The sequence below is a fragment of the Oncorhynchus mykiss genome, chromosome 23, assembly GCF_013265735.2.
Source record: "Oncorhynchus mykiss isolate Arlee chromosome 23, USDA_OmykA_1.1, whole genome shotgun sequence".
Classification (NCBI taxonomy): domain Eukaryota; kingdom Metazoa; phylum Chordata; class Actinopteri; order Salmoniformes; family Salmonidae; genus Oncorhynchus; species Oncorhynchus mykiss.
Window position 1 is genome coordinate 11,117,597 of NC_048587.1, and position 144,179 is coordinate 11,261,775.

At 41.7% G+C, this 144,179-nt stretch overlaps 5 protein-coding genes across 9 annotated transcripts; 2 read left to right on the forward strand and 3 right to left on the reverse strand.

The window, feature by feature from the left end:
* Positions 1 to 10,536: 10,536 nt before the first annotated feature.
* Positions 10,537 to 52,229, reverse strand: LOC110502244 (suppressor of fused homolog). 4 transcript variants are annotated; one of them, XM_021580130.2, is made up of 16 exons: positions 51,903 to 52,229; positions 35,896 to 36,407; positions 35,730 to 35,774; positions 35,396 to 35,573; positions 23,607 to 23,741; positions 23,004 to 23,140; positions 20,786 to 20,928; positions 20,543 to 20,628; positions 19,195 to 19,267; positions 18,921 to 19,077; positions 17,501 to 17,603; positions 16,878 to 17,012; positions 16,503 to 16,641; positions 16,335 to 16,403; positions 12,828 to 12,891; positions 10,537 to 12,643 (listed from the first exon to the last, which is right to left on the reverse strand). In XM_021580130.2, the coding sequence occupies exons 4-16, from the start codon at positions 35,542 to 35,544 to the stop codon at positions 12,582 to 12,584; spliced, it is 1,452 nt and encodes a 483-aa protein (XP_021435805.1). In that variant the 5' UTR covers positions 35,545 to 35,573; positions 35,730 to 35,774; positions 35,896 to 36,407; positions 51,903 to 52,229; the 3' UTR covers positions 10,537 to 12,581. The 4 variants fall into 4 exon arrangements, with proteins under 4 accessions (XP_021435805.1, XP_021435804.1, XP_021435803.1 ...); XM_021580129.2 differs by having other exon boundaries at positions 35,730 to 36,407; XM_021580128.2 differs by having other exon boundaries at positions 35,396 to 35,774; positions 51,903 to 52,219.
* A 6,408-nt stretch (positions 52,230 to 58,637) lies between these two features.
* On the reverse strand, positions 58,638 to 73,984 carry mettl18 (methyltransferase like 18). The gene is made up of 2 exons (XM_021580124.2): positions 73,767 to 73,984; positions 58,638 to 61,425 (listed from the first exon to the last, which is right to left on the reverse strand). Exons 1-2 carry the CDS (start codon positions 73,866 to 73,868, stop codon positions 60,406 to 60,408), a joined length of 1,122 nt encoding a protein of 373 aa, XP_021435799.1. The 5' UTR covers positions 73,869 to 73,984; the 3' UTR covers positions 58,638 to 60,405.
* A 13-nt stretch (positions 73,985 to 73,997) lies between these two features.
* Positions 73,998 to 88,571, forward strand: zdhhc16a (zinc finger DHHC-type palmitoyltransferase 16a). Its single transcript, XM_021580121.2, has 11 exons — positions 73,998 to 74,147; positions 84,716 to 84,974; positions 85,472 to 85,666; positions 85,742 to 85,830; positions 86,067 to 86,095; positions 86,229 to 86,362; positions 86,566 to 86,649; positions 86,915 to 87,000; positions 87,440 to 87,563; positions 87,640 to 87,710; positions 87,910 to 88,571. The coding sequence occupies exons 2-11, from the start codon at positions 84,723 to 84,725 to the stop codon at positions 88,010 to 88,012; spliced, it is 1,167 nt and encodes a 388-aa protein (XP_021435796.1). The 5' UTR covers positions 73,998 to 74,147; positions 84,716 to 84,722; the 3' UTR covers positions 88,013 to 88,571.
* Positions 88,572 to 94,161: 5,590 nt separating this feature from the next.
* On the reverse strand, positions 94,162 to 99,126 carry LOC118943814. The gene has a single exon (XM_036959642.1). The coding sequence runs from the start codon at positions 99,012 to 99,014 to the stop codon at positions 96,633 to 96,635; it is 2,382 nt and encodes a 793-aa protein (XP_036815537.1). The 5' UTR covers positions 99,015 to 99,126; the 3' UTR covers positions 94,162 to 96,632.
* Positions 99,127 to 113,343: 14,217 nt separating this feature from the next.
* Positions 113,344 to 131,605, forward strand: LOC110502241 (ubiquitin domain-containing protein 1-like). Of its 2 annotated transcripts, XR_005039201.1 has the most exons (6): positions 113,344 to 114,859; positions 116,229 to 116,315; positions 127,747 to 127,974; positions 128,915 to 129,100; positions 130,450 to 130,883; positions 131,006 to 131,605. XR_005039201.1 is itself a non-coding variant. In XM_021580120.2 (5 exons), exons 1-5 carry the CDS (start codon positions 114,808 to 114,810, stop codon positions 130,671 to 130,673), a joined length of 777 nt encoding a protein of 258 aa, XP_021435795.1. In that variant the 5' UTR covers positions 113,345 to 114,807; the 3' UTR covers positions 130,674 to 131,605. The 2 variants fall into 2 exon arrangements, 1 of the variants encoding a protein (XP_021435795.1); XM_021580120.2 differs by having other exon boundaries at positions 113,345 to 114,859; positions 130,450 to 131,605.
* Positions 131,606 to 144,179: the final 12,574 nt, after the last annotated feature.

The window sequence follows — 144,179 nt, forward strand, 5'->3', positions numbered from 1 at the left end:
ACTCCTTCGTTGCCCGGGCGTTGTGTTTGGGATCATTGTCATGCTGAAAGACCCAGCCACGTTTCATCTTCAATGCCCTTGCTGATGGTAGGCTTTGTTACTTTGGTCCCAGCTCTCTGCAGGTCATTCACTAGGTCACTCCTAGTGTGGTGCTGGGATTTTTTCTCACCGTTCTTGTGATCATTTTGACCCCAAGGGGTGAGATCTTGCATGGAGCCCCAGATCGAGGAAGATTATCAGTGGTCTTGTATGTCTTCCATTTCCTAATAATTGCTCCCACAGTTGATTTCTTCAAACTAAGCTGCAGATTCAGTCTTCCCAGCCTGGTGCAGGTCTACAATTTTGTTTCTGGTGTCCTTTGACAGCTCTTTGGTCTTGGCCATAATGGAGTTTGGAGTGTGACTGTTTGAGGTTGTGGACAGGTGTCTTTTATACTGATAACAAGTTCAAACAGGTGCCATTAATACAGGTAATGAGTGGAGGACAGAGGAGCCTCTTAAAGAAGAAGTTACAGGTCTGTGAGAGCCAGAAATCTTCTTGTTTGTAGGTGACCAAATACTTATTTTCCACCATAATTTGCAAATAAATTCATTAAAAATCCTACAATGTGATTTTCTGGATTTTTTTTCTCTCAATTTGTCTGTGTACATATGAAAATTACAAGCCTCTCATCTTTTTAAGTGTGAGAACTTGCACAATTGGTGGCTGACTAAATACTTTTTTTTGCCCCACTGTATCTCTCCAGTTATGCAGTGACCAAGCTTTAACTTCCTAACTGATGTCTTGAGATGTTGCTTCAATATGTCTACATAATTTTCAATCCTCAGGATGCCATCTATTTTGTGAAGTGCACCAGTCCCTCCTGCAGCAAAGCACCCCACAAACAGTTATATTTGTGTTTCATCAGACCAGAGGACATTTCTCCAAAAAGTATGATCTTTGTCCCCATTGTGCAGTTGCAATCCGTAGTCTGGCTTTTTTATGGTGGTTTTGGAGCAGTGGGTTCTTCCTTGCTGAGTGGCCTTTCAGGTTATGTCGATATAGGACTCGTTTTACTGTGGATGTATATATACTTTTGTACCCGTTTCCTCCAGCATCTTCACAAGGTCCCTTGCTGTTGTTCTGGGATTGATTTGCACATTTCGTACCAAAATACTTTAATCTCTAGGAGACGGAATGCGTCACCTTCCTGAGCGGTATGACAGCTGCGTGGTCCCATGGTGTTTATACTTGTGTACTATTGTTTGTACAGATGAACATGGTACCTTCAGGTGTTTGGAAATTGCTCCCAAGGATGAAGCAGACCTGTGGAGCTCTACAATTTGTTTTCCTGAGGTCATGGCTGATTTCTTTTGATTTTCAAATGATGTCAAGCAAAGAGGCACTGAGTTTGAAGGTAGACCTTGTAATACATCCACAAGTACACCTCAAACTGACTCAAATTATGTCAATTAGCCTATCGGAAGCTTCTAAAGCCATGACATCATTTTCTGGAATTTTCCAAGCTGTTTAAAAGGCACAGTCAACTTAGTGTATGTAAACTTCTGACCTACTGGAATTGATACAGTGAATTATAAGTGAAATAATCTGTCTGTAAACAATTGTTGGAAAATTACTTGTGTCATGCACAAAGTAGGTTTCCTAACCGACTTGCCAAAGCTAACAAGAAATGTGTGGAGTGGTTGAAGAATGAGTTAATGACTCCCACCTAAGTGTATGGAAACTGCCGACTTCAACTGTATCTACATTACTTACGCTTTATATGGGCATATATGGTGGAAACATAGGCTTATATATGTATCCACACATACAAGTACATATAAGTACATACACTGTATGACACATGTTGAAATATAAAATAATTGGCCGTTTTCATACAGTATATACAGTGCATTCGGAAAGTATTCAGATCCCTTGAGTTTCCACATTTTGTTACAGCCTTATTCTAAAATGGATTAAATAAAAACACTGTCCTAATCAATCTACACACAATAATGACAAAACAAACAGGTTTTTAGAAATGTTAGCACATTTATTACAAATAAAAACAGAAATTCTAATCCTTCTGGCTTCCGGATTAAGCGGGCATTGTCAAGAAGGATTAGAATTTCGCTTTATATGAGCATATATGGTGGAAACATAGGCTTATATTAGCTTTTTAGCATTCATAGCAATGGTTATCAACTGTACCACAGGGATGGAATGTTAGTAGCAGAAAATAGAGTTTGTGGTGGCAGCTGCAGAGAAGTATTTGGGTGTACAAGATTTTACGTCAGAAGAGTTACAGGGTGTTTTGAGTGGTGGAGTCCCATCCTCCCAGGCCATTGGCTTAAGGTAGGACCAGGCAGCATTGCAATTCTTGACACAATCAAACCGGTGCACCTGGCACCTACTACCAAACCCTGGTCAAAGGCATTCAACTATTTTGTCTTGCCCATTCACCCTCTGCATGGCACACATACACAATCCATGTCTCAATTGTCTCAAGGCTTAAACATCGTCCTTTAACCAGTCCCATCCCCTTCATCTACACTGATTGAAGTGGATATAACAGCTGATATCAATAAGGGATCATAGCTTTCACCTGGATTCATCTGGTCAGTAATGTTCCTCAAATTTTCACTGGTACGGAGCAAATTTCAGGTCTGTTGAGCTCAAAGTTGAAAGTTGTGAGAATTCTGTGCAACTTCCAGCACGCGTTTACTGTGAAAACTTAAAGCAGTTTTAGTTACAGTTTTAACAGTGGCCATGTAGGCTACTGTGGCTATTTGATCAAAATGTAGGCCTACCAGAGTGGCTTAACATCAAAAACAAAGGAGAAAATGCCTCCCCTAACATTTTAACATGGAAATAGCTGTTCTATCATTCAGCCTACAGTAGGTCTGCATTCCATGAGACTTTTGAAAATATGCAGGGCTTGACATTATCCTTTTTATCCGTCCTCCAGACAAGGTGACTGAAAATATAGTTGTGTTGTTTGATGCCAGAAACCACTTTACAAAATAAAATGCATTATTATTCCCACACCATTATTACAGAAAATCAGGCAAATTATGCTACCCTCTGCATGCTGGCTACTTAGCTTAGCTTTTTTCCTTACTTGATTTTCAAAGATGTCTAGAAATGTGTATGTTTTGTGCTCTTGTAGGAAGCAATCATTTCCCTATTGCTGACTACAAATGATCTATAACTGGGCTATTAACTCACTAACTAGCAAAGGATATGAACAAAATGTGCACACGTGGCTACATGCAGCTCTCGCTTTGATCTCAGAACAAGCGCATTGACTAATGAGCGCTCATGCTGTAAACACATATGGCATGGAAAAAGCAGGTGGTCCTAATGGTTTGTACACTCAGTGTATATAGCAAATTCAAAACATAACTAGCCATACTACAAATGATCTTGCTTTTACGACATGTACATAGACTTTTCTATTGTGGTATTGACTGTACATTTGTTTATTCCATGTGTAACTAACTCTGTGTTGTTGTTTTTGTCGCACTGCTTTGCTTTATCTTGGCCAGGTTGCAGTTGTAAATGAGAACTTGTTCTCAACTGGCCTACCTGGTTAAATAAAGGTGGAGAAAAAAATAAAATAATAAGTGAACTATTTAGTAATGTCACCTTTGCACCGGTACCGTTGATAAATACATCTTACACTGTTATTGGAAAGCTGTGATTCCCCTCTATTAAACAGTAGACTAGCCATGTAATTCTGACTATGTTAAAAAATATTCTATAAATAGCCAAATTGACAAATAACTTCCATAGATCTCCACTTAAACGTGAACATTTTAGCCTTAAGGCTATAGATAAACATATCTTAATTAACTACCTTGCTTTGAAATAGCCTACCTTATCAATTTTTATCCCTGATTAATTGAATGAGGGAATAATTGTATAAAGACATAAGTATTTGGTTGTAATGTTGCTATATTTTTATATCAAGGGTGGCCAAACATTCTCCAGGAGAGCTATTGGGTGTGCAGGCTTTTGTTCGAGCCATGCTCTAACACACCAAATTCCCACTGGGCACACACTTTAATCAACATTGTTTCAATTAAATTACATTGAACAGACGTGGAATAGACATTAAATTGACATCTGTGCCCAGTGGGATTGTAGCCTAAACATCAGCTGTTCAACAGAACATTGACAAGCAGACTCGGGTGTGTTTCAGGGCTGGATCTTTTCATGTAATCCAACAAATGTAAACACCTGGAGTTAGCTAAATGGCATTGGCACTTGGATTGGAACCGGTGCTATGGTCAGATGACATGAAAATAGACCTCTTTGGCCACGCACACCAGTGGTGGCTTTTGTGTCAAAATAAGGATGCATAAGCAGATACCCATTGTAAAATATGGTGGTGGATCTTTGGTATTATGTGGATATTTTCCTTCCACTGGTCCTGGGTCCCTTGTTAAGATCAATGGCATCTTGAACTTTACCCAGTACCAGGACATTTTAGCCAAAAACCTGGTTGCCTCTGCCAGGAGGCTGAAATTGAAGCCGCATGTGGATCTTCCAGCAAGACAAAAACCTCAAACAAAAATCTAAATCAACAAAGAAATTGATAATTGACCACAAAAATCAACATTTTGCAATGGCCATCTATCTACCTCTGGACGTGAACCCTATTGAAAACCGGTGGTTTGAATTGAAGAGTGCAGTCCATAAGCGCAGGCGACAGATATCAAAGATCTGGAAAGATTCTGTATGGAAGAATGGTCTAACATCCCTCCCAATGTGTTCTCCAGTCTTATAAAACATTTTAGTGTCATTATCCTCACAAGGTGAGGTATTGAAAGGTATAGAAAATAAAAATAAAATAAACATTACTTCCAAATATTTTTTTGCATACAACATACATACAGTGGGGCAAAAAAGTATTTAGTCAGCCACCAATTGTGCAAGTTCTCCCACTTAAAAATATGAGGCCTGTAATTTTCATCATAGGTACACTTCAACTATGACAGACAAAAGGAGAATAAAAAATCCAGAAAATCATATTGTAGGATTTTTAATGAATTTATTTGCAAATTATGGTGGAAAATAAGTATTTGGTCACCTACAAACAAGCAAGATTTCTGGCTCTCACATACCTGTAACAACTTCTTTAAGAGGCTCCTCTGTCCTCCACTCGTTACCTGTATTAATGGCAACCGTTTGAACTTACAGTGCCTTGCGAAAGTATTCGGCCTCCTTGAACTTTGACCTTTTGCCACATTTCAGGCTTCAAACATAAAGATATAAAACTGTATTTTTTTGTGAAGAATCAACAACAAGTGGGACACAATCATGAAGTGAAACGACATTTATTGGATATTTCAAACTTTTTTAACAAATCAAAAACTGAAAAATTGGGCGTGCAAAATTATTCAGCCCCCTTAAGTTAATACTTTGTAGCGCCACCTTTTGCTGCGATTACAGCTGTAAGTCGCTTGGGGTATGTCTCTATCAGTTTTGCACATCGAGAGACTGACATTTTTTCCCATTCCTCCTTGCAAAACAGCTCGAGCTCAGTGAGGTTGGATGGAGAGCATTTGTGAACAGCAGTTTTCAGTTCTTTCCACAGATTCTCGATTGGATTCAGGTCTGGACTTTGACTTGGCCATTCTAACACCTGGATATGTTTATTTTTTTAACCATTCCATTGTAGATTTTGCTTTATGTTTTGGATCATTGTCTTGTTGGAAGACAAATCTCCGTCCCAGTCTCAGGTCTTTTGCAGACTCCATCAGGTTTTCTTCCAGAATGGTCCTGTATTTGGCTCCATCCATCTTCCCATCAATTTTAATCATCTTCCCTGTCCCTGCTGAAGAAAAGCAGGCCCAAACCATGATGCTGCCACCACCATGTTTGACAGTGGGGATGGTGTGTTCAGCTGTGTTGCTTTTACGCCAAACATAACGTTTTGCATTGTTGCCAAAGTCCAATTTTGGTTTCATCTGACCAGAGCACCTTCTTCCACATGTTTGGTGTGTCTCCCAGGTGGCTTGTGGCAAACTTTAAACGACACTTTTTATGGATATCTTTAAGAAATGGCTTTCTTCTTGCCACTCTTCCATAAAGGCCAGATTTGTGCAATATACGACTGATTGTTGTCCTATGGACAGAGTCTCCCACCTCAGCTGTAGATCTCTGCAGTTCATCCAGAGTGATCATGGGCCTCTTGGCTGCATCTCTGATCAGTCTTCTCCTTGTATGAGCTGAAAGTTTAGAGGGACGGCCAGGTCTTGGTAGATTTGCAGTGGTCTGATACTCCTTCCATTTCAATATTATCGCTTGCACAGTGCTCCTTGGGATGTTTAAAGCTTGGGAAATCTTTTTGTATCCAAATCCGGCTTTAAACTTCTTCACAACAGTATCTCGGACCTGCCTGGTGTGTTCCTTGTTCTTCATGATGCTCTCTGCGCTTTTAACGGACCTCTGAGACTATCACAGTGCAGGTGCATTTATACGGAGACTTGATTACACACAGGTGGATTGTATTTATCATCATTAGTCATTTAGGTCAACATTGGATCATTCAGAGATCCTCACTGAACTTCTGGAGAGAGTTTGCTGCACTGAAAGTAAAGGGGCTGAATAATTTTGCTCGCCCAATTTTTCAGTTTTGATTTGTTAAAAAAAGTTTGAAATATCCAATAAATGTCGTTCCTCTTCATGATTGTGTCCCACTTGTTGTTGATTCTTCACAAAAAATACAGTTTTATATCTTTATGTTTGAAGCCTCAGTTGTGGCAAAAGGTCGCAAAGTTCAAGGGGGCCGAATACTTTTATACTGATACAGTGCCTTGCAAAAGACCTGTCCACAACCTCAAACAGTCACACTCCAAACTCCACTATGGCCAAGACCAAAGAGCTGTCAAACGACACCAGAAACAAAATTGTAGACCTGCACCAGGCTGGGAAGACTGAATCTGCAATACGTAAGCAGCTTGGTTTGAAGAAATCAACTGTGGGAGCAATTATTAGGAAATGGAAGACATACAAGACCACTGATAATCTCCCTCGATCTGGGGCTCCACGCAAGATTCCACCCCGTGGGGTCAAAATGATCACAAGAACGGTGAGCAAAAAGCCCAGAACCATCCCAGGACCAGGACGACTGATCCGTGTAAAGGAAAGAATGAATGGGGCCATGTATCGTGAGATTTTGAGTGGAAACCTCCTTCCATCAGCAAGGGCATTGAAGATGAAACGTGGCTGGGTCTTTCAGCATGACAATGATCCCAAACACACCGCCCGGGCAATGGAGTGGCTTCGTAAGAATTTCAAGGTCCTGGAGTGGCCTAGCCAGTCTCAACTCCATAGAAAATCTTTGGAGGGAGTTGAAAGTCCGTGTTGCCCAGCAACAGCCCCAAAACATCACTGCTCTAGAGGAGATCTGCATGGAGGAATGGGCCAAAACACCAGCAACAGTGGGTGAAAACCTTGTGAAGACTTACAGAAAACGTTTGACCTCAGTCATTGCCAACAAAGGATTGAGATAAACTTTTGTTATTGACCAAACTCTTATTTTCCACCATAATAAGTAATTTGCAAATAAATTCATTAAAAATCCTACAATGTGATTTTATGGATTTTTTTTCTCATTTTGTCTGTCATAGTTGAAGTGTACCTATGATGAAAATTGCAGGCCTCTGATCTTTTTAAGTGGGAGAACTTGCACAATTGGTGGCTGACTAAATACTTTTTTGCCCCACTGTACCTCTTGACATATTCCACATTTTGTTGTTACAGCCTGAATTCAAAATGTATTAAATATAATTTGTCTCACCCATCAACACAATATACCCCATAATAACAAAGTGAAACATGATTTTAGATTTTTTTTTTTTTTATTGAAATTGACAAATATCTCATTTACATAAGCATTCATGCCCCTGAGTCAGTCCATGTTAGAATCACCTTCGGCAGCCGGGTAAATCTAAGAGCTTGTTACACCTGGATTGTACAATATTTGCACAATATTATTTTCTAAATTCTTCAATCTCTGTCAAGTTGGTTGTTGGTCATTGCGACACAACCTTTTTCAAGTCTTGCCATGGATTTAAGGCAATTTAATTTAACTAGGCCACTCAGGAATATTTAATGTTGCCAATGTTAGTTTTTAGGTTACTGTGTTGCTGAAATGTGAATTTGTCTCCCAGTGTCTGTTGGAAAGCAGACTAAACCAGGTTTTCCCATAGGATTTTGCCTGTGCTTAGCTCTATTCCATTTATTTTTATCCTAAAAAAACTCCCTAGTCCTTGCCAATGACAAGTATACCCATAACATAACGCAGCCTCCCGCTGCCTTGAAAGTTTGAAGAGTGGTACTCAGTGATGAGTTGCGTTGGATTTGACCCAAACATAACACTTTACATTCAGGACATAAATGTAATTTTGTTTATATATTTTTTTTGTGTGGCAGTTTTACTTTAGTGCCTTATGCAAACAGGATGCATGTTTTGCAATAGTTTTTATTCTGTACAAGCTTCCTTTTCACTCTGTCATTTAGATTAGTATTATGGAGTAACTACAATGTTGTTGATCCAGCCTCAGTTTTTTCCTATCACAGCCATTAACTGTAACGCAGCTAGAAATACACAGGGGACAATGGGAGACACCTGAAGGGGAGTGGAGACAAGTGAACCAGATCATGGTGTGACACACACCCCCCCCCCCCCCCCCCATCTGGGCAGAGGGTACGCCAACTTCTTCCTCCGCTCAGGGAAGAGCAGGGCCAAGGAATACGCGAAGGGCGAGACACCAGTAGCCGAGTAGGGAAGGGTGTTGCGGGCGTATTCCACCCACACAAGTTCCTGGCTCCAGGTGATGGGGTTGGCGGAGGCAACGAAGAGCCGTCTCCAAGTCCTGATTGGCTCGCTCTGACTGGCCATTAGACTGGGGATGAAAACCAGAGGACAGGCTGGCCGACATCCCAATGAGGGTGCAGAACATCTTTTCCCGGTTCTGGAAGAACTGAGGCCATGTCGACTGGAAGTTTATGGATCCGGAAGATGTGCTGCACCATGAGCTGGGCCGTCTCCTTGGCTGAAGATAACTTGGCAAGGGGAATGAAATGGGCGGCTTTGGAAAACCTATCCACCACCATAAGGATAGTAGTATTGCCATCTGACGGAGGGAGACCAGTGACGAAGTCCAGGAGAACAGGGAGTGGTTGAAGGAGGCCAGCCGGAGCTTGCCGTGGAGTCTTATTCTGTGCACACACAGTGCAGGCGGCGACGAATGCGGAGACATCAGGAACCATGGTGGGCCACTAAAAACATGGATGGTCTCAGGTTCAGACGGTGTAGCAGCGGGGCTATACAGGCGTGAGAGCGCACCAGGTTTCACATTCTTGGACCCAGGGCAGTAGGAGATAATAAAATTGAAACGAGTCAATAACAGGGCCCATCGAGCTGGTCTTGAGTTGAGGCGTTTAGCGGTGCGGAGATATTCCAGGTTCTTATGGTCAGTCCACACTATGAATGGATATTCCGCCCCCTCTAACCAGTGCCTCCACTCCTCCAACGCCATCTTGACCGTGACTAGTTCTCGATTTCCCACGCCATAGTTCCTCTCAGTGGGATTAAGACGATGGGAAAGGAAAGCGTAGGGATGCAGCTTTGGTCCTGGGACAGGACTTCCCCCACTGATGGGACAGGTCTGGGTGGATTAAGATGGGAGCTGTAGTGAATCGATGCTTGAGGTCTGAGAATGCCTGGTCATCTGCTGGAGACCATGTGAATGGGACCTTGGGAGAGGTGAATGCTGAGAGGGGGGAAAGCCAGGGTGCTTCAACCCTGGATGAGGCGACGGTAGAAATTAGCAAGCGATGTTGCAGCTACACTCTGGATGTGGGTTGAGGCCAATCCACCATCGCGCTCACCTTGTCAGAATCTATCTGAATATTTCCTGCAGTGATGACGTATCCTAGGAAGGAGATGGTGGAGCAATGGAACTCACATTACTCTTCTTTATCAAACATTGGTTCTCCAAGAGAAGCTGAAAGACCTGTTGGACTTTTTTGAAGGTTGTACTGATTATAATGAAAACGTCAAACGGTTTCACCGCAGAGAAAGCATTTCTTTAGGTGTCCATGTTCTTCGACTGTTTGCTCGGTGCTTTATTCTAGTCCCATCTCTGCAATTATTTAGGCTGTTCTTTCTTTCGAGCTCTCCTGGTGAGAAAGGAATGAAACACACGCTCAGGATGCAACTCCCAATAAAGCAGCGGCAAAAATGTTATGTGGCAGCGCTTCCAGTCCGATAACGTGACCTGTCTGACACGGGAAGGAGTCGAGGGAAATGGATGGTGACAAAAACAACTCATCCGAGATTCTCATGATTCCAGATGGGGAAAAAAAATCATATCAAAAGTAATCTTTCAGTTTTAGTCTTTGTTCCTAGGTTCACCGCGAATGCATGCATCAGACCTACCTAGACTGAGAAAACTACAAAAGGAAATGAAGTAGCAAAATATTCAATATACCAAAATTAATTCAATATACATACACAATGAATGTACTTACACTAGTATAGACCATCAGACCAAAAACCACCGACGTGAATGTCGATTTCTGTTTAATGCACTTGTGATTACAGAAACAGGCAGTTTAGTGATTCCTTCATTCATCATAAAATAACAATAAACAGTATTATAAAGACCACACACAAAAATAAATCTCAATCGGAATAAAAAAAAGACACTGTAGAATACATGTGAACAGGTATAGAAAAAAGGAGACAGCTCCTGTTCTGGACTAACTAGCTATGGAATGCACTCATGGCATAACAGATATCTGGGATGCTGTATGTGTATAAAGACAGAGGTCCTTGATTGAAACTGATATATATTAAATTACAGGAGCGGTGACGGTGGATACAGTCTATACAATGCATGGAGCCTATACACTTCAAGGCCATGGCAGACTGACTCTGGTTCTGTTTCTACCAGAGCAAAACAATATATTCATGCAACAGTTGACACGCATTGTGACAGTGAAAGAAAGAACAAGTTTCTGTGAAGAAAGTGGTGATAAAAAATGTGGCGTGGACCTAGGCTCTGACAAGTTCTAGTGGCTTCCTAAAAACACAGGGGCACTGACGTCAGTTCTATCAACAAAAATTTGATCCAACTAGGGACAGGAAACACAATGCAGTAAATGTTCATCAGTGAAAATGTGAGACTAACTTTATTTGTGGACACATGGGGAGTTCTCTGAAACGCTTTCCAGCATTTCACTCTGACAGGCCTATAAACTCTTAAACACAATCGTAGTTAACAGTCATTGTAGAGCTCCAGATATATTTCATAAAATTAACAGTAAAACATTATACACAAAATATTACTCTGTAAAATAATCAGGCTCTTGGCACAGGGGGACAAAGATTTGACAGGACACAATAGAATGAGAGGATCATGTGGTTTGATTGTCTGTATCCCAAATTACACCATATGCCAAGGGTCTTCAAACTTTTTTCCCAGGGACCCCCGCCCAGGCAATCCAGCGACCCAGAGACCCCCATCATATGTTAGCAAAAAATGATAATGTGTATAATAAATGGCAAGGAGAGGTAAAATAAAATAATTGATCTGGGAGATATTAATTTGACCTCCCCAATTAACATTGGAATTACCTTAATAGCTAGTAGGCCAACACATTTCTGCAAAAATTGACGTCCACGTCAAGAAAGCTACCAGTAGCCATCGGCACTTTCCCGGTACATGGATATTCACAAAAACATTGGAATAACATTTTTATTTTTTAATTTTTTAAATGAACAGCCCCTGCAGTGCCTGCATGCTGTGGACCCGTTTGAAAACCCCTGCCCTATATACCCCTCATAAGCATCTGGCCAAAATAAACTATATAGGGAAGGCGGCACCATTTCAGATTTGCACAGAGGTCGACACTGAATAGTAGTCTAAATTCCACAACATCTTGTCCGATACAAACCTCATGGGAAACTGGTAGCACCTTTGGCTTGACCATAGATACACTTTATAACACATTAAGCAAATGTCCAGCACTTAAACAACAAATAAACACATAGGCCTTTTAAGAGAACACTTCAAATGGAATGTGGCCCTAGAAAACCAAAAAACAGAATCCTTGAACTAAATGAACTGACCCTGCATTTTTGCCTGTGCTACAAACATATTGAGTCTAGTGGGATGTCACATCCTAACTAGAAATTTTACCCATTCACAAGACATAGCAACTATGTATCATCTAGCAAGGCTATCTGGAGAAACAGGTTTCCGGAACATCTCCAGGCGTTTCTACAAGGTTAGAAAAACACAGTAGAAATTGGTAGCAGATGTGACAAAAAGAGATCAGGTGGAGGTCAGGTGTTTTCACTTTGGGCTAGAAGGCAGACCAGAGCCCATGGAACAGAGCAGGGTTGTGTTCAGTAAAATGGAAGACAACTTACAGGTACTACCTGAACTTCTGTTGGGAAATGCTTTGCAACGATGTGACCTACTGAACATGACCATTTAAAGTCTGAGTGAACAGGTCCAGAGTATTCTGTAGAGAGGAGTGGGTCCAAGTCTCACTGCAGAGGGCTGTCAAACACAGAGTCAGGCAGGACCGAGATCTTCAGTTTCTTTTCTGGCCAGCTGTATTCCTTCGGTAACTTGGTCTGGAAGGAGGAATCAAACAGGAGAAAAACATTTATTGACAGATACAGAACATGGAGTTAAAACATTCTGGAAACTTTGCCAGGTTTTTCTATTCCCTGTTTTTTCTGGGAATCTTCCAAACAGGATTTCTGAAAAATCTAGGATTTTTGGGGGAATTTTGCAAATGTAATATTACAGGATTACCTATCTTCTTGAAAGGCCAAGGATCTGTTGGTAACCTCCCCATTCTGCCCCTGGAAACCTTCCTCTGAGGAAAGATCTGAATCACATACTGTGCATGCGTTTCTTTACCTCTTTATGCCCACATTTTTGGTCACCCTCCCTTTACATTTGTAACTGTCAATCGTGAATGATAATTCTTCAAGTTTTACGGGTGAAATGACCATGCAGCATCTGCATACCAACCATTTGATCTGAATCAGTTTCATGGGAATATGCACTTAAATCTTCTCAAGTTAGTTGGTATCATAAGTATGTCACCGATCTAAAACGAAATATTCCATAATGTCCAAGTGAAAAGAAAATTAGTTGTGGAATTAGTATTCATCCCATTTGTTTAGGCAAGCCTAAATTAGTTCAGGAGTAGATGTGGCTTAAAAAAAAATCATAAGACTTGCTGTGTGAAAAAATAGGGGTTGACATGATTTTTGAATTATGAATTCCATATGTAACATTCGGTAAGTATTCAGACCACTTATTCTAAAATGAATTGGAGTCCAGCGGTGGTAAATTCAATTGATGGGACAAGATTTGTAAAGGCACACACCTGTCTATACAAGATCCCACAGTTGACAGTGTATGTCAGAGCAAAAACCAAGCCATGAGGTCGAAGGAATTGTCTGTAGAGCTCCGAGACAGGATTGTGTCCAGGCACAGATCTGGGGAAGGGTACAAAAACATTTCTGCAGCATTGAAGGTCCAAGAACACAGTGGCCTCCATCATTCTTATATGCAGGAAGTTTGGAACCACCAAGACTCTTCCAAGAACTGGCCGCCCGGCCAAACTGCGCAATCGGGGGAGAGGGACCTTGGTCAGTGAGGTGACAAAGAATCCGATGGTCACTGACAGAGCTCTAGAGTTCCTCTGTGGAGATGGGCGAACCTTCCAGAAGGACAACAATCTCTGCAGCAATCCACCAATCTGGCCTTTATGGTAGAGTGGCTAGATGGAAGCCACTCCTCAGTAATAAGCACATTACAGCACGCTTGGAGTTAGCCAAAAGGCACCTAAAGGACTCCCAAACCATGGAGAAACAAGATTCTCGGGTCTGATGAAACCAAGATTGAACTATTTGGCCTGAATGCCAAGTGTCACATCTGGAGGAAACCTGGCACCATCCCTATGGTGAAGCATGATGGTGGCAGCATCATGCAGTGGGGATGTTTTTCAGTGGCAGGAACTGGGAGACTAGTCAGGATGGAGGGAAAGATGAACGGAGCAAAGTACAGAGAGCTCCTTGATGAAAACCTAATCCAGAGAGCTCAGGACCTCAGATTGGGCGAAGGTTCACCTTTCAGTAAGACAATGACCCTAAGTACACAGCCAAGACTATGCAGGAGTGGCTTCGGGACAAGTCTCTGAATGTCCTTGAGTGGCCCAGCCAGAGTCCAGACTTGCACCCGATTAACATCTATGGAGCTACATGAAAAGAGCTGTTCAGCGACGTTCCCCATCCAATCTGACAGAGCTGGACAGGATCTTCAGAGAATGGGAGAAACTCCCCAAATACAGGTGTGACAAGCTTGTAGCATCATACCCAAGAAGACTTGAGGCTGTAATCACTGCCAAAAGGTGCTTCAACAAAACTGATTAAAGGGTCTGAATACTTAGGTAGATGTTATTTTTTAAATATAAAAAAACACTGTAAAAACCTGTTTTTGCTTTGTCATGAGGTAGTGTGTGTTGAAGGAAAAAAAACAATTTAAAACATTTTAGAATAAGGCTGTAACGTAAAGAAATGTGGAAAGTCAAGGGGTCTGAATACTTTCTGAATGCACTGTATGTAAGGTCCCTCAGTCAAGTATTGAATTTCAAGCACATATTCAACTACAAAGATCAGGGAGCTTTTCGAAAGCCTCAAAGAAGGGCAGTGATTGGTAGATGGGTAACAGGGATTGGTAGATGGGGCGGCAGGTAGCCTAGTGGTTAGCGCGTAGGACTAGTAACCGAAATGTTGCAAGATCGAATCCCCGAGCTGACAAGGTAAAAAAATATATCTTTCTGCCCCTGAACAAGGCACTTAACCCACTGTTCCTAGGCCATCATTGAAAATAAGAATTTGTTCTTAACTGACTTGCCTGGTGAAATAAAAATAAGATAAAGACATTGAATATCTCTTTAAGCATGGTCAAGTTAACAATTATGCTGAGGATGATGCATTTAACCACCCAGGCACATCAAAGATAGTTCAGAATGACTGAGCTGCAGGACAGGAAGGAAACTGTTCTGGGATGTGAGGCATTTGAACACCATAGCTGCGATGGGAGCTAACGGATGGACCAACAACATTTTTGTGACTCAACCATTAATAAATTAAATGAAAGAGTGAAAATAATTCAAATATAAAGAATACAAATATTCCAAAACATGTATCCTGAAGAATTTTGAAAATACTGCACAATGCACATATGCAAAGCTCTTACCCAAGAAGACTCACAGCTGTAATTGCTGTGTTTAATTAACACGTATTGACTCAAGGGGGTGAATCTAAATAAAGGTACACTATATGTACAAAAGTATGTGGACACCCCTTCAAATTAGTGGATTCGACCATTTCAGCCACACCAGTTGCTGACCGGTGTATCAAAATTAATTTAAAAAAATCAAGCACCCAGCCATGCAATCTCCATTGTCAAACATTGGCAGAAGAATGGCCTTACTGAAGAGCTCAGTGACTTACATCAGGTGGAAAGCCTTCCCAGAAGATTGAAGGCTGTTACAGCAGGAGAGGGACCAACTCCATATTAATGCCCATGATTTTGGAATGATATGTTCGACGAGCACATGTCCACATACTTTGTCATATAGTGAATATTTGTTTTTTTCATGAATCTTTAAGAAATTGATGTATTTTTCATCCACTTTGACACAGTACTTTGTGTAGATCGTTACCAAAAAAAATGACTTAAATACATTTTAATCCTATCAACACTGTTGAAACTATACTGAAACAAAATATAAATTAAAAATGTAAAGTATTGTTCCATGTGCTGAAATAAAAGAATGCAGAATTTTTCCATACATTCCTCCTTCAATCCAATCCATCTACTTGATAGGTGGCATATCAAGAAACGGATTAAACAGCAATAGAATTACACAGGTGCACCTTTTGCGGGCCACAAAAGTGTGCAGTTGGGCCACAAAAGTGTGCAGTTGGGCCATAAAAGTGTGCAGTTGGGCCACAAAAGTGTGCAGTTGGGCCACAAAAGTGTGCAGTTGGGCCACAAAAGTGTGCAGTTGGGTCTTTATTACATGAGCACCATTCTCCATCCATCACTGAAATTCACCAGAGTAGCCTGTTCTTTGGGTAGCCAATTGAGCAGAGCAGAGATTGCGTAAAGTAGAGAATCCCACATGCGCAGGAGCTTCGAACTATTAGCTGTCGGGAAGAAAGTTCCAGAGAACTCAGATCCACAGCCACATTCTTTATATTACCCCTGTAAAGAACAGTAAAAGGTGTTTCCAATCACCTCCTCTCGAGTGTTGAGCTCCGATAGATCTCCAAGCATCTGTTCAACAAACTCCTCAGTCAGCAATATCTGAGGAGATATGGTAACATAAGAACATGCAGTAAGCACATGCAGCAAGTACGCACTTGAAACAGTTTGTGTGTGTACCAGGAGCCAGGGCGTGTGTACCTGTAGCCAAGGTCCATGTGCGGCATACGGGTGTTCCTCAGTAGCAAAGGCCCCCTCTACTCCGGTGGATACGAAGGTGATGGCTGTGTCTCCATTTATACTCTTATAGGTGAAGTGTCTACCATGGAGCAAACGACCCCTAAGCACAGAATACGACCAGTACAACAATCATTAAACATCACTGAACACATACTTTATGGAAAATGTCTGCTGGGTTGGAGAACCTGCTTCTTCTTACCATCCGTCTCTCTCAGCTCCCCATCTATCCCTCTTTCACATACAAACGGCTCTGTCAGATGACCCTAGTCTTGTTTGATTTAATGTATGTATGTGGGAAGACCCATAATCATCCCCAACTCTAGTGTGTGTGCGCACCTGAGACAGAGGGGCAGCAGTGTTCCTGACTCCTGGTTGAATTTCAGATGAACACTTTCCAGTTGTCTGGTACGAACTAGCTCGTGAGGAACGATGGCCGCTGAACTCTCACTCTCCAGACTGTCCTTACGACTCCTAGAGAAAGAGAGGGATTCAAATGACAACTTAGGTACAGGGGAAACATCAAGTCCGGTGGTGGCCTGTATCTCCCTATAAAGTGTGTGAAAGAGTTTGCTATGGCTTGTAACAACCTTGCCCCTCATCTTTCTCTTACCTGTGATACAGCTGGCTCTGGAAATGGCCCATTGTCTATGGAGAAACCAGGGGAAGAATTGTACCACATACAATATCATACACCTATCATGTGTTCAATGTCCCAGTACTACTTTGTACTCAGTGGGATCTCATGGCTCTGTCTCTGGATGGGTTAAAGGGAGGGGTATGGGTGTATATGGCGAGTCTACTCTAGAGAACACTAAAAATAAGGGAGTGAAAGCTGTTGGTGTGACATCACTGCTTGAGAGGAAAGAAAACAAGAGTGCGTGTCTCAATGCTGACTCAGAATAAAAGTTTGGAGTGGGAAAGTGAGTAAAGAAAGCTTAACTGTGTGTGCATGTACTCACTGAGGCCTGTCATGTCCTTGTCTCTGTGAGTTGATAGGGGGTAGTGCTGCTTTAGTGTTGAACTCCAATCCTTTTCTCAGGGCTTCTCTGATCTGCACTGTATCTGCAGGGGACAAACCATTGGGTTAGTTTTGGGACATACAATAACATTAGGACACAAAACCACTCAGGACTTCACTTACCCTAATCTTGGTAGTGTTCAATAAGGCACAATGAAATATATATTTTTTGCAACAGAAAACAAATAGGAGTGGTTCAAAAAAGTCCAGGTAGTACAGCCCTATTTCAATCTGTTTTCTTACATTTGGTGGCTATTGAACAGAATGCATGTCAGATCTATGAGAGCCCATTAGAAGTGTCTTGTGCCTTCAGAAAGTAGTCATACCCCTTGACTTATTTCATTTTGTTGTGTTCCAGCCTGATTTCAAAATTTATTTTACATATTTTTTCCTTAGACCCAGAAAGACTAAGAGATTTGAAAATCTGGATGGAAAAATATGAGAAAATTCTTATTTTTCAAATTCTTCACGGTCTGTCAAGTTGGTTGTTGATCATTGCTAAAAAGCCATTTAAGTCTTGCCATAGATTTTCAGGCCGATTTAAGTTCAAAACTGTAACTAAGCCACTTACGAACATTCAATATCGTCTTGGTAAGCAACTCCAGTGTGTATAAGCCCTTGTGTTTCAGTGTATATAAGCCCTTGTGTTTCAGGTTATTGTCCTGCTAAAAGGAGAACTTGTCTCCCAGGGTCAGAAAGCAGACAACCAGCTTTTCCTTTAGGATTTTGCCTGTGCTTAGCTCCATTCAGTTTCTTTTTTTATCCTGAAAAACTCCCCAGGCCTTAACGATTACAAGCATAGCCATAACATGATGCAGCAAACACTATGCTTGAAAATATGGAGAGTGGTACTCCGTAATGTGCTGTATTGGATTTGCCCCAAACATTAGGAGTGTTACCAATTGATTTTATTCTTCAATAACACAAAATCAAAAGCAAATCAGAAAAATAGGTTTATTTGAGGACAAATCAAGATGTTATGTTGGGAGGTAGATGTCCAGTCTCCCCTGTCTTTACAAATAATTGTATGTGTGGGATACAGAGATGAGGTAGTCATTCAAAATTATTGAACACAGAGTGAGTCCATGTAACTTATTATGTGACTTGTTAAGCAAAGTGTTACTCCTAAACTTATTTAGGCTTGGCATAACAAAGGGGTTGAATGCTTATTGACTCAAGAAATTTCAGGGTTTAATTCATTTGTAAAAATGTCTAAACATAATTCCACTGACATTTTGGTTTATGTGACAATCTCAATTCAATCCATTTTAAATTCAGGCTGTAACAACAAAATGTGGAAAAAGTCAAAGGGTGTGAATACTTTCTGAAGGCACTGTAGGTTAGGTGTGTGTGTGTGTCACCTTTTTCCGACAGTCTTCGTGGCTGAGATCCTATACAGATTGAGCGGCTGTCCTCTTCATCCTCGGGCGGTCGGCTGAGGTCATCCCACACACACTTGGCGCTCACGCCGCTCAGGTTGGAGCCCTCTGTCTCTATACCCTGGTCCACACGCTCCGGCTTAGGATGAGCACACACACGCAAACATTAACACTAGCAAAGACCCACACATTGTGTGGACTGAACCAGTAGGTGGAGCTGTTTGAATGAAAACAGTATAATTAATCAAAGCCTTACTTGTAAATGAGGGTCGATGTCAAAGATGGTCTCTCCTCTCCTCATGTCAGTTATCAACCAGGGCCCTCCAGCACTAAACACATAGAGCACGGAGGGGAAAAGTTCATCGTTAACATGGACTTGGTCACACTGGGATAAAGTTCATGTGAAATAAGACGAGTAGAACGCAGTGGTGAAAAAAGTACCTAATTTTCATACTTGAGTAAAAGTAAAGATACCTTAAAAGAAAATGACAAGTACAAGTCACCCAGTAAAATAAGTGAAAGCACTTGATTTTAAATATACTTAAGTATCTAAAATAAAAGTTATTTTTGCTCCTTTGCAACCCAGTATCTCAACTTGTACACTCATCTTCTGCACATCCATCACTCCAGTGTTTAATTTTCTATATTGTAATTATTTCACCACTATGGCCTATTTATTGCCTTACCTCCGTTATCCTACCTCATTTGCACACACTGTATATAGACTATGTTTGTTTGTTCCATGTGTAACTCTGTGTCGCACTGCTTTGCTTTATCTTGGCCAGGTCAGTTGTAAATGAGAAATTGTTCTCAACTAGCCTACCTGGTTAAATAAAGGTGAAATAAAAATATATATAAATACACACACACAGTTGAAGTCGGAAGTTTACATACACTTAGGTTGGCGCCATTAAAACTCGTTTTTCAACCACTCCACAAATTTCTTGTTAAACAAACTATAGTTTAAGCAAGTCGTTTAGGACATCTACTTTGTGCATGACACAAGTAATTTTTCCAACAATTGTTTACAGACAGATTATTTTCCTTATAATTCACTGTATCAATTCCAGTGGGTCAGACGTTTACATACACTAAGTTAACTGTGCCTTTAAACAGCTTGGAAAATTCCAGAAAATGATGTCATGGCTTTAGAAGCTTCCAATAGGCTAATTGACATCATTTGAGTCAATTTGAGGTGTACTTGTGGATGTATTTCAAATGTCTACCTTCAAACTCAGTGCCTCTTTGCTTGACATCATGGGAAAATCAAAAGAAATCAGCCAAGACCTCAGAAATAAAATTGTAGACCTCCACAAGTCTGGTTCATCCTTGGGAGCAATTTCCAAACGCCTGAAGGTACCACGTTCATCTGTACAAACAATAGTACGCAAGTATAAACACCATGGGACCACACAGCCGTCATATCACTCAGGAAGGAGACGCGTTCTGTCTCCTAGAGACATACCAAGCATCGGCTGGAGTGGTGTAAAGCTTGCACCATGTTAATGCCCATGATTTTGGCATGAGATGTTAGACAAGCAGGTGTCCACATACTTTTGTTCATGTAGTACATCTCACATTTCAAACATGGACCTCAAACTCACACATGGACCCCTCGGAGCAGCTCCAGCATTCCTTGGCCGTTCCACTGCTGGGCCGCCTGCAACTCTTCTGTACACACACCCACAATCTATATAGAGAGGAGAGGGAGTTACACACAAAAAAAAAGTGGAGTAAGAAAGATGGTTACAGAACACGCACAGAGGAGACAGACATAATGTTATTATAGACTCAAAAGGAAGGAGTTGAGAAGGTAGGCTGGAGAGCCTGGGGCAAGATTAGCTCACCTGCAGGAAGTTGACCAGGCCGAAGGGGGTGTGGACCGGAGTCATCTGGGGGTCTTCAGTGAGCAGCATGTGTTGGATACGAGACTCACTGTTGTCCAGGGGACTGTGCCACGATATGTGGTCTCCACTGCAAAACGTGTTTTCTACAGGACAGAGAAGAGACATGGAGGTTAGACTACTCAGTGACATACTGGAAAATAGTAGGGCCGGGATAATACCAGTACTGCAATACTTGTTTGTTTTGTTCCCTTGCCATGATACTAAGTGCATTTAACTTCATTAGGAAAAAAATATTGCGATACGGATATCGTCCCAGCCCAAGAAAATACATACATTTTCTCAGCACTAGTCTAACAGCAAATGAGAAAGTCAAGGCGAATGAGAAAGGAAGTGTGTGTGTATGTGAGAGAAATTGATAAGGGAGAGAGAAATTGAAGCGAAAGAGCCCATGAGGGGGAGACTGCAATTAAGCGATCCAGAGGAATCCATCTGCTTGGAAGGCAACAGGGACCTAGTCCAGCTATACTTGAAAAGAGAGGGGGGAGGAAAAGGACTGTTGTTATGCTTCCCTTCGATGTCTGAAGATTGTTGTATTGCAAAAAACGGTCTGAAAGGTCTGCTGGCTCCCCACAGGCAAAATTGATTGGATGTTACAAAACGCACATATTTTACATTGTAATTTCAGAAAATGTCCATAATATATCTGTCACTAAAAGTGGAATGATAGTGTTTCACAGTATTACACTAGTGTTGTGACTGAAGATCTTACAATTAAAATATCACAGCCAAATCGGTTTTATTTGATTGTCACACTCTCTCAATATATCAGCTATGTGAATCGATTTTGCAGCTTATCATATGGCATACATAGCCAATGCAGCCATAGGCCTACAGTATAATGGCATTACTGGTCTTATGGGCATCGGTCATCTGAAGGAAAATAGCTAAACTCATTGTTTACATGTTGAGCTATATGTTCTCAATTTAAAACAGACATACATTTTCATTCAAATCCAACCCTTTTAATTTAGGTACAGTATGAAAATAAGGAGATGACAATTAGGCTACACGAGATAAGTATTACAGGTAACATTTTATGAAGTTCATTTTATTTAATTCATTTTAGCAATGTTGCTTGCAAAATGATTGCAGTTGTTCCCATAGAAAGAGCAACCATGTACCGTCTTTGTATCACTGACCCTGGATAAGCTAGAGACTGGGCTAACACGCTAACCTTTTAGGTCACTAATATGTTGTTTTTATAACAATTTTGTTGGCTTTATAATCAGAGAAATTGAACTAGCTAGTAGCTAGCTAGTTATAGACTCTAGCTAGTTTTTTTCCCCCCCAACTCCGATTTACTCAAGGCATACAACGCAGCATAGGCATAACCTATAGGCCTTGTGTTTTAATTTCTATATTTTTTTATGTATTCATTCGGGTTCACAGTGTATCATTACGGCCCTAGCAGATGGGGGTAGAATAACCTAGAGAGAATGGGCTCCCCCTCCCTCTGTTTCCCTGACCGGCTTTTAAACACTCCCACACTCCCCTCCTCAATGTAATCTGTAAACACGGCTAGATGATTTAAAGGACTTAGCAAAGTGGCGCACACACACCAGGAAACGTCTGTGAGAAAGGGAGAAACGTTTTCACAGCTGTAAAGGATACTGTTCCTCAGCTAAGACAACTTTTGACACTTCTCCCATCAGAGAAACGGAAATTAGACTTTTCTGGGCTCTGGGGACACTAAAGAACCGCACAGAGCTGGCTAGGTCTTTAAAAACACAGGTGTCATACATTACATAACATACATACTCTTCTAGTCCACATTTACTTCCATTCAGCCCTTATTCTAAACAGGCAAGCTGAATGAGAACACATTATTTTACAGGCTACATGAGAAAGTTGCAGCAGAGAAGCGAAGGGTTGAAATAGCCAATGGGAAGCTGGGGATGATTGGGCTGAGTTCCACTAAGTGCTCTCCTTAGCAAAAACATCACTGACGTAGGGTAACATGAAGTTAAATACTGACATGCTCCAAAATGTCCATGCAGACGCAGGGGAGCACTCTGTGCGGTGAAGTAACAAAGCGGCTGGGAATGCATAATGTCCGAGTGTCTGCCTTGTAAATGTTAAGACAAACAAGTCCCTTTCTCCTCACCTTACTCTGCCTACCATATCCGCCACACTAGACACACAGAGCCTGGGTCCTTACCTGATTGGAAGACATAGCGGGCCAGGCCCTGCATGAGTTCAGCCGGCCAAGTAGGAGGGGCTGTTTCTCCCACCTCTCTCTTCAGCCTGAACGTTAGCTCAAAGCCAAAGCCACTGGGGCCTTCCTGGCCTGTAAACCTGACAATACACATACAGAATTCCCACACTTAATTCAAGCAGCATCAGGTTTGTGTGTGTGTGTGTGTGTTAATTAGCCAAACCCTGGGCCCTCCTAATTTGAGAGCAAGTCAACACCATAAACCCAGATTATCCTTTCCTTTAGTTACTTACACTGCAAAATTATGGCAAACATGCATTAAGAATGGCAGCTGTTTGAAGGGGAGAAAACGGGGAGATTGCTGGGAATTGTGGGGGAGCCGAGCTAGCAAGTCTACTCAAGAACAATACAAAACAAGGGGGTGAAAACTGTTGATGTGAAATAACCTTCAGAGGAACAAGAAAAACAAGTGTGGAAGCATCTCAATGCTGATTCTGCAGAATGACACAAAGGAGTGAAAGTGAACAGCTGCACACACCATGTGTCAGTGTGTTAGTAACCTGCGCAACTTGGTCCGCCAGAGCTCTAACCTGAAGTACTACTTACTCATGTACTCTGTTGTCTCCATACAGGTCACTGAGTCCGAAGCTGATGTAGTGCCAGTGTTCCTGTACGTCTTGTGCTACACAGCCCATGTTACGGTACATACTGATGTAGTCCAATGGATCAGGACCTCCCAACCTGTAGATACACACTACTGTTAAAAAAAGTGCAACACCTGCCAAATGCCGGTAGATTTTGGAATTGGTGGGTAAGATGTCTATTTCACCAGCCACGTTGGCGGGTGGTCAGGTCACAATGCGAGCAACATGTGAATAAAAAAGTATGATCACATTTTGTTAAATAAATGCAGCAATACCTGTTTTCAAAGTATTTATACCCTTTTGTTGCATAGCTGGTAAATTAAATCGCACAAAATCAAAGAACTACGAATCCTAAATAGACTATGGGGGCTGTGCACATGTAATGAGAGCAGAGTGAAAGATTCATTTTTAGAAGCGCTGCGCACAGGCATAAAAGTTGGTCTAATTTACTTGAAACAAACGTCTACTGAAGTCAGTTTGTCCTTGTGTTTCTTGGCTATTTACATTGTTTTGTTAACAAGTTAGGTTGTTTTTCTGTTTGAGTTAACTGCTAGGGAAGACAAGACATCTCACAGGCACAAACATGACTCCAGTCGCTCTACCAAAGTAACGTCCCCGCCCATAAAAGGGACAGGTGAATTTGTCTCATCTGTGATATTTTTGGTTAAAAGACTCAGGTCACAAAAAAATGAAATTAAACAATATATCACATTATCTTCTTAGTAGTAATACATTTGTTTTAGAAACATTACAAAGCATGCGCATCCGTTGGTGTAATTTTATCAGCCTCAAAATATTTTAGCTGGTTAAACAATCGAGTAGCTGGTAGATTTTTAAAATCATAACCCAAAATAAGGTGTTTTACACGGTTTTGTTTACAAACTCTGTAGGCTTTAGCTTTAAAATAATATGCTTAGCTATACCTATCATGTTGGTCTCACGGACTATCAATCCTTGAGGGAGTTCGATTAACCTGCGCCGCAGTGTACCGGGCTAGGCACGTGATGTGAAAGGGCAAAAGCCGCAAGAGAGGGGCGCCTATTCACACACAATTTGACTTAAATACAAATTTTGTTGTGTTATAGCCTGAATTCAAAATGTATTCAATATTTGTTTTACATCTCACCCATCTACACACAATACCCCATAATAACATCAAAACATGTTCTTAGAAAAAAAATTATTCATAAAATGAAATTCATAAATCTACTATTTATTCACCCCGCTTTGCAATGCCACTCCAAATTGAGTCCACCTGTGACCAATTCAATTGTTTAGAAAAACACAGGTCTATATAAAAAAAGTTCCACAGTTGACAGTGTGTATCAAAACAGAAACTATACCATGAAGTTCAAGGAAGAGTCTGTAGATCTCTGAGATAGAATTGTGAAGAAGCATATATACCTGGGGAAGGGTATAAAACAAGATTATTGAATGTTTCCAAGAGCAGTGTCCTCCATCATTGGTAAAAGGAATAAAATATAGAACTACCCAGACTCTGCCTGGAGCTGGACGTCCAACCAAACTGAGCAACCGGGCAAGAAGGACATTGGTCAGGCCAATAACCCTTGTCAGAACTAGAGTTCCTTGGCTGATATGGGAGAGCCTGCCAGAAGGTCTCTACAGCACTTCACCAATCTATGCTTTATGGGAGAGTGGCCAGACAGAAGCCACTCCTGAAAAGAAAAAAAGAAAAAACACATGACAGCACACCTGGAGTTTGCAAAAAGGCATGGGAAAAGACTTGTGGGAAAGAGCATCTTCTACTGGAGACATTTCAAAAATACTGGTAGACTTGGGGATTTGGGTCAGGGACAGTGCTATTCACAAACACTATCATCAGATGCCTGTATTACACCGAACGTGCAAGCCTGGGAAAATGAACAGGGACAATACTGTAAAGTAGGGCTAATAATGCTTAAATAAATAAACTGCTGGTATTTACTGTAGGCTGCACATTTTTACATTGTATTACATTTCTAGCAAGACTATCAAAGCGATCGACTCACTAATGGATGAAGATGCGCTCAGCAAAGCCCATCAAAATTGCTACAGAAAAAAGAAGCTCAAGCAAGCCAAGTCCCAAGCATCCCCGCAAACTCCATGTCACGGGTGCACCTCAGCCACGCTCAAGGTCCTAAACGATATCATAACCGCCATCGATAAGACAGGACTGCGCAGCCGTCTTCATCATCCTGGCCAAGGCTTTCAACTCTGTCAATCACCGCATTCTTATCGACAGACTCAACAGCCTTGGTTTCCCAAATGACGGCCTCACCTGGTTCACCAACTACTTCTCAGATAGAGTTCAGTGTGCCTAGTTAAATAAAGGTTAAAAAAAATAAAAAATACCAGTGGAAGTACAAACTTTTTTTTATATACATCATATATATATACATATATACATACATTTTTTTTATATATATCAGAGGACCTTTATTAGCATGTTTCAACCACTCCTATATAAATGGTAGATTATCAGACACGCAACAAGAAGGTCTGATATCATTATTACTGAAACAGGACTCGTGGTATATATAAAGATCCAGTCCACAAAAAAAAATTGGAGGCCTCTTACACTTCAGTGTTGATGCAAAAATCCTAGCTAAATGCTTGGAACATAGAATTGAAAAAGTATTTTCAGATATTATTCATCCTAATAAGACAGGTTTTTTTACATGGACAATACATTAGAGATAATATAAGACAAGTACTGGAAACAATAGAATACTATGAAATATCGGGGACACCAGGCCTGGTTTTCATAGCTGATTTTGAAAAGGCTTTTAATAAAGTACAACTGGAGTTTATATATAAATACCTAGAATATTTACATTTTGGGGAATCTCTAATAAAATGGGTTAAAGTTATGTATAGTAACCCTAGGTGTAAAATAGTAAATAGTGTATACATAACAGAAAGTTTTAAACTGTCCAGAGTAAAACAAGGTATTTTTGGCCTTCCTCTGACATCAGGTGCTGTAGGTGTCCTGGAGGGCAGGTCCCCCGGTGATGCGTTGTGCAGACCTCACTACCCTCAGGAGAGCCTTGCGGTTGTGGGCGGAGCAGTTGCCGTACCAGGCGGTGATACAGCCCGACAGGACGCACTCGATTGTGCATCTGGAAAAGTTTGAGTGTTTTTGGTGACAAGCCAAATTTCTTCAGCCTCCTGAGGTTGAAGAGGCGCTGTTGCACCTTCTTCACCACGCTGTCTGCGGGTGGACCATTTCAGTTTGTCCGTGATGTGTACGCCGAGGAATTTAAATTTCCACCTCCTTCACTACTGTCCCGTCGATGTGGATAGGGGGGTGCTCCTTCCGCTGTTTCCTGAAGTCCACGATAATCTCCTTTGTTTTGTTGACGTTATTTTCATGACACCACACGCCGAGGGCCCTCAACCCCTCCCTGTAGGCCGTATTTGTTGGTAAACAAAGCCTACCACTGTAGTGTCGTCTGCAAACTTGATGATTGAGTTGGAGACGTGCATGGCCATGCAGTCGTGGGTGAACAGGGAGTACAGGACAGGGCTGAGAACACACCCTTGTGGGACCCCAGGGTAGAGGATCAGTGGGGTGGAAATGTTTCCTATCCTCACCACCTGGGAGCGGCCTTTCAGAAAGTCCAGGACCCAGTTGCACAGGGCGGGGTCGAGACCCAGAGCTTAATGACGAGTTTGGAGGGTACTATATGGTGTTAAATGCTGAGCTGTAATCGATCAACAGAATTCATACATGGGCATTAATCTTGTCCAGATGGGTTAGGGCAGTGTGCAGTGTGATTGCTTCATCTGTGGACCTATTGGGGTGGTAAGCAAATTGGAGTGGGTCTATGGTGTCAGGTAGGGTGGAGGTGATATGATCCTTGACTAGTCTCTCAAAGCACTTCATGACAGAATTGAGTGCTATGGAGCAACAGCCGTTTAGCTCAGTAAGCTTAGCTTTCTTGGGAACAGGAACAATGGTGGCCCTCTTGAAGCATGTGGGAACAGCAGACTGGGATAGGGATTGATTGAATATGTCCGTAAACACACCAGCCAGCTGGTCTGCGCTATGAGAACATGGCTTGGGACGCCGTCTGGGCCAGCAGCCTTGCGAGGGTTAACACGTTTAAATGTTGTACTCACGTTGGCCGCGGTGAAGGAGAGCCCGCAGGTTTTGGTAGCGGGCCATGTCAGTGGCACTGAATTGTCCTTTGAGCCCGCAGGTGAAGGAGAGCCCGCAGGTTTTGGTAGCGGGCCATGTCCTGGCACTGTATTTGTCTGGGAGCCAGACATTGTTGTCCGTGACGGGGATGGATTTATTTTTGTAATCCGTGATTGACTGTAGACCCTAGCACATACAGTTGAAGTTGGAAGTTTACATACACTAAGTTGACTGTGCCTTTAAACAGCTTGGAAAATGACAGAAAATGATTTCATGGCTTTTAATAGGCTAATTGACATAATTTGAGTCAATTGGAGGTGTGCCTGTGGATGTATTTCAAGGCCTACCTTCCAACTCAGTGCTTCCTTGCTTGATATCATGGGAAAATAAAAATCAGGAAAAAAATAAGTCCTCAGGAAAAAAATATTGTAGACCTCCACCAGTCTGGTTCATCCTTGGGAGCAATGTCCAAAAGCCTGAAGGCACCACGTTCATCTGTACAAACAATAGTACGCAAGTAAAAACACCACCACGCAGCCGTTATACCGCTCAGGAAGGAGACGTGTTCTGTCTCCTAAAGATGAACGTACTTTGGTGTGAAATGTGCAAATCAATCCCAGAACAGCAAAGGACCTTGTGAAGATGCTGGAGGAAACAGGTACAAAAGTATATATATCCACAGGAAAACGAGTCCTATATCGACATAACCTGAAAGCCCGCTCAGCAAGGAAGAAGCCAAAAAGCCAGACTACGGTTTGCAACTGCACATGGGGACAAAGACCGTACTTTTTGGAGAAATGTCCTCTGGTGTGATAAAACAAAAAAAGAGCAGTTTGGCCATAATGACCATCGTTATGTTTGGAGGGAAAAGGGGGAGGCTTGCAAGCTGACAAACACCATCCCAACCGTGTGTTGTGGAGGTGCTTTGCTGCAGGAGGGACTGGTGCACTTCACAAAATAGATGGCATCATGAGGGTGGAAAATGTTGTTGATATGTTGAAGCAACATCAGTCAGGAAGTTAAAGCTTGGTCGCAAATGGACCTTCCAAATGGACAATGACCCCAAGCATACTTCCAAAGTTGTGGCAGAATGGCTTAAGGAAAACAAAGTCAAGGTATTGGTGTGGCCATCACAAAGCCCTGACCTCAATCCTATAGAAAATGTGTGGGAAGCTTGTGGAAGGCTAAACGAAACATTTTACCCAAGTTAAACCATTTAAAGGCAATGCTACCAAATATTGAGTGCATGTAAACTTCTGACCCACTGGGAATGTGATGAAATAAACACTACTATTGTTCTGACATTTCATATTCTTAAAATAAAAGTGGTGATCCTAACTGAACTAATACAGGGAATTTTTACTAGGACTAAGTGTCAGGAATTGTGAAAAACTGAATTTAAATGTATTTGGCTATGGTGCATGTAAACTTCCAACTGCATGTCTCGTGTCTGAGCCGTTGAATTGCGACTCCACTTTTTCACTATACTGACGCTTAGCTTGTTTGATTTCCTTGCGGAGGAAATAGCTACACTGTTTGTATTCGGTCATGCTTCTGGTAGCCTTGCCATGATTAAAAGCAGTGGTACGCACCTTTCAGTTTTGCGTAACATATCCCAAGTGAGCCATGTTTCCGTGAAACTGAGAATGTTACAATCTGATGTCTCTCTGGAAGGTAACCCTTTCATCTACCTTGTTGTCAAGAGACTGTACATTTGCGAGTAGTATACTCGGGAGCGGTGAGCCCGTCTACGGAGCCTGACCAGAATCCCTCCACGGCCTCAGAGGTTTTAGATACTTTTGCTAACCTCTCTGGATTAAAACCAAATTGTGGTAAATGTACTAGATTACGTATTGGATCACAAAAAAAAAAAATCCAATTTTACATTACCGTGTAGTTTACCGATAAATTGGTCTGACGGGGATGTGGACATACTCGGTATACAAATCCCAAAATAAATACATTCTCACGCCAATACATTTTTAGAGAAAGTTAGCAAAAATAGATAAGATCTTGCTACCATGGAAAAGAAAATACCTGTCTATTTGTGGAAAAATCACCCTGATTAACTCTTTAGTCATATCACAGTTTGCTTATGGTTTTGCCTGCACCTAGTGACCTGCTTTTCAAATTATATGAACAATTTTTTTACTTGGAATGGCAAGCCAGATAATTAAAAGGGCCTATTTATCTAACGAATACGAATGTGGAGGGCGGAATGATTAAATATTAAAGCATTAGACATCTCAATAAAGGCATCAGTCATACAAAAGTTATCCTTAAATCCAAACTGGTTCTCTAGTAAATTTGTAGGAATGTCTCATCCCATGTTCAAGAATTACATTTTTTCCTTCATTCAGATTACAACTGCTCCCTTTCAGTTGTTTGAAAAGTAAATAAAGAAATAAATAAACTCCAAAAGATCATTATTTTTTTAAATAAGCCGTAGAAAGTTGGTTGCAATTTCAGTTTAATCCACCTGAAAAAGACAGAACAAATAGTGGTTAAACTAAAATAAACTATTTGATACCTAAGCATTTTAAAGAAATGCTTAAAAAATTTATAATTTTATTGAATGATATCATAAATAGGACTGGTGGAATTGTCACGTCACACATGCAGCTAACACCAGACATATGGAAATGTCTGCTCTACCCAAAATTACAACCAACTAATTGCAGCATTACCAAAAAAATGGAAGATGCAAGTGGAAGGGGAAAAAAAGTAAGGAACTTGTCTGTCGGCCCTGCATTAACTTCTTGGTGACAGGGGGCAGTATAGTCACGTCCGGATGAAATGCATGCCCAAATTCAACTGCCTGCTACTCATCCTCAGAAGATAAGATATGCATATTATTAGTAGATTTGGATAGAAAACACTCTGAAGTAGAGGTTGACCGATGAATCGGAATGGCCGATTAATTAGGGCTGATTTCAAGTTTCCATAACAATCGGAAATCGGTATTTTTGGGCAACAATTTTGCCGTTTTTTAAAAAAAATTTACACCTTTATTTACTCTTTATTTAACTAGGCAAGTCAGTTAAAAACACATTCTTATTTTCAATGACGGCCTAGGAACGAGACAGAACGACAGATTTTTACCTTGTCAGCTCGGGGGATCCAAACTTGCAACCTTACAGTTAACTAGACCAACGCTCTAACACCACCTGCCTCACGAGGAGCATGCCTGTTATGCGAATGCAGTAAGCCAAGGTGAGTTGCTAGCTAGCATTAAACTTATCTTGTAAAAAACAATCAACGACTGTCGTTGCACCAATGTGTACTTAACCATAAACATCAATGCCTTTCTTAAAATCAATACACAAGTATATATTTTTAAACCTGCATATTTAGCTAAAATAAATCCAGGTTAGCAGGCAATCTTAACCAGGTGAAATTGTGTCACTTCTCTGGCGTTCATTGCACGCAGAGTCAGGGTATATGCAACAGTTTGGGCCGCCTGGCTCATTGCGAACTAATTTGCCAGAATTTTACGTAATTATGACATAACATTGAAGGTTGTGCAATGTAACAGCAATATTTAGACTTAGGGATGCCATCCGTTAGATAAAATACGGAATGGTTCCATATTTCACTAAAAGAATAAACATTTTGTTTTCGAAATTATAGTTTCCGGATTCGACCATATTAATGACCTAAGGCTCGTATTTCTGTGTTTCAATATGTTATAATTAAGTCTATGATTTCATAGAGCAGTCTGACTGAGCGATGGTAGGCACTAGCAGGCTCGTAAGCATTCATTCAAACAGCACTTTCGTGCGTTTTGCCAGCAGCTCTTATGTTTATGACTTCAAGCCTATCAACTCCCAAGATTAGGCTGGTGTATCCGATGTGAAATGGCTAGCTAGTTAGCGGGGTGAGTGCTAATAGCGTTTCAAACGTCACTTGCTCTGCATGGGTAACGCTGCTTCGAGAGTGGCTGTTGTTGATGTGTTCCTGATTCGAGCCCATATAGGAGCGAGGAGGGATGGAAGCTATACTGTTACACTGGCAATACTAAAGTGCCTATAAGAACACCCAATACTCAAAGGTATATAAAATACAAATGGTATAGAGAGGAATAGTCCTATAATAACTACAACCTACAATAACTACAACCTGGGAATATTGAAGACTCATGTTAAAAGGGGCCATCAGCTTTCATATTTTCTCATGTTCTGAGCAAGGAATGTAAACATTAGCTTTTTTACATGGCACATATTGCACTTTTACTTTCTTCTCCAACACTTTGTTTTTGCATTATTTAAACCAAGTTGAACATGTTTCATTATTTATTTTAGGCTAAATTGATTTTATTTATGTATTATATTAAGTTAAAATAAGTGTTCATTCAGTATTGTTGTAATTGTCATTATTACAAATGTAAAAATAAAAATTATTTAAAAAAAAAATCTGCCGATTAATCTGTATCGGCTTTTTTTTGGTCCTCCAATAATCGTTATTGGCGTTGATAAAATCATAATCGGTCGACCTCTAGTTTGAGACAATTCATTTCTGAAAATAATGCACCAATTTCAAATGAGGTTTTTGGACATAAAGATTAACTTTATCGAACAAAACACACATTTGTCTAACATGGAGTCCTGGGAGTGCCATCCGGTGAAGATCAAAGGTTAGTGATTAATTTTAACGCTATTTCTGTCTTTTGTGACACCTCTCCTTCTTTGGAAAATGTCTCTGGTTTTCTGTGGCTAGGCGCTGACCTAACATAATCGAAAGGTGTGCTTTCGCCGTAAAGCCTTTTTGAAAATCAGACACTGTGGCTGGATTAACAAGACGTTTATCTTTAAAATGGTGTATAATACTTGTATGTTTGAGGAATTTTAATTCTGAGATTTGTTGTTTTGAATTTGGAGCCCTGCAATTGTTGGCGAGGTGGGACGCTACCGTCCCACATATCTCAGAGAAGTTAAACAGGTCAACACTCACAAGGACGCAGGGCTAGACGGATTACCAGGACGTGTACTCCGAGCATGCGCTGACCAACTGGCAAGTGTCTTCGCTGACATTTTCAACCTCTCCCTGACTGAGTCTGTAATACCAACATGTTTCAAGCAGACCACAATAGTCCCTGTGCCCAACAACACATAGGGAACCTGCCTAAATGACTGCCGCCCCCTAGCACTCACATCTGTAGCCATGAAGTGCTTTGAAAAGCTGGTCATGACTCACATCAACACCATTATCCCAGAGACCCTAGACCCCCTCAGGAGACTGAAGATTTATGGCATGGGTCCTCATATCATCAAAAGGTTCTACAACTGAACCATCGAGAGCATCCTGACTGGTTGAGTCACTGTCTGGTGTGGCAACGGCTCAGCTTTCGACCGCAAGGCACTACAGAGGCTAGTGCGACGGCCCAGTACATCACCGTGGCCAAGCTTTCTGCCATCCTGGATCTCTATACCAAGCGTTCTCAGAGGAAGGCCCTAAAAATTGTCAAAGACTTCAGCCACCCATGTCATAGACTGTTGTCTCTGCTACGGCAAGTGGTACCGGAACTCCAAGTCTAGGTCCAAAAGACTTCACAGCTTCTACCCCCAAGCCATAAAACGCCTTTACAACTAATCAAATGGCTATACAAACTATTTGCATTTCTCCCCTCTTTTACACTGCTGCTACTCTTGGTCTATTATGTGTGCAGTCACTAAATCCACCTACATGTATATAAACTCAGCAAAAAAAAGAAACGTCACATTACTGTCAACTGCGTTTATTTTAAGCAAACTTAACCTGTGTAGATATTTGTATGAACATAAGATTCAACAACTGAGACAAACTGAACAAGTTCCACAGACATGTGACTAATAGAAATGGAATAATAATATATCCCCCCTGGGGGTGGGTCAAAAGTAAGTCAGTATATGGTGTGGCCACCAGCTGCATTAAGTAGTGCAGTGCATCTCCTTCTCATGGACTGCACCAGATTTGACAGTTCTTGCTGTGAGATGTTACCCCACTCTTCCACCAAGGCACCTGCACCCGGACATTTCTGGGGGGGGGGGGGGGGGGGGGCAAACCCTCACCCCTCACCCTCCGATCCAACAGGTCCCAGACATGCTCAATGGGATTGAGATCCGGGCTTGTCGCTGGCCATGGCAGAACACTGACATTCCTGTCTTGTAGGAAATCACGCACAGAACGAGCAGTATGGCTTGTGGCATTGTCATGCTGGGGGGGGGGGGGTCATGTCAGGATGGCCCTGCAGGAAGGGTACCACATAAGGGAGGATGTCTTTCCTGTAACGCACAGCGTTGACATTGCCTGCAATGACAACAAGCTCAGTCCAATGATGTTGTGACAAACCGCCCCAGACCATGACAGACCCTCCACCTACAAATCGATCCAGCTCCAGAGTACAGGCCTCGGTGTAACGCTCATTCCTTCAACAATAAACGCAAATCCAACCATTACCCCTGGTGAGACAAAACTGCGACTCGTCGGTGAAGAACACTTTTTGCCAGTCCTGTCTGGTCCAGCGGCGGTGGGTTTGTGCCCATAGGCGACGTTGTTGCCAACGATGTCCGGTGAGGACCTGCCTTACAACAGGCCTACAAGCCCTCAGTCCAGCCTCTCTCAGCCTATTGCGGACAGTCTGAGCACTGATGGAGGGATTGTGTGTTCCTTGTGTAACTCAGGCAGTTGTTACCATCCTGTACTTGTCCCGCAGGTGTGATGTTCAGATGTACCAATCCTGTGCAGGTGTTGCTACACGTGGTCTGCCACTATGAGGATGTTCAGCTGTCTGACCCGTCTCCCTGTAGCGCTGTCTTAGGTGTCTCACAGTACAGACATAGCAATTTACTGCCCTGGTCACATCTTCAGTCCTCATGCCTCCTGGCAGCATGCCTAAGGCACGTTCACTCAGATGAGCAGGGACGTTGGGCATCTTTCTTTTGGTGTTTTTTTAGAGTCAGTAGAAAGGCTTCTTTAGTGTCCTTAGTTTTTATAACTGTGACCTTAATTGCAGACATTGTTCCACAGGTGCATGTTCATTAATTGTTTATGGTTCATTGAACAAGCATGGGAAACAGTGTTTAAACCCTTTACAATGAAGATCTGTGAAGTTAATTGGATTTTTGTTAATTATCTTTTAAAGACAGGGTCATCTCTTTTTTTGCTGTGTTTATTACCACGCATAACCCGTGTCCCCGTACATATAGCCTCGCTAGTGTTATTTTACTGCTACTCTTTAATTATTTATAATTTTATTTTTTAATTATCATTTTTTACTTAACACAATTACATTGTGTTGGTTAAGGGCTTGTAAGCAAACATTTCACTCAGGTCTACCTACACCTGTTGAATTTGGCGCATGTGACCAATACAATTTGATTTTTTACAATTTTATGACAACGTAAAAGAAAGTATGTTTTTGTTTGTCTTTGATGTTACTTAACTCAATGTCTTATATTTGATTCAATATAAAGTCGCCACTCAACTCAGTCGTAAATCGTTGAGTTTTAGGCTACTGGCTAACTTAACGAGTTAACTTACGAACAACCTTCCAAGGTAACAGGATACGGCGAGAAAGTTAACGTCTTCTTCTGGATACATAACTTTGTGAACCAGCTAAGTTATCTACTCACCAGTATTTTACAATGGCTGTAACTTGTAAGGGGTTGGCCTGGTCGGAGTAGAGGCGCCTGCATTCCCCGTAGATTGCCTGCAGACCCGGAGGGAAGAGTGACGCCAGGGCGGGGGCTGCTGGTCCGCTGGTAGGCCGCACTTCGTCCATCCCCTACTGCTTCAGAAAGCTGGGAATACCTCCAAGGGCGACACAAATTACTTTCTCCAGGAAGATAAGGGAGAATCCCTCGGCTTACTGTTGGTTGATAGAACAACAGTAACTGTATTTTGAATTGTTGATATTGTTTAGAAGCTAAAGTAAACTGTCGCCCCACGATTGTTATCCCCACTCACTGTTGTTTGCTCCCACCTATGAACACTTTTCCTCATTGGTTTGGGCTGTAGAAAGGAACGGAGGAACTGGTTAAGTTCGTTTTGCATGTCCCGGTGCCCCGTTTGAAGGGAGTTTACATCACTTTAGATCGTTCAATTGGTCTTATTAAGTGAGACATCCACTCACCCGGGGTTACGGGACATGCGCCACTAATTGAGTGACGTTAACTCAATCCAATCAAAGTGCCATTCTTGGGTAGGCGGTTCCAAATACAGAGATGTGGTTGGCTGAACAATTGTTAATCATTACCCGAGACCCTTTCGCAAGAACATGAACAACTTTTCCTCAAGTTTTAGATCACATTACAATTGATCATAATGTGTGTTTATTTTGGAGGGTGAAAGATTCTGAATGTTGCAGTTATTTTCGCACCTAAAAAATACATGTTCAATACCAGATATCATATTTATTTCCAATGCAACGACCTGGTGAAAAGAGTTACAGGGGGGACGAGAGGGGATGAAGCTGGAGATGATTTGGTTCCCATGATGGTATGAGCATAGACAATAATGGGGGCCTGTTCAGCCCTCCTTTTCCTATAGTCCCACGATCAGCCCCTTTGTCTTGCTCACATTGAGGGAGAGGTTGTTGTCATCAGGCCAGGTAGTCCTGAGGCATGGTTCCAGGGCTCAGGTCCTCTGGGAGGGAGATGGAGAGTGAGAGAGAGAGAGAATGAGAGGGGGCATACTTAAATTCACACAGGACACCGGATAAGACAGGAGAAATACTCCAGATATAACAGACTAACCCTAGCCCTCTGACACAAACTATTGCAGCATAAATACTGGAGGCTGAGATACGAGGAGTTGGGAGACACTGTAGCCCCGTCTAATGATACCCCCGGACAGGACCTATGATGTAGTAGGAGCACACATTTTTCACTGTAACACCACATTTGACCTGGGCAATTCTTATGTTTCACCCCTTGTTTTCTGTCATGTAGCGTTTCAAGAGGCACCTGTCCTTCCTCATTCACACCACCCGGCACATGGAAAACCACAAACAGTTCTTTCGCACCATCCTTTCACTCCTTCCCCAACAATCAACAGCAATCTTCTGCACAGACCATGAGGAAGCTATTGAGGGAGCAATCCAGTTGTCAATTGCTGGAACCACATCTCGAACAATGTGAAGCACAAGATGGGGTCAGAGGGTGCCCAAGCTGTGGCCGATTACCAGCAGGCCATCAAAAAGCTCTTGGCCTCAAATCAAGGAGTGACTACGAATGCACACTGGAGCCCTGATCTCGAGGTTTATTTCCATCAGTCGCTGTCCGACACCATGGACAAGAGCACACAATATGTGCTAAACAGCTTGGGCATCCAGTCAGACGGAATTACCAACAAACTGCTCAGAGAGCTTCAATGCTGTCCTCAAGGCAAAGGTTGGATGGAAGAAGGTCAGAGTAGATAAATTAGTTTATCTACTCTTCCAGCTCCAAACCAATGCTCTGAGGGAAGTGCTGAGGGGCTACTGTAACCTAGGGAATTGTGTGTGTGTCCTGTCAGGTGTCAGGTGTGTCTGAGCAGTGGACTACTAACTAGTAGGACATCTCAACTCTAAACTCTTCCTCTCTGAGGTCACCAAGAAAGAGAAGAACCTATGCAAGACATAGGGGTAAGAGAGAGAAGCTAGAGTTTGAGAGCGTTTCATACGTATTAATTTTGTACTCAGTGGTGTGTTTAGAACTAAATGTTTTTCCCTGTGTCTCTTCTCTCCTCCACTCAGATCCGTTCAGTGCTCCCTCCCTTCTCCTTCAGACAGTCCTCTCCCTCTGCAGCATCAACAGCTCCGGCTGGAGCTCTACAGCAGAGAAGCGTAAACACTCCTCAGCCTTCCCTGAGACCACCACTGGGACCCCCAGCAAACAGCCTTACCTAGGCCAGGGTAACAGCCTTACCTAGGCCACCCACCATGAACCCTCCTCCTTCAATGAGGGTCTCTCCTCCCAGGCCTCTAACCCCAGCCTGCTGCCCTGTAACTCATCACAACACCTGGAGGGTCTGGGGGCTAGTTCCAGTGGACCTCCATCCACCCCCTCCCACCAGAACCTATTGTACCCCTCTTACTACTCCAGTGGAAGGCCCTCTCAGCAGAATGTCCTGGGTATGTGAGCCATTTTGGAAATGTAGCCAGCAAAAAAATATAATATATTTCAATATATTTAAAAGCTATTCGAAATACATGAAGATACATTTGCATCTTTCCTAATGCCTTAAAACAGGGATGGCCATCTCCAGTCCTAAGGGGACCTGATTGGTGTCACAGCCCCAGCTAACACACCTAACTCCAATAATCAACTAATCATGATCTTCAGTTTAGAGTACAATTAGTTTAATCAGCTGCGTTTGCTAGGGATGGGAGAAGAGTGTGATACCACACCACTCTGGCCCCCAAGGACTGGAGTTGCCTATCCCTGCCTTGAAATGTATTCCAGAGATGCATATACATACATTTGCAACTTTGCTCAAATGCAATATTCCAGAAATGCATGGCTATGATATCAAGTCTCCTGAGTGGCGCAGCGGTCTAAAGCACTGCATCTCAGTGCTAGAGGTGTCACTACAGACCCCGGTTCGATTTCCAGGCTGTATCACAACCAGCCGTGATTGGGAGTCCCATTGTGAGTCCCATGGTCTGGGTTAGGCCGTCATTGTAAATAAGAATTTGTTCTTAACTGACTTGCCTAGTTAAATAAAAAGCCTAAACTTTGGCAGTGATATAATTAGTTCGCTGGGAAACCTATAGCTATTCTTAGATGTTTTTCTTGACATGGTCAAATAACTCAAGCATAGATTGGTAACTTTTTTTCTAATTTGGCACACAGAAACTACTGGCCAATCGTAACTTGGTCAAAAATTATGGCACCAATGGGCCTATAGGTGGCGCTGTTGTAAGCAATCTCACTTAAAACCTCATATCCGCTTGCCCCGTTTAACCAAGAGACTTAAAACTGTGTATGTCAGTGTCTTTCCTCATGCAGAACAAATTTGCCTCAATGACCCATAAGGTCTGTCAGAATAGATTATCCTCCATCTTGGACATTTTGGAAAACCTTTGAAAAATGTATTCTCATGAACCATAGGTCCAAATTACACAAAATGCAGTATGGCCTTGGTACATCTCTTAAGGAAATGGTTAAGAGATGGCTGAGTTATTGATACTTCATAAAACCAGATTTTACATGTCCATTTAAATCCTTTGTAAATCCACTTCAACTTATCATAGCAGGCACATGCACCGATAGGGGTTTACCTTCGCATAGCACATGCCCCTTTGCCTTTCCAGTCTCCAAAGAACCAAACAAAATCGAACATCTTGATTGTTGACCAATGACCAGTCATTAGCATTGGCACGCATTTCCAGATCAGTGATGAGAAATAACTTATTTCCTACAGTTTGGCCTGGCAAACATAATCCATATAAAATTGCCACACTCTGATCTGTTTCACCTGTCTTTGTGCTTGTCTCCACCCCCCTCAAGGTGTCACCCACCTTCCCCATTATCCCCAGTGCATTTATACCTGTGTTCTCTGTTTGTCTGTTGCTAGTTCGTCTTGTCAAGCCTACCAGCGTGTGTTACGCCATGGTCCTGTGTCGCCTAGTCTGTTTCCTAGCCCTCCTGGTTCTGACCTTTTCAGTCTGCCCTGACCTCGAGCCTGCCTGCCACCCTGTACCTTTTTGACTCTGTCCTCAACCTGCCTATTGCCTACCCCCTGTATTTTAATAAATATCGGAGACTCAAACCATCTGCACCTGTGTCTCGCCCTGTGTCGTTATATAAAATATAGTTTAGCAATCTACTACTGACTCATTTTTGCCAAGAAAAATAGGCTACCTATTTCAGATAGGCCTAGCTTGGGTGGCTACTGGCCATATGTTTAACAGTGTACATGAAATACATGCTACATTACAGAATAACACAGAGTAAATTACTATCACCAATAGGCTAAGACTTAACAAGGTTACACATATGTTCAGTTCAGAATAATCTTTAAGATAAAAAACTGTGTGTGTCTGAAACAAACAGGAGCTTGGTAGTGTCATGACTCTCCTGTGGGGATCCAAAGATCAGGTTACAATGGAGCAACTTCTACAGATCCCTCTCACCCGCAGAGGGGAGGAGGGATTGATGTGGGGGTTTTATGACACCTCACACCAAATGTAAATTGTATGCAGCAGATTCCTCTTTTTGGTCTCTGTATGGGGATTGGAATGTATCTTTGTTACAGAGACATTTTGCAGCCAAAAAACTCTAACATCCAAAAGTCAACACTGAGACAATATATTTCAACATCCGTGTCACGACTTCCGCTGAAGTCGGCTCCTCTCCTTGTTCGGGCGGCGTTCGGTGGTCGAAGTCACCATCTTTCTAGCCATCGCCACTCCATTTTTCATATATCCATTTGTCTTGTCTTGTTTCCATACACACCTGGTTTTCATTTCCCCAATCAATCTACTTGTATTTAACCCTCTGGTTCCCATCATGTTTTGTGTGTAATTGTATCATCTTATGTGGTGTTAGTTTACGCACTTTACTTTTATGCTCCGTTTTTTTGAGCTCGTTTGATTTATGTAGTGCTCTCGTTTTTGGAACTATAATAAAAGTGTGCCTGTTCATTATACTCTGCTCTCCTGCACCTGACTTCGCCTCCAAAACACCATTGACAGAATTACACACCTCTAATGGAGTCAGCAGGAGCAGGTACCCCGGTTAGAGGAGTCGAGGAGCGCGTCCAGGAACATTCGGCCATGTTACATCCTCTTGGTGCCATGATGGATCGCGTTGTCCAGACCATGGATCATTGTCAGAGATAGGAAGCCTCGACCAGTACAACCGGGGTTGTCTCCACCCGTTCCATCAGGAGAGAATTCCGGTGGAATGCGTCTCTCCCTTCCCAGGGATTATGATGGAACGACAGCACAGTGCCAGGGATTCTTGTTACAACTGGACCTCTACCTGGCCACTGTGCACCCAGCTCCCTCGAGAGGGGAGAGAGTGGCCGCCCTTGTCTCCTGCCTCACAGGAAGAGCGCTGGAGTGGCAAACGCCATGTAGAGAGAAGGAGACACGGCGCCAGACCACTTCAAGGAATTCACCCGCCGCTTCCGGGCCGTCTTCGACCATCCACCTGTGGGCAGAACAGCGGGGTAAAGGCTCTTCCATTTGAGACAGGGGACGAGGAGCGCCCAGGACTACGCCCTGGAATTCTATGTGAGAATGCTGTTCATCGACTACAGCTCAGCATTCAACACCATAGTACCCTCCAAACTCATCATTAAGCTTGAGACCCTGGGTCTCGACCCTCTCCTGTGCAACTGGGTCCTGGACTTCCTGACAGGCCGCCCCCAGGTGGTGAAGGTAGGAAACAACATCTCCACTCCACTGATCCTCAACACTGGGGCCCCACAAGGGTGCGTTCTCAGCCCTCTCCTGTACTCCCTGTTCACCCACGACTGCATGGCCATGCACACCTCCAACTCAATCATCAAGTTTGCAGACGACACTAGTGGTAGGCTTGATTATCAACAACGACGAGACGGCCTACAGGGAGGAGGTGAGGGCCCTCGGAGTGTGGTGTCAGGAATATAACCTCTCACTCGATGTCAGCAAAACAAAAGAGATGATTGTGGACTTCAGGAAACAGCAAAGGGAGCACCCCCTCCCTATCCACATTGACGGGACAGCAGTGGAGAAGTTGGAAGGTTTTAAGTTCCTCTGTGTTAATTTCACCGACAAACTGAAATGGTGTGGTGAAGAAGGTGCAACAGTCGCTCTTCAAACTCAGGAGGCTGAAAAAATGTGGCTTGTCACCGAAAACCCTCATTAACTTTTACAGGTGCACAATTGAGAGCTTCCTGTCGGGCTGTATCACCGCCTGGTATGGCAACTGCACCGGCCACAACCGCAAGGCTCTCCAGAGGGTGGTACGATCTGCACAACGCATCACCGGGGGCAAACTACCTGCCGTCCAGGACACCTACAACACCCGATGTCACAGGAAGGCAAAAAAGATCATCAAGGACAATAACCACCCGAGCCACTGCCTGTTTACCCCGCTTCCATCCAGAAGGCAAGGTCAGTACAGGTGCATCAAAGCTGGGACAGAGAGATTGAAAAACAGCTTCTATCACAAGGCCATCAGATTGTTAAACAGCCACCACTAGCACAGAGAGGCGGCTTGTCTACCTACAGACTTGTTATCATTGGCCACTTTAAAAAATGGAATACTTGTCACTTTAATAATGCCACTTTAAGAATGTTTACATATCTCACATTACTCATCTCATTTGTATATAATGTATACTGTATCCTTCACTATCTATTCTTTACTATCTATTGCATCTCAGCCGCTCTGTCACTGCTCATCCATATATATTATACTTATATATTCTTATCCAATTCCTTTACTGGATTTTGTGTATTATGTTTTGTTATGGAATTTGTTAGATATTAGGTTTTGTTGTGGAATTGTTCCATATTACCTGTTAGATACTGCTGCACTTTTGGATCTAGAAGCATTGGCATTTTGCTACACTCACAATAACATCTGCTAACCATGTGTATGTGACCAATAAAATTTGATTTAATTTGTTTCTAGGCTACCTGGCTAAAATTCTTGTTCGCTAGCCTAACTTCCATTCAAGGGCAACTTTAGCTAGTGAACATTAGCCTTCTACATATATCTACATATTTAGGGTCCATCCTCTCAGGCTAGGGACAAAGCAATGTACTGTATGAGTTAATGATTGGGTCAGTATCGCCGCTATAATCATTGGTCGGTATGGAGAATTAAGTAAAACCACAAGTCCAAATCCCTATCTCCATCCATGGCTATTTTAGGAAAGGGCATATTTGAACTTGCTGGCAAGCTAGCCACCCGTGGACAACAACACAACGATATGCAACAATTCAAGTTTTTCTGTCAATGACGTATGCTCTCAGTAGGAGTTGATAGGAGTGACTGCAAATCCAAGTTGGCTTCCCTTTACACTTTATTTTTGGTGTGCCAAGACCAATCACAGAAGAACTCGCTCAGTTTAGCTCAACGCTGATTGACTAATGTTTAAAAGGGTTTTTTGTCAAGGGAGGCCAGATAGCGGCAACAATGTCATACTCATTTGGACCAGACAGCATCAGAGAGATGGCCTATACACTATACGTAGAGAGACAGAGGGGCGCTGTTTCGCTTGCTCGGATGCTTTCTCCAATGAAATTACATTCAGCCTCTTGCGATTAGAAGGAAAATTATGAAACATAGAGAGACAATAGATTACGAATGATTTTATAAAAATAATTTTTTGGTCAATTTTTTGGGGAGGCCTGGCTTCCCTTGGCATCCATGAATACGCACCACTGGTTAGAAAGGATTACCTACACATACTGAGCAGCTCATATTATAGACAGAAGCATGCTACATGGCAGACCAATCCGAACTCATCTCTCGGCATGTCCAGCCAATCCATTATCTCAGCCAATCTTGGCTAGAGGGAAGGTCCCTGTCTTTAACATATTTCAGAATATATTTTGCTATACATTAAATACATTTTCCGATGCATTTAACATATATTTTGTGATGTACACTTTATATATACATATTAAATACATTTCAGAATATGTTGGAATGTATTAAAGGTAGTCTCCGTGATATGACATAGATGCAGAAAGTAAACTGCATAGTGGGTCAATATCTTAAAATTCTAAGAGCGTTGAAGCATGAGGCTCAACTTCTCCGCTATTTTGCTGCCCTGGCTACCACTCTGTGAACAGCGTGAAGTGAACCATTGCACATGTGCAGATACTGTGTGTGACTGTGAGAGTGAAGTCTTACATCTCGCTCATCTCAATATCTGTGGTGCTGCTCGTGGTAACGTCATTTAGCTAAGCCTACCTTTAAATACATAAAAAATATATACATTATTTTGCATTTTTATTTCACATGTATCCTTAAAAAGTGATCTAAAAATATATATTTTAAATGTGGGTTTTTTCCATATGGGAGGACACCAGAGTTAACACCGTATGATAAGTGCCTTGGGATCTTTAGTGACCACAGACAGTAAGGACACCGATTTTAACATCCCATCCGAAAGACAGCAGCCCTCCATCAACACTTCCAGTAGCATCTGGTCATCTAGGGATCGACCAGGGCCAACCCTGCTTAGCTACACAGGCAAGCCAGCAGTGGGATGCTGGTGGCAATTTGTTAAATTTGGAAATATCCAATTTGGCACATTTTAATGTTTGGGTAGGCTTGCATAAATCTGCCTAGTGTGAAATGCAAACACAAATTTCACTAGGCCTTTGGTGCCGTCTACTGTTTGATTGATATGTCCAGTAGTATAGCAGGAACAGCCAGGTAACTCAAAGGTGCAACTGCCAATGGTAGGCTGTCCTAAAAAGCTATTTGGTGTTTTGACTTTATGACTTGCCAACAATACCAATGTACTATTTACCCCAAAATATAAAACGCAACATTTAAAGTGTTGGTCCCATTTTTCATGAGCTGAAATAAAACATCCCAGAAATCTTCAATACGCACAAAAAGCTAATTTGTCTCAAATTTTGTGCATACATTTGTTTATGTCCCTGTTAGGGAGCATTGCTCCTTTGCCAAGATATCTGACAGGTGTGGCATATCAAGAAGCTGACTAAACAGTATGATCATTACACAGGTGCACCTTGTGCTTGGGACAATAAAAGGCCACTCTAAAATATGCAGTTTATTCACACAACCCAGTGCCACAAATGACTCAAGTTTTGAAGGAGCGTGCAAATGGCTATGCTGTCTACAGGAATGTCCAATGTCATTTCGAGAAATTTGGCAGTTATTGCATTTTATTGATGGCAGTTTGAATGCACAGAGATACCGTGACGAGATCCTGAGGCTTATTGTCGTGCCATTCATCTGCCGTCATCACCTCAAGTTACAGCATCAAATGCACAGCCCAATGTTACTAGGATCTGTACACAATTCCTAGAAGCTTAATAATTTTATAGAAAAGTACTAGTCCTGTATTAGCGGACCGATATGCAGTGCATTCAGAAAGTATTCAGACCCCTTGACTTTTTCCACATTTTGTTCCCGTTACAGCCTTGTTCTAAAATTGATTAAATTGTCCCCCCAAACCCCTCAATCTACACACAATTCCCCATAATGAGCAAAAACAGTTTTTTTTAGACATTTTTACAAATGTATAAAAAATTTAAAATGGGAATATCACATCAACATAAGTATTCAGACCCTTTACTCAGTACTCTGTTGAAGCATCTTTGGCAGCGATTACAGCCTCCAGTCTTCTTGGGTATGACGCTACAATATTGGCACACTTGTATTTTGGGAGTTTCTCGCATTATTTTCTGCAGATCCTCTTAAGCTCTGTCAGGTTGGATGGGGACCATCGCTGCACAGCTATTTTCAGGTCTCTCCAGAGATGTTCCATCGGGTTCAAGTCCGGGCTCGGGCTGGCCCACTCAAGAACATTCAGAGACTTTGTCTTGGCTGTGTGCTTCGTCTCATTGTCCTGTTTGAAGGTGAACCTTCGCCCCAGTCTGAGGTCCTGAGCGCTCTGGAGCAGGTTTTCATCAAATATCCCTCTGTACTGTACATCTTCCCTTGATACTGTCTAGTCTCCTTCTTCAATTTAAGAATGATAGAGGCCACTGTGTTCTTGGGGACCTTCAATGCTGCAGAAATTTGTTTGTACCTTTCCCCAGATCTGTGCGACACAATCTTGTCTCAGAACTCTACGGACATTCCTTCAACCTCATGGCTTGGTCCAGTCAAGTTGTAGAAAAATCTCAAGGATGATCAATGGAAACAGGATGTATCTGAGCTCAATTTAGAGTCTCATAGCTAAGGGTCTGAATACTTATGTAAATAAGGTATTTCAATGTTTTTTAAACATTTGCAAAAAAAATCTAAAAACCTGTTTCAAGGGGTCTGAATACTTTCCGAATGCACTCTAGCCGTCTGTAGCTCAGTCAAAACAAACTTTCTCTCTCTCAACAACAAAAAAGCACCCCCACCCCCAAACATCTTCCCTCAGCTATGGTCCCAGTTCTTCCATGGCTACATATCCCCAGACATGTCACCCATTAAGCATGTTTGGAATGCTCTTCATCAATGTGTACGACAGCGTAAAGAGGAGTGGGACAACATTCCACAGGCCACAATCAACTCTACGCAACTCTATGTGTCATGCTGCATGAGGCAAATGGTGGTCACACCAGATACTGACTGGTTTTCTGATCCACACCCTTACCTATTTAAAAGAAAAAGGTATCTGTGACCAACCGATGCATATCTGCATTCCCAGTCATGTGAAATCCATAGATTAGGGCCTAATACATTTATTTCAATTAACTGATTTCCTTATGTGAACTGTTACTCAGTAAAAGTTTGGAAATTGTAGCATGTTGCATTTATATTTTTGTTCAGTGTACATTTTTATTATGATTACTTTGTTTTTGTTTGTTGTTTATTTCAGTGAAGTGAGATCCCTGTAGGGACGAAGACAACCCCAACCTTAACTACTTATACCCATACACATCTCCTTGACCTGTATCTTCACATGACTTCTACCGAGCTATGTCTCCCATTGCCATCACCCCACTGATGCAGTGGCGCAACAACTACAGTCACGACCTTCAATCTTTCCCTACCGAGCATCAATTCACCTTAAACCTGGTCTCCAGGAGTATGAGGAAACCCCAGGGGCCTGATCCCAGGGCGTTCCACCACTATCCTCAACCTTACCATCTGCCCTGGAGTAACGGTAGACTTACAGTGAGCTCCAAAAGTATTATTTTGGGCTCTGTACTCCAGCACTTTAGATTTCAAATTATACAGTGACTGTGAGGTCAAGGTGCAGACTGTCATCTTTAATTTGAGGGTATTTTCATCCATGTCGGGTGAACCGTTTAGAGCACATTTTGTACATCGTCCCCCCATTTTAGGAAACCAAAAGTATCGGGACAAATTCACTTAAAATAAACGTTTGACATCCAAACTCCAGATACTATATGTTTAATACAAAGCAGCCAAATGCTACTTTTGTTCATTTTCTCCATCTCATTATTTTATTAATACATAGCTACCTCAGGCTACTTCAATGTTGGAGTCATTCAGGTCTGGTGTTTTCATTTGGCTACCATGTACTACTATAATTTATCAAGGTGTTCTGTAACATCAGCAAGTTTGCATAAGAAGAGAGGGGATTACTCGTTTTACTGTTTGCTTTGCCACTCCTTTTATAAACTCCTTTCATTTGCCTCTTAGTTCTTACTGTATAACCCCGTCACGCATTTAAACCCTATCTCTCCTACATAACCCACTGTCGTTCTAACCTTTGTCTTTCATATATGTCACCGATGATTGATCTCTCTTACTCTATAACCCTTTGTCATATACTGTATTAAAGCCAGTCGAATCTCTCATATCTTATCACTCCTCACATTTGACTCTGTCCATCAGCATAGAAATATAAGTACTAGAATGGACATTCCCAGTGAAGTCACTAACTGGTAGTCACTAACTCTTCCATGGAACAGGCTCTGGGTCTGAGTCACCTTTCCCAGTTGAGAGATAACACATAGTTGTGGCCAGGGTGTGTTGGTTGGGAATACGCCATCCTATGTTTAGAATGTTCCCTGAACTGTAAAAATGTACAGTAAAATGTGCTTGAGCACACACCCTGTTTCTCTATAAATAAGTGTCACTGATGATTTTACTATTCATGTTTGACTGTCCATATTAATCCAGTCCATAGTGTAAATAAACATTATGATGAGATTGTAAAGATTAATGAGAAAGTGTATTTTCTGAAGACACATTTATTAATTTACATGGTGTACATACAAAATACATACCCCAATTACAGACTTCAGCAGTTTATTACTTAACAAAGCTGAAATGTAATGTGCTGACTACATGTAATCTACAGAAGGACACAATAATTATTTTATTTGAAACCATAAGTTTGCCATGGAAAGTCAGAGAATCCATATTCCTCATATAGAAGTATAGGTGCTGCCGTGTTATGCTGATAAGCAGTGCCTTGCCAGAAGAACTGAGCCCATAGATGACATCTCCAGTAGCCACCATCTATGGAATTCAGTTCTCAGGGCACAACACCTCTCATTCTCCTCCCATATTGTGTCTTCCTGAGCTTCTTTCACTCTAGGCTTTAGCACCTTTTAAATCCATTAAAATGGCTGCTGTAACACCTGTATTTGTTTTCGTTCATAGTCAATCTGTGACACTTTAGTATGATATTTTACGTTACTTTAGGTTACATTATGATTGGAATAACAGTGTACAATATCGTACAAATTATAAGACATAGTTCCATACATCTTACTGAGTCCTACAATAGCTTATGAATTGGATGATTAATTTATCATATATTTTGGAGGACGTATTATACGTCTTTCTCTAAGACCTCGTTGCTTGTTACGCACTCATAACAACAAAGGAGAACTACAAATTACGGGAAGAATTTATGTTGGCGGTTAGGGGAACTAACGACAAAGGTTATGAAAATGTACGTGGCAGGTTATGTGAATTGGGTTAAAAATTCAGCATAAGGGTTAGCTAAAATGCTATAACTATCCCCGAGGCGACTCGAACACAGTACCTTTGGATTGCTAAACGGTCACGGATTATGCCCACCCCTACTCCCCGAGCAACCTTCCTATTTCGTTTCTGTCTAAAGTAACTAGACCATTAGTAGGTATCACACATCTTGAAGGTGCTCAGAAAAATGTCAAGTATGTTTTGTATGGCTCTGAGGCCAGGCTGGTTGTGTGAGGTTTGCACTTTTATGACTATTCAACTAGACCCATAAGGCAAGTTCAATCAAGTGTACCTCTACCATGTTGAAACATTGTTTAAAACCTCAGTAAACGGAACTGGTCTGACTCCTATTTAGAACGAAACCTCTGTACAGCTGAGTGATAAAAGGCAGTGAAACGACGAGCAGGAGATCAGTGGAGAGATTGCCCAACCTCTTACAGTGCCTTGCGAAAGTATTCGGCCCCCTTGAACTTTGCAACCTTTTGCCACATTTCAGGCTTCAAACATAAAGATATAAAACTGTATTTTTTTGTGAAGAATCAACAACAAGTGGGACACAATCATGAAGTGGAACGACATTTATTGGATATTTCAAACTTTTTTAACAAATCAAAAACTGAAAAATTGGGCGTGCAAAATTATTCAGCCCCTTTACTTTCAGTGCAGCAAACTCTCTCCAGAAGTTCAGTGAGGATCTCTGAATGATCCAATGTTGACCTAAATGACTAATGATGATAAATACAATCCACCTGTGTGTAATTAAGTCTCCGTATAAATGCACCTGCACTGTGATAGTCTCAGAGGTCCGTTAAAAGCGCAGAGAGCATCATGAAGAACAAGGAACACACCAGGCAGGTCCGAGATACTGTTGTGAAGAAGTTTAAAGCCGGATTTGGATACAAAAAGATTTCCCAAGCTTTAAACATCCCAAGGAGCACTGTGCAAGCGATAATATTGAAATGGAAGGAGTATCAGACCACTGCAAATCTACCAAGACCTGGCCGTCCCTCTAAACTTTCAGCTCATACAAGGAGAAGACTGATCAGAAATGCAGCCAAGAGGCCCATGATCACTCTGGATGAACTGCAGAGATCTACAGCTGAGGTAGGATACTCTGTCCATAGGACAACAATCAGTCGTATATTGCACAAATCTGGCCTTTATGGAAGAGTGGCAAGAAAGCCATTTCTTAAAGATATCCATAAAAAGTGTTGTTTAAAGTTTGCCACAAGCCACCTGGGAGACACACCAAACATGTGGAAGAAGGTGCTCTGGTCAGATGAAACCAAAATTGAACTTTTTGGCAACAATGCAAAACGTTATGTTTGGCCTAAAAGCAACACAGATCATCACCCTGAACACACCATCCCCACTGTCAAACATGGTGGTGGCAGCATCATGGTTTGGGCTTGCTTTTCTTCAGCAGGGACAGGGAAGATGGTTAAAATTGATGGGAAGATGGATGGAGCCAAATACAGGACCATTCTGGAAGAAAACCTGATGGAGTCTGCAAAAGACCTGAGACTGGGACGGAGATTTGTCTTCCAACAAGACAATGATCCAAAACATAAAGCAAAATCTACAATGGAATGGTTCAAAAATAAACATATCCAGGTGTTACAATGGCCAAGTCAAAGTCCAGACCTGAATCCAATCGAGAATCTGTGGAAAGAACTGAAAACTGCTGTTCACAAATGCTCTCCATCCAACCTCACTGAGCTCGAGCTGTTTTGCAAGGAGGAATGGGAAAAAATGTCAGTCTCTCGATGTGCAAAACTGATAGAGACATACCCCAAGCGACTTACAGCTGTAATCGCAGCAAAAGGTGGCGCTACAAAGTATTAACTTAAGGGGGCTGAATAAAGTTTGAAATATCCAATAAATGTCGTTCCACTTCATGATTGTGTCCCACTTGTTGTTGATTCTTCACAAAAAAATACAGTTTTATATCTTTATGTTTGAAGCCTGAAATGTGGCAAAAGGTCGCAAAGTTCAAGGGGGCCGAATACTTTCGCAAGGCACTGTATCACCCCCAGCTTCATTTTGCAGTGAAGCTGGGGGTGACAAGAGGTTGGGCAATCTTTATTTCTTTAAAAAGCCACTAAAATGGATGTGAGAAGATGGTGATAGAAGATATCAGCACCTCTTCCTCCTAAGAGTAAAATGCTATTTGGTTGGGCATATTCCATCTTCATCTTAGACTGAACGATGAGCCAGTTTGTTAGAGGGGTATGCAGTTCCTGATCCTAGATCTGTGCCTAAGGGTTACTCCTACTCTTAACCTTGCCAAAGGATGTTTAAAGGATCCATCTGCAGCAGCCAAGATTCCTGACCGTTTCACAACTTCTGTGATGGAAGTTGGCAGGGAGGAAAGGGAATTTTCTGTGGTGGGGTGATGCAAGGCCTGATTCAGATTGCAATGCGAGATACTGTACAGCAGTGGTCAGACACAAACAAGCACGTGCACACACAGTGCACTGGTCAAGCCGAGACATGTCACATAAAACAGTTCAGAATCAAGGGGAGTAGGCAAGAAGGTGAAACGTTCAGATAAAAATAAATAGTTGATTCACTACATGAAAGACAATCATACTGTATCTGTACACAATACTTATCTATCTTAACGTTCTGTAACGTAGAACCCTCCCATGGACAAGCCCCAGCAGTGTGTTACAAAAACACAATACTTATTTTAATGTTGCTCAGTATATCTTTAAATCCACAACAATAGATATGGTTTGCCACTCATCGTCATCTGAACAATTTATGTTGCAGGAATATAACCCATTCAAATGACTAGAGTCAATATTGACAGTGTGAGTACAGTTCGAGGAATCGTCAGTGTTATCCCCAGGTGGTTTACAGTGCATTCCTGAGTGGACATACGCACACACAAACAAACAAGCACACGCACACAGAAAGTTGTGAGGAAGAACACACCTTAATATATGCTCAGGAAACTGCAGTCTTCCCGTCAGTTAGTTGAACTGAGCAACAACCGGTTGAACTGCCTGGAACTAAACTGGAATAACCTTGCCTGAGACCTGGAGTCTTGTGTTAGCTCCCAGAGCTAATGCTTAGGCTTTAACCCAGTGGGGTTAAACACAGTTAAACCCATTCAGTTGTTGACTAGGAACTATTGTTGTTCAAAAATATAAATGAAAAGATATGAATCACACATATGGTGTAGACTAAAGCGGGGACAGATCTGGCTACCAGGCAAAGTCTGAGCACAGTCTCTAATCTTTAATCAACCTCTAGCATATGTAACCCAGACAGATACGGTTCAATGGCCCCTCATAGATCAGATACTCTAACTCCACACAGCCCTTGTAGCCTTGGTTTCTGCCATGTTGCTTACGTCCATCCAATTCTCACAGAACGTTGAAAGGCCAACAAGAAGTGTACAAGGGTTTAGTGGTTAATTTCAGACTAGGCGATTCACACTACTTTGTGTGATACATAATGTTGAATAGTAACAGCTCTACATAATCTCTTATTCCAATACTGAAATTATACTCACACAGATGAAGACATTTGTTACTCAAATACTTACACCAGACTACATACATTGTCCCATTGCTTCATCGTGTCTTTCCCAGAAACAATGTTCTGGCTAATTAAAAAACAAAACTCACAATAGTGACCTGGCCCTCATCCAACAAATAGAGGTATCTTCCATTTTGGCATCTGATATGTCCATTTAAAACACCATTGAGGATATTCTGTTTCATTCTGAAATCCTACTGGAGTTTAGGCCATCCTCCACATTTCTCCCTCCACTGATATCCACCTGTACTGTCCAGCCAGGTCCCACTGTTCCCTGTCCCACAGTCACACCACACTGTCTGACATAGAGTTGAGACTCGCTTAAATACCACTCCTCTCCCCCTCCTTGTTTTTCTAGCTTTCCCTCTGTATGACAAGTAAAGCAGTCACTTCCCAGCAAGGAAACAGTGGGAGTGAGGCTCACGCCCCCACACACAGTGATTCAACAGAGCTACTTCTGAGGAACTCCATCAGACCAGCCCTGCCCTCCCTCACTTCCCATCAGAAAACCTGGGGAGAGGCTAGGGGTTGCTTAATAGTCTTTAGTCACTTCCTCTGCTTGTCTTCTCTTTTCTCTCACCTTCAACTCTCTCTTATTTCTCTTTTCTGATCTAAAAACATTAGCAAAAAATGTAAATGAATTCCTGAGGAATTGTGTTGTCACGTCCTCTCCGGTCAGATGAAGAGGAGACAAGGTTAGGAGAGGAGGAACCTGTGTTAGAGTATTGATATGCAGCCTTAGTCTGGTGGAGGAAACAGGAATTCCCCTCAGCCTCAGAACAGCAGCTGGCACAAGGCACAGGAAAACATGCATTGGTTGGTATCTGTGTGTTTATGCAGTCACGTGTTGCCCTTTTTAACAAAGAGGCATGCTTCAAGAGTTGGTGGAATACAATTAGGTTTCCACAAAACCAAAAAAATTCTCTCATATATGTCAATTAGGTTATTGCGTCATTGATTCCGATTTCTGCGTGTGGAGAAGGGAGTCAACTTGACCAATCTAGACAAGCTTGAAGCCTAAAAAAATAACATTGACTCCACTGTTAGGCTAATTATCAGTTTAATCATGCACATAGTGTAGACCTAACGGTTAGAGAGGCAAGCCAGCAACTGGAGGGTTGCCAGTTCGAATCCCGGGTCTGATGGGAAAAATCTGGAGGGAAGTGAGCTAGCAATCGGAGGGTTGCCGGCGTTAAATCCTAGATGATATTTCCTGCTGTTGAGCCCTTGAGCACTTAACCCCCCCACAACAGTAGCTCCAAGTGTGACAACCCTCCACACCGTTCCAAAACCAGTATACAGTGCCTTCAGAAAGTATTCACACCCCTAGACATTTTCCACATTTATGTTACAGTCTGAATTTAAAATAAGATTAAACTGAGATGTTTTTGTCATTGGCTAACACACTTTACCCCATAATTTCAATGTTTTTAGAAATTTGTAAAAATTTATTGAAAAGCTGAAATGTCTTGAGTGAATAATTATTCAACCCCTTTGTTATGGCAAGACTAAATACGTTCAGGAGTAAACATTTGCTTAAGTCAAATAATAAGTTGCATGAGTGCAATAAGTGTTTAACATGAATTTTGAATGATTACCTCCTCTCCGTACCTCACACATACAATGGCCTCTCAGTCGAGCAGTGAATTTCAAACAGATTCAACCACAAAGATCAGGGAGGTTTTCCAATGCCTCTCAAAGAAGGGCACCTATTGGTAGATGTGTAAAAATGAAAGAAAAAAAGCAGACACTGAATATCCCTTTGCGCATGGTGAAGTTATTACAGGTACTAAAGTAATACTGCAAAGAATGTGTCAAAGCAATTCACTTTTTGTCCTGAATACACTGTTGTTTAGTGCAAATCCAATACAACACATGACTGAGTTCCAGTCTAAATATTGTCAAGCATAGTGGTGGCTGCATCATGTTATGTGTATGCTTGTAATCGTTAAGGCCTGGGGAGTTTTTCAGATAAAAAAAAGAAACTGAATAGAGCTAAGCACAGGCAAAATGGTAGAGAAAAACCTGGTTCAGTCTACTTCCCACCAGACACAAATTCACCTTTCAGCAGGACAATAACCTAAAACATAACCTAAAATTTTACCCACTCCACAAATGTCTTATTAACAAACTATAGTTTTGGCAAGTCAGTTAGGACATCTACTTTGTGCTTGACACAAGTAATTTTTACAACAATTGTTTACAGACAGATTATTTCACTGTATCACAATTCCAGTGGATCAGAAGTTTACATACACTAAATTGACTGTGCCTTTAAACAGCTTGGAAAATTCCAGAAAATGATGTCATGGCTTTAGAAGCTTCTGATAGGATAACTGACAATTTGAGTCCATTGGAGGTGTACCTGTGGATGTATTTCAAGGCCTACTTTCAAACTCACCGCCTCTTTCCTTGACATCATGGGAAAATCAAAAGAAATCAGACAAGACCTCAGAATTTTTTTTGTAGACCTCCACAAGTCTGGTTCATCCTTGGGAGCAATTTCCAAACGCCTGAAGGTACTACCTTCATCTGTACAAACAATAGTACGCAAGTATAAACACCATGGGACCACGCAGCCGTCATACCGCTCAGGAAGAAGACGCGTTCTGTCTCCTAGAGATGAACATACAACAGCAAAGGACCTTGTGAAGAATCTATATCCACAGTAAAACGACTCCTATATCGACAACCTGAAAGGCCACTCATCAAGGAAGGAATCACTGCTGCAAAACCACCATAAAAACCCAGACTACAGTTTGCAACTACACAAGGGGACAAAGATCGTACTTTTTTTTAATGTCTTGGTCGCAAATGGGTCTTCCAAATGGTCAATGACCCCAAGCATACTTCCAAAGTTGTGGCAAAATGGCTTAAGGACAACAAAGTCAAGGTATTGGAGTTGCCATCACATAAGCTCTGACCTCAATCCTATAGAAAATTTGTGGACAGAACTGAAATAAATCAAATCTGAAATAAATAATTCTCTCTACTATTATTCTGACAATTCACATTCTTAAAATAAAGTGGTGATCCTAACTGACCTAAGACAGGGGATTTCTACTATGATTAAATGTCAGGAATTCTTAAAAACTGAGTTTAAATGTATTTTGCTAAATTGTATGTAAACTTCTGACTTCCACTGTACATCTGTAAAATTATAGTCTAGAAACTAAAGCTTTGGTTGTCTTCCATGTCTTCCATTCTCCCTGGACCTCCTCAATGACCACCTCTTGAACATCAGACTCAGAACTCACTGTCCCTTTCCAACCTTGTTGAGGATGGCGCATTGTCAAGCTCAAAAAGCCTCAAATTTGCTCAGTTGGCCATCGATTTTTCAACCCTTGTATTGGTCAGCTTGTTGCGTGCTTTGGTGAGTATGATCCCAAACAAGGACCAGTTAGCTCGCTGAGGCGGCTGATGTTGGTGGGATTTGGAGGATGAAGGCAACAGGGGAAAGAACCTCAGATCCACAGTCTCTTCCACCAGGTGGCTGATGAGATATGTTGGCACGACTGCCATATTGTATCTGCATCCCAACGCCCTTGCTTGGAAGTGTACTTTGCCAGACTGCCAAGAACGTTGCCCTCATCCAGGCCAAGGTGGCGAGATACGGTAGTGATGACTCCATAGGCCTTGTTGATCTCTGCACCATCATACAGGATGCTCTTGCCAGCATACTTGGGGTCCAACATGTACCTGCGGCATGTATGGGCTTCAGGCAGAAGTCTTCACGCTTTTTTGATGTATTTCCCAACTGCAGTTTCTTCTGCTTGGAGCAACAGTGAAGTGGGCAGGGCAGTATGGATTTCTTCTCTTACACCTGCAAGCAGAGTCTGAACATCAGACAGGGTGGCATTGTCTCCCTCAATCTGTGCAATGCCTACTGCTTTAGGTTTCAGGAGTTTCAGGCTGCTTACCACTCTCTCCCAAAATACATCATCCAGGAGGATCCTCTTGATGGAGCTGTCCATATCGGCAGACTGTGATATGGCCATTTCTTGGAGAGACCAGTGTTGCCAACTAATTTTCAGTGTAAGTTGCTAGAGGAAGGTTGATTAGTTGCTAAAAGACGTTGTTCATGTCATTGCGTGATAACGTAAAACTGCGTCATTACGTAGAATACACAATAACGTTACTCAAATTGACTGGCCATCTCAGCAAAAAACATGATTTGATATTTGTTCAGGTAGAGACTCCCACTCTTTCCTGTACTTCTGGCTGTAAATTTTTGATTGAGGCATGTTGATTGATGTAAGTTCTGTTCAATAAAAGTAGAGGGACTTTTGTCAGAGGTTGCTTGTTGTGAGCGCTGAGGGAACATTATGCACTTGGCCAAATGATTCTGCATCTTTGTTGCATTCTTCACATATTATTTGGCACAGTATTTGCAAATGTACACAACTTCTCCTTCTACATTAGCTGTAGTGAAATTTCACCACACATTTGGCATTTTCCTGTAAAGATTAGAAAAATAATTGTAAAAAAACTAACAAATACAATTCCATGTACAGATACAGTGCCTTGCGAAAGTATTCGGCCCCCTTGAACTTTGCGACCTTTTGCCACATTTCAGGCTTCAAACATAAAGATATAAAACTGTATTTTTTTGTGAAGAATCAACAACAAGTGGGACACAATCATGAAGTGGAACGACATTTATTGGATATTTCAAACTTTTTTAACAAATCAAAAACTGAAAAATTGGGCGTGCAAAATTATTCAGCCCCCTTAAGTTAATACTTTGTAGCGCCACCTTTTGCTGCGATTACAGCTGTAAGTCGCTTGGGGTATGTCTCTATCAGTTTTGCACATCGAGAGACTGAAATTTTTTCCCATTCCTCCTTGCAAAACAGCTCGAGCTCAGTGAGGTTGGATGGAGAGCATTTGTGAACAGCAGTTTTCAGTTCTTTCCACAGTTTCTCGATTGGATTCAGGTCTGGACTTTGACTTGGCCATTCTAACACCTGGATATGTTTATTTTTGAACCATTCCATTGTAGATTTTGCTTTATGTTTTGGATCATTGTCTTGTTGGAAGACAAATCTCCGTCCCAGTCTCAGGTCTTTTGCAGACTCCATCAGGTTTTCTTCCAGAATGGTCCTGTATTTGGCTCCATCCATCTTCCCATCAATTTTAACCATCTTCCCTGTCCCTGCTGAAGAAAAGCAGGCCCAAACCATGATGCTGCCACCACCATGTTTGACAGTGGGGATGGTGTGTTCAGGGTGATGAGCTGTGTTGCTTTTACGCCAAACATAACGTTTTGCATTGTTGCCAAAAAGTTCAATTTTGGTTTCATCTGACCAGAGCACCTTCTTCCACATGTTTGGTGTGTCTCCCAAGTGGCTTGTGGCAAACTTTAAACAACACTTTTTATGGATATCTTTAAGAAATGGCTTTCTTCTTGCCACTCTTCCATAAAGGCCAGATTTGTGCAATATACGACTGATTGTTGGGCCTATGGACAGAGTCTCCCACCTCAGCTGTAGATCTCTGCAGTTCATCCAGAGTGATCATGGGCCTCTTGGCTACATCTCTGATCAGTCTTCTCCTTGTATGAGCTGAAAGTTTAGAGGGACGGCCAGGTCTTGGTAGATTTGCAGTGGTCTGATACTCCTTCCATTTCAATATTATCGCTTGCACAGTGCTCCTTGGGATGTTTAAAGCTTGGGAAATCTTTTTGTATCCAAATCTGGCTTTAAACTTCTTCACAACAGTATCTCGGACCTGCCTGGTGTGTTCCTTGTTCTTCATGATGCTCTCTGCGCTTTTAACGGACCTCTGAGACTATCACAGTGCAGGTGCATTTATACGGAGACTTGATTACACACAGGTGGATTGTATTTATCATCATTAGTCATTTAGGTCAACATTGGATCATTCAGAGATCCTCACTGAACTTCTGGAGAGAGTTTGCTGCACTGAAAGTAAAGGGGCTGAATAATTTTGCACGCCCAATTTTTCAGTTTTTGATTTGTTAAAAAAGTTTGAAATATCCAATAAATGTCGTTCCACTTCATGATTGTGTCCCACTTGTTGTTGATTCTTCACAAAAAAATACAGTTTTATATCTTTATGTTTGAAGCCTGAAATGTGGCAAAAGGTCGCAAAGTTCAAGGGGGCCGAATACTTTCGCAAGGCACTGTAAATAGTTAAGCAGTTAGACTAAACAACTCCTTTATAAGATAAATGTTTTAAAATGAAACAGGTGAATTAACACTCAGTTAGCAGGCTCAAGCAAGCTAAAACCCACATGATAGCAAAAACTAACAAGCAGAAACTGTTAACAAGTTAGAAAGGATTTAAACACTTTGCTGTAGGCTACTATTTACTACTTAACAAAAAATGATCTGTGTCATAAAAGCTATTCACCTCACCCAGTGTTGTAATCAAAACTTACTAGAAGGCATGTAGTCATTGCTCAGTGTAGTAGTGTGGGCTCAATAGCATCTCATTAAATGTGCAAGATCTTGAGAATCAGCTGTATGTGTGATGGAAGAGTGCACTGCACATGATGGAAAAATGAACTGTGCATGCAAAGGGTTGCAATTCCATTGAATTGGGGATAGTTTAACCAAAATATGCCACAAGACCTAGAATTGCCTTATGTGTATCCCACAAAAAAAGTTCACTGTTATAAGATAATTTTTTGATGAATTTAAGGAAAATTCCCAAAATTCATGAGCTTAACTTCCCATGGAAAGTTTCCCAGAAAGTTTCTGACCCTTTGCAACCCTAATGGCAAGACCTGAAAACAGTTGTATAGCAATAATCAACAACTCATTTGACAGAAGTTTAAGAAATATGAAAATAATAAAAATGGGCAAATGTTGCACAATCCAGGTGTGGAATGCTCTTAAGAGACTTACCTAGAAAATCGGTGCTTCTAAAGTTTATGGATTTAATTTAAAATTTTTCAATACATTTCTAAAAGCATGTTTTCACTTTGTCATTATGGGATAGTGTGTAAATGGGTGAAAAATATATTTAATTGAATTCAGGCTTAACAATAAAATTAGGAATAAGTAAAGTGGTATGAATACTTTCTGAAGGCACTGTATGTGTATCTTTCTGAGGGGTTGGTGGAAACAGGGGAAGTCAAATTTTAGTTGGAATTGACCAATAAAGTCATCTTAATCTTATTGGATGAAACAGGGCACTCGAGTTGTGCAAGTGTCAACAACTGGAACAGATTAGTCATACATAGAGATCAATGTGAACCACAGAACACACATGAAAGTGTACACAAACTATTAGTAAGTGGAAGTTGACACATAAGATAACCGTAAAAAACATGTTAATCCTTCTTCCTCATGTTACATTGACACCAACACAAGTGTAACCCACTTAGGTGGGTGCTGCCCTGTTTATAATTCTTCCTAGGATATCCCCCCTTCTCTCCCACTGGTTTTACTGTGCATTATCCTCCCTTCTCTCAGTCTGTGTTACAGTATTTCCACAAGCTTTAGATTTCCATGATAAAGCTAAAAGGGAATTCCACTTCTAGCTACACCACTCAGTCACCATGCTCAACAGAATCTGCCCTGTTTGTTCCTACTCATAGGTTTACTGTAATAAGTTAAGTGAATATTTTACATTTAAAAAAAGTTTCAATCATGATGTGACACTTTATAATATTTATTCGATGACACATCCAATATGGTCAACCTTCTAGAAAATTGCCACAAGACATTTTGATATGCGTCTATCTTGGTAGATAGTGGTGCTATTTGAACACTTTGGGAATCACCTGCAAAGGTCACTGAGGCCATTTCCTTTCCTCCTCCCTACCCCCTATAAAGACCTTCATTTCCTTTCCACCTTTCTCATGCACTAGCCCTATTCTAAATAAATATAAATATAGAGAGATGTGAACAAAGGGTAAAGTTGACATGAAACGGTATCTTCTTTCGGGTAGTATATTGCGCCTACTTCAACTACCACTTATGTCCTGTTAAAAACCGAACTGCACCAAATACACTTGCCAAAATCCTTTGAAATACTTGAGGCACACTTGATATTGGCCTAGTTTGTACACTACAATGGAAACAATGGAATATCTGCTCATCTCCTCAATCTTCTTTATCAGACTTCTGCTTCTTTCCCTCCATCAGTGCAGTTATCCTGTTGTCCACTTCAACTGGCAAATATTCAAACTCCTCCTTAATCTGCTTTCTTTGTGAAGCTCATCTCCAGTATTTGACATACAAGGTTTTACCACCAAGGTAAAATAAGCCAGACTGACAGACCTGCAGAAAGTCTTAAATATTCTACATGTCTTTTCATTATCTGTCAAACAATCAAACATACGGTCATTTTAAATATTATGATAGTCCTGTTTCTTTGTCCTAATTGACACACAGGTGATCTTTATAGGAAAACGTTTATTTGAAACTGACGGATGTTAGCACACCTTAGGTAGCATAGAAGTTCCAGGTGCATTGAGTAGAAATTAATTTGAAAAATATTATCCTTTTTAGTTCTTTGAAAATACACAAAGTAAAAAGTCAAGACTTGTTTGTTGTTTTGAAGTGCATGGCCACAACATGTCTCTGTAGCCCCTGGTCCACGTCCCACAGTTTCTCCATATCAAACACTCCCTTGTCCTCTATAAACTGTTCAAATAGGTGCAGCCCACCCCCCACCCCAAAGTAGTGGGCCTTGGTGGCCAGGTAGACCACTCCCCTCGGGGCCAACAGTCTGTGGAGGGTGTCGTGAAGAGCTGAGTAGTACGCTGTGTTGTAGATGGTCTCTGAGGTGAAGATGATGTCATATTTAGGGAACAGGTCTTCCTTGAGGACCAGCGCTAGGAACGTTGTCCAGTCGCCCGAGAAGAAACGACAGCAGGTCAGCTTCGAATGCTGGGATAGGTCCAGGGCTTGCCTCTTGGGCGACGGGCTGCCATCCTCTCCCTCTTTTTTCTGTTCATTCTTCTCCTCATCGGACTTTGCCTCTTCATCCTTTTTCATTTTGTCCTCTTCTATAATTGTCTCATCGTCCTCCTCTTGCAGCCCCCGTTTCTTTCCCTTCACTTCTTCCTCCTCCCCTTCCACCTGACAGTTGAGCAGTGCATTAGGCAGTGTGAGCTGTTCTATAACAGTACTATTATAGTCCTGGAAATGGACCTGACTTGCGCCGCTCTTTAGCGCCAGTAGGCCCAGCAGTCCAGCACCACAACCCAAATCCAGAACCATCTTCCCCCCGAACGTCTCCCCCTCCCTCTCTAGCAGCTCTAGGAGGTCATAGGTACACTCCCACACCTTCAACCCTCCCTCGTACACCCCGGAGATGAGGTCCGAGCTCTGGGCGGCGGTCCGCGACAGGATCCTCTCGTCGTCATCTCGCTCGCTGGCCGTCCGCTCGAACACAGACTCATTCAGGAAGTGGAGGGGTGGAAGCGTTCCTATGGTAACAGTCTCACAGACAGCATCGTTGAGGAGAAAGTGGGGTTCTGCAGGGGGATGGTGTTCAACAGCTGCTTTGACAGTTTCTGCTGGAGTGGTGGTGTTGTTGTTGTTGCCGGGCACCTGTTGATTACACACAGGTAAAAGATGCCCATTGTCATGTGCATTGCAAAGTACAATCTGCATGCATACACAAGTGTTGTAACTGTCTTGTCTCCTGGTAGTCAACTACATACACATGAATAGAATAGACATAGTGGGAAGAAAAATTGTGTGAACCCTTTAGAATGACCTGGATTTCTGCATAAATTGGTCATAACATTTTATCTGATCTTCATCTAAGTCACAACTATAGACAAAACAGTCTGCTTAAACTAACGCACAAACAATTATGTTTCATATCTTCATTGAACACACCGCGTAAACATTTACAGTGCAGGTTGGAAAAAGTATGTGAACCCTTGGATTTAAGAACAGGTTGACCCTCCTTTGGCAGTAATAACCTTAACCGAACGTTTTCTGTAGTTCTGTAGATCAGACCTGCACAACGTTCAGGAGGGATTTTGGACCATTCCTCTTTACAAAACTGTTTCAGTTCAGCAATATTCTTGGAATATCTGGTGTGAACCGCTCTCTTGAGGTCATGCCAATCGGGTTGAGGTCAGGACTAACTGGGCCACTGCAGAAGGTGTATTTTCTTCTGTTCAAGCCATTCTGTTGTTGATTTACTTCTGTCTGTTGTTGTCCTGTTGCATCACCCAACTTCTGTTGTGCTTGAATTGGCAGATAGGCTAAACTACGATGATAGCAAGTTGTCCAGGCCCTTGAGGCAGCAAACCATGATGCTCAATTTGTCTTACCCTGTACTGACAGATACTTCTGTAATCCTTTCCAGATTTATGCAAGGCAACCATTCTTAATCTTAATTATTCTGAGATCTCTTTTGTTCGAGGCATGGTTCACATCAGGCAATGCTTCTTGTTCTTTTGGGGGCAGGGCAGCTCTAACCAACATCTCCGATCTCGTCTCATTGATTGGACTCCAGGTTAGTCAACTCCCGACACCAATTAGCTTTTGGAAAAGTCAATTAGCCTAGGGGTTCACATACTTTTCCCAACCTACACTGTGAATGTTTAAATGTTGTATTCAATATAGACAAGAAATATACAATAATTTGTGTTATTAGTTTAAGCACACTGCTTGTCTATTGTTGTGATTTAGATGAAGATCAGATCAAATTTTACATCAAATTTATGCAGAAATCCAGGTAAATCCAAAGGGTTCACATACTTTCTTGCCACTGTAGCAGCATCCTAATGCTTACGCACAAGCAAAGATGCCTAATGTCATGAAGGACACAGAATAACACGGACTCCCTCTTGTGGTTGGCCGCACACTGTCCCAGTATCTGTGTGTTAGAGATGTTGATGAGTATGACGCATCTAGTCTCCAACACCCAGGAAGCTCAGATTCAAACTTCCATTAGACAGCTCTGCAATCATTGTCAAATAATGTTTTTTTAATCACCAAATAAGGCGCGTCGCTGTGCAACTATCTTCATCTACTACCGTTAGGGCTGATATGTACTTCCCCCCCCCAAAAAGTTAAATAAACATGTACAAGCAACCAAAAAACTGTCTTTGGCACCTCCAATGTATTGAGCTGTTGCAGACTTTCGACCTGTGCGTGGCAGTAATGGAGGTGCCGAAGAGGCATTTTTTCCAGTTGCTTGTACATTTTTATTTAGACCTTTTTGGGAAGTACATAACGAAAGTTCACATTATCGCAACTTAAATTTATTTGGATGTACATCGCCAAACTCCATATCTGGTGAACAACAAACAAATTTTGACAAAACTTGCAGAGCTGTCTAATGAGAGTTTGAATAAGAAAACCAATAAAAAAATAAATAAAAAAATTGGCAGAAACAATATGTCAGGCTTTTATTGGCCTTTTCTAGTCTATCGGCTTTGCCAATATTCCCGCTAAATAGCAAAGCTGCTGCTATGCTAGCCGCCACTCACGTCTGAGCCACGAGCACTGCACAATGCCGTGGAATGTCTAGCTAGGAAAATCAGCAGCAGCAAGCTAGCTCATTTTCCAACAGAAATAGAAATTAATGGACTTGGATGAATTGACAGTGAACAAAATTGAGCTCCTGTTGCAAATATTAGTTTAGTTAATTCACGAATAATAAGGCTTGCGTTGACGTGCCCGGACATGCATACAATAAGCAAGATATCAGATATCCCAATATTTGCTAACAGGTCACATAGCTAACGAATCCTTTCATCTGTGGTGTTAGTTAGCTATATAATTTATCCTATCCGTAAATTGACAGCTGATTGTCTTGACAGTGAAAGGAGGAAGCGTTTTAGCTACAGTGGCTTCACACCCCTTGACGTTTTCCATACTGTTATGTTAAAGTTGGTTTAAAATGGATGTCCTTTTTTTGTCAACGATATACACAAAATACTCTGAGAGTGGGAGAAAAATTTGAACATTTGTAAAAGAAAAATGAATATCGTGATTAGGTAAGTATTTAACCCTAAGTCAATCCATGTTAGAGTCAACTTGGCAGCAATTACAGCTGTGAGTCTTTCTGCCTAAGTCTCTAAGAGCTTCCTCACCTAGATTGTGCAACATTCGCCCATTATTCTTTTCAAAATTCTTCAACCTCTGTCAAATTGGTTGTTGATCATTTCTAGGTCTTGCCATAGATGTACGTCAAAACTAACTTTATCACTAAGGAACATTCAGTCTTCTTGATAAGCAACTCGTGTAGATTTGGTCTTGTGTTTTTGGTTATTGTCCTACTGAAAAGGTCAATTCATCTCCCAGTGCCTGTTGGAAAGCAGACAACCAGGTTTTCCTCTAGGATTTTGCTTAGCTGCATTCAGTTTATTTTTTATCCTGAAAAACTCCAGTCCTTAACAATTACAAGCATACCTACAACACGATGCAGCCACCACTATGCCTGAAAATATGGAGAGTGGTACTCCATAATGTTTGTATTGGATTTGCCCAGCTGATTCAAATTATAAACTCATTAAAAGACTGATGATTTGAGTCAGGTGTGTAGTGCTATGGCAAAAACAAAAAAGGTGCCACCCTGTGTGTCCACAGGACCAGGATTGAGAACCACTGCTTTAATAGCTTGTTGCAAACAGGATGCATGATTGGGAATATTTTTATTTTGTACAGGCTTCCTTTTAACTGTCAATTAGGTTAGTATTGTGGAGTACCTGCAATGCTGTTGATCCATCCTCAGTTATCTCCTATTACAGCCATTAAAACTGTTTTAAAAAGTCACCATTGGCCTCATGGTGAAATCCCTGAGCGGTTTACTTCCTCTCCAGCAACTGAATTAGGAAGGACTCCTGTATCTTTTAGGTGACTGTATGGATACACCATCCAAAGTGTAATTAATAACTGTACCATGCGCAAAGGGATATTCAGTGTCTGCTTTTTTTTTTTCTTTCTACACGTCTACCAATAGTTGTCCTTCTTTGTGAGGCATTGGAAAACCTTCCCGGTCTTCGTGGTTGAATCGGTGTTTGAAATTCACTGCTCGACAGAGACCCTACAGATAATTTGTATGTGTGGGGTACAGAGTAGAGGTTGACCGATTAAATCGGAATGGCCGTTTAAAAAAAAAAAACTTTATTTAACTAGGCAAGTCAGTTAAGAACACATTATTTTCAATAACGGCCAAGGAACAGTGGATTAACTGCCTTGTTCAGGGGCAGAACAGATTTTCACCTTGTCAGCTCGGGGGATCCAATCTTGCAACCTTACAGTTAACTAGTCCAACACAATAACGACCTGCCTCTCTCGTTGTGGAGACTGCCTGTTACGCAAATGCAGTAAGCCAAGGTAAGTTGCTAGCTAGCATTAAACTTAAATTATAAAAAACAATCAGAATCACTAGTTAACTACACATGGTTGATGATATTATTAGATATCTAGCTTGTCCTGCGTTGCATATAATCTGACTGAGCGATGGTAGGCAGAAGTAGCGCATAAACACGAATTCAAACGGCACATTCGTGCGTTTTGCCAGCAGCTCTTTGTTGTACGTCAAATATTGTGCTGTTTATGACTTCAAGCCTATCAACTCCCGAGAAGAGGCTGGTGTAATCGAAGTGAAATGGCTAGCTAGTTGGCGCGCACTAATAGCATTTCAAACGTCAGTCGCTCTGAGCCTTCTAGTAGTTGTTCCCCTTGCTCTGCTTGGGTAACGCTGCTTCGATGGTGGCTGTTGTCGATGTGTTGCTGGTTCGAGCCCAGGGAGGAGCGAGGAGAGTGACGGAAGCTATACTGTTACACTGGCAACACTAAAGTGCCTATAAGAACATCCAATAGTCAAAGGTTAATGAAATACAAATGGTAGAGATGGAAATAGTCCTATAATTCCTATAATAACTACAACCTAAAACTTCTTACATGGGAATATTGATGACTCATGTTAAAAGGAACCACCAGCTTTCATATGTTCTCATGTTCTGAGCAAGGAACTGAAACGTTAGCTTTCTTACATAGCACATATTGCACTTTTTACTTTCTTCTCCAACACTTTGTTTGTGCATTATTTAAACCAAATTGAACATGTTTCATTATTTACTTGAGGCTAAATTGATTTTATTGATGTATTATATTAAGTTAAAATAAGTGTTCATTCAGTATTGTTGTAATTGTCACTATTACCAAAAAAAAAAAAAAAAAAAAAAAAAAAAAAAAAAAATAAAAAAAATCGGGCCGATTAATCGGTATCAGGGTTTTTTGTCCTCCAATAATCGGTTGACCTCTAGTACAGAGATGAGGTAGTCATTCAAAAATCATGTTAAACACCATTATTGCAGACAGAGTGCAACTATGCAACTTGTTAAGCAATATTTACTCCCAAATTCATTTAGGCTTGCCATAACAAAGGGGGTTAAATACTTCATGTCAGCTTTTCATTTTAAATCTTCTGGAAACATTTAGAAAAACATAATTCCACTTTGACATTATGGGGTATTGTGTGCAGGCCAGTGACCCAAAAATTTGAAATTCTATCTATTTAAATTCAGGCTGTAACAACAAAATGTGGAGAAAATAGATTAGGTACAGTGCCTTCAGAAAGTATAACAATCTTCCTGCATGTTTATGGACCAAGAAAGCTGTAGATCAGCACGTGTGTGCGTTCTCACTTCTCAAACTATGGGCAGATTTGAGTCAGACTGAACGTGCATCGTTGTTTCATATATTTTTTCCTACCCTCACTCTCCATGTTAGATATTATACACATTTATGGCTTGATAGCAAATGTCATTGCCATTGAGTTAGTTCTCACAGTAGCAGTAAACAGCACCAAGTGATATGAGCGGTGAGATGAGAAGTTAAAGGGAGCGTAGCTACCGCCTTGCTCTTTCCAATTATAGCAGCAGGTTCAAGTTACAACCTCCCATTTCTTGACAGATAGCTGAACTAGCCAATCGAGTCACTTCAAATTTCATCCTGGCAGCTGTGTTTTTTTAGAGATGTGTCCTGACAGCTGAAAAATAATCTCTCTACAAATCACCATTTGCATTGAATACATGTTCTTCTAAACTCAGCAAAAAATAAATAAACGTCCCTTTTTCAGGGCCCGGTCTTTCAAAGATAATTCGTAAAAATCCAAATAACTTCACAGATCTTCATTCTAAAGGGTTTAAACACTGTTTCCCCATGCTTGCTCAATGAACCATAAACAGTTCAAAATGAACATGCACCTGTGGAATGGTCGTTAAGACACTAACAGCTTACAGACGGTACATCCGAACATCACACCTGCGGGATAGGTACAGGATGGCAACAACTGCCCGACTTACACCAAGAACGCACATTCCCTCCATCAGTGCTCAGACTGTCCGCAATAGGCTGATAGGCAGGTCCCCACCAGACATCACCGGCAACAACGTCGCCTATGGGCACAAACCCACCATCGCTGGACCAGACAGGACTGGCAAAAAGTGCTCTTCACTGACCCCTGGTTTTGTATCACAAGGGGTGATGGTCGGATTCGCGTTTATCGTCGAAGGAATGAGCGTTACACCGAGGCCTGTACTCTGGAGCAGGATCCATTTGGAGGTGGAGAGTCCGTCATGGTCTGGGGAGGTGTGTCACAGCATCATCGTCGGACTGAGCTTGTTATCATTGAAGGCAATCAACGTTGTGCGTTACAGGGAAGACATCCTCCTCCCTCATGTGGTACCCTTCATGCAGGCTCATCCTGACATGACAATGACACCAGCCATACTGCTCGTTCTGTGCATGATTTTCTGCTAGGGCCATTCCCCCCAGAAATGTCCGGGAACTTGCAGGTGCCTTGGTGGAAGAGTGGGGTAACATCTCACAGCAAGAACTGGCAAATATTGTGCAGTCCATGAGGAGGAGATGCATTGCATTACTTAATGTAGCTGGTGGCCACACCAGATACTCACTGTTACGTTTGATTCCCCCCCCCCCCCCCCCCCCCCCCCCCCCGTGTTCAGGGACACATTATTCCATTTGTTAGTCACATGTCTGTGGAACTTGTTCAGTTTATATGTCTCAGTTGTTGAGTTTATATTCTCAAACTAACAGCAGCGACCTATTTGATGTCCTTCCATTCAGGTGTGACATGCCGAGTGATGCTTCTATGCAAATGCTGTTGATCAGTAGGCTAATTAAATCCCAAATGAAAGGCAAACAGATCGTCATCTGCAGCACCATGGATTCCACTGATGAGCCAAAACAAGCTCAATAACTCAATGCATGCACACTCCTACTGAATATGCATTCACCTGTATTGTGATTAGGCCTTTGACATCTTCATTTACCCAGTTCATCAAGAGATTTACCATTCAAATACAATTATTACCATTATGTTATTATTTAGATTAAATTTGATAATGCATTAATGAAAAATCATGACGTGTCCTTGAGCAAGGCACATAACCCCAATTGCTCCTGTAAGTCGCTCTGGATAAGTGTGTCTGCTAAATAATTAAAATGTAAATCAATGCATACATGGCCGTCTATAGGAAATATCATCAACATTTTCAAATTGAATGATGTTGAATATTTGTAGACCGTTATCTTAAATAAGAATTTGTTCTTAACTGACTTGCCTAGTCAAATAAAAGGTTACATAAAAAAAGTTGACCACCAAAAATCTCAATCGTCTCACAAAAAATCCATATCGGACATGTCTGGTTTAAATCTGAGTTTCCTGGGCGTTAGTGATGAGACCCGTCATACTCATCGTCGACAAGGTTAAGTTAAAAAAAATAATACACATCTCTAAAGGGCTATCCACACCAAGGACAATAACTATTATGAAAGTACGGTTGATATTTTTTTGATTTATCAGGGGGTGATTCAGGAAGTAGCACCCCTACTTCCTCTAACTACGTGATCAACAGCTACTTATTAATAGGCCAACAGCATGCAGTAGGATGCGTTGATCAGTTGATTTACAGGTATACTGCAGAACAATAAACGACCCACTGGTGTGGATGCTAACCAACATTTATATACTGAGGTAAAAAAGAGTTTCAGGTTGGATATTTGCGCTTTCAAACCACAACAGCTTTCAAACCACTTGAGTCACAAACTCCAAATAAGTGCCATGATGTTGGAAAAATTGCACAACATTGCACAGGTCTTATTTTCACCATCTGGCCCTTAATTTGCTTTGCAAAGCTAATAAACATGTGAGCAGCATTTTGTATTCCTAGTTGAATTAGTTAGGGAGAGTAAACAAAGTACAAGCTTTGTTTTTTTTTTTACATTTCAATTTCAATAGCTCCTTGGTCATGTGACCTACTGACATCAAACAAGGTTCAGAATATACAATCAGTGGGCCTGCACATTGCACACCCTTTAGTTTGTCCATTTTAATCTCATGCAATTTTACATTAATTTGCCTGCTCTGCCCCCTTGAAGGACAGTGTTACACACATTCACTTGGGCCTTCCTGACCTCCAGGCAGGCCCCCCATTGACCTGGTGACCTCTAGGCCTACACTCCCTGCCTGCCTTCTCCCTGGGCATGAGAGTGTATAGCTTACTCCCTGGAACTACAGACCTCCACACCTACTCGGTCAACACCCCTCTCCCTTGGCTTTAGTAATTTAAGGGAATAAGCTATACTCTAAGACGTCTATAGTCCCTCTGTCAGGATCCACGTGAACCTGATAAACCTTAACAGGCTAAGGGCACGTGGTAACCCGCCCGCTTTTATCCGCTCAGAGAATAAGTCCCCAACCTCCACAGCCTGAGTGCTGCCCCCAGCCCGATTCCAGCCGCCCCTGAGTGCCCCCCGCCTTGGGGGAAGCCTCCTCGTGCACCTGGTAACCTTTTGACTTCCACAGCGAGGCCCAACCTGACACACTGTCACACCAGAGGATGGGCCCGGACGGATGGGCGCCCACCACCTAGCCCCCAATGTAAACGTTTTATGCCTTCTACCCGCCTGCCTGGGCTCTCTCACACTCCATGTCTGGCCTCCGGCCCTTCTCTGTGCACCTGTAACCCATAAGTAAAGCAGGAGGATGGTGGTGGAAGATGCCTTCCGTCCCCAATAAAAGCTTGGATCAAGGGCTGACTTTCAATAGCTCGCAGCAAGTGAGCTGCTCTGCCACGTACGAAACTCTGACCCAGAATCAGATCGTCTAAAAGTGACTTAGCACCAGGTTCCCCACAAACATGCGGTGCGCATCAGGAGAGGGGCAGTAACTCATCCGGCCGCACCCCAACCCCGTCACGAACGGCTCTACTCACCTGCCAAAAGAGGCAGGCTATCCCGGGCCAAACAAAGATCTGCGGTGCTATGGCATCTCTACGTTTAAGGGGGGGGGGGGGGGGGGGGGGGTGTTCTGACATGGAGGTATTCAGTCATAATCCCACAGATGGTAGCTTCGCACCATTGGCTCCTCAGCCAAGCAAATACACAAAATGTCTGAACCTGTGGTTCATCTCGTACTGAGCAGGATTACTATTGCAACACATCATCAGTAGGGTAAAACTAACCTGTCTCACGACAGTCCAACCCCAGCTCACGTTCCCTATTAGTGGGTGAACAATCCAACACTTGGTGAATTCTGCTTCACAATGATAGGAAGAGACGCCCCACTTTCACGGTCTGTATTCATACTGAAATTCAAGATCATGCGAGCTTCTGCTCTACGGGAAGTTTCTGTCCTCTCCAAGCTCGCCTTAGGACACCTGCGTTACCGTTTGACAGGTACCGCCCCAGTCAAACTCACCACCTGCCACTGTCCCTGGAGCTGGTTGCACCCGGCTCGAGCACACAAAGCGAGCACCCGGATCTCGCATCCCGGCCTCACCGGGTAAGTGAAAAAACGATAAGAATAGTGGTATTTCATCGGCGGTCGAGGCCTCCCACTTATTCTACACCTTATGTTTCTTCACAGTGCCAGAGTCAAGATCAACAAGGACTTCTTTCCCCGCTGATTCAGCAAAGCCCGTTAACTTGGCTGTGGTTTTGCTAGATAGTAGGTAGGGACAGTGGGAATCTCATCCATCCATTCATGCGCGTTACTAACTGGATGACGAGGCATTTGGCTACCTCAAGACTTAATGTCCCGCCGTTTACCCCCGCTTCATCTAATTTCCTTTCTTTGACATGAGGGGGTCACAGCCACCCCGAAGGTGTTTTGAGTGCAACCGCAAAGGGAATCATGCTATGGTCAGATATCATCAAATTGGCATTCATTCGAATCACGCCAGGTGGCAATCAGAGGCTTTTCTGTCTTACAAATTGGACATCAGTTGCCGCTACTAACCTTCAGGGGGCCGTTAAATTGGTTTTTACACCCAAACGACATCAAGTTCCAGCGCAATACTTATAGGCTTGAGAACCAAATACCCCTCGCGGTATCAAGCGGCACCATCGGCCGATTGTCGGATGAAGCAACAGAAAATAATCATCCCCTTTCAATCATTTGTCAGCTTCGCCGGGATCGGTCGCGTTACCGTACTGGATGCCTTGCGGTGCCCATCTCCGCCAGTCGGTGGACATTCTGAAAGTCAGTCGGTCACATTAACAGGGAGCTATTGAAATTTAAAAGTTTACAAAATTCATGTAATAACGTGAGATGAAAATGGACAAACTTAAGGGTATGCAATATAGAAGGGTGGTCAGTGGACATTCTGAACCTTCATTGAGTCCAGTAGGTCACATGGTCAAGGAGCTATTGAAAATTTTAATTTTGAAAAATTTATGTAAAATCATATGCGATGAAAATGGACAAACTAAAGGGTGTGCAATGTGTAGACCCACTGAGTGTACATTCTGAACCTTGTTTGAAGTCAGGTCACATGACCAAGGGGCTATTGAAATAAGAAACATTGAAAATTCATGTAATATTGCATGAGATGACAATGGACAAACTAAAGGGTGGCAATATAGAAGGGTATTCAGTGGACATTCTGAACCTTGTTTGAGTCCAGTAGGTCACATAACCAAAGTAGAGGTCGACCGATTATGATTTTTCAACGCCGATACCAATTATTGGAGGACCATAAAAGCCGATACCGATTAATCAGACGATTTTTTATTTATTTGTAATAATGACAATTACAACAATACTGAATGAACACTTATTTTAACTTAATATAATACATCAATAAAAATCTCTTTAGCCTCAAGTAAATAATGAAACATGTTCAATTTGGTTTAAATAATGCAAAAACAAAGTGTTGGGAGAAGAAAGTAAAAGTGCAATATGTTCCATGTAAAATATGTGCCATGTAAGAAAGCTAACGTTTCAGTTCCTTGCTCAGAACATGAGAACATATGAAAGCTGGTGGTTCCTTTTAACATGAGTCTTCAATATTCCCAGGTAATACGTTTTAGGTTGTAGTTATAGGAATTATAGGACTATTTCCCTCAATACCATTTGTATTTCATTAACCTTTGACTATTGGATGTTCTTATAGGCACTTTAGTGTTGCCAGTGTAACAGTATAGCTTCCGTCCCTCTCCTCACTCCTCCCTGGGCTCGAACCAGCAACACAACGACAATTAGCGTGCGCTAACTAGCTAGCCATTTCACTTCGGTTACACGAGCCTCATCTCGGGAGTTGATAGGCTTGAAGTCATAAACAGTGCAATGCTTGACGCACAACGAAGAGCTGCTGGCAAAACGCACGAAAGTGCTGTTTGAATGAATGTTTACGCGCCTGCTTCTGCCTTCCACCGCTCAGTCAGATACTTGTATGCTCAGTCAGATTATATGCAATGCAGGACACGCTAGATAATATCTAGTAATATCATCAACCATGTGTAGTTAACTAGTGATTATGATTGATTGTTTTTTATAATTTAAGTTTAATGCTAGCTAGCAACTTACCTTGGTTTACTGCATTCGTGTAACTCCTTGTGGAGTGCAACGAAAGGGAGGCAGGTCGTTATTGCGTTGGACTAGTTAAGGTTGCAAGATTGGATCCCCCGAGCTGACAAGGTGAAAATCTGTCCTTCTGCCGCTGAACAAGGCAACCCACTGTTCCTAGGCCGCCATTGAAAATAAGAATATTTTCTTAACTGACTTGCCTAGTTAAATAAAGATGAAATAAAGGCGTAAAAAAGGGGGGAAAGGGCAAATCGGGGCCCAAAAATACAGATTTCCGATTGTTCTGAAAACTTGAAATCGGCCCTAATTAAATCGGCCATTCCTATTAAATCGGTCGACCTCTAAACCAAATAGCTATTGAAATTAGAATGTTTACAAAATTAATTTAAAACCATGTGAGATGAATAGGGTGTGCAATAGAGGGGTTGTTAGTGGACATTATGAACCTTGGAGGTCAGGTCACATGACCAATGAGCTATTAAAATTATTAACATTGAAAAACCATGTAAAATTGTGTGAGATGAAAATGGACAAACTAAAGGGTGTGCAATGTGTAGGCCCACTGAGTGTACATTCTGAACTTTGTTTGAAGTCAGGTCACATGACATAGGAGCTAATGAAAAAAAAATGTAAGTGTGCAATGTCTATGCCATCGGTCAAAACCAGTTTTGAAAGTTAAGGGGAATGGTTAAAGAGCTATTGAAATTTGTGATTTGTCACTATGTTGTCAGTCCCTAACTGCCGTTGTGGACGTAAGGAAAACTACAGGCGAATATCTGTCGAATATCCAACCTGAATCTGTCTTTACCTCGGGCATTCATGTTGCTCTAATTTATTGTTATAGTTATCATACTTGGTGTGGATGGCCCTTAACGCAGATACAGTGGCAGCTGCACACAATCCCTTTTAAACAAGAATATAAAGCCAGGGTTACCTCTACTTCGTAAATAAATTATATTCAGTTCCACTTAATTAACGTAGCAGGAATTCTGCTCTTAGGTAACAGCCCAAAAAGCCTGGGGAATTCTTTGGGACCTCATAACTAAGGTTGTAGTGGCTCGAGCTAGCTAGCTCTGTTACTCACAGGTTTGACTGCATAATCCTGCTTTCCAGTTTGTGATTTACTTTCTTCACCTTGTTGCCCCTTTGTCGTCAACTGCACCTCGAAGTTGAAACTGAAAGACATAGTTCTGACAAAGCAGTGTATTTAACTAGTATAGCTATAAAAGGCAGGGAATAAATTCTGCAACCTACACGCGGACTGGAAGGAAAAGGAGACAGCTAAATACCCAGAACACCTTGCAGCACTGAGTCTGCGCAGTAGAGGTGTAGCGTTTGGGCTAAAAACGAAGCCCGCGCCAGAGGATCTATATTTCAAGTATTCGCCTCCGAATAATTTAAACCTACTTCGGTATAATGGCCAGAGATAACACCTTTCTCGCGGGTGGCGTGCGATCCTAAGAAAGTGAGTAAATACATTCAATGTATTTGTGCAATGGTAGCTAGCAAGCAGCATACAACGCTACTCTCGAAGCTTGTTACTGGTTAGCTCACGACACCGCTGGTCTGTGCCAATGGGTTTATCATTTCAATAGATTATTTTTGGCAGACAGGGCGATGAGAAAGATGTCAGCGTTTAAATTGATATGAATGTCTGCATATTATTGTTTAGCTATCTTTTATAAATAGCCTTCGTGCCGTTACATTGAACCCCCATCCTTTTGTTTTTACACTGCTGCCACTCGCTGTTTTATCTATGCATAGTCACTTTTTAAATTGTCTCGACTACCCTGTACCCCCTGTATAATGAATGGCTCGTTGTTCTGTCATTTTATCGTGTTATATCACTTTCGTTTGTTTAGCAAATATTTTCTTAACTCTATTTCTTTAACTGCATTGTTGGTTAATTAAGGGCTTGTAAGTAAGCATTTCAGCTAAGGTCTACTACACGTGTTGTATTCGGTGCACGATACAAATACAATGTTTAATTGAAATCAAAATTGTATCACGAAAAAGCTTTATTATTTCTGTGACAGTGGTAGACCGAGGTAAAGACAGTTTCAGGTTGGGTATTCGCCTGTAGTTTTCCTTACGTCCACCAACAGCCGTTAGGGACCGTCAACATAGTGACAAATCAAAATATTCAAATTCCGATAGCTATTTAACCATTACTCCTAAAACTTTCAAAGCTGGTTCTAGCTAACCCGATGGCATAGACACGCATTGCACATTTTATTTTTTGTCGATTTACATCTTGCACTACTTTATTTTTTATTTTTTTTACATTTTTGAATTTCTATAGCTCATTGGTGGTATGTCCTACTGGACTCAAACAAGGTTCAGAATGCCCACTGACTACCCTTTTATATTGCACACCCTTTAGTTTGTCCATTTTCCATCTCACGTTTTTAAATTAATTTTTCCAAATGTAAAATTTCAATAGGTCCTTGGTCATGTGAACTAGAGACTTCAAACAAGGTTCAGAATGTCCACTCGACATTGCCTCGACATTGCACACCCTTTAGTTAGTCCATTTTCATTTCAAGATTTCACATGCATTTTTCAAAATGTAGGATTTCAATAGCTCCTTGGTTGTGTGACCTACTGACTCCAAACATGGTGCAGAATGTACCCTTCTATATTGCACACTTGTTGTTGTACTGTAAAATCACGTGGTTTAATGTACATTTTTTTTAGTTTTAAACTTCATGTCAATTACACACCTAAGAAGTGTGCAGTGGATATACACCCATATTGCTTAACCTCTAGTTATGTCTCTTCTATATTGTTGTACATTAATATTAGTTTGACAATTAAGGGGTTCAGTCCAGTGTTGTTTACCCTTTTCTTTAATATTTATTGGTAGTTCTAAGTACTTATTTTCCCTGTTTTTTTTTGTGTGTTTTTTCCCCCCACAGTATTTAACAGACGTAAACAATAGGAGAGAGACAGATAATATCTCCTTTCGTCGTTAATATCAACCATAAAGGAAAAGGGCAAAGTACGAGAGTCACGCTATTAATTGTCCAAAGCAGGGATGGAGAGTGAGATGGTGAGGTAGGCTGCAGTGAGTTTACTGGTCAATACATATACTGAACATGTAACCACAGTAATGGTGGCTAGTAAATCAATGAATAAAAATGTAATATTGACAAATTAAACAGAAATTGTAGACCTTTAATCTTTTCCAACATGTCAGACACTTAACTTCAAAAAATCAAATCAAAATCAAATTTATTTGTCACATACACATGGTTAGCAGATGTTAATGCGAGTGTAGCAAAATGCTTGTGCTTCTAGTTCTGACAATGCAGTAATAACCAACGAGTAATCTAACCTAACAATTCCAAAACTACTACCTTATACACACACAAGTGTAAAGGGATAAAGAATATGTACATAAAGATATGTGAATGAGTGATGGTACAGAACGGCATAGGCAAGATGCAGTAGATGGTATCGAGTACAGTATATACATATGAGATGAGTAATGTAGGGTATGTAAACAAAGTGGCATAGTTTAAAGTGGCTAGTGATACATGTATTACATAAAGATGAGAACATTTCAGTGTTAACTTTCTCTTTATCCCTGGTTGATGTACATTTCAGAGCCTCTTCAGTGTGGATGGGGTATAGCATACATTTTCAACAACAAAGACTGCACTTCAAGTTTGTGTTCTCTACTCTGTTGAACTATTTTGTCTTCATCCCTAGTTACAGCACATGGAGCCACTGTTGGCATGCAAAACATTCAATCCAAAACAAAACAAAGCGTAACACGTTATAAATAACATCAAATATCAATGTAGAATGACGAATTAGCCATCCATTGTGTTACATCGTAAATTGTCTTACATGCCGTCACTGTTGTCAAAAGATTATAAAGATGTTAAATAATGTTACTAACCCAGTCAGTCTTTGGGCCACATCCAGGTTCTACATGAAGTAGTTGTTGGCTTTGTTGAACTCTGAAATCATAGGCATGAACTGAACATAGGGCTGTCTGACACAACTACATAAAAATAATGAATTTACATTTACTTTGAATTAAATGTCATTACATACCAGACATTTTTAGTATATCCTCAGCCATTTCTTTTCGCAGTTGCTCCATGTGTTTTTGAAGGTTCCATATCAATTTGGGAGGGATTGTTGGGAGTTTTGTGCAACTTCCTTGGCCATCTACACCAAAAAATAAAATGTTGTTTTTGACCTAATTGCTAGATAACAGCTAACCATTCATTATTGAAAATATAGCTATCAAACCTGCATTACAAAGACCCCGCAGCTGAAGGTGTCCTGCTGCATGGTGTGAGTTATTTCCCCTCCATTCCACTTTACGTCCACCCAGTCGTCTTTTCCATGGCAGGATCTTCTCATTTTGAAGTATTCACGTTTTTATGTAAATATAATGGAATTCTGATTAGTTATAGGCAAATGAATACACAAGCCAATTTGGTATGCTGTTTTCCTTATCACTATAAATTAGTAGTAGAGGTAATTTCCTTCATGCCCCATTCTACACACTAAATTATAGCCACTGAACCAATTACAGGACAATAATAAAAGTAGGATATAGGATCCGACCCTATCACAGAGTGAATAAATGTAGAGCATCTGTAGACTTTTAGAAAAAAATATTAAGTGACCATTTCATCAGTACGTGCTTAAAAAAAAGTCATGACTGTGCCCACCAAATCTATGACAATAGAGAATGAATTGTAAGCACCAAAGTGTGTTTGTCAAAATAATATCTGAAAATGTCAGTTGTTGAACATAATACTTCTATTTGCAATAGCAATTTATGATATATGCAGTTGAGGAATATTCCATGTACCAACAGTGCATGTAGGACAGACAATAGACATTCCCACATATTTCTATTCTTTTTTTTCTCTCACCTTTATTCATCCAGGTAAGCCAGTTGAGAACAAGTTAACAAGTTAATCCCTATCTGGTTTTTTTGGTCCTCCAATAATAGGTATCGGCGTTGAAAAACCCAAATCGGTCGACCTAGAATAATTGTAAATAAGAATTTGTTCTTAACTGACTTGCCATGTTAAATAAAGGTCACACACACACACCACACTGACCAAAAAGTTAATTTGTTGGCATTTACGTATGTCCCTATTACCAGTAAAACATCATCAAAACCTATTTCTTTCACTTACTTGCTGTGCTGTTTTGTTGTTCATTTGTTTTGTCGTTTCATTCTCAACCAGGATTTCTATGGAATGCCGTTTGGGTCTTTGCTTGTCAAAAAATATACTATTTGACCAATCAAGACCTGAATATGTCTGCACGTCACATAATAATGTAACGCATTAATTTATTCTTTACGTAGTTATTACACATTGATTACACTATCACTCGTATTTCATATGTCACAACGATTAATCCATACGTATGCTGTGATGCTGGTAATGTTGTCTCACACACCTGTCTCACACAATGCTGGTCATTAAAAATAAAGCTAGCTAGCTCATGGATGCAAACAATGTTCTTCCCTAAAAACATAGCAAAACAATCTAGGTGTCATCTAAAATAACCCTAATTTATAAGACAGCTCTTATTTGATTAATGGTGGTCGGACCATCTATGTGAAGCTAGCCACAATAAAGATGAGTCACAATAGTGGACTTTGTGTTTAGCCTTCAAAATAAAAGTATGGCATAATTCTACTATTTTTATTTATTTGCGTCACTGTCAATTACACTTTTATTTTGAAGGCAAACTGCAAATTCCACTATTGTGCCTAACCCTCACTGTGGTTAGCTTCACAACACATAACCCGGTCCTGTCGAGCCAGCCAGATGAAGTTGCTACTGTATCCTCTGACACCCAAATGGCGTTCCATAGTATGTTGTGAAGCTAATAGCAGTGACGGTATTACTGTGTAGCTCCGGTAGGGCAACATCTGAAAAATAGCTCACTTGGTAGTAGAGGTTGACCGATTTATGATTTTTCAACGCCGATACCGATTATTGGAGGCCCCAAAAAAGCCGATACCGATTATTCAGGCAATTTTAAATATATATATATTTGTAATAATGACAATTACAACAATACTGAATGAACACTTATTAACTTAATATAATACATCAATAAAATCAATTTAGTCTTAAATAAATTAATGAAACATGTTTAAAAAATGCAGAAACACTGTTGGAGAAGAAAGTAAAAGTGCAATATGTGCCATGTAAAAAAGCTAACATTTAAGTTCCTTGCTCAGAACATATGAAAGCTGGTGGTTCCTTTTAACACAAGTTTTCAATATTCCCAGGTAAGAATTTTTAGGTTGTTGTTAATATAGGACTATTTCTCTCTATACCATTTGTATTTCATATACCTTTGACTGTTGGATGTTCTAATAAGCACTTTAGTATTGCCAGCCTAATCTCGGGAGTTGATAGGCTTGAAGTCATAAACAGCGCAATGCTTGAAGCATAGCGAAGAGCTGCTGGCAAATGCAGGAAAGTGCTGTTTGAATGAATGCTTACGAGCCTGCTGCTGCCTACCACCGCTCAGTCAGACTGCTCTTTCAAATCATAGACTTAATTATAATATAATAACACAAAGAAATAAGAAGCCTTAGTTTCCGGATTTGACCATATTAATGACCTATCATTTCGAAAACAAAATGTTTATTTTTTCAGTGAAATAAGGAACCGTTCTGTATTTTATCGAACGAGTGGCATCACTAAGTCTAAATATTGCTGTTATATTGCACAACCTTCAATGTCATGTCATAATTATGTACAATTCTGGCAAATGAATTACGGTCTTTGTTAGGAAGAAATGGTCTTCACACAGTTCGCAATGAGCCAGGCGGCCCAAAATGCTGCTTATACCCTGACTCTGCTTGCGCAGAACGCAAGAGAAGTGACACAATTTCCCTAGTTAAAAGAAATTCATGTTAGCAGTCAACATTAACTTCTTGACGCTACCCATCTTTAGCGGGATAATTGTCATCAACAACCGCTGAATAGCATAGTGCCACATTCACATAATATTACTAAAAATATTTATATTCATGAAATCACAAGTGCAATATTGTAAAACACAGTTTAGCCTTTTGTTAATCCACCTGTCGTCTCAGATTTTGAAAATATGTTTTACAGCAAAAGCAATCCAATCATTTGTGTAAGTTTATCGATCGCCCAACAAAACATTATGTACAGTTAGCATTAAGTAGCTTGGTCACGAAAATCAGAAAAGCAATCAAATGAATCGCTTACCTTTGATGATCTTCGGATGTTTTCACTCACGAGACTCCCAGTTACACAATAAATGTTCCTTTTGTTCCATAAAGATTATTTTTATATCCAAAATACAGTGGGGCAAAAAAGTATTTAGTCAGCAACCAATTGTTCAAGTTCTCCCGTTTTAAAAAGATGAGAGAGGCCTGTCATTTCATCATAGGTACACTTCAACTATGACAGACAAAATGAGAAAAGAAAATCCAGAAAATCATATTGTAGGATTTTTAATTAATTTATTTGCAAATTATGGTGGAAAATAAGTATTTGGTCACCTACAAACAAGCAAGATTTCTGGCTCTCACAGACCTGTAACTTATTCTTTAAGAGGCTCCTCTGTCCTCCACTCGTTACCTGTATTAATGGCACCTGTTTGAACTTGATATCAGTATAAAAGACACCTGTCCACAACCTCAAACAGTCACACTCCAAACTCCACTATGGCCAAGACCAAAGAGCTGTCAAAGGACAGCAGAAACAAAAATTGTAGACCTGCACCAGGCTGGGAAGACTGCATCTGCAATAGGTAAGCAGCTTGGTTTGAAGAAATTAACTGTGGGAGCAATTATTAGGAAATGAAAGACATACAAGACCACTGATAATCTCCCTTGATCTGGGGCTCAACGCAAGATCTCACCCCGGTAGGGTCAAAAATGATCACAAGAACGGTGAGCAAAAATCCAGAACCACACAGGGGGACCTAGTGAATGAAGATGAAACGTGGCTGGGTCTTTCAGCATGACAATGATCCCAAACACACCGCCTGGGCAACGAAGGAGTGGCTTCGTAAGAAGCATTTCAAGGTCCTGGAGTGGCCAGTCTCCAGATCTCAACCCCATAGAAAATATTTGGAGGGAGTTGAAAGTCTGTGTTGCCCAGCAACAGCCTCAAAACATCACTGCTCTAGAGGAGATCTGCATGGAGGAATGGGCCAAAATACCAGCAACAGTGTGTGAAAACCTTGTGAAGACTTACAGAAAACTTTGACCTCTGTCATTTCCAACAAAGGGTATATAACAAAGTATTGAGATAAACTTTTGTTATTGACCAAATATTTATTTTCCACCATAATTTGCAAATAAATTCATAAAAAATCCTACAATGTGATTTTTCTGGATTTTTTTTTCTCATTTTCTTTAAGCCTCCAAAATTGTCATTTGTATCTGGTCAAGAGTCTGTCCCGACTTAGGCGCAGATCAAGTTCTCTCCATTTAATCATATTGTTTGTGTGTTCAGGACTACCCTCGTGGTGTTTCAGAATGGTGTTGATATTTGACCAGTCATTCACGCCTTTTATTATTTTGTAATCTTTAGTAGAAAAGAGCTTGCAGCAAAAACAATACACAGTTGTTTTTGAGTATGAAAGCCAGCTTCTGGTAATCTTTTCCCCATTTGACAGCTGTCTCTGTAATAAGCCTGAATGGAAACCTCTTCTATACTTGTCTTTAGGGTAAGAAAAATCCAGTCCTGGTTTGAGTGTGCAGAGGTCCATTAACTCGGTCCTCATAAAGTCTGTTAAGACTGGGGGCCAATCTGCTACGTCATTTGATGGAGCAGAAACTGTTCTATAATGGGTCTGAGCTGCTTGTATCTGATGCTGGCTGTACACCTCTGGTTGTGCTAGTACTGGATAAGGCTGCCTGTACTTCACCTGGGTCTGTGTTAGTTCTTGCTGAAGACTGCTGTATTGGATCTGTGTTAGTATTTGCTGAAGCCAGCTGTACTGGGTCTGTGTTAGTACTGTACTTGCTGAAGCTGCCAGTACTAGGTCTGTGTTAGTATTTGCTGAAGCCGGCTGTACTGGGTCTGCGTTAGTACTGGCTGAAGCTGGATGTGGATTACCTGAGTCTGTGCTTCTACTGGCTGATGATCCAGCACCTCCTCTACTGACACACGTAAGCATAGCACCTGTAAATTATAGATAACAATACTATTATACATTTTATCAGCTGTATCAGGCCCATTCTAACTGACTCCCCCAGATTTATTTTATACATTTTAAAATATAAATACTATTTATACTATGGCTTGGCTGAATACTTGATGGTTATTATTTACTGAGAGATGTGCATCTATTCCTAGTATTCCTAGCTAATCAACATTTTTTAATTCAATATATAAATCAATAGTCAATGTCAATCCATTGCTTTCCATCTTGCATTAGTCCAGAGTTGAAACTAAACCTTGACTGAGAGACTAAATAATCATTGCCTTGTTTTAAAATTCTGTGCACCTATGAGTGCCATCACGCACATATATTGTCTGGACTGGTACCCACAGAGGTTGCTGCTGGAAAGCTTATGAGTTCCATTTCATGAACTCATGTTCACACGTGACGCGGTTATCTTTTCCGAGCTGCAGTTTACACCGTTGGCGATTATCAAACGTAATAAATAGTTGTATTTCACTCTCACTTTAGTCAGGCACAAAGTCACAGAACACAAACCTGGAAGTGGCTGGAAAGCAAGCAAGACAGACGGACCAAGAGATGCACTGCCCAGCTAGGTTAGCAAGACAGACAGACTAGAGAGCGATGCACATCAACTTAACGTTACTGTTATTTGCTGACATCAAACTTGGAGAGAACACAAGTTTAGCTGATCGCTGTTCCCGCAATTCACTCTCATGTTGTTTTTTTCTTCTTTTTTTGTGACCAGAAGGATAGTTCCGCTTCATCCTCTCATCGAAGTTGTAAACATTGACACCAACTTTGACACGAGGGGGAGGTGAGGCTCTTGCATAATTTGCGGGCCCTACGCAACTTGCGTAATGAGCGTATAGGGCCGCCCTGCTCTGACTGGGAATACAGATATGCATCTGGTCACAGATACCGTAAAAGGAAAGTAGGGGCATGGATCAGAAAACCAGCGCAACACATCTTCGCATAAAGTTGATCAGGCTGTTGATTATGGCCTGTGGATTGTTGTCCCAATCTTCTTCAATGGCTATGCGGATTTCCTCGATATTGGCGGGGACACGCTGTCGTATACGTCGATACAGAGTATCCGAAACAGCCTCAATGGGTGACATGTCTGGTGAGTATGCAGGGCATGGAAGAACTGGGAAATTGTCAGCTTCCAGGAATTGTGTACAGATCCTTGTGACATGGGTTGTGTATTATCATGCTGAAACATGAGGTGATGGTGGCAGATGAATGGCAGGACAATGGGCCTTAGGATCTTGTCATGGTATCTCTGTGCATTCAAATTGCCATCTGTAAAATGCAATTGTGTTAATTTTCCGTAGCTTATGCCTGCCCATACCATAACCCCATCGCCACCATGGGGCACTCTGTTTACAACGTTGACATCAGCAAACCCTCTCATAAACAAGGCCTGCGGTTGTGAGGCAGGTTGTACGTACTGCCAAATTCTATAAAATGTTGGAGGTGGCTTATGGTAGAGAAATTAACATTAAATTCTCTGGCAAAAGCTCTGGTGGATATTCCTGCAGTCAGTATTGAGTTGTGTGACAACTGCACATTTGTGTCCTTTTATTGTCCCCAGCACAAGGTGCATCTGTGTAATGATCATACTGTTTAATCAGCTTCTTGATATGCCACACCTGTCAGGGGGATGGATTATCTTGACAAAGGATAAAATGCTCACTAACAGGGATGTAAACTATTTTGTTTCACAAAATACATTTTGGAATATTTCTAGGATATTTTATTTCAGCTCATGAAGGCATGTTGCGTTTTTTAATAATTTTGTTCAGTGCATTTTTTTTTATTACTCAGACACCTGTGACCCTTTTAAAATATTGGTTTGTGACTCCTCACAAGTGGAGAATTGCTGATTTTAAATATTTTTAAATATACTTGCATTCACTGAGTATTTAGTATTTGAAAGTCAAACATTAATTTCCCAACTGCTTTTTCTATAATCCTACAGGCTCTTTGTCATTCTCCATACCTTATATTCTAATGCATCCAACATTCTGTACGCTCAACCATGGTATAGGGAAGCTGCTGGTTTAGAACTCAAACTCTGGATTTCTTATTGCATACATAACACAAAGCCCTCTGCTAGTTTTCAATTTCACCCCTTCAGAAATGGCTCTTCCTAAGACTCTATTTTAGTTACTTTTTGATTGTTTTCAATCACAGTACATTTGGCCTGTTTCCACATTATTCCTTTACGGAGTCCCCTTTTGGGGCTCCAGATAGCCTAGTGGTTAGAGCGTTGGGCCAGTAACCAAAAGGTTGCTTGATCGAATCCCCGAGCTGACAAGGCCTCATTCTGCCACTGAACATTGCAGTTAACCAACTGTTCATAGGTCGTCATTGTAAATAAGAATTTGTTCTTAACTGACTTGCCTAGTAAAATAAAATAAATTCATTTGGACTGTTTTAATCGAGATGTCATCATTGATTCTTCTGCACGTTGTAGTCAACCCCCATCTGAGAAGGATGTGAAAGTATGAAACAACACTACTGCCACAGTTTTTTATTTTATTTCCAAATGGCTGGAATGTAACTTCCCATCCAATGGCAGAGATTAAATGTCATGTCATGGGGTGGGGGGGTTGGTTTAATCTAATCCTAAATTGGAATTACGGGTAGGCAGAAGGGCCAGCCGGCTGTTCCAACATATGCCGTTATTCCCAGGGAGCCAGAGGAATGTCGGAACTCAGATCCCAAAGTCATAATTGCTACGTCCGGCAGATGACAAGAGAAGGAGTAGGCCTGAACCCAGAACCAATACCATTCCTTACACCCATGTGGTTTTTGTAGCTGTGTGTGTGTACATTCATCCCTGTGTGTGTGTTTCAGGAGCAGAATGCGGCCGTGCCCCACCTTCCTGCTGGTGCTGCTGCGCTGGGTGCGGTTGCGCATGTGCGCCAGACGGTGGCGCTACAGCAATGGCAACAACAGTAGACTACCGCTGTGTGTGAGACAGAGATGGGCCTACCTCAAACTGATGGTTAACTCCCTCTATTACAACTCCCTCACCAACTCTGATGTCGTCATGGACTCACTGATGGAACCCATCTTCTGGATGGTGGACCTACTTACCCGCTGGTTCGGGGCGGTAAGTATGTGTGATAGTTGCACAGATGTTCTTGCTCATTAAACAATTTCTCCATCTCTTCAATTGATTCTCTGGTACCTTTTTTGTATACTTTTTAGCCAGTAGTTCTGAAAGTAGCGCTCGAGACAAGTGGTTCCCGACAATTACGTACTACATCACATTATGTGCACCACATCATTGTTCTCTTGCTCTGCGGTGGGTGCATGATATACCTCTTGCTAGCTGTCACTTATATGGCGATGGGCTGAAGCTCTTCGGTAGAAATCAAATTGCTAGGGGGTGGGCCCATCTGGGGGCAAATGTAGGGAAAATGGCACAGCACAGCTTTCAGAAAAACAGTTGCTTTTCAAAAATGTTGTGGCTAATTAAGACTAATTCTGCTCATAGATTATGCATGTTTGAACTACACATTGACACATCCAGCCCAAAGCGGGAGGTTCAAAAAAAATACTAAGTAGTTGTCTTTAATTACTCGATCACTCTCTCCATCTCTCCAGGTGTTTGTCTGTCTGGTGGTGATACTGACCAGTTCTATCCTGCTGATAGCCTATGTGGGTCTGCTGCCCCTGATTCTCAATACCTACTCTCCACCCTGGATAGTCTGGCACATCGGTTATGGACACTGGAACCTCATCATGATTGTCTTCCACTACTATAAAGCCACCAAAACCGCCCCAGGATACCCCCCTACGGTACACACACACACACACACACACACACACACACACACACAGGGGTGGAATAAATATCTGTTGTGTTTATTCCAGGTAAAGAATGACATTCCGTTTGTGTCCGTGTGTAAGAAGTGTATCATCCCCAAACCAGCCAGGACTCACCACTGTGGAATCTGCAACACGTAAGACAAACTCAGGTTGCCCCTAACCACAGATCTAAGATCAGATGACCCTATCGCATATCCTAACCATAACCACTAGGGGGATGAAATAGCTGACCCTGGGCCAGTGGTACGGGAATTACTACCTACCTACCTATCTACCTACTCGATAAACTCATAATCCTGCTACAGTATGGTAGCAGGGTAGTATGGTAGCGTTGTAGGCCAACGTTAACATGACATCTTCTACTTCACAGGTGCATTCTGAAAATGGATCATCATTGTCGTATCCTTTAAATGGAGTTGGAGAATGGAGATTATGATTGGTAATGTCAAGTTATCAGGGATGGGTGACACCATTTATGGTGTGGATGGGTGTTAGTGTTTTTGGTTTCCTCCTTAACTCCCGTTCCCTCCAGCGTGGCTGAATAACTGTGTTGGCCATTTTAACCAGCGCTACTTCTTCTGCTTCTGTCTCTCCATGACCCTGGGCTGTGTCTACTGCAGCATCAGTGGCCGGAACCTCTTCCTAGATGCTTATAGTGCTATAGAGGTACACGCATACACACGCTTGCAAACTCTTTGAGAGAGACCTGAGCCTGCTGGTCTGCTATCTCCTCCATTGTGGGGCTTCTATTGTTGAGAGGGTCATGGTCTACTTTAACAGTCTCTGTGTTCAGTTTTAACTCTTGAAGTGTTTCTGTTTATCTCTAACCCTTGGTTGTCTTGGTGTGTGTTTTTGCATTGTCCCCATAGCGCTTCAAACACATGGACTTGGATAAATCAGGTGTCCCGGTGACAGGGATGGGGCAACTCATAGGAATCTTACCTCCTGGGCAGGTAGTACGCGTACACACACACACACACACACTGCCCCTTCCACGTCATTCTGCTTCTCGTAGTTACTTTCTTGTTCTTAGTGGTGATAGGTCAATGGATGACTTAGATTTAAAGGGTGATATTGTTCATACGATCTTTGATCTTATATTATACTTATTATTGCATACTCATGAAACCGGTTACTTAAGTACAACCTCTGGTCCCGATTAGGATATGTTTTACTGTTTAGGCATTTGTATGACCTCTGTATGTTGTTGTCAATCAGAGCACCTACCAGACCCCTCCTCCTCCCTACACGTTCAGAGACAAGATGTTCCACAAGAGTATCATCTACATGTGGGTATTAACTAGGTGAGATCTACTTCACAATATTACTGTTATTATTACTGTAATATGTAACTTTTTGGGTGACCTGACCATGTTCACATAGAAATGTTAGTTATAGATCTGAAATTGTCATTGAAAGGAAGTCTAAGAAGCAGTAGAAATGTTCTTTGTGATCTATTTCTGTACTTCCCATTCTTCCCGTATTGTTTTTGTCTTTTACTTTCGGTTTTGTACACCAGTTTCAAACAGCTGAAAATACAATATTTTTTGTTATAAAATATATTTCAGTGGTTTAGATGGTACAATTATTCTTTACACAATACCTGCTTGTTTTGCCACATTAACTGAAATTAGGCGAAAATATTAATTTTTGCAACCAAAGTACATTTTCCCGTAATAATAGAACTTCCGTGTGTGTTGTCATTGGTTGTTTTCACCCAAAAAATGTGATTGGTCATTTTAGCACGGTGGCCGTAGCTCTGGGAGGGCTGACTATCTGGCACGCAGTGCTGATATCCCGAGGGGAGACCAGCATAGAGAGACACATCAACAACAAGGAGGCCGAACGCATGGCCAAACATGGCAAGGTGAGCATACACACGCCACTTGTCTTAAAGTTGGTGGACACAAGCTATTTAAACTGTATTCTCCTCTTTCTCCCAGGTGTACAAGAACCCCTTTAATTATGGCAGACTAAACAATTGGAAAGTCTTCTTTGGTGTGGAGAAGAGAAGGTTAGTTACATGCTTGTCACCAAGCAGTGTGAAGATCTGTTGCTCTGTGCAGATATTTAATCTAATCAAATCAAATCAAATCACATTTTATTTGTCACATACACACGCACATTATGTGACTGTTGTGGTCAGAAATAAAACACTATTAATAAATATTATTATTTCATTGAGGTAACCTCTGCCTCTCTTCTCTCTCCAGTCATTGGCTGACGCGAGTCCTCCTGCCCTCTGGACATGCCCCCTATGGGAACGGCCTGACCTGGGACATCTGTCCAATCAGAAAAGACATGATTCCCGTCTGAGCCAAATAGAAAATAACTGACTTGAGACATCTACCCAATGAAAAAATACCTGATGGCTGTCTGACCCCTGACCACACAGACTGTCTACAGAGAGAACTACATCTCCCTGTCACCCCTGTTCCCTACAGGTGCTGAAGACCGATGACCAGGTTATATAGATGAGAAGTGGAGTTCTGAGCTGGAGAGTGAATACTCAGAGAACTACAGGGATGGCCAGCAGGGAAGAGATGGGGAATGTTTGCAGCGCCCAAGTGAAACAAACCTGGTTATTTCCATGTAAAAGGATATTTTATAGAAATTAATGCATATATACAGTTGAAGTCGGAAGTTTACATACACTTAGACTGGAGTCACTTAAACTTGTTTTTCAACCACTCCACAAGTTTCTTGTTAACAAACGATAGTTTTGGCAAGTCGGTTAGGACATCTACTTTGTGCATGACACAAGTAACTGTATCACAATTCCAGTGGGTCAGAAGTTTACATACACTAAGTTGACTGTGCCTTTAAACAGCTTGGAAAATTCCAGAAAATGTTGTCATGGCTTTAGAAGCTTCTGATGGGCTAATTGACAACATTTCAGTCGTTTGGAGGTGTACATGTGGATTTATTTCAAGGACTACCTTCAAACTCAATGCCTCTTTGCTTGACATCATGGGGAAATCAGCCAAGACCACCATGTTCATCTGTACAAACAATAGTACGCAAGTATAAACAGCATGGTACCACGCAGCCGTCATGCATCTCAGGAAGGAGACGCGTTCCGTGTCCTAGAGATAAACGTATTTTGGTGCGAAATGTGCAAATCAATCCCAGAACAACAGCAAAGGACCTTGTGAAGATGCTGGAGGAGACGGGTACAAAAGTATCTATATCCACAGTAAAACGAGACCTATATCGACATAACCTGAAAGGCTGCTCGGCAAGGAAGAAGCCACTGCTCCAAAACCACCATAAAGCCAGACTACGGTTTGCAAATGTACATGGGGACAAAGATCGTACTGATGAAACAAAAATAGAACTGTTTGGCTATAATGACCATCGTTATGCTTGGAGGAAAAAGGGGGAGGTTTGCAAGCCGAAGAACACCATCCCAACCGTGAAGCACGGGGGTGGCAGCATCATGTTGTGGGGGTGCTTTGCTGCAGGAGGGACTGGTGCACTTCACAAAATAGATAGCATCATGAGGTAGGAGAATGATGTGGATATATTGAAGCATCATCTCAAGACATCAGTCTGGAAGTTAAAGCTTGGTCGCAAATGGGTCTTCCAAATGGACGATGACCCCAAGCATACATCCAAAGTTGTGGCAAAATGGCTTAAGGACAACAAAGTCAAGGTATTGGAGTGGCCATCACAAAGACCTGACCTCAATTGCATAGAAAAGTTGTGGGCAGAACTGAAAAAGCGTGTGTGAGCAAGGAGGCCTACAAACCTGACTCCGTTACACCAGCTCTGCCAGGAGGAAAGACCAAAATTCACCTTGTTTAACTTGTGGGAAGCTTGTGGAAGGCTACCTGAAACGTTTGACCCAAGTTAAACAATTTAAAGGCAATGCTACCAAATACTAATTGAGTGTATGTAAACTTCTGACCAACTGGAATTGTGATGAAATAAATAAAAGCTGAAGTAAATAATTCTCTCTACTATTATTCTGACATTTCACATTCTTAAATTAAAGTGGTGATCCTAATTGACTTAAGACAGGGACTTTTTACTAGGATTAAATGTCAGGAATTGTAAAAAACGGAGTTTAAATATATTTGGCTAAGGTGTATGTAAACTTCCGACTTCAACTGTAAATGTTTAAATGATTTTACATCCTAAAAATGTGGAATAGGCAAACGCTTTGATTTTTTTGTCAAACAGATGGAAAAGGAGTCTTGGAAGACATCTACCAGAAAAAGTCTTAAAATGTATTAGAAATATATCAAAAGACAATACTATTGAAGTAAAGACCCCTGCCAACTAATGGCAACACATTTTAGCTTAGGATAACTTTTTCTGCCTTCTGTAAGTTTTAAGAAACATTGCCTTTTGCCTTGAAATTCCTTTACCAAAAACCCACATATCTTTAAGATATTTAAAACATTTCTCCTTTACTTGTTACTCCTTCCAGAAGTAACAAGTAAAAGTAGAACTATCAATTAGTGATATTGTTTTTACTTTATGAATTAAGGTATTAAAACGTTTAATTCTGTTACCAAATTGGTAACAGAATTTCTGCAATTGAATTGGCTACAATGGGAAATCATAGTATTCACATACCACAGTTGTGTCACCTGCTACTGTCCTCCCTTCCACTGGCATACTTTTATGTTCAGCTTATAACTGTTTTGTTTTGGTCTAGTGGCCAAAGTCACTAGACAGAAATGAATTGTAACCTCATAACAGCTTTTACTGACACCTACCCATGAGTCCTCTCTTTCCATTTACTGAAACCAGCCTCCTCTACTGAGCATCGGACGTCCATGGACGTAAAAAGTAGTTAAAATTTGGTTCAATCTGCCCTGGCCTTGATTTTATTGCCCACATATGTTTTTTGGTCCGGACCAGCCTTGGTTTCAACATCCACAAACGTCTGGACCGGCCTTCATTTGACCCAAACGTAGTGTTTGAACAGTACACTACAGCAGAGTATCGTTCAGTACATTACAGCACCGTAGGTGAAGTACAGTAAAGTATACAGCACCAGTCAACGGTTTGGACACACCTACTCTTTCCAGGGTCTACATTGTAAAATAATAGTGAAGACATCAAAACTATGAAAAAACACATGGAATCATGTAGTAACCAGGTGATATATTATATTTGAGATTCTTTAAAGTAGCCACCCTTTGCTTTGACAGCTTTGCACACTCTTGGCATTCTCTCAACCAGCTTCATGAGGTAGTCACCTGGAATGCATTTCTATTAGAAGGTGTGCCTTGTTAATTTGTGGAATTTATTTCCTTAATGCGTTTGAGCCAATTAGTTGTGTTGTGACAAGATAACCCTATTTGGTAAAAGACAAAGTCCATATTAGAAGCGACAGTCCGTCATGACTTTACGTCATGAAGTCCAGTCAATCCCGGAAAATGGCAAGAATTTGAACGTTTCTTCAAGTGCAGATGCAAAAACCATTAAACGCTATGATGAAACTGGCTGCCATGAGAACCGCCACAGGAAAGGAAGACACCAGGTTATCTCTGCTGCAGAGGATAAGTTAGAATAACTGCACCTCAGATTGCAGCCCAAATAAATGCTTCACAGAGCTCAAGTAACAGACACTTCTAACATCAACTGTTCAGAGTAGACTGCAAGAATCAGACATTAATGGTCGGACCGCTACTTAAGGACAGTAATGAGATGGTCGGACCACTACTAAAGGACAGTAATGAGAAGAGACTTGCTTGGGCCAAGAACCACGAGCAATGGACATTAGACCAGTGGATATCTTTCCTTTGGCCTGATGAATCCAAATGTGTGTTGTTGTTTTTTTCAGTGATATGCCATCCCATCTGGTTTTGACTTTGTGGGACTATTATTTGTTTTTCAACAGGACAATGACCCAAAACACACCTCCAGGCTGTGTAAGGTTTATTTGACCAAGGAGAGTGATTAAGTGCTGCATCAGATGACCTGGCTTCCACAATCACACGACCACAACCCAATTGATATGGTTTGGGATGAGTTGGACCACAGAGTGAAGGAAAAGCAGCCAACAAGTGCTCAGCATCTGTGGGAACTCGAGAGAGGAAAAGCAGAGTGCCAAGAGTGTGCAAAGCTGTCATCAAGGCAAAGGGTTGCTACTTTGAAGAATCTAAAATATTACATGATTCCATAGGTGTTGATTCATAGTTTTGATGTCTTTACTATTATAATACAAATTAAAGAAAAACCCTTGAATGAGTAGGTGTGTCCAAATTTTTCACTGGTACTATAGTTCAGTACAGTGAAGGAAAAGTAGAGTTCAGAACAATACACAGTAGAGCACACAAGTTAAGTTGAGTACACAAATGACTGTACTGAACTACACTACCGTTCAACGGTTTGGGATCACGTAGAAATGGTTCATTAAAATAACATCAAATTCATCAGAAATACAGTGTAGACATTGTTAATGTTGTAAATTACTATTGTAGCTGGAAACAGCTGATTTTTTAAAAATGGATATCTACATAGGTGTACAGAGGCCCATTATCAGCAACAAACACTACTGTTTCAATGGCACATTGTGTTAGCTAATCCAAGTTTATAATTTTTAAAGGCTAATTGACCATTAGAAAACCCTTTTGCAATTATGTTAGCACAGCTGAAAACTGTTGTTCTGATTATAGAAGCAATAACAATGGTCTTGTTTGGTGGCATAGCTCATTAAAATAATAGCCAAGTATGCAAAGAATGATATTGCATATTTCTACATTTTGGTCTAACTATTTAGGATACATCACCATGAACAGAATTACATCCATCATTTTGCATTTCTGTGTAGTACAGATCAGGGACCCATGATAAAATTCTGTTACCAGGTGTAAATCCACTTCACTTATTGTAATTCCAAACTCAAGCTGTTATCATAGCTGACAACCACATTCTTTCTGCAGACATTGAATCTAGATATTTAAACGTTTTTGAAAATGTGGTCATGTAAAAAAACTGAGGGAGATTTGAATGAAATTATGTTACCGAAATTTGCACCTGCACAGTTCTTCCAGTAAATGTGTTTTTGTAAAATGTTCAGTGTAAATTGTTGAAAGTTGTCCTTGTGCATAGATGTGTATGGTTTGTTAAACTTTGGTATCAATGGTTTTTGTTTGGCATAGATTTGAAGTGTAAAATCTGACTCAGCGCAATTCAGTTTACCGTGGAATTTCCCCCCTACAAAATGTTTAAAACCTGGTCCTTGTTGATGATTAACTTACAGGAGAGTGAGACCAAATCATGGACGCTGGACAGAGTGGATTTCAGTTGTAACAAAAGGCAGTTTATTGAGTCAAAAGATATCTTGTCCTGCAGTTTTAACGTGCACGGACATGATTCATATAGCTCAAATGGAGTTAGCTGAAAAAAGGCTTAGACAAAGGTTACAACAGTGAATGTCCAGAGAGCAGTTGAAATCCAGGGACATGGAGAGAAAAATTGGTCTGGTATGTTCCGTTCCGAGCCGCGCTGCGCCGTACAAAACTGGCGATAGATTTTCGATAGATTTTCGAGCTAAAGGATAGCTGATGACCACAAACAGTGGTTAGCTGAATACTAACGATTTGCCAGTAAAGAAGCTAACTAGCTTCTGATTAGCTTCTGGATTAGCTTCTGGGCTAGCTCCTGGCTAGCTTCTGGCTAGTTTCTGGCTAGCTTCTTGGAGGATTACAGATCTGAGGTAAATAATACTTTTTTATAAATATAAATTGGTGAGGCGGGTTGCAGGAGAGTGTTTTGAAGATGAGTTGATGGAAAATAAAAATAAAATGTATGTGAAAAAAGTTGTAAATATATATATATATACAGGACACGACAAGACGAGGACAAAAGACGTCTGAACTGCTATGCGATCTTGGAGTGACCTCCCTCCCTTGGTGGACCAGGCATGACTCTTCCAGTCATTATCTCATGAGGAGAGAGATGGGTGCCTGCTCCTGGTGAGGCTCTCATAGCCATCAGTGCCAGAGGCAGGACTTCAACCCATGTCAACTTCGAACCTGCACACACTTTAGCTATCTTAGCTTTCAACTTTTGGTTTGACGTTCCACCAGACCTTGAGATTGGGGCCTATACACAGATCCAAATCTGTGGGTTATGCCAAATCTTTCTTCCACCTGTCTTAGGTGTTTGTTACTGAAATGTGAGCCACTGTCAATATACCTGGGTAGTAGTTTGGTTTGTAGCCACTTGATGACTGACTTGGCATCCTCTTTTGCTGTTGGCATTGCCTCAACGCATTTGGAGAACCTATCAACCATGACTAAAAGATATAGCGTTTCCCTTTGGTTACATTGTCTACACCCATATCTGTGTAATCTATGCTAATGTCCTGAAAACATGCATTAGGTACTGGGTATGAGCCCATTGGTGTTTGATATGGTTTCTTTGAGTTGTGGCTGCTGTTGGTAAAATGAGATGTGCAGGCGGACGAGTCGGTCAAGGATCGATTCGGACAAAGTGATCTATTGTATGACAAGTGACAGTTTATTCAGAGTAAAGATATCTGGTACAGCATGCATGGGCTCTGTCAAGTAACTCCGAGTGAGCTAAAAAAGAGAGCCCCTAATACAGTTTGTTTACATATTTTATACAGCACAGAAAGTAGGTTGAGTCTTGAAGTTCTGGTTCTATGGTTGGTTCAGGTCCAGGCGTAGTCTCCGATGATTGGCTCCTGCAGTCCATCGCTTCAGCCGTTGCTCAATGTCCTTGTTGTCTTCTTGAGTCCAGGGTGGGTGTGTGTGTGTGTGTGTCCTAGATAAGTTATAATCTTGTGCAGCATATGTGTGTCTTGAGTTTGTGTGTCTTAATGTATGTGTAGTTCCTGTTTTTCCCATATCCAGCCGTTGGCCGATACTGAGACTAAGGCATTGTGGTTGGGCCAGTTCCTGTTTATGTGCTGTGAGTGGAGACATCAGCCTGCTTGTGTCAGCGTTATTGAGTGCTGTTTCCTATTGAGTAATACTTGGTAGACAGATGAAGTTAGTATGCTGAAGTTAATATGTTATAGCAAAAGGCCTGGTTATAATGAACACAGCTAAGTGCTCATGCTTACAAATCCCTCTCTTCACGTCTACAAAGACGTGACAATGTACTAGAAACTTTCTCAGGGAGAAAGTTTGGTAGTCCCTCTCTTCACGTCTCCCAAGAGACGTGACAAATCAATAAGGCACAAGCAGAAGCATAAGCGGATAATACCATCATGTTCTCCATCCACATCTCAACATGTACTAAGTTGGCTACCAGCCACCTAGGAAATTCCAACCCTTATTAACAGACTGGGGAACAACGCCTCAAAAAGGAATATGGTAGCAAAAATAGAAAAAGTAGATTCCCTCTCTAGACAGCGGTGTGGTCAATGGTCTGATACACAATCCCATCCTCCGGGACCAGATCAACATAGTCATCCTCTGCCAAGAGAGGATACATCTGAGCCGGAGCGCTAGGGTCAATAGCCTTAATTATCACCTTATTGGTAAGCGAGCGAATACATGGAATGCAACAGCACCCACACAAAACCAGAATAGCCGAAAAAACAGAAATAGAAACTAAAATAGAGGAAACGAGAGTCTTGTATTTACCAAAGGCATCCATCCAGGAGTCCCACATAGAGTTGTCAATACCAGAGTGAGATTTCATTTTACCATTAAGAGTCCTAAGACCCTTTAGAGCCACAGTCAAGCTTCCATCACTAGCAGTGTTATTAGGGATAAAAGTACAGCATTGTTCTCCAAACATAGAACAGACACCTCCTTTCTCAGCTAGGAGCATGTCAACTGCAATACGATTCTGGAAGGCCATAAGGCTGGTTGCAGCCAGTTGACCATGGACGGCTTCAAAACCTTGCTGTGTCCAGTTGCCCAATTTCTGAACATTAAAATGTATATAGTTAATTCGATCTATATTTTTGTTGATGGTACACCACCAGCAAATAGAGGATTCAAACCCAGCAGAAATCTGGTTAACAAGTTTATACTCATCCGGGACCCCTCTGGGAACTCCTATGGCGTCTATATACGTAGGGTCACCACCATCAGATCTAGCCGTCCTCTTTTTCCTGGACGGGAAGGCATCCTTTTGAAATTGAGCCACCAACTCAGTCACACCTATTGGGTATACTGAAATGGGAAGAAGCAGAGAGACAAGAGCACAAAGGCCAGTAGAATTCTTTGGGAACCGCCCAAACAACCGCTTACCACCGCACCACCACCAGACATCTGCTCTGGCGACAACTGTAAGGGGAGAATTAGGAAAGTAAGTAGCATTACACCAGTGGGGTGGGACAGTACCTAAATCTGGAGGTCCTCGGGTCATGTTCACACATGTGAAATTCCCTTCAGCAACATCTGAGGAGAAGATCGGTGCCTGTCTGCCCTTTACTAGTGGATAAACCTTATCCCAGGAAGAACAATTCTGGGGTGGGTTATTAAATCTCATAACAGGGAAAACACAATTGACAGGTAAGGCTGCAGGCACAATACGAAGGAGAGGCCTAGCTCCCATACATACCACACAGTCAGTACGGGCCGCCTTTCCAGCTTCTTCAGTCAGTAGTAACCAATTATTGGAGAAACCAGAGACTCCAGAAGCCATCAGGATGGAATCATCCACGGGATAGGCGGGATACACAGAGTAGCTGACCTAATCAATTCTGCAGTACATTCAAAGTCATTATTCTGAATGTGACGTTTAGACAGAACATGCGTATCCGAGAATATAGAAGCATTGGTCATGTTTAACCGAGTAGTCTGTTTCTGGTCGGTAATTACACGCTGGGCTGCCCATAACATTACTCCCAATGTCAACACAACATTGACTACAATTAGGACAAACAATGGGCCAGAACAACCCAGTCTTTCCCATGGTCTCCTACTTCTCCTAGCCCATGGTGCTACTCTAGTGTCCCTATCATCTGAAGATGGGAGTCTCCTCCACATGATCAGACGGGAGGGATGTCAGAATTTGAATTCGAATTGGATGTGAGTAAATCACTTCTTACTTCAGCCAGAGTTCTGGCAGGGGTTGGGGCTGGAGTACAATGTGTCAGGTGGTGCCAAGGTGCGCCTGATTTACCTTTGACCTGGACTGAGTGTGAAGTAACCTCCTTCACTTCGTACGGTCCAGTCCACCTGGGATCAGCCCACTTTCTCTTGTGGACCTTGATCCTTACCCAGTCTCCAACTTTTACCCTTGGTTGTTCCGGGACGTCAGTCAGCTCCCCCTCTGCGACACGGTGTATCTGTTTGGAGAGAGCTGCAGACAATTCCGTCAATTTCTTCACATAGTCAGACATCCCTATCTGGTGCACATCAAGAGGGGGCATATGACCTCCCTCTCTTGGTGGCCCTGGCATTACTCTACCTGTCATTATTTCATGGGGTGAAAGATGTGTCCCTGCACCTGGTGAGGACCTCATGGCCATCAGTGCCAGGGGCAGGGCTTCCACCCAGGTCAATTTGGTTCCTGCACATACTTTAGCTATTTTAGCTTTCAGAGTCTGATTACAGCGTTCCACAAGGCCCTGCGATTGCGGCCTATACACAGAGCCAAACTTGTGAATAATGCCAAACCTCTCCTCCACCTGTCTCAGGTGCTGATTTGAGAAGTGGGACCCATTGTCGGACCTGATTTGTCGAGGAACCCCATACCTGGGTATAAGTTCCTTTTGTAGCCACTTAATGACTGACTTCGCATCCTCCTTTGCTGTAGGAATGGCCTCTACCCACTTAGAGAATCTGTCTACCATTACTAGCAAATATCTCTTTCCTCCCTTCACCTGATCTGCTCCCATGTCTGTAAAATCTATGCTGATGTCTTGAAAACAGGCATTAGGTACCGGATAGTGACCCATTGGTGTTTGGTAAGGTTTCTTTGGATTGTGACTTCCACAGATGGCACAACTGTCACAGAACAAATCTGTCATTTCTTTCATGTAAGGATGCCACCACACGTAAGAGACTCTCTGTAGAGTCTTCAGTTTCCCTTCGTGTGTTAGTCCATGTGCTTCTCTGATTAGTTCAGGGCAGAGGTTTGCAGGGGCCACCAGTCTGCCATCATGGCATCGCCACAGTTCATCAGGACCCTTTGTCGCTCCCCTCTGTTCCCACACTGAGTGTTCATATGGTCCGGCATCTTGTTGTAGTTCTTTGATGTGTTGGTTAGTCAATTCAGTCCTAGGTGGACTTATTTGGAGAACCATTTGTCTGGGAGTGTATCCTCCTGCTTTCTTAGCTGCCTGGTCTGCAGCATCATTTCCCTTGCTGATCTTGGAGTTCAATATCTGATGGCCCTTGCATTTCATTATGGCCACTTTTTCAGGAAGTGATACAGCAGCAATCAGACGCTCCATCTGGGTCTTGTGCTTGATTGGTAGATTTCCAGTAGTGGTAAAGTTTCGTCTGACCCATTGTGGTCCATCGATGTGTACTGCTCCATGAGCATACGCTGAGTCGGTGTATATGTTGACCTTTTTCCCTTTGGCCAGTGTTAATGCTTGGGTGAGTCCAATTATCTCTGCCAATTGGGCTGATGCGGGCTGAGGTATTATACCTGATTCCAGGGTGGTGTGAGCTCCATCCTCAGTCTGTTGTACTACTGCGTATGCTGCTATGTTGCCTTCTTTTCCTCTGTAACAACACCCGTCAGTGTACAGCCATAGGTCTGCAGTCAATATGGGTTCATTTTCCAGGTCTGGTCTGAGTTTAAGTTCTTGAGCAGCTCTTTCTGCGCAGACGTGGGTTATTCCTTCTTCCGCATTAAGGGCATCAGCCATGTTCTTGTCCGTGTTGACAAACGTGATGTGTGACTGTGTACATTTGTTCTGAATTTTGTTTTTTCTCTCTGCACTGAAAGTGAATTCCTTCGCCATCAAGTACGCTGCAACACCATGGTGGGTATGAATCTCCATTTTGTGGCACATTACGAGGTGAGCAGTTTTTTCAATGGCTTTAGCAACAGCTGCAACGTATCTTGAGCATGTGGTTTGTCCCATTTCAATGTGATCCAATTTTGAGGAGTGGTACATCAGGACTCTTCTCTCCCCCTCATGTTTCTGGAAGAGAACGGATGACGTGAATCCTTCTTTTTCAGAAACATCCAAATGGAAGGTCTTGCCATAGTCAGGTGCAGTGAGAGCTGCAGCCACAGCCAGGTCTGTTTTCAACTGGCCAAATGCCTCAGAGGCCTCAGGTGACCAGATAAGAGGAGCATGAGGGTTTCTTGAGCCTGCATATCTGACTATTTCCCTCAGTGGTTCAGTCCTGGCAGTGTAGTCAGGAATGTGTGTACGGCTGTACCCAGTGAGGCCCAAGAAAGACAGCATACTAGATACGGTGGTGGGCCTGGGAGGGGGGTGGTGTGATCAGTTGCTCTCGCCAACAAAGCTTTCATGTCTCCCAGTGCCAGCCGGAATCCTGATGTGAGGGTCTGTAACTGTAGTAGCCAAGCTGATGCTCCTCCGTGGAGACTAGGAAGTTGTTCCATTACGGCGGTGAGGTCTTGCATTTTCCATGGCACATATTCTTCGGTTTTCTTGTTTTCACTCAGTCTCAGAGGCATTTGTAGTTCTTGTTCTCTTCTTAGTTGATTTTGGTCTTGTATGCGTTTAGACCTCCTTGGTGCCGGTCTCGGCGGTATCTGTCCATGCAGGTCTTCAACATCTCCCAAGTAATACCCATTCAGTTGCCATGGTCCACCCTTTCCGGTTGCATGTCTGTGTTCCGCATTAAGTTGTAGGGCAGCTTGCCATACTTCATCAGTTGTCACTCTTTGTAGCTCATCTTCGTCCTCTTCCTCAGGCTCGTTGTGTGAATGGGTATATTCACGTTGGACATCCACTTCAGGGCAGGAATGCTCATGCTCCCCACTGTAGACAGTAGTTCCCCTGGTTCTTTCGTTCAGGTGGGATCTGGCTGACCCAACACTTCGAGATGCAGGGGATCTGATGGAGTCTGGTAGCTCTCTGAACTGAATGGAAGGTTTTGACTGAAAGGAGTGAGACGTGAGTGTCTGATAACTTGATGGCTGCAGTAGGCTGGTGTTCATTAAGGGTTCTTGGGAAAATTTGAGTGACTTACATGAGTCACGGCTCCTTTCTCCCATAGGTCTCCGTCCTTCTCCACATTCTTGTAGGCTTCGTCCCTCATGGAGTGTGGACACCAATTCGCCTTCTAGAGAGCAGGGGGTGGAGGGTTGTCCTACCTCCTCACAGTCTATATAGCCTCCAGTCAAATGCATTGACACCTGTCCCTGTAGCAGGCCTTCCTCGATGTGGAGAACTGGTGCCTGGATGGAGGGGGCTGAGGGAGCTTGGGTTGTCAATGAATATGGTGGTGGGTGAGTGACATCTTCTGGTAGCTTCGGGTATAAACGTGGCACAGGAGTGGGGGAGACTGCTGCAGGGGCCAATTTGACTTCGTCACTCCTCTGTTTCGCCTCCATTGATGGCTCCGCCTCTGCCCCAGCCACTACCCCCATCACTTCCGGTTTTTTGTTCAGTTGTGCTCTACGGGTCTCCTCGATAGCCCAAGTGCCTATTTGCAATTCAGCTTCTGCTTTCTCTCTCTGTTTAGTCCCTTCCTTCTTGAATACATGCAACTTGTTCTGTTCTATCTCCCTGTCTTTAGCTTCCTGTAATGCTTCACGCAACTCGCCTTCCATTGTGCTAAGCTGAACCCTATTTGGAGTTCCCCCTACTAAATAACCTGCCTGTGTCCACTTCAACTTCAACCCTTCCCAAACCTTCTTTATTGACTTCCACTGTTCCTTTCCTCCTGACCTATCCTGCATACGTTGATCTAGAAAATCATTGAATTTTAATTTTGGAGGTTGCGGAGTCGCCATTTTAGTTTAATAATAATTACGTGTTTTTTTAGAAATATTTTGTACACTCTTTGGATATACTTAGCCCGTCACTGGCTCGTGCCAGTGATGTATTCTTAGGAGACACTATTACTCGTACTCTGTCTTAACACAGAGCCTCTCCGTCATATATCCAGAATTTTAAACAATAATGTTTTAATGATTAAACACGAGCCCCCAATTCAGGAAATGATTATCAACATAAACTATGTTTTAACAATTTGGATAATAGATTATTATTATTATTTTTTTTTTTTGAATTTAGGAAATACTTTGCTCACAATAATTTTAAATATTGGTAATAATATCAGGGACTTGTGAAACGCCGTTTACATTTAGTCTATAGTCAACACACAAATATTATTACATGGACATAGTTTTAAACACAATTGATCAATTAGAACATCTTATTCTATGACATTACACATTAGTACATTTATCACATTAATTCTGGCCACAACACAAAGCGGACTTTTCAGTCCAACATACCTTAATCATACATTAATCTATTGTAGACACCTCACCGGACACTACCAGCTATTGGATTTTAACCTCACCGGACACTACCGGCTATTGGTTTTATCTAAAACACTAATTGGATTTATCTTTTGCAGATGAATGATCGAATCATACTCAGATGTTAATGATAAAACTGATCACGCCCTTTTTCAGACGCCCGAACGAATATCACTTATACATAGAATATAATCCTGGTCACATCAATACTCAATAATAGACCACCTTACCAGACACAGCTGGACCGGTCACTAGCCGGACTATCGGTGAAAATCTATCCTAGACTATATTATTTATTCCTTACTGGTGTCTGCCACCAGACCGTTCACAGCCGGACTATCAGAATATTCTATAAATATTAGGTCTACTACTACATATCCCTTACCGGTGTCTGCCACCGGACCGTTCTCATGCCGGACTATCGGAATATTCTAACTAATACTGATCCCTTACCGGTGTCTGCCACCGGACCGTTCTCATGCCGGACTATCGGGATACTCTAATTACCACATATGTTTACTTCACTGTCAATTTCAAGTCCATTATTTATATAAAATTTACACAAAAATTCTTACCCACACTCGGTACTACTGATCGTAATTTGGTATGACTATTCGACAATATGCAAAGTTTGATATAACAGGTTTTGCTTACCTTATTTTGTGGTCGACCAGAGATCAGTTTCCCGAGTTGAGCAGAATTGTTGTCCACCCCCGAATGGTTTCACCCGTCCTCCACGAACCGTCCTTTCACCAATTCGCCCCCTCACACTCACATCAACCACTCAGGACTGGGTCGTTAGTTAACCATCCTCTGCTACCATAAATTCTGTTGGTAAAATGAGATGTGCAGGCGGACGAGTCGGTCAAGGATCGATTCGGACAAAGTGATCTATTGTATGACAAGTGACAGTTTATTCAGAGTAAAGATATCTGGTACAGCATGCATGGGCTCTGTCAAGTAACTCCGAGTGAGCTAAAAAAGAGAGCCCCTAATACAGTTTGTTTACATATTTTATACAGCACAGAAAGTAGGTTGAGTCTTGAAGTTCTGGTTCTATGGTTGGTTCAGGTCCAGGCGTAGTCTCCGATGATTGGCTCCTGCAGTCCATCGCTTCAGCCGTTGCTCAATGTCCTTGTTGTCTTCTTGAGTCCAGGGTGGGTGTGTGTGTGTGTGTGTCCTAGATAAGTTATAATCTTGTGCAGCATATGTGTGTCTTGAGTTTGTGTGTCTTAATGTATGTGTAGTTCCTGTTTTTCCCATATCCAGCCGTTGGCCGATACTGAGACTAAGGCATTGTGGTTGGGCCAGTTCCTGTTTATGTGCTGTGAGTGGAGACATCAGCCTGCTTGTGTCAGCGTTATTGAGTGCTGTTTCCTATTGAGTAATACTTGGTAGACAGATGAAGTTAGTATGCTGAAGTTAATATGTTATAGCAAAAGGCCTGGTTATAATGAACACAGCTAAGTGCTCATGCTTACACTGCCACAAATGTTGCATTCGTCACAAAATAAGTCAGTCATTATGTCGCAAAATAAGTCAGTCATTACTTTAATTTGAGGGTGCCACCAGATGTGCGAGACCTTTTGAAGGGTCTTTAGTTCCACCAGTCCTTTGTTCTTTGTTCTTTGTTCTTTCTGCTTCCTCCCCCTCTTGTTTCTGGAAAAGGACGGATGAGGTGAATTTGTCTTTTACAGAAACATCCAACCGCAGATAGATCTGTTGTCAGTTGTGCAAAACCTGTTGATGATCCGGGTGGGAGGAGGTTCATTGGTATGAGTAAAAATGTTTTTTATTTTTTTCTTCTTCAGTAAGTTGGCTCCCTTCTCCTGCAGCGGGTGGGGGACATCTTCATTGTCAGGGCATAGCGTTCCCTGCCATATCTTGCTGTTGCTGCATGTAGCTGGATCCTGGGTGGTTGTATTCCGGCTGTTCCTGCTGCATATAGCTAGGTTCTGGTGGGCGTAGTGTAGAGGTGGGGGTCCTCCTCTTCCTATCCCTGTTGCTCCGCCACGTCCTGATAGTGAAGGAGGACAGAGTGGCATAGTTCCCTTCAGTAGGGTAAGATCTGCGCAGTTCATCCCATAAAATGGTCCTGAAACGATCTAGGGGCAGGGTGGGTGGCTGGTCTCTGAGGTCGGCTGCTGTCATGCTGCCGTTCATGGTCCCATGGTTGGTGGCTCTGGCTAGTAGTGCTTTCATGTCTCCTAGGCAGAGATCCAGACCGGAGGTCAGAGTCTGCAGCTGGTGTAGCCATGCGGAGGCTCCTCCATGTAGGCTGGGCATCTGTTCCATCAGTGTGGTCAGGTCAGTCATTTTCCAGGGTTGGTACTCTACGTAGCGTGGATCAGCTGCTGGGCGTAGGGGATACATGCTGGCTCCACCCCGTTCCAGGTCCCAGTCTTCTCTGGTGGTCACTCCTTTAGATCTTAGTCCAGCCACCCTGGCAGACTTCCGGGTGGCGGTCGCCCCCTGTGTTTCGGTCATGTCAGTCACCTTTCCCTTCATCATGCCTTCGATGTGGTACTCACCCATCCCTCTGCCTTCATTATTCATCAGGCCCTTCGCTTGGGCTATTGATTCACTTAATTCTCTCCTTAAGTGTTGTATTTCACAGTCTATTTCTGAACTGGTGGGTGTCTTTCTGTTGCTGTCCTCATCATCTTCTGTTGCCTGACTCTCGTGGCTGAGGTAGGAAACGCCCACCTGTAGCTCCAGAGCAAACCGAGCCTCCGAGATCTATCAGGAGGGAACCGGCAGAGTTTCCGGGGAAGGCTCCTTCCTTGCATTGGTGTTCTCGCTTCTGGGAGGTATTCCCTGGATGTGGAGTGCTTGTGGTGGGGAGTGGCTCTCACTCTATCTGCCCTCCTGTTATTCCGAAGCTCATAGCCCCATTGAGCTGGCCTGCCTGTATGCTTAGGACTGGGGCCTGTATTGCGGGAGGTGCCCTGGTGAGGAAAGGGTTGTTACCGTGGAATGGGTTGTGTGACGGGCTCCGGTGATTTTGTCCCTTTGAGTATGGCGGGGGCTGAACTGCCTCCATTGACAATTTTGGGTATAGTGAGGGAGAAGTGGCCTCAGGGGGAGCCGCGCACATCATGTCTGGTTTGTTTTTTGGGCTGCACCCTCCTACACTCCTCTATAGCCCATGTCCCTACCTTCAACTCTGCTTCTGCCCGTTCTTTCTCTCTTGTCCCTTTCTTTTGGAACAAATGAGCTATGTTCCTCTCTGTCTCACTTGCCGTTGCTTTCCCTACGTCTTCCTGTAGCTCTCTCTGCATAGCTTTGAGCCGCTCCACAACAGGAGGGTTAAGGTAACCTGCCTGGGTCCATTTTAATTTTATTCCCTCCCATACCGACTTTATTTTGTTATACTGTTCTTTCCCTCCAGCTCTATCCATCATGCTCTGATCTAAAAAGTCATTGAATTTGAGTTTGGGCGTGGTGGCTGCAGACATTTTATCTAGTTCGTCTGATAATGTGTATAATGCGTTATTTAGGTATATTCAATCCTTACTATGTGGTGTTTATTTCTATCGTTGTATGCTTAGCCCGTCCCTGGTCGAAACCAGGGACGTATTTGCAGTGTCGGCACAAACTTATCTCTTCCACCCCCACCCTCGCATACAAAGGGGGTTATCAGTATGTGACGCCCAACCACGTGTGTTTCTCCAGTATTTTATTTGAATTTGTTCAACGATTTATTTAGGTATTTTCTAGAAATGATTCGGTGATTTCCTTTTGGAACAATATACTAGTGAAATCAAGCGATCCTATAACAATTGTCAGAATAATTTTATCACTTTGGGAACCGGTATTTTTTATTCGGATTTGTTCAGTGAATTATTTAAATACTTTCCAAAAATAATTCAGCAATCACCTTTTGGAACATTATATTAGTTAATTCAAGCGGTTCTATAACAATTGTCAGAATAATTCTATCTCTTGGGGAATACCGACAGCAGAAAGAGGGAAAAATAACAACCAGTCAGCATTCAGCACGGCGGCTGGGTTAACTCACAGCTCGGCGACTGGTAAGAACAGTATTCAGTTCAGTGTCCGTCAATATTACACCGTTTATCTATTCACAGTATGGCAATCATTCCCCAACAAATGTTTTGTCTGAATTGGGCACAACAAATTTGCGGAACGTCAAATCTGGTTATATTAATTATAGTTTGATGTGCAATGATCACCTCATTCCCGATCTCTGTCTTGTGGAACACCAAATTTACATGTACTATATCTATTCGACTACACCTCTAACATAACCAATTAAACAGTTTACAACTTATTTAATAGGATCTTTTACATGCAGATTCAGTCGATCTATTAATTAACTACACCTCTAACACAACCAATTAAACAATATACCACTTATTTAATAGGATCTTTTACATGCAGATTCAGTTAATTATCTGTTAACTACACCTCTAACATAACCAATTAAACAGTATACCACTTATTCAATAGGATCTTTTACATGCAGATTCAGTTAACCAGTCTCTATTTATGCAAGATATCTTTTAACCATGCCTTGATTTCTTAAAAGCAATTTAACAGCAATTCATACTCACGCTCAGTACTACTGATCAAAATTTGGCAATTGACTAAAATATAATATGCAGATTTTTGATTTAACAGGCTCTGCTTACCTTTTATATCGAGCGCTCTGATCAGTTTCCTGAGGCAAGTTGAATGGCCGATGACTCCTAGCGAGAGGTCACCCTTCCGTTTGGTTTGCACCCAATGATTTGTCTTCTCTCACATCAACTTGTCCTAGATCGAATTCAGATGTTTAAACCATCCTCTGCTACCATTTTTGTTGATGATTAACTTACAGGAGAGTGAGACCAAATCATGGACGCTGGACAGAGTGGATTTCAGTTGTAACAAAAGGCAGTTTATTGAGTCAAAAGATATCTTGTCCTGCAGTTTTAACGTGCACGGACATGATTCATATAGCTCAAATGGAGTTAGCTGAAAAAAGGCTTAGACAAAGGTTACAACAGTTTTTATACATAGAATGATGTAGGTGGAGTCTCTTGTCGTGTCGCCTTCTGAATGGTCCCGAAGGGTTGGAGGCGGACCTGCTCCAGCCAGAGCAGGAGCCCCAATGATGCACAGCAGAATCTTCTGCTCTGGGCACCCGACCAGTAGAGGGGGGATGGAGTGTGTGTGTTTATGCAAGAAGGTATTTGTGTGTCAGGGGATCGTGAGGTAGGGAGAACTGAGAGGGGCAGTTTAAGGTTGGGGGTAGGGTGCTTCCTGTTTGGACAGGGGTGCGTGCAATGACTTGAGTCAAGCGGATAAGTTTGGCGCTGTATAATATATGAGCTATGTGTATGAATATATGTATATATGACATCCTCTTTAAAAAACAATAAAGGAGAGCCGCACACTCAAGGAGCTCGGATGAAAAAAAATATTTGTGTCCAACGTTTCGACAGACAGACAAGCTGTCTTCATCTGGGTATAATGACAAACACTGCGGGATGACTCATTTATATAGTGTCAAAAGACACACGTGTCTGTAATCATGGCCGGGTGTGGCCTGATATCATTGGTTAATTCTCATATATTAAAATAGCATAAAAAAACAAATGGGTAGCATACAATCATAGATACAATTTGGCTACATAAGCCTACAAACATTTACAATAGCAAAATCACAAGAATGGATTCAGATCAAAGTCTATGTTGAGACCGGAGGGAGCAAGGGTTCCCACAAGGACAAGTTATAAGATAAATAACTGCTATAGTGGAGCACGTGATAACATCTTTGATTGGGATCTGTTTCCCTGTTTGGGGGTGTTTGAATGATCTACATTTATAAGTGCCATTGCATTGAGCAAAGCCATTACACGTAGTTTCCACCCTGTAGTGGCGCAAATACATGTTGTGCAGGGATATCTTGGGGTGGTAAATCAGAGTTTACCAGTTGATCTCTGAGGTTTCTGCTCCGTGAGAATACGACCAAGGGAAGGTCTGAAAACACATTACCGATACCGTCATCGGATCTTAGAATGTGCCAATGTTTGTGAACGATTCCCTTAATTTGTTCAGAGCACTTTGAATAGCGGGTAGTTAGAACGCAAGAATGCTTCATTTTACGATTTTTACCTTGAAAAAGGTCATGTCTCGTTTTGAATTTTCTCAATGGCAATATTAATCTGACCATTTTTGAACCCCCTCTCCTTGAATTTTCTTTGCGTCTCAGTCATATTTCTGTCGAAATCTGATTGTTTTTTTTACAAATTCTTTTGATTCGACAGAATTGGCTGTAGGGCAAACTGTTTTTCAAGGGAAGTGGGTGACAACTATCAGCCCTCAACAAACTGTTACGATCAGTGTATAGAATATTATCTTCACACACGATCAGAAGATCAAGAACTGATTTGAGGTGTATCAGATTGCATAGTAAATCACAGATGCGCAGAACAGGAGTTAAGAAAAGCATGGAACGCCTGGAGCTGTTTTGCATCACCCCTCCACAGAACAAAAATATCATCAATCTACCGTTTCCATATAATGATATTAGGCAAGAAAACATTTGTTTCTCCATGTAACCCACATACAAATTAGCATAGTTAGGAGCCAAGGGGGATCCCATAGCAGTACCCTTCGTCTGAATAAAGAAATAATTTAGGACCATGAAGTGTGTGAGTACTATTTCAGCCAATGTTATAATGCATGCACTGGAAGGTAGTTCATTATGGTCACGTTGCAGAAGAAAACGTTCCATAGCTTCAATACTGCCCTCTTGTGGAATATTTGTGTATAACGACTCGACATCAAAAGTAACTAACAAAGTATTATCTGGGAAAGGATCAAGAGATTCAATAATAGAGATCATACTGCTGGTGTCCTTTACAAAGGAGGGGAACTGTTCTGCGAGTGGAGTAATTAAAAAAGTCAATAGAGGAGCCTTGGAGGTTTTGTAACATTGTGTAATTTTGGCAAAGTATAAAAAGTGGCAATTTTAGGGTGTTGAATAGCCAAAGTCATGTTTGATTATCTGACCAGAACTTAAATACCCATTTAGGACAGTAAAGATCGTGTTCTGAAATTGGGCAGTGGGGTCACATCTGAGTTTCTTGTAAAAGGTGTTGTCAAACAGTTGTCTATGACACTCATTTACATAAACTGGCCTATCCATGAGCACAACCGATCCACCCTTATCAACATGGCGGGTAAGGACTGGCGTATCGGATTGTAAATCAAGCAAAGCTTGTTTTTCATCCTTAGGTCAATTATGGAAAGATATGTACTTCTGTTTGTTCTTAAGGAGATTAACAACATCTTTTTGAACAAGTCTGCAATATGTCTCGAGTGATTGCGATTGGCTGGAGGTACAAAATAACTCTTAACTTCTAAAAGGAGTCGGAGTATGTGAGCAACCTACATGTTCAATAGAAATATCACGATTAGGGGAGCTAAACTATTTCCTTAAACGGATGTTTCTAAAAAAACTTAAACATGTCTACCTTAACATCGAAATCGTTGCACTGAGTTGTAGGCACAAAAGATAACCCTTTATTAAGCAAGGAGATATGGGCAGGGCGCAATATCTTGCTTGATAAATTAAAAACACTCAGTCCCGTGGGTTCTGGGACCGTGTGAACGGTCTCCTTCTTCTTACCCCATCGGGTGCGGCATCTCGTCGGTCTCTTCAATCGTGTTATCCATTTCAATAAAATCATTTTTCAACTGGTCAACAATTAATGTAATTAAATCAATAGAGTATTTGTTCAGGATGGCACACCAGCGCTCACATAAATCATCTGTGCGTTGTCCCAATGATGGTTCTTTTTGCCACCTGAGTCCCCGTGGAATAATGCCTTGACGCACATAATCACTAAGAGTGACTATATGTAGATGCATTCTCATCTGGCGTTTAGATATAAATTGAACAGTTCTTTCGAGAGGTCAGAATTACCCTCCGCTCCCTTTGGCTATATTAAAAGTAATCTTGTTTTGTCTTTAACCAGTGTCAGGAAAATAATTATAATTCGCCATCTTTGTATAGCTTTTTGTCGGTAGGGTGCTGTTTACTGGGTAACAGAATAATCTAGAGGCGAAAGAAACGCACACCTAACCTAACCTCAAACCTGGACCTGGCACTTGGTTCTGGGCTTGCGTAATAAAGGCCTACCACACTCCAATACTTGTTTTTTGAATTTTTTTAAGACAGTTTAAAAAGGTCAGGTTTTACATTTTTTTGATATGATGGGCAGGGAATCTGCTGTCTTAGCTTCAGGGGGAAGCTGGTTCCAACATTGGGGTGCCAGGACAGAGAAGTGCTTGGACTGGGCTGAGCGGGAGCTGCCCTCCCGTAGGTGTGAGGGCCAAAAGACCAGAGGTGACAGAATGGAGTGTTCTGGTTGGGGTGTAGAGTTTGAGCATAGCCTGAAGGTAGGGAGGGGCAGTTCGTCTTGCTGCTCCGCAGACAAGTATCATGGTCTTGTAGTGGATGCGAGTTTAGACTGGAAGCCAGTGGAGTGTGTGGAGGAGCATGGTGACATGGGAGAACTTAGGAAGGTTGAACACCAGGCTGCCTTCAGTATTTTGTATACATTGCAGAGATTTGATGGCACAAGCAGGGAGCCCAGCCAACAGCGAGTTGTAGTAGTCCAAAAAGGAGATGACAAGTGCCTGGATTAGGACCTGCGCCGCTTCCTGTGTGAGGTAGAGTCGTACTCTACAGATGTTGTAGAGTATTAACCTGCAGAAGCGAGTCACTGCTTTGATGTTTGCTGAGAACGACAGGGTGTTGTCCAGGGTCACGCCAAGACGCTCCGTCTTCTTGAGGTTGAGCTTGAGGTGGTGGGCCAAGCTGAGATTTATGCGAGGCACACAGAGATGCGTGTTTCCACCCGGGTGTCAGAAGGGGTGGGAGGAGAAAAGTAGTTGTGTCATCCGCATAGCAATGATAGGAGAGACCATGTGAGGATATGATGGAGTCGAGTGACTTAGTGTATAGAGAGAAGAGGAGAGGGCCTACATCCAAGCCCTGGGGGACACCAGTTATGTGAGTATGTGGTCCTTTCCACGTCACCTGGTAGGAGCAGCCTGTCAGGTAGGATGCAATCCAAGAGTGCAGAGCCTGCCACTCCCAGCCCTGAGAGGGTGGAGGGGAGGATCTGATGGTTCACGGTGTCAAAGGCAGTAGATAGATAGAGATTTCGCTTTGGCAGTGCGGAGAGCTTCTGTGACACAGAGAAGAGCAGTCTCAGTTGAGTGAACCGTCTTGAAACCTGACTCATTTCTCTCTCAGAAGATAGTTCTGAGAGAGAAAGCGAGAGAGTTGGTCAGAGACCACACGCTCAAGTGTTTTGGAAAGAAAACGATTACAAGTCTGTAGCTTTTGATGTCAGATCATTCTAGTCTTGGTTTCTTGAGGTGGAGCGACTCGGAACATGTTTAAGTCAGAGGGACCGCAGTCAGTGGTCAGGAATGAGGAAGTTAGAAATGGGAGAAGGTCTCCAGAGATGGTCTGGAGAAGGGAGGAGGGAATGGGGTAGAGTGGGCAGGTTGTCGGGCGGCCGGGCCTCACTAGTCAGGATTTCATCTGGAGAGAAAGAGGTCAATGCGTAGGGTAGTTCTGTGTGAGTGAATGAGAAGTGGATGTTCTCAACCTTTTTTTCAAAGGGGTTGACAAAGTTGTCTGCAGAGAGGGATGAGGGAGGGGCAGGTGGAAAAGAGTTTCCTTGGGTTAGAGGCAATAGCTCGAAAATTAGAGTGATAGAAAGTGGCTTTAGCAACGGATACAGAGGGAGTGGAAGGATGGTAGGTCCTCCGGAAGTGTAGGTTTCCTCCATTTTCACTCAAGCTTCCTGCAGACCTGTTCTGTAACCTCGCAATGAGTCACTCAGCCACAGAGCAGGAGGGCAAGGCCAAGCCGGCCGGGAGGAAAGGGGACAGTGCGAGTCATAGGATGAGGAAAGGGAGAAGAGTAGGGTTGAGAAGGCAGAATCAGGAGGGAGAAGGATTTAGCAAAAGGGAGAGATTAATGGGAGAGCGAAGATTGCAACAGCTCATGGCCATCTGGGTAGGGGCTGAGTGGCTAGGGTTGGAGGAAAGTGAGACAGAAAAGTAGGTGAACAGCCTCTGGTAAAGAAGAGGTCAAGTGTATTGCCTGCCTTGTGAGTGGGAGGGGACTGGGAAAGGGTGAGGTCAAAAGAGGCAAGGAGGGGAAAGAGAGTTGGAAAGAAACAAATCGAATGCAGACGTTGGGAGGTTGAAGTTGCCAAGTACGAAGAGAAGTGAGCCATCGTCAGGAAATGAATTTATCAAAGCGTCAAGCTCATTGATGAACTCTCCAAGGGCCCCTGGTGGGTGATAGATGACAACAATGTTAAGCTTGAGTGGACAAGTGACAGTGACAGCATTTAATTCAAATGAGGAAATGGACAAGTGAGAGAATGAGAAAATAGATGTGATTTAACTTTTTAATTGAGTGATTTATCAACATGTACACACAATGTCTGTGGGACTTAAAATGCACTCTATTTGTGGTATTACCCATGTACACTGTAGGAGGAGATGGAGTCTTTGATGTCCCACAAACTATTACGAACACCAAGGGCCTGTAATTGGACCCTATTTCCTGTATAATGCACTGCCTTTGGCTGGAACCTTTTTTAGCAGAACCTTTTTGGCATAAGGCCAAATGTAATCTGATTCTAATCATCCATATCAGACTGCCAAAATGGTAGAGAAGCTGTGCTTCCACAATATCTGAATGTTTATCTGTATTTTTTATCTTTAAATTAAATGCTTTTTACCCTGTTTTCTTTACATCATTAAAGAGGTTTGTCTTTTCTTCTCTGGCCTTTTCTCAAAAGTCCATTCACTCCTCCGTCCTCTTCTTGGGTGATAACTGACCAATGCAAGGGTGAAGCTTGAGGAGTTAGGGGTAAAGCTTGACTAGTGCAGGGTTGATATCAAATAATACTGTATTTTATTTGTCATATGCACCAAATAAAACTGTTGTAGACTTTACTGTGAAATGCTTGCTTAAGAGCCCTTCCCAATGATGCAGTTTAAAAATAATAATACAAATAAAATAGTAACACGAGGAAAAACATTTAATAGACAATGGAGCTATATACAGAGAGTACCAGTAGCAGATCAATGTGCAGAGTTACAAGGTATTTGCGGTAGATATGTACATGAAGGCAGGGTAAAGTGACTAGCCATCAGGATAGAAAATGATAAGAGTAAAATAAAGAACAGAGTAGCAGCAGCAAATGATAAGTGTAAAAGTGTGTGTGCGTGTGTGTCATATGTATGTGTGTTTGTGTTGTGTCGGTATGTGGGTGTGCGTATGTAGTGTATGTAGTGTATATGTGTGGGTTTTGTGTGGGAGTGTCAATGTAGTGTGTGTGAGTGAGTGTATACAGTGCATTCGGAAAGTATCCAAAACTTTTTACATATTTTGTTACAATACAGCCTTGTTTTCTAAAATGTATTAATTTTGTCATCAATCTACACACAATACCCCATAATGACACAGTGAAAACAGTTTTGTAATTTTAGCAAATGTATTAAACATAAAAAAACAGAAACCTTATTTACATACGTATTCAGCCCCTTTACTATGAAACTCGAAATTGAGCTCAGATGCATAATGTTTCCATTGGCCATCCTTGAGATGTTTGTACAACTTGATTGGAGTCACACACCTGTCTATATAAAGGTCCCGCATGAGGTCAAAGAAAGTGTCAGTAGAGCTCCAAGACAGGATTGTGTTGAGGCCAACCGAGCAATCGAGGGAGAAGGGCCTTGGTCAGGCAGGTGACCAATCACCCGATGGTCACTCTGACATGGCTCCAGAGTTCCTCTGTGGCATTGGGAGAATCTTCCAGAAAGACAACTATCTCTGCAGCACCCCACCAATCAGGCCTTTATGTTAGAGTGGCCAGACAAAGCCACACCTCAGTAAAAGGCACATGACAGTCCTCTTGGAGTTTGCCAAAAGGCACTTAGAGACTCTCAGATGATGAGAAACAAGATATTCTCTGGTCTGATGAAACCAAGATTGAACTCTTTGGCCTGAAATCCAAGTGTCCCGTCTGGATGAAACCTGGCACCATCCCTACGGTGAAGCATGGTGATGCCAGCATCATTCTGTGGGGATGTTTTTCAGCGACAGGGACTGGGAGACTAGTGAGGATAGAGAGAAAGATGAACAGAGCAAAGTACAGAGAGATCCTTGATGAAAACCTGCTCCAGAGCGCTCAGGACCTCAGACTGGTGCGAAGGTTTACCACGAGCCAGAACAGCTTCATTGCACCTTGGCATAGATTTTACAAGTGTCTGGAACTCGTTTGGAGGGATGTGACACCATTCTTTCACGAGAAATTCCATGATTTTGCTGTTTTGTTGATGGTGGTGGAAAGCGCTGTCTCAGGCGCTGCTCCAGAATATCCCATAAACGTTCAATTGGGTTGAGATCTGGTGACTGAGACGACCATGGCATATGGTTTACATCGTTTTCGTGCTCATCAAATCGTTCAATGACCACTCGTGCCCTGTGGATGGGGGCATTGTAATTTTATGGGGAATTATTTATCTCAAATGTTCTTCATCTAAATAAAAATCTGGAAATATATGGCCTGAACAATTTTCTATTGTAGGGTTCTTAATTAACTATATTTACATACATGCATGTATACCATTTTATGGCTGTCTGTTTTAAGAGAAATGGTTGATTAAGCTAAAAATTATATTTCTTGCTGCTGCTGTTTATACTGCGCATGCGTTTCCGATTAATTTGTCGTCGGGACAGTGAACGCTGAGTGAAAGGCGATTAAATCTATAAACAAGCTGCAGATTGATTGCATGGATGAATCCACATGTTTACCTTATCAGACACGGCGCAGGGCGTTTTCAATCTATTGCAAGTACACCAACTCTAGTTTTTATACCGCGGCCTTTTTTATTCGAACGAAAAAATAATCTAGTTTTGGGACGCAGGGGTCAGAGCAGGCACAGTCTTGGGCCTGTGTGAAGCTAGCCACAATAAGGATTAGCCATGCTAGTGGAATGTGCGGTTTGCCTTCAAAATAAAAGTTGCCTCGTTGAAAGTGATTCAAACGGATACAACAAATAGTGGAACCATTTCATATTTTGACCAGATAACGCTTAACAAGGTCGGAATGTTATTAAACAAAATGCAATAATGTGTAGATTGAGGGGAAAAAAACGACTTAATCAGTTTTAGAATAAGGCTGTAACGTACCAAAATGTGGAAAAAGTCAAGGGGTCTGAATACTTTCCGAATGCACTGTAAGTCTCCAATGCAATTCTAAAGTCTAATACATCCAGAGTACTAATTCAACGGATGTTTTCTTTTTTGTGTCAAATTAACTAAATCTTGTCTTTCGTTGAATTTTTATAGAACATTCCGACCCTGTTTAGCATGATCTAAATAAAGTTTTTTTTATATATATATATTTTTTAAATCTAGTCCATGATTCCACAATTTATATCCGTTTGAATCACGTTCAATGGGGACCTTTATTTTTAAGGCGAACCTCAAATATCCCGATTGTGGCTATTCCTTATTACGGCTAGCGCCACACAGGTCAGGCTTGGCACAACGGCTGTGAGAATAGGCACCTGTTGGCGCAAAGGTGACAGGACAGAAACAGCGCAAAGCTGCTGACTCGTGTCTCATCTCACGTATCGCTGCAGCTGAATCCAGAACTAACTTTGGAGTTTAAGTTATTTGGATGTGGCAAGCCAACTGCAGACAAATGCTGAGTTTAACGAACTGGATATCTGGTAAATAAATACCTGTTTTGTTGAATTGATTGTTTACCAATGCAATAATTGCAAATAACAGCGCTGACAGAATTGTCTAATGTGTGTAGTTTTTAAGCTACGGTTGCATTGATTTGATAGATACAAAACCAAGACATGTGGAAACAGCCTGAAGACCCGATATCGAATTGCATTCAATTCTACATCGGGCATAAGTGAGCATGTATGTGGATCAGAAAAATTCCTCTCAATCCCACAATCCAGAATGTTGAATTAAATTTTCCTGGGAAGCCGCTAGTGGTTTTATGGATCTTTACTATCATCTTGGCTTGATGTGTACAGCTGGTGATACACTTGTGACCCCCCAGCGACCGGTTCGTACATACACCATTCTCCATTCATGCAAGGCTTCGATTTCCTCCTTAACTAAATTTAATTTTGAAAAGGCAGAAAAAAGGGGGAACTATGCTTACTTTCTTCCCCTTCAGTTTGATTGATGCAACCGGATTGGCTGAATGCGACAGGCAACATCTGGGACTAGCATTCCGAGGCTAGTCCTTAGTGGCTGCCCAGGCTAGAATACAATTATATTGTAATTTACTTTACTGGTTGTCTGTGTGGTTCGTCATTTTGCAGGTAGGAATGTGAGACAATATATCCATAGGACAATATAATTACATTAACGTTTCAAAGTACTATGCCTTCAGATTTATATAATCTAAAGCATCAGCAGGAGCTTGTGCATGTGTTTACATGTTTCTGCAGGTGCTTCAGGTGACTGACTACCAGTGCTTTCCAAAAGTTAGTGTAATCATACTTTCCTGTGGATATATTGTCTCACATTCTTACCTGCAAAAGGACCAACCACGCGACAACCAGTAAAATATAATTTTATTAAACATACTGGGCTTGTAGAGGTTGAGAGAGAACTTCCCTGATCCAAATGCACATTTATGCGGAATGTTGAATCCAATCCAATGCAATTCAATGTCAGGTCTTCAGGCTATTGGAAACAGCCATCTTGCTATCTTAATTGCAGTTTGTGAGCTCGAGCTGTCAGACACGTTGACAGCTCATGGTAGATGTGGCATGTAAACGTTGCCATTACAGCATCACCAATTAAACAATGAGCCAATGTCATAGACCATCCAAATCTGAGATGTGTTTTGCAGGTATATATCATACTGACAAGTATTGTCTTTGGATGAATTAAAAAAACACAATGTTTATGATTTGTTTTGTTTCTATATTTCAATAGCTCCCCTTACATTTGTTTGGCAACATTAATAACTGATTGATAACTGTTAATCTTTTATCTCTTTCCTGTGTGTGTGTGTGTTTTCCTGATGTTATGTAGCTACTGATGTTATGTAATTGTATGGCTCTGCAGAGACCGTCATGGGCGGGTGTGTGGGGAGGGATCAGCTGGACGGACCAGGGCCTGCCAGGACCTCTACATGGAGCAAAAAACGAGGAGGTAAGAAATTCTGACTGTATAATGCTCTGCAAACAGTGGTGTAGTGGAGGGTATATGTCATATACCCACTTTTCTTCAGTGGGCATTGTGTATACTTCACTCAAAGTAGCCTATGCTTACCAGGCAGAATGATATCATGATTATTTGCATCAATCCAGTGGCCATTTGTTTTGCAAACTCCATCTCATGTGCGTTACAGAAACACCGGTAACTAGGGCTGTTATGGTGACCATATTACCGCTGGCAGTCAGGAGTCATTACCGCAGTGAAATTCCACGTGACCATTGAGTCACAGTAACTAGACTTCTCCAAAACTGTGCTCTGATGCTTCCGATGGTCATTAGTAGTAGCCTACCAAACTTGCTAACTGCCAGTTGCTAGTGTCCCTCTAATCACTCTGACATCAATGCAAATGCAATCAAATCAAACACTTCATTAGAGCCTTGTTATTCAGAGTTATAGCAGAATATGTAAACCTGTTGCGCAGCGAGAGCCAGCTCCTCATAGCTGGTTGATGCATAAGATGAAATGTGTTCCTGTTGCGCAACATTTCTATAAGCTGTGCTATGAAATTGTGTAAGAAAACAGAGTTTTGATGGCCTCTATTAAAAAGAGAAGGAACCCATCAGCTTTCAAACAGGGTTTAAACTTTGAGCACCTCTGATTCCTAAATATTTTGGCATTCAGGTCCAAAAAGTTCCTTTCTGACCTTCTATGGGCAAAAACACGTATTGAAAGTTTTGTTTAAATGAAAAGGGGTGTGGTCAAAAAGTGATTTAATTCAAATGGATTTACCTATCTATATACTACATTATTTGTTTACAATGTCACCTATGATAACAAAAACATTTGGTCGTTTTTATTAGGATTATCATATGATTGTACGTGGTCCTCTGTTGCTCAGTTGGTAGAACATGGCGGTTGCAATGCCAGGATAGTGGGTTTGATTCTGTGGACCACCCGTACATAAAATGGATGCACGCATGACTGTTAGTCACTTTGGATAAAAGCGTAATTGGCATAATATATAAATGATGGTTAAGCTAATGTAAAACCCTTCTACAGAAGCTATAGTCTCTGGTCTAGGCTGGTCTGCAATGGATCATACCTGGAACTTTCCAAGGCCAAGTTTGTTTCTTAACAAACAGGTAACCTATACATTGGATTATACCAATAAGTACCCCCCCCCCCCTCCCCCCAAAGAGATGTACAATGGATTCTACCTAGAACTATCTACCCCCAAACAGTTGTACAATGGAGTATACCTTGAACTGCCCATCAACAGGTGCAATCCCATTCACAGCAGATTAGCATGGTCTGACCAGAGTTTAAAGTCTATAATGGGGTTGTGGTGTTGACTTGGGTTATTCTTGACCTCTTCCCCTAAATAGCTAATTGGATTTGTGCTGTTGTGTAAGCATTAGCTGCCTACCTAGCCAATCTGGATAGGATACTATTGATAGATGCTGTTTATGGCATATGCAGCCAGATATTCCATCTGTCATATATTGATCCTGGGGTATTTTGGGTGGCTGGGTGTGTGTGTGTGTGTGTTATTAAGGCATTCGTTAGTAAAGAACTAGGGAAGTGTCACAACAGCTAGCTAACCTAGCTCAGACTCCACAAGGATAACTGTAGTCGTCACGGATAGCCAAAGCGGGAGAATCTAGTCCAGGTGGTGGGATCATACCCTTGACCACTGCAACCTGAGACGTAAGCTTCAATTTCTGGTTGGAGTCTCTGAAGGGCTGTTTTTTTCTGACGCTGAGTCAGTGTTGTGTTTGATTTAAACAACGGTATCTGGAACTAAGAGATTGTGTGTCTAACACACACATAAAATCTCTGGGAGAGAGAAGGAGAAGAACATGGGAGTCGCTAACTCTAGGGACTACCATCCGTACCACCCCTCACAGTCTCCCATTAAGGTGGTGCTGAAAAGTGAGTATGGATGCAGATGGACTATGGATTGTTGGAGTGCTGGATGACTGTGCTAGTGAGCCTCATCGTTCTAGAGCTTCAATTGCCAATAACATAAAAGTATTAAGTCTGCGTGTAGTTTGTTTTCCAACATGTCAAGTTGAAGAAGTGTAAGATGTGGTCATTTAGATATTAGTAACAACTTGTTATTAGGTTGTAATACATCTGTCTTAAGCTATAGTGTGACGTGTTAATATAACCTACCTCATTTCATGAATTCAGTTAACAGGGGACAGTGGATGTTTATGAAGGGAAAGGGAAAGGGGGATAGCTAGTCAGTTGTCCAACTGAATGTATTCAACTGAAATGTGTCTTCCGCATTTAACCCAACCCCCCTGAAGGGTTATGAGGAGAAGGAAGTGTGTAGTGTAAATAAGGGGATTTAGACTAATTATTATGGAAATATACTGTAGTAGTATCAGGAGTCAAACGTGTGTAATAACTATATAATAGTGACTATTAAAGGGCAATTCCACCACTTTTCAACCTAGTTTTCATTATCTCAAACATAATACCAGTATCTAAATATGTGAAAACGGCACATTCTACCTTTTTGTAGGAAGAAATATAAAGTTAAAAAGTTCTACCCCATGACATCATCAAAAGTTAAAACATGATTTTAAAACACTATGAGATCCACAGTGATGTGGGGAGCAACAAAATACCATCCCTCTTGCTAATCCTACCCTGTGGTGTCAGAGAAGCATTTTTTAGGACCTTCTTATTTTCTTTTAAACACAGATCATAGAAAGGCTCTGTTTTCACATATGTAGGCACTGGTTTGGTGCTGGAGATAATCAATATGAGGTTGAAAAGTGGCGGGATCGGCGTTAAACTCAGCCTAACCTGCAGCACACAAAGGATTTGTATGTTTCCCAGTGATGTTTGACTGTTGATGTATTGTGCACCATCTGTCAGGGCTGGAGACCAGCATCAAACTTCCATTATAGCCACTGCCTGTATGAGGGAAACATAAATTCGTTAGACTTGCATGAAATATGAGTGCATTGATGCAAGGATTTTTGTTGACTGGTATTCAAGGGAGTCACAGATTTAAACTTTAGGGGTCATTGTGCTTTTGGCTGTGCAGTAAGTATTATCCCATTCATCAGAACCTCCAGTTTCTTATCTACTCCTCTAATCTACTTCCTGGAAAGGGTTTGGTAGACGGGCTGAAGTCCAGGAGGCTGCCCTGGGATCATTCTGTTAGCTCTGACCTCTCTCCTATACTAATATACCAGTGCCATCACCCAAGGCATTGTAATGCCTATTATGTGATTCTAGGGGCAAATCAGCACTTTGTTCAGTGTTTTGCGGTCCCTGATAGACACTCCATAGCATTCACTATGTCCCTTTTATGAAATAGTTACATTTAAATTTGTCCATTACAGAATAGGAGGCCATGTCTCAAATATGGCTTTTCAGACAATCATATTTCACAGCGTTTAGAAAGTTCTCACAGAGCTTGTTTTCCCACTCACAGTTGTCCGCCAGTGTTTGTTATGAATTTAAGATTTTGAAGATGCCCGAATAGAAGTGTCTTGAGTTTTATTTGCTAGTTATTACGTCTTGTGAAGATAGGGGTGTGATTGGGACAGGCGACGTTACATGTAAAATATGTCAAATATGCCTCTTACATCAGATCGTCTTGAAAATGTCTCTATAAAGCTCTCTTTCGTCAAGGTTTTATGTGGTTTATAATTGTTCTCTTTTTTTTCGGTATCCTTTTTCAGCGTTATTATATCCGTAACATCCATAACGGTTGTGGATGTGATGGATATGGGTGTATCATATATTGGCTTCAGAAGCATGTGCAATCACCACATTTTGTCTGCTTCTTCTGAAATGTATTCTTTAGACTTACAGTGGGGCAAAAAAGTATTTAGTCAGCCACCAATTGTGCAAGTTCTCCCACTTAAAAAGATGAGAGAGGCCTGTAATTTTCATCATAGGTACACTCCAACTATGACAGACAAAATGAGAAAAAAATCCAGAAAATCACATTGTAGGATTTTTAATGAATTTATTTGCAAATTATGGAAAATAAGTATTTGGTCACCTACAAACAAGCAAGATTTCTGGCTCTCTCAGACCTGTAACTTCTTCTTTAAGAGGCTCCTCTGTCCTCCACTCGTTACCTGTATTAATGGCACCTGTTTGAACTTGTTATCAGTATAAAACCTCAAACAGTCACACTCCAAACTCCACTATGGCCAAGACCAAAGAGCTGTCAAAGGACACCATAAACAAAATTGTAGACCTGCACCAGGCTGGGAAGACTGAATCTGCAATAGGTAAGCAGCTTGGTTTGAAGAAATCAACTGTGGGAGCAATCATTAGGAAATGGAAGACATACAAGACCACTAATAATCTCCCTCGATCTGGGGCTACATGCAAGATCTCACCCCGTGGGGTCAAAATGATCACAAGAACGGTGAGCAAAAATCGCAGAACCACACGGGGGGACCTAGTGAATGACCTGCAGAGAGCTGGGACCAAAGAAACAAAGCCTACCATTAGTAACACACTATGCCGCCAGGGACTCAAATCCTGCAGTGCCAGACGTGTCCCCCTGCTTAAGCCAGTACATGTCCAGGCCCATCTGAAGTTTGCTAGAGAGCATTTGGATGATCCAGAAGAAGATTGGGAGAATGTCATATGGTCAGATGAAACCAAAATATAACTTCTTGGTAAAAACTAAACTTGTCGTGTTTGGAGGACAAAGAATGCTGAGTTGCATCCAAAGAACACCATACCTACTTTGAAGCATGGGGGTGGAAACATCATGCTTTGGAGCTGTTTTTCTGCAAAGGGACCAGGACGACTGATCCGTGTAAAGGAAAGAATGAATGGGGCCATGTATCGTGAGATTTTGAGTGAAAACCTCCTTCCATCAGCAAGGGCATTGAAGATGAAACGTGGCTGGGTCTTTCAGCATGACAATGATCCCAAACACACCGCCTGGGCAACAAAGGAGTGGCTTTGTAAGAAGCATTTCAAGGTCCTGGAGTGGCCTAGCCAGTCTCCAGATCTCATCCCAATAGAAAATCTTTGGAGGGAGTTGAAAGTCTGTGTTGCCCAGCAACAGCCCCAAAACATCACTGCTCTATAGGAGATCTGCATGGAGGAATGGGCCAAAATTCCAGAAACAGTGTGTGAAAACCTTGTGAAGACTTACAGAAAACGTTTGACCTCTGTCATTGCCAACAAAGGGTATATAACAAAGTATTGAGATAAACTTTTGTTATTGACCAAATACTTATTTTCCATCATCATTTGCAAATAAATTCCTAAAAAATCCTACAATGTGATTTTTGGATTTTCTTTCTCATTTTGTCTGTCATAGTTGAAGTGTACATATGATGAAAATTACAGGCCTCTCTCATCTTTTTAAGTGGGAGAACTTGCACAATTGGTGGCTGACTAAATACTTTTTTTTGCCCCACTGTATAAGCATTTGTTGATATCTTGAAAATCATGTGATATCTTAGAGAATACAATATATGCAGAAATACATTGCTCATACATGGCATTAGTGTTCTTTTTTAGATGTTAAGATGAAAATAGTTTTTATCCGCAATCTGTGAACCGTCCTGGAGTGTCTTATTCAAATGAAAACCCCCAAAATCTGCTGACTTTTGTGGTGCTTATTTCTTTATCAAATGAGGAGAGACAAAGTTATCACACAAGTCAGAGTTATACTTAAACTAAATATTTATTCACTTATTAATACGGAGAGTATGTCACAAACACACACAAGTGAATGATGTGAGGGCTCTGCAATAACGATGGCTGGTCGACAAACCACCCTTAGATGATTCGTTGAGAGCCCCGAGACAAAGAATACAAACACCTTTTATAGCAAAGATACTTAGTCTACATGACAAACAACAGATGTGTGGAATAGGTCACAAGGTGAGACTTTGCATGAAATAATTTTATAATTCACAGCAGACAGTATCTGCCGTAAAGACTGTTCTGATTGTGTGGAAAACAGGGTCACACACAGAGTGTTCTAAGAAACCTATTCTATTCCATAAAACAACCATTTGATGCAATAACATTATTATAACATGATCTTGTAATTTTGCTCTCACACTTCATTTAGTGTCCAGAAAAGTGGTTTGGTGGTATAGGCACATTTACAGTATATTTCCTCATGTACATACTTAAATATAATATTTCAGAAATGGTGTAATAAAAAATAAAAAAATTAAACTGGTAAGGATCATTTAGGTATAAACATTGCATTCGGAAAGTATTCAGACCTCTTGACAATTTCTACGTTTTGTTACGTTAGAGCCATATTCTAAAATTGATTTTCCTCCTCATAAATCTACATACAATACCTGTAGTGACAAAGCAAAAAAAGTTTTTAGATTTTTTTGTAAATGTATTAAAAATAAACTACTGAAATATCAAGTTTTCATAAGTATTCAGATCCTTTAGTCAGTACTTTGTTGAAACACCTGGCAGTGATTACAACCTCAAGTCTTCTTGGGTATGACGTTACAAGCTTGGCACACAATGCACACAATAAAGTTATGAAGCAATGAATGGCGGGAGAGAACACATTCTGGAGAGAGACATGCCTTGTGCATCTGAGCCACAATCTCTATAATCTTGGACCGTGTCATCTCTGTGGCCTCAATGGATTAGTCCACAAAAAGAAAAGTCCTCTCACTGTCAACTGCGTTTATTTTCAGAAAACTTAATATGTGTAAATATTTGTAGGAACATAAGATTCAACAACTGAGACATAAACTGAACAAGTTCCACAGACATGTGACTAACATAAATGGAATAATGTGTCCTGAACAAAGGGGGGGGGGGTCAAAATCAAAAGTAACAGTCAGTATCAGCTGCATTAAGTACTGCAGTGCATCTCCTCCTCATGGACTGCACCAGATCTGACAGTTCTTGATGTGAGATGTTACCCCACTCCTCCACCAAGGCACCTGCATGTTCCCGGACATTTCTGGGTAGAATGGCCCTAGCCCTCACCCTCCAATCCAACAGGTCCCAGATGTGCTCAATGGGATTGTGATCCGGGCTCTTCGCTGGCCATGGCAGAACACTGACATTCCTGTCTTGCAGGAAATCATGCACAGAACGAGCAGCATGGCTGGTGGCATTGTCATGCTGGAGGGTCGTGTCAGGATGAACCTGGAGGAAGGCTACCACATGAGGGATGAGGATGTCAGCGTTTAATATTGCCTGCAATGACAACAAGCTCAATCCGATGATGTCGTGACACACCGCCCCAGACCATGACAGACCCTCCACCTCCAAATCAATCCCGCTCCAGAGTACAGGCCTCGGTGTAACGCTCATTCCTTCGACAATAAACGCAAATCTGACCATCACCCCTGGTGAGACAAAATCGCAACTCGTCAGTAAAGAGCCGTTTTTGACAGTCCTGTCTGGTCCAGCGACAGTGGGTTTGTGCCCATAGGCGACGTTGTTTCCACTCATGTCTGGTGAGGACCTGCCTTACAACAGGCCTACAAGCCCTCAGTCCAGCCTCTCTCAGCCTATTGCAGACAGTCTGAGCACTGATGGAGGGATTGTGCATTCCTGGTGTAAGTCGGGAAGTTGTTGTTGCCATCCTGTACCTGTCCCGCAGGTGGGATGTTCGGATGTACCGATCCTGTGCAGGTGTTGTTACACGTGGTCTGCCACTGCGAGGATGATCAGCTGTCCGTCCTGTCTCCCTGTAGCGCTGTCTTAGGCGTCTCACAGTACGAACATTGCAATTTATTGCCCTGGCCACAACTGCAGTCCTCATGCCTCCTTGCAGCATGCCTAAGGCACGTTCACGCAGATGAGCAGGAACCCGGGGCATCTTTCTTTTGGTGTTTTTCAGAGTCAGTAGAAAGGCCTCTTTTGTGTCCTACATTTTCATAACTGTGACCTTAATTGCCTATCGTCTGTAAGCTTTTAGTGTCTTAATGACCATTCCTCAGGTGCATGTTCATGAATTGTTTATGGTTCATTGAACAAGAGTGCGAAACAGTGTAACTTCTTTGTGCTCATTGGGACGCTAGCGTCCCACCTCGACAACATCCAGTGAAATTGCAGAGCGCCAAATTCAAATTACAAAAAATAGTAATAATAAACATTCATGAAAATACAAGTGTTAAAAATCGGTTAAAAGATGAACTTCTTGTTAATCCAGCCGCTTTGTCAGATTTCAAAAAGGCTTTACGCCGAAAGCATACCATGCGATTATCTGAGGACAGCACCCCGCATACAAAAACATACAAACATTTTCCAACCACGAAAGTCAGAAATAGCGTTAAAATAAATCACTTACCTTTGAAGATCTTCCTCTGTTGGCAATCCAAAGGGTCCCAGCTATACAATAAATGGTTGTTTTGTTCGATAAAGTCCCTTTTTATATCCCAAAAACTCAGTTTTGTTGGCGTGTTTTGGTCAGTAATCCACTGGCTCAAAGGCGGTCAAAACATGCAGATGAATACATCCTAATAGTACCGGTAAAGTTTGTCAAAACATGTCAAACGATGTTTAGAATTAATCCTCAGGTTGACAATTAACTAAATAATTGATAATATTTCAACCGGACAATAGCGTATTCAATAGAAAGGAAAAATAATGAAAAGCGCGCACACAGTCACGTGCACAAACCAGTACTGCATGATTCCAAAAGGTCTTATTCTTCGTCATTTTTCAGAAAACAAGCCTGAAACCATGTCTAAAGACTGTTGACATCTAGTGGAAACCATAGGAACTGCAATCTGGGCCCTAAACCCTTATATAGTCAATAGGCTTTCAATGGAAAACCACTCGCATCAAAAACATCCCATTTCCTGAATGGGCCATATCAGTTCTGTTATACTCACAGACATTATGTTAACAGTTTTAGAAACTTCAGTGTTTTCTATCCAATGCTTCCAATTATATGCATATCCTTGCTTCTGGGCCTGAGCAACAGGCAGTTTACTATGGGCACGTCAGTCATCCAAAATTCCGAATACTGCCATGTAGCCCAAAAAGGTAAAACTCTTTACAATGAAGATCTGTGAAGTTATTTGGATTTGCACTAATTATCTTTGAAAGACAGGGTCCTGAAAATGGGATTATTATTATTTTTTTGCTCAGTTTAGTATGTTCTATGGATGGTCTTAAACTGCAGTAGTTTATGGCTGAGATAATAATATGAACATGACTGGGCATTCAAACATATCTGTATCCATTCATCATCATCAATAGCTTCTCCCAGGTATTCCTCACAAGGACACCAATAAGAAGAAGAGACTTGCTTGGGCCAAGAAACACGAGCATTGGACATTAGACCGGTGGAAATCTGTCCTTTGATCTGATGAGACCAAATGTGAGATTTATGGTTCCAACCGCCTTGTCTTTGTGAGACGCAGAGTAGGTGAATGATTGATCTCTGCATATGATCTCCCATGAGGCATGGGGAGAAGGTATGATGGTGCTTTGCTGGTGACAGTGTCTGTGATTTATTTAGAATTCAAGTCACACTTAACCAGCATGACTACCACAGCATTCTGCATCGATACGCCATCCCATTTGGTTTGCGCTTAGTGGGACTATCATTTGTTTTTCAACAGGACAATGATCCAACACACCTCCAGGCTGTGTAAGGACTATTTGACCAAGAAGGTGATGGAATGCTGCATCAGATGACCCGGCCTCCACAATCACCTGACCTCAACCCATTTGAGATGGTTTGGGATGAGTTGGACCACAGAGTGAACGAAAAGCAGCCAACAAGTGCTCAGCATCTGTGGGAACTCAAGAGAGGAAAAGCAGAGTGCCAGAGTAAAGTATTCCAGGTGAAACTGGTTGAGAGAATGACAAGAGTGTGCAGCTGACGTCAATGCAAAGGGTGGCTACTTTGAAGTATCTCAAATATAAAATACACTTTTTTGGTTACTACATGATTCCATATCTGTTATTTCATGTGTCACTGTTTTCGATGTGTCACTGCAACCTTAAAGGTCCTCAATGATGTCACCATTGCCCTTGATTCTAAGCAAAGTTGTGCTGCTATTTTAATTGACTTGGCCAAAGCTTTTAATATGGTAGACCATTCGATTCTTGTGGGCCAGCTAAGGAGTATTGGTGTCTCTGAGGGGTCTTTGGCCTGGTTTGCTAACTACCTCTCTCAAAGAGTGCCGTGTATAAAGTCAGAACATCTGCTGTCGCAGCTACAGCCTGTGACCAAGGGAGTATCTGGGTCATGTCCCCCCTGTTCCCAGTGATAGTTGCACCCCTGGTTGTATGCTTTTCATTCCCATTTCAGGTTTATGTTTGTTCGTGATCTAAGAAATATGGATTTGTTTCAGAATGCAGTTATCATCATTTTGAGGTCCGTTGAGTCTATAGCAGTCACCTGTCAGTCTCCACTCAGCACTCACCTCTCGGAGCAATGCATTGTGGGATAGCAGGAGCTAAATCCTGTTATGTGGTGCCTGATTACTGTGGTAATCCACTGGACTGTTGTCCACTACAATGAGTGTCTGTGGATGTAACTCTGGATAGTCCACTGCACTATAAATAATCACTTTGATTTCCCCCTCTCTCTCTGAATCAAAGTGACCTTAGGTTCCTGTACTGTATACTCCACTATGACCACAATGACTACCACTATTATACTGAGTCTCTACGCTGAAGATGCTTACAGAGGGGGTACACACACCTCTTCTTGAGATGTGCTTCAGCAGTATAAAGTTAAGCCCCAGATATACCTGAACTCCGGCCAATCTTTAAACCTTGAGAGACCTAGGGACCTAGGCCAACCTGGCAACCACAGTGGAGATGTACTCAAAGGTTTCTGGTTTTCTCAGAGGCAGACATTGACAGAGTGTCTAAATAACTATTCCTGTTGAGGGTTACTTTCTGCCTCGTTACATTTACTTGTCACCTTTTTATATAATGATTGGTGTTTATTGTTATTCTGGAGTTCTGTCCATCTTGTAAGCTGATTGTTATCCACCTTGAAGATGAATGCATCTGATCTTCATGTTTCATGCAAAGTTTTGTTTTTCTAGAATGTGGTGTGCTTGCATGTTGAGGTCCAGGACTATTCACTTCTGTCCTATTTTGTCAAATTACACGATTCTGCTTTGGTTACTTCTGTTCTCCCTATATGTTTTCTCACTCACTGTTCATCAATTGATGCCATGAGTCAAAGACAGACAAGAGAATAGTCTGTGGATGTCCTACTTCTGAATATAGACAAGCCCCCTAATAATCCTTTATATAATGGCTAGCTCCAGCCACACATGATTGGCATTTAAAAATGACAATGAATGAGAGCTAGTAAGCTACACTCTGTAATAAGTGTTCTATTACATGATATTCAGAGGAATGGCAGTGTACATTCAGATCGAAACGCTGAATTGAATATCCTCATTAAATATACCCAACCTGATGTATTTACTTTTTCTTTATTTCCATTCAGGACGCAATGAGCCCCTTAAGAAGGAGTGCCCTAAATGGAAGAGTGAGTACCCTATGACCGAGGGCCAGCTGAGGAGTAAGAGGGATGAGTTCTGGGACACGGCTCCAGCCTTTGATGGCAGGAAGGAGATTTGGGACGCGCTCCGAGCGGCAGCAGTGGCTGCAGAGGTTAACAACCTGGAACTGGCTCAGGCCATAGTGGATGGAGCCTGCATCACACTACCACACGGTGAGACGCGCATACACACACACACACACACACACACGTTCCATCTTAATAACTAACTTGTAACGTCTAACTAATATAAAATGAGTATTTATAACATTTGGCACCAACCTGACGGACATTATAATGCTATATCAATCATATGCCTAAACCCAAATCGACCCCAAAAGTGTTCTCCGGCTGTCCCCATAGGGGAACCCTTTTTGGTTCCAGTTAGAATAATTTTTGGTTTCATGTAGAACCTCCCTGTGGAAAGGGTTTTACATGGAACCCAAAACGGTTCTGCTTAGAACCAACAAGGGTTCTTCAAAGGGTTCTCCTATGGCAACATCCAAAGAACCATATTAGGTTCTAGATAGGGAGTGTAACTCCCTATATGCACTTGTGGAGATCTGAATGGATTGCACTGGCATCAATATAGTAATCGCTCCACCATGTATTTTTATAGCCTGGGTGATGTGTCCTGATGGAACCAGCCTGATCACATGACAGAGGGCTTACCATTTATATTTCACTTAACACTGCGATCAGTCTGGTTCCACCAGGCTACGGGTGACATAATTCATGACCAGTTAGCTGATTTGAGATCTGTGTGTCTCTGGTTGTCAGATTACTGCTGTGTAGTTATATAATAGTCCTGGGCAGCATGACAAGACCTCAGGGATTTAGCTACATAGACATTATGGGCACAGCAGAGGGGGAAAGCTCCTCTCTAATGTATGTGCATGTTTGACATGTGGTATTGCATCATTCTAGTATTATTTTCTAAACAGATCATTGCAGAATCGGGTGTGTTTCAGCAGGGCTAGAGCAAAAGTCTGTGCTGTAGATCCGGGCAGAGGGTTGGCCACCTCTAGTCTAGGGGTCCCTAGAGGCTGATTTCAGATAGGGCTTGTCACTGAGTGTTACTGAGGTTTGTTTTGTGTCTATCTGCCCCATCCAGGTACGCTGACCGAGGGTTATGATGAGCTGGGGAACCGCTACCAGCTTCCTGCTTACACTCTAGCCCCTCCCACCAACCTCATCACTGAATGCACCAATGAGAGCCAAGCTCCCAATCTAAAGGAGCAGAAAAAGCCTCCCCCTCCTCCTAAAGAGGAGTTCCAGCTACGAGTACGTCTCTCGTGCGGTAAGAGAGACACCCTTTTCCTTTTCTCTTTTGTCGTTTAGTTGTTCAATTTCTCTCTGGGGTTCTTCATTGAGATAAGAGGGGTATACTATGAATCTAGATCAATGTACTCAGGCTTTTCTGAAATGAGCTACCTTCAGTGAACTTCCCATTCAAGCTCAGGCTTCATTCATGTTACAAAGGTAAATATTGATCTAACACCTGCCTACATTTTATCATTACCAGCCTGCATGTTCATGTCGCACATGACTAGTTGCAAGTCAATTCATGGGGGAGTCAGTGACACATTTTCATTTTTGCCCAAATCAAAATGAAAGAAAAGTTAACCTGCAAATTCAGCAGACTATGGGGTGAAATGTGCTATTAGAAGTTTTACTGCGTGTGATGTTTCAAATACATCCTATCAATTCTAACTGTGTCGTGTGATATGTATTTGAATATGACTATTAAAAAAAATATATTCCTCAAATATGGTCCGGAGAACGAAGGGATGATGATGCACTCTTTGCGAGAGGGAGGGAATCTAATTTGATTGGTCCTCAACTCACGGCTCAAAGACTTTTGTCACCGGTTATCCCGAGTTGAACTCAGAGTTGATCAAAGTTAGCTCGCTTACTCCTCTATCTAGATTAGAGTAGTACACCACCCAGGATAAGTCTATGCCCAATCCCCAGGGTCATTCCAATACTAATAATCTGGAGTGTGAATGTCAGCCCCTCAGGCCTAGTTATTATCATCTTTTTTTAACAGTGTGTTTAAAGGGGGTCTGAAGCTCTAGATTTGGCCTTGTTTTTTCGGCTTGGTCATGAAAAAGTACAGCTGCCATGACTAAAGCCAAACGAGAGTTTGGGGGGTATTAATGTGGGTGTCTCTTGTGGATGTGGCAAGTCTTTGTACATTCACTCTGCCAAAACAGTACACAATTAGTCACTCACCCTTTTAGTTAACTTGACACCATCTAACCAGGTTTTGGGTCTTGAAATTGCCTATGCCAGGGATTCTTAAACTTTTGTGATAGCAAATTCATCAGGGACCCCCTCGTAACTTGAGTGAGATACAAAATAGCATACAAGGAGTTTTACTATGACTTCGGCAGTGTATGGCTGGGTGAACCAAGTCTCGGCCCTGGGAAGGAACTTTTTAAAGGCTCTCCTCTTGGCATCTTAGATGAAATGTTGCAGTTTTAAAGCTAATTTCCTGCGATTTTACACATTTTGCCACGAGGCAGAGAGAAATGTTGCCGTTTTAAAGCTTGAAGCTAGAGTCCTTAATTGAAAGATGCCATTCTATATTCCTGAACAGACCCCTGATTGTATAAGTAACTTGACCAATGTCTTTCTCCTCCACAGGTAAGGACCTACGTATAAGCGCCTCCATGTCAGACTCCATTTCCCAGCTGAAGACAGCCCTGGAGGGGCAGGAGGATATTGAAGCGGCCCACCAACGCTGGTTCTTTGCAGGGAAACTACTAACAGATAAGACCCGGCTCCAGGACACTAAGATACAAAAAGACTTTGTGGTCCAGGTCATCGTGAACAACTACTCACCCGTAACCAAACTCATACCAAACTGAGAGAGAGAGATGTGACGCAAGGCCTTGTTTCACTCCTCTGGAAGTTAAGTGTTCATTAGCGCACACTGTAGGGAAATGTTTTGCAACAGAAAACAAACATGTTTTTATTGTACATGTTCAGATAGTTCCTCCAAGTTTCGGACCACTTTCTAACATTTCACGTCTAGTGGACACGACCCTGAACTGTTGGTTACTGCGAAGGAATTTGGGGTAAAATATTTGATGATTAGTTTACGTTTGCTTTTGTATTTCCTATCCTCTTTTTGTATTTCCCAATATTTTCCTAATAATCCCACATTGTTAATTTGTGTATTTTCACTCCGTATGTGTAGCCTGGCAAAGAACGGACAAACTGTAGACTGAACTGGAAGAGAATCATGGCATGAGGAGAATTTACTACAGTGCGTCTGTCTGTCTGTCCACAGATTATCCACTACCATTACACCTCTGTCCCCGACAATATATAAATTATTTTCCTTGTGATTGTGTCCTTGTGTTCATCTGGAACTTTAAACTATGAATAGGGTTGGACAGTGGAAAGTATCCTGCCTGACGATACAAATATTCTATTGGATCTCCATTTATACTGAAAGCCATTCTATTTGTACTATTTCTATTGTCTGATTGTTACATAATGGTAAAGAAGAATATTGACAGATTTATGAAAGAATGTTTACATACTGTTTCAATGCGTGTTTAATTGTGAGTATTTATATATTTAATAAGCAGAAATGTATTTTTAAGTGAAAATGTTCATGAAAAGTCAATGTGATGAACAAGTGAAAATACTGGTTTATAAGGTGGAAATAGCTGATTTGAATTTCTCTATTTTTCCAACCAGGTATGGATAACATGCTGTAGTTTTGTATGCTCCAAAGTGCACTAAAAGTGGATGAATATTTGTGAATGAATTTATGAATAAACATTCTAAATGAATCAAATCAAAATTCATTCAGAATTTTGTGTATAAAGGCTCTCCAAACAAGTTTTTTTTCATGAAGTAGGTAGATTCATAAATGCCTTCCTAACCCTAAATAATCTACAAGATTAGATGTTTTTAAATCTACTAAATGTCTTCATAAGGTAAGTCTGAATACCAAATACTGAGTGCTTAAATCAAAACGCTTTAAAAAATCATACATTTCCTAAGTCTGAATCGTCCCCTGTTACTACAAATGGTAACAGTGTCAAAAACTGTTTTTATGGTAGTCAAGTGTATACATTTAAATTACTAGTGTAGAAAAATTGGGGCTAGTAGTAGAAGTAGTGACTGTACTACAAATATACTGAACAAAAATATAAGCGCTGGTCCCATGTTTCATGATCTGAAATAAAAGATCCCAGAAATGTTCCATAAGCACAAAAAGCTTATTTCTCACAAATATGTTTAAAACCCTTTCAGTGAGTGTTTCTACTTTGCCTAAATAATCCATTCACGGGACAGGTGTGGCATACCAAGAAGCTGATTAATCAGCATGATCATTACACAGGTGCACCTTGTGCTGGGGGCAATAAAATGTGCAGTTTTGTCACACAACACAATGCCACATATGTCTCAGGTTTTGAGGGCTTGCTGACTGCAGGAATGTCCACCAGACCTGTTGCCAGAGAATTTTATGTTAATTTGTCTACCATAAGCCACCTCCAACGTAGTTTTAGAGAATTCGGCAGTACGTCCAACAGGCCTCAAACCGCAGGCCATGTGCAGCCACGCCAGCCCAGGACCTTCCCATCCGGCTTCTTCACTTGCGGGATCATCTGAGACCAGCCAACTGGACAGTTGATGAAACTGGGGGATTGCACAACCGAAGAATTTCTGCCCAAACTGTCAGAAACTGTCTCAGGGAAACTCATCTACGCGCTCGTCATCCTCACTAGGATCTTGAACTAGGTCTAAAATGGCTAACTGGTAGCTTTTCTCATTGGCCAACCTGACCAAACAGCTGAGCAGATGAGAAACGTTACACATTTTGTCTCAGCCAATTAAAATCGTCCAAGTAGTTGGACATATTCCAACATCTTTTCACAATAGCATCTTTACCAGAAGTCCACTTGCACATTATGATTCTCAAACTAACTGCACGTTTGGACACACCTGCTCATTCAAGGTTATATATATAAAAAAAAAACTATTTTCTACATTGTATAATTGTCACGCCCTGATCTGTTTCACCTGTCATTGTGCTTGTCTCCACCCCCTCCAGGTGTCGCCCATCTACCCCATTATCCCCTGTGTACTTATACCTGTGTTTTCTGTTTGTCTGTTGCCAATTCGTCTTCAAATCAAATCAAATTGTATTAGTCACATGCGCCGAATACAACAGGTGTAGACCTTACAGTGAAATGCTTACTTACGAGCCCCTAACCAACAATGCAGTTAAAAAAAATATGGATAAGAATAAGAGAAAAAAGTAACAAGTAATTAAAGAGCAGCAGTAACAAAATAACAATGTATATAGGGGGGTGCCGGTACAGAGTCAGTGTGCGAGGGCACCGGTTAGTTGAGGTAGTATGTACATGTAGGTAATGTTATTAAAGTGACTATGCATAGATGACAACAGAGAGTGGCAGTGATGTGGGGAGGGGGGGGGGTAATGCAAATAGTCTGGGTAGCCATTTGACTACATGTTCAGGAGGCTTATGGCTTGAGGGTAAAAGCTGTTTTGAAGCCTCTTGGACCTAGACTTGGCCCTCCGGTACCGCTTGCCATGCGGTAGCAGAGAGCAGTCTATGACTAGGGTGGCTGGAGTTTTTGCCAATTTTTAGGGCCTTCATCTGACACAGCCTGGTATAGAGGATGGCAGGAAGCTTGGCTCCAGTGATGTACTGGGCCGGTCACACTACCCTTTGTAGTGACTTGGCTGAGCAGGAGCCATACCGGGCAGTGATCCAACCAGTCAGGTTGCTCTCGAGCTGTAGAACCTTTTGAGGATATGATGACCCATGCCAAATCTTTTCAGTCTCCTGAGGGGGAATAGGTTTTGTTGTGCCCGCTTCGATAGGCTGTCTCATAGTTGTCTGTGATCAGGCCTACCACTGTTGTGTCATCAGCAAATGTAATTATGGTGTTGGAGTCGTGCCTGACCGTGCAGACATGAGTGAACAGGGAGTACAGGAGGGGGCTGAGCACGCACCCCTGGGGGGGCCCATGTGTTGAGGATCAGCATGGCAAATGTGTTGTTACCTACCCTTACCACCTGGGGTGGCCCGTTAGGAAGTCCAGGATCCAGTTGCGGAGGGAGGTGTTTAGCCCCAGGGACCTTAGCTTATTGATGAGCTTTGAGGGCACTATGGTGTTGAACACCTACAGTGCCTTGCGAAAGTATTCGGCCCCCTTGAACTTTGCGACCTTTTGCTACATTTCAGGTTTCAAACATAAAGATAGAAAACTGTATTTTTTTGTGAAGAATCAACAACAAGTGGGACACAATCATGAAGTGGAACGACATTTATTGGATATTTCAAACTTTTTTAACAAATCAAAAACTGAAAAATTGGGCGTGCAAAATTATTCAGCCCCTTTACTTTCAGTGCAGCAAACTCTCTCCAGAAGTTCAGTGAGGATCTCTGAATGATCCAATGTTGACCTAAATGACTAATGATGATAAATACAATCCACCTGTGTGTAATCAAGTCTCCGTATAAATGCACCTGCACTGTGATAGTCTCAGAGGTCCGTTAAAAGCGCAGAGAGCATCATGAAGAACAAGGAACACACCAGGCAGGTCCGAGATACTGTTGTGAAGAAGTTTAAAGCCGGATTTGGATACAAAAAGATTTCCCAAGCTTTAAACATCCCAAGGAGCACTGTGCAAGCGATAATATTGAAATGGAAGGAGTATCAGACCACTGCAAATCTACCAAGACCTGGCCGTCCCTCTAAACTTTCAGCTCATACAAGGAGAAGACTGATCAGAGATGTAGCCAAGAGGCCCATGATCACTCTGGATGAACTGCAGAGATCTACAGCTGAGGTGGGAGACTCTGTCCATAGGACAACAATCAGTCATATATTGCACAAATCTGGCCTTTATGGAAGAGTGGCAAGAAGAAAGCCATTTCTTAAAGATATCCATAAAAAGTGTTGTTTAAAGTTTGCCACAAGCCACCTGGGAGACACACCAAACATGTGGAAGAAGGTGCTCTGGTCAGATGAAACCAAAATTGAACTTTTTGGCAACAATGCAAAACGTTATGTTTGGCATAAAAGCAACACAGCTCATCACCCTGAACACACCATCCCCACTGTCAAACATGGTGGTGGCAGCATCATGGTTTGGGCCTGCTTTTCTTCAGCAGGGACAGGGAAGATGGTTAAAATTGATGGGAAGATGGATGGAGCCAAATACAGGACCATTCTGGAAGAAAACCTGATGGAGTCTGCAAAATACCTGAGACTGGGCTGGAGATTTGTCTTCCAACAAGACAATGATCCAAAACATAAAGCAAAATCTACAATGGAATGGTTCAAAAATAAACATATCCAGGTGTTAGAATGGCCAAGTCAAAGTCCAGACTTGAATCCAATCGAGAATCTGTGGAAAGAACTGAAAACTGCTGTTCACAAATGCTCTCCATCCAGCCTCACTGAGCTCGAGCTGTTTTGCAAGGAGGAATGGGAAAAAATTTCAGCCTCTCGATGTGCAAAACTGATAGAGACATACCCCAAGCGACTTACAACTGCAATCGCAGCAAAAGGTCGCGCTACAAAGTATTAACTTAAGGGGGCTGAATAATTTTGCACGCCCAATTTTTCAGTTTTTGATTTGTTAAAAAGTTTGAAATATCCAATAAATGTCGTTCCACTTCATGATTGTGTCCCACTTGTTGTTGATTCTTCACAAAAAAATACAGTTTTATATCTTTATGTTTGAAGCCTGAAATGTGGCAAAAGGTCGCAAAGTTCAAGGGGGCCGAATACTTTCGCAAGGCACTGTAGCTGCAGTCAATGAATAACACTCTCACGAAGGTGCCCCTTTTGTCCAGGTGGGAAAGGGCAGTGTGGAGTGCAATAGAGATTGCATCATCTGTGGATCTGTTGGGGCGGTATGCGAACTGGAGTGTCCGGGAGGATGCTGTTAATGTGAGCCATGACCAGCCTTTCAACGCACTTCATGGCTACCGACATGAATGCCACGGGGCGGTAATCATTTAGGCAGTTTACCTTCACTTCCTTGGGCATAGGGACTATGGTGGTCTGCTTGAAACAACTAGGTATTACAGTCCGTAATATTTTTCAAGCCCTGCCACATCCGACAAGCGTCAGTGCCGGTGTAGTAGGATTCAATCCTAATCCTGTATTGACGCTTTGCTTGTTTGATGGTTAGTCAGAGGACATAGCGGGATTTCATATAAGCGTCCGGATTAGTCTCCCGCTCCTTGAAAGCGGCATCTCTAGCCTTTAGCTCGATGCGGATGTTGCCTGTAATCCATGGCTTCTGGTTGGGATATGTACATACAGTCACTGTGGGGATGACGTCATTGATGCACTTATTGATGAAGCCGATGACTGAGGTGGTGTATTCCTCAATGCCATTGGATGAATCCTGGAACATATTCCAGTCCTGTAGTGTAGCATCTGCGTTATCTGACCACTTCCGTATTGAGCAAGTCACTGGTACTTCCTGCTTTAGTTTTTGCTTGTAAGCAGGAAACAGGAGGATAGAATTATGGTACGATTTTCCAAATGGAGGGCGGGGGAAAGCTTTGTATGCATCTCTGTGTGTGGAGTAAAAGTGGTCTAGGATTTTTTCCCCCTGGTTACACGCGACATGCTGGTAAAAATTTGGTAAAACTGATTTAAGTTTGTCTGCATTCAAGTCCTCGGCCACTAGGAGCACCGCTTCTGGATGCACATTTTCTTCTTTGCCTATGGCCTTATAGAGTTGGTTGAGAGCGGTCTCAGTGCCAGCTTCGCTTTGTAGTGGTAAATAGACAGCTACAAATAATACAGATGAGAACTCTCTTGGTAGATATTATTTGCTGTAGAGCACAATAAGGTACTCTACCTCAAGCGAGCAATACCTTGAGACTTCTTTAATATTAGACATCGTGCACCAGCTCTAATTGACAAAAAGACACACCCCCACCCCTCGTCTAACCAGAGGTAGCGTCTCTGTTCTGCCGGTGTATGGAAAATCCCACTAGCTGTATATTGTCCGTATCTTCGTTCAACAATGTCTCGGTGAAACATAAGATGTTACAATTTTTAATGTCCTGTTGGTAGGATCATCTTAATCCTAGGTCATCAATTTTGTTTTCCAATGATTGCACGTTAGCAAGAAGAATGGAAGGCAATGGGAGTTTACTCGCTCGCCTCTGGATTCTCAGAAGGGTGCCCGATCTGCGGCCTCTTTTCCGGCATCTTTTCTTCACGCAAAGGCGTGGATCTGGGCCTGTTCCAGGGAAAGTAGGATATCCTTCTCGTCGGACTTGTTAAAGGAAAAGGTTTCTTCCAGTCAGAGGTGAGTAATCGCTTTTCTGATGTCCAGAAGTTATTTTCGGTCATAAGACACAGTAGCAGCAACATTATGTACACAATAAGTTAAAAAAATAAGTAACACAAAATGCAAAAAAAATACAAAATAGCACAATTGGTTGGGAGAATGTAAAACATCAGCCATATTCTTCGGCGCCTTCTTAATGGGGTTATATAAATAAGCATCAACCAGTGGGTCTTGGGACGGGTATACAGAGATGACCAGTTTACAGAGGAGTATAGAGTGCAGTGATGCATCCTACAGTGCCAAAAGTATTCATCCCCCTTGGCGTTTTTAGCAAATTTTGGGTGGTTGCAGCCCTTTTCAACCCCTTTACGTATATAAATGTATTTATGTATGCAAATATGCCCAGTGTATATATTCAAATGAGGCACATATAAAACCAAATTCTTAGAAGGCACTTTATTTTATCACAAAGTATTAAAAACATACCTAATATACTAAGGTACATTGCAAAAGTGTACATCCCCCTTGGCGTTTTTCCTATTTTGTTGCATTACAACCTGTAATTTAAATCGATTTTTATTTGGATTTTATGCAATGGACATACACAAAATAGTCCAAATTGGTGAAGTGAAATGAAAAAAATATGGAAAGTTCTAAAAATAAAAAACGGAAAAGTGTGTGTGTGAACACCCCCTTTGCTATGAAGCCCCTAAATAAGATCTGGTGCAACCAATTACCTTCAGAAGTCACATAATTAGTTCAATAAAGTCCACCTGTGTACAATCTAAGTGTCACATGATCTGTCACATGATTTCAGTGTATATACACACCTGTTCTGAAAGGCAGCAGAGTCTGAAACACCACTAAGCAAGGGGCACCACCAAGCAAGTGACATCATTTAGACCAATGAGCTCTCCAAACAGGTCAGGGACAAAGTTGTGGAGAAGTACAGATCAGGGTTGGGTTATAAAAAAATATCCAGAAAATGTGAACATCCTACGGAGCACCAGTAAATCCATTATTAAGAAAATGGAAAGAATATGGCACCACAACAAACCTGCCAAGAGAGGGCCGCCCACCAAAACTCACAGACCAGGCAAGGAGGGCATTAATCAGAGAGGCAATAAAGAGGCCAAAGATAAACCTGAAGGAGCTGCAGAGTATCTGTCCATAGGACCACTTTAAGCCTTACACTCCACAGAGCTGGGATTTATGGAAGAGTGGACAGAAAAAAGCCATTGCTTAAAATAAACAAATTAGGCACATTTGGGCAGTCTTGATACAACATTTTCAACAGAAATACAATGGTTCATTGGATCAGTCTAAACCTTGCACATACTCTGCTGCCATCTAGTGGCCAAAATCTAAACCTGGGCTGGATAATACATTATGCCTTTCTCTTGCATTTCAAAGATGATGGTACAAAAAAATACAAAAGAACGGTAGGTTATTTCTTTGTATCATCTTTTACCAGATTTCTTGTGTTATATTATCCTACATTCCTTGCTTATGTCATTTTAGGCAGAAATTTAAAAAAGGGGCGGATCCTTAAGAGGACACATTTGGTGTTCGCACAAAGTGCATGTGTGAGAGTCCCCAAACATATGGAAGAAGGAACTCTGGTCAGATAGACTAAAATGTAGCTTTTTAGACCATCAAGGAAAAAGCTATGTCTGGCGCAAACCCAACACCTCTCATCACCCCGAGAACATCATCCCCACAGTGAACAATGATGGTGGCAGCATCATGCTGTGGGGATGTTTTTCATCGGCAGGGACTGGGAAACTGGCCAGAATTGAAGGAATAGTGGATGGCACTAAATGTAGAGAAATTATTGAGGGAGACTTGTTTTCAGTCTTCCAGAGATTTGAGACTGGGATGGAGGTTCACCTTCCAGCAGGACAATGACCCTAAGCATACTGCTAAAGCAACGCTCGAATGGTTTAAGGACAAACATTTAAAGTTCTCAGTTACAATTGCGACCTGGCCAAGATAAAGCAAAGAAGTTCGACACATACAACGACACAGAGTTACACATGGAGTAAAACAAACATACAGTCAGTAATACAGTAGAAACAAGTCTATATACGATGTGAGCAAATGAGGTGAGATAAGGGAGGTAAAGGCAAAAAAAGGCCATGGTGGCAAAGTAAATACAATATAGCAAGTAAAACACTGGAATGGTAGATTTGCAGTGGAAGAATGTGCAAAGTAGAAATAAAAATAATGGGGTGCAAAGGAGCAAAATAAATAAATAAAATAAATACAGTAGGGAAAGAGGTAGTTGTTTGGGCTAAATTATAGGTGGTGCAGTAATCTGTGAGCTGCTCTGACAGCTGGTGCTTAAAGCTAGTGAGGGAGATAAGTGTTTCCAGTTTCAGAGATTTTTGTAGTTCGTTCCAGTCATTGGCAGCAGAGAACTGGAAGGAGAGGCGGCCAAAGAAATAATTGGTTTTGGGGGTGACCAGAGAGATATACCTGCTGGAGCGCGTGCTACGGGTGGGTGGTCGGTAATCTGTTTGTTGACTTGGCTTTCGAAGACCTTAGAAAGGCAGAGTAGAAAAGATATAGGTCTGTAGCAGTTTGGATCAAGAGTGTCCCCCCCTTTGAAGAGGGGGATGACCACAGCTGCTTTCCAATCTTTGGGAATCTCAGACGACACGAAAGAGAGGTTGAACAGGCTAGTAATAGTGGTGGCAACAATTTCGGCAGATAATTTTAGAAAGGGTACAGATTGTCTTGGAATGGTCTAGTCAAAGACCAGACCTCAATCCAATTGAGAGTCTGTGGCATGACTTAAAGATTGCTGTACACCAGCGGAACCCATCCAACTTGAATGAGCTGGAGCAGTTTTGCCTTGAAGAATGGGCAAAAATCCGTGGCTAGATGTGTCAAGCTTATAGAGACATACCCCTAGAGACTTGCAGCTGTAATTGCTGCAAAAGGTGGCTCTACAAAGTATTGACTTTGGGGGGTGAATAGTTATGCACTCTCAAGTCCTGTTTTCTTGTCTTATTTCTTGCTTGTTTCACAAAAAAAATATTTTGTATCTTCAAAGTGTTGTGTAAATCAAATGATACAATAATACAAATCCATTTTAATTCCAGGTTGTAAGGCAACAAAACAGGAAAAATGCCAAGGGGGTGAATACTTTGGCAAGCCACTGTAGAAGGAGCATTGGTGGCATCTGATGGCCAAATGATGAAGAACATCTAGCCGCTCGAGAGCACTCTTACCTGCCGATCTATAAATTACATCTCCGTAATCTAACATGGGTAGGATCGTCATCAGAATCAGAGTTAGTTTGACAGTTGAGGTGAAAGAGTTGTGATTACAATAGAGGAAACCAAGTCTAGATTTAACTTTAGCCTGCAGCTTTGATATGTGCTGAGAGAAGGGCAGTGTCCTGTCTAGCCATACTCCCAAGTACTTGTGTGAGGTGAGAGATTATAAAATACGATCTTACAGTGTCAGGCTTTAAAAGGCACTAGACAAACAGTTTGCAATTTAGGGGTACATAGACTGGAGTCATGAGTGTATTCAAGTGCGTGTTTCATGGAACATTTTCTTCACAATACGACAAATATAGGCTCATTGGGCCCGATTCCCACTCAGGAAATTACTCCTTCCTTACACACTTACCTTATGAAGGTGCAGAATGGGCTTTGCAGGCATGGCTCCCTTGCATAAGTTGAATAAATGTAATCAACACTGAAAGCTCTCCCATTTTCTAGCCAACAGATTTTCTTAAGACATCTTTTACATACGGTGAACCATTAATTAGAATTTTGTCGACAGACTTGAATACATAAAAAAGGAATCAATAGCTACATTTCCATCCAATTGGCGACAGATTTCATTTGAATATTCTAAAATTAGCTTTAAAACAATGCACATTTTCCCTGCAAAGATTTGTTTCCATGAAATTGACTTGTTGGGGATAAAAGGCTGTGCGTGATGACATAGTGCACATAAAAATACTCTTTGTGGGTAAAGTAGGCTCCCGAGTGGCGCAGTGGTCTAAGGCACTGCATCTTAGTGCTAGAGGCGTCATTATGACGGACCCTGGTTCAATCCCGGGCTGTATCACAACCTGCTGTGTTTGGGAGTCCCATAAGGTGGTGTACAATTGGATCAGTGGAGGTTTTGACCAGGGTAGGCAGTCATTATAAAATAAGAATTTGTTCTTAATTGACTTGCCTATTTAAATAAAGGTTAAATAAATAAATACCTGCCCATGTACTGAATAGAAAATGCAAGTTAAATGGGTTTCCATTGCATTTTCAACTCACCAGAATAAGACCCTCAATATTTATTGGAAAGGAGCACCAAGTTCATCACTTTCACCACTCTATGATGTTCATCATAACTTATTTAATCTGTATCCTAATAAACTGCATGACTTCCTGACGAGTCGTAGTGGGAGGACCACTACCAGTCATCGTGTGACTACAAGTTCACTTTGATATGATAGTTATCATATTAATATTTGTGCATAAAAGCATCAACATTTCTTGCCTAATTAATTTTACAGACACAAAAAGATCCCACCTTCTGTAGCGTATTTCGTTTTCTTTTTTTTATTTGGAACGTTTACCAACACATCTTCTGTTTCCATCAGGCCTGTCGTGACATTTTTTTATCTGACATAAAAGATTGTATGGAAACCTGATTAATGAAATAATGCCATCTTCCTCACCGTTTCAGCACCAACTGGTAGATAAAAAAATATTCTGATCTTGTAGATTACTTAGGCACATTTTAAGGTTAGGAGTGAATATATGAATCATAAAAAACAGGTTTAGAGAGCCTTTGGTGGTTTGATTCATCCTGAATGTTGTACTATTCAAATTCAATCCATGAAATATTGGAAGGTGGAAAAAAAGTGTACAATTGGGGTTGAACAATAGTCCTATAAATGTACCCTGATTCTCACTAATCATGGAACTTTATGACACTAAAGTAATTGTGCACCGTGCTCCAGGCTCCACGTTTAACCTGCTACGTGTGGTTTGAGTTCCATAATGATTCAAATTGTCACGACTTCTACCGTAGTAGGACCCTCTGCTTGTTTGGGCGGTGTTCGGCGGTCGACGTCACCAATCTTCTAGCCCTCACTGATCCATTTTTCATTTCCATTGGTTTTGTTTCTCTCGATATTGGCTAATATTTAACATGATACAAACTGTAAAATAAAACAGAAAAAAAACATCATAGTCTATCATTAAAACCTCGGCAGGTTCAGCTCTACAGAAGCCTATAGCTTGGTTGTCCAAATTTTATCCACGCAAATTATAAGGGCACAATTCAAATTTGGAATAATGGCACAGCTATTTATAGCCTATTTCACTGAGAAAAAGGGGCCGCAATACATGTCATGTTGATATGATTTTCAGTTTGCTTCCATGTGACTGGTTTCACATTCATCTTCAGGGATCATATGGGAAAATCATCTAAAACAATTGCTATATATATTTACAATTCCCTTCTCCAAACGGACTACCCATTTACCTAGCTCTCATCAATAGCTCTTATCCATTTCTAAATTACAGTGCATGGAGAATGCTGTTATTTCTGACGTAGATGCTTTTTTCACTTGGAACCGGTAGGTTTGCTCAACCTTATTTATGGTTTCCTCACCCGTAAAGGTGGTGGAATTATGGGAGAAGGTCAGAATATGGTTTATCTGTAGACACAACTCCGCCACACCTTAATTTCTTAGTTCTCTACCCTGAACAAATAGCAGGTGAATAGCATGCTATTCTCATGCTAAAGTTCAAGGTCAGAATATGCATAGAGTGAAACGTGCAAAAAAGGTAATTTACGTACGCTTAACTCGGGTCGGAATCGGGGCCATTCTGTTCAGGACAACACAGGGTACAAGGTCCTTTTTACTGTGGATCAAACATAGCGATCATAAGGGTTGATACTGTAAATGACATGAGTTTTCAAATATGGAAATGTTAAGTGTGCATTTGGACTCATGGGTGTGTGGTTTGCTTGTATGACATCAAACAGTATTTATTATAATCCTCAATGTCTCATCCTTCAGAACACATCGAGTCCTCTCGATTTACAGCATTTCCCTCACCCAGACAACAGCAAATGTGCAATAGTAGCCCAATTAGAGGGAGGGATGGGGGAATCTTCCTGTCGCACACATTGCTCAAGTTGCTATCATTTGTCAGTCAAACCCCATACAGCGCTGTGAATCAGAGAACCTGAGCTCTGGCGTCATGTATAGCATGTTACTTACTGTACAGCCACTGGGTTCCAATTAAGGTACTTATTAATGACAAAATGTGCCATTTTCAATCTGTATACAGGATGACAGGGACTGTGAGTGAAAAGGGCTACATTTTAAAATAACCCTTATGATTTGTGTGAAAGATAGAAATATGATGACCTTTGTAGACTAAATAGGGTAAACACATAAATGGCATTGTTCCGAAACTTTCTTATGAATCAACAACAACAGGCCTCGTTGTCTGGCCCTTCAGCTGTTCACAGTTGAGTGTTGTTGGTAGAGCGTGTAATAACGGGGTGACTCCGTAATAGTGCTGGAAACAACACAGAGCTTCATGGGCACCATCATGGGCACATAAATGGAGAAGCAGCACAATTATGCCTTGTTACACCAATTTGGGGTGGAGGTGAGGGTGTGGGCACAAGCCAAGACAGCCAGGTATTGACTGCTCCTTTCTACCTTTTTCGTTTTTGTGGAACAACAGAAACAAGGAGTTGGCTGATGCAGACTTATAATGACTAATAACATAGAAATGGGGATATAAAAAAACACTCACCAAAACTATTTCTAAATCCACTGTCAGAGTAAACAAAGACACATACTCTTCTTGTTACAGCTTTAAACAAAAAGTGTCTTTAACCTGTTGATCCTACTTGAGACGCAGATGTCTCAACTAGGCACCTGGAAATGCAAATGCGCTACGCTAAATGCTAAATGTACTCGTTAAAACTCAAACGTTCATTAAAACACACATGCAGGGTGTTGAATTAAAGCTACACTCGTTGTGAATCTAGCCAACAAGTCAGATTTTTT

Bases quoted from the DNA above. Each gene is read 5' to 3' on its own strand.
- LOC110502244 (XM_021580130.2), bottom strand. From the start codon at position 35,544: ATGGACGAAGTGCGGCCTACCAGCGGACCAGCAGCCCCCGCCCTGGCG. The intron at 23,141-23,606 runs GTAAGTAGTACT...GTGTATTGTCAG, and splicing joins GGAGACAACAGAGTACATGA to GTTTACAGGCCAGGAAGGCC. The intron at 12,644-12,827 runs GTAATCCTGTAA...TCCTCCTTCCAG, and splicing joins TTGGCCTTTCAAGAAGATAG to ACCAAGTTACCGAAGGAATA.
- mettl18 (XM_021580124.2), bottom strand. From the start codon at position 73,868: ATGTCTTTCAGTTTCAACTTCGAGGTGCAGTTGACGACAAAGGGGCAA. The intron at 61,426-73,766 runs GTGAGTAACAGA...TGTAATCAACAG, and splicing joins AGGATTATGCAGTCAAACCT to GTGCCCGGCAACAACAACAA.
- zdhhc16a (XM_021580121.2), top strand. From the start codon at position 84,723: ATGCGGCCGTGCCCCACCTTCCTGCTGGTGCTGCTGCGCTGGGTGCGG. The intron at 86,363-86,565 runs GTACACGCATAC...TTGTCCCCATAG, and splicing joins ATGCTTATAGTGCTATAGAG to CGCTTCAAACACATGGACTT. The intron at 86,650-86,914 runs GTAGTACGCGTA...GTTGTCAATCAG, and splicing joins GAATCTTACCTCCTGGGCAG to AGCACCTACCAGACCCCTCC.
- LOC118943814 (XM_036959642.1), bottom strand. From the start codon at position 99,014: ATGCTGTCTTTCTTGGGCCTCACTGGGTACAGCCGTACACACATTCCT.
- LOC110502241 (XM_021580120.2), top strand. From the start codon at position 114,808: ATGTGGCAAGCCAACTGCAGACAAATGCTGAGTTTAACGAACTGGATA. The intron at 116,316-127,746 runs GTAAGAAATTCT...ATTTCCATTCAG, and splicing joins ATGGAGCAAAAAACGAGGAG to GACGCAATGAGCCCCTTAAG. The intron at 127,975-128,914 runs GTGAGACGCGCA...TGCCCCATCCAG, and splicing joins CTGCATCACACTACCACACG to GTACGCTGACCGAGGGTTAT.